The sequence below is a fragment of the Zalophus californianus genome, chromosome 7 (genome assembly GCF_009762305.2).
Source record: "Zalophus californianus isolate mZalCal1 chromosome 7, mZalCal1.pri.v2, whole genome shotgun sequence".
In the NCBI taxonomy this organism is placed as follows: Eukaryota; Metazoa; Chordata; class Mammalia; order Carnivora; family Otariidae; genus Zalophus; species Zalophus californianus.
In genome coordinates this window covers 97,940,188-98,084,366 of record NC_045601.1, presented here as the reverse complement: position 1 = coordinate 98,084,366, position 144,179 = coordinate 97,940,188, and the positions used below count along the sequence as shown (strand labels likewise).

The 144,179-nt window shown below is 40.6% G+C and overlaps 1 protein-coding gene and 1 pseudogene across 2 annotated transcripts; one reads left to right on the top strand and one right to left on the bottom strand.

Moving 5' to 3' along the window:
* Positions 1-45,778: 45,778 nt before the first annotated feature.
* LOC113927440 lies at positions 45,779-47,100 on the top strand (annotated as a pseudogene).
* A 22,296-nt stretch (positions 47,101-69,396) lies between these two features.
* On the bottom strand, positions 69,397-117,870 carry GCLC (glutamate-cysteine ligase catalytic subunit). 2 transcript variants are annotated; one of them, XM_027601784.1, is made up of 16 exons: positions 117,272-117,421; positions 94,207-94,319; positions 93,230-93,412; positions 89,637-89,750; positions 88,006-88,064; positions 87,762-87,895; positions 83,526-83,600; positions 82,946-83,062; positions 81,752-81,890; positions 81,185-81,297; positions 80,620-80,712; positions 80,224-80,328; positions 72,749-72,830; positions 72,561-72,664; positions 72,364-72,484; positions 69,397-71,082 (listed from the first exon to the last, which is right to left on the bottom strand). In XM_027601784.1, the coding sequence occupies exons 1-16, from the start codon at positions 117,419-117,421 to the stop codon at positions 70,871-70,873; spliced, it is 1,914 nt and encodes a 637-aa protein (XP_027457585.1). In that variant the 3' UTR covers positions 69,397-70,870. The 2 variants fall into 2 exon arrangements, with proteins under 2 accessions (XP_027457585.1, XP_027457586.1); XM_027601785.1 differs by lacking the exon at positions 82,946-83,062 and having other exon boundaries at positions 117,272-117,870.
* Between the last annotated feature and the right edge of the window lie 26,309 nt (positions 117,871-144,179).

Here is a 144,179-nt window from a genome sequence, read left to right as displayed (position 1 = left end):
AAATGTACACAGCTATTAAACTTGTCTCACATGTGAACATACCCTTCCCCTACCCTAAGGCTACACTAGAGTTATTGAATTTCTATAAGTTAGCATTAAAACATTATAAAAATGCTTTGTTGCTTCAATTTTTAAGCTTTTACAATGTAACACGTTATTTTTCTGAAGTAAACTAAAATCAAATTTCTCAGGGTTCATGCTGCCTTCTTTAGCAGCATTTGAAGGAGGATCTTTTGCACATTTGTGAAAGATGAAAAATGATCCAGATTGCAAGTCATTTTTTTTTTTTAAATTTATACCATGTACAACTTTGGTGCAAATTGTGTTGGATAAGTTTAACTAAATTACACTATACTAACCAATATGAATGGATTCCTATAAGAATTGTTATGTGAAAATAAACTATATTAAAAAGCAAAAAGAAAGTCTCAGCTCACCCAGAATCCATCCTGAGGGGTGAACCTCTGCCCTACTCCTCTTTACAATAATACCAAACATAAAAATATCTTTCATGTGTGAACTGTTATTGTTTATTTAGCTTATTTCACCCTCAAGATTTGACTTCCACTTTATAGATGAGATATCCGAGGTTTGGACAGGTTCTGTAACTTAGCCAGATGCTAGAGCTACACGTCGAAGAACTATACCCAACTCTACTACTTCCTTCTTGAAACAGAGAAGCTACATTTTTAACTATTTTAAACACCGAGCTTTTGTTTCTGATGCTGTTAAATGCCTTCCACATAACCTTTAGGTAACTAAATAAAATGCAATTCTAACAGTGTTACTTCTGCTTAAAACCATTGAAGAGCTTCTCCTCATGGTCCCCCAGACCAGCAGCATCAGCCTCACGTGGGAATTGCCAGAAATGGAAATTTTCAGGCCCCACCTCAGACCTAGTAAGTCAGAAATGGAGGGTGAGGCTCAAAAATCAGAGAGGGAGACAAACCATGAGAGACTCTGGGCTCCAGGAACCAAACTGAGGGTTACAGAAGGGAGGAGGGGTGGGGGGATGGGGTAACCAGGTGATGGGTATTAAGGAGGGCACAAGTTGTGATGAGCACTGGGTGTTATATGCCACTAATGAATTGTTGAACACTACATCAAAAACTAATGAGGTACTATATGTTGGCTAATTGAACATAATAAAAAAAAAGAAATTGGGGTATAAACAAGCTCTCTGGGTGATTCTGATGCTGCATGCTGAAGTTTGACTTTTGGATGACATCCAAAACCCTTGTGTGATAAAGCTTACTTCTTTAGCTTATCTTGCCATTCATTGCTTCTCTCATCAAACTGCATTTTTTTTTTTTTGTATCCACTAAATATGCCACAGCTTCTCCTGTCCAAGAACAGTGTCACCTGGTAGTTAAACACAAGAACTCTGGAGCCAGACCGCCTGGCGTTGAAAACCACCTATGTCATTTACTAGTAGTATGTGTGACTTCAGTCGAGTTACCTAAGCCGAGTTACCCAAGCCGAGTCTTAGTTTCCCCTATGTAAAATGGGGATGAAGGTAGTAATACTATCTACTTCATTCACTGTTGTAAGGATTAAGTGAATCAGTGTATGTGGAGCACTAAGAATAGTGTCCAGTATAGTAGGTACTCTGGAAATACATTATTGTGTTTGCTTGTTGAATTAGTTTCCTGTAGCTTTTGTAACTAATGACCACAAACTCGATGCCTTGTAAACAACAGGAATTTATCTTGCACAGTTCTGGAGGCCAGAAGTTCAACATCAGTTTCACTGGGCTGAAATCAAGGTGTCCAGAGACTCTGGGGGAGAATCCATTCCTTGTCTCTTTCAGCTTCTAGTAGCAGCCTTCATTTCTTGGCTTGTGGTCACATCACGCCAATCTGGGCCTGCACTTTTACAACACCTTCTCTTCTCTGTGTGTGTAGTTTCCCTCTACCTCTATCTTAAAAGGGTGCTTATGACTGGATTTAGAGCCCACCGGGAAAATCCAGGATAATCCCCCATGGCAAGATTCTTAATTTAATCACTTCTGCAAAGACCCCTTTTTAAGTAACATTTGAGGGTTCCAGGGATTAGGACTTGACCTCACTGGGTGGCATTTATTCAGCCTGCTACACTTGTGTTATCCTCTCTACCTATGGTCCTCTTTTCTTTCTGATTCCTCCCTTTCTTTGAGACTTGGTACAGAGTTTGCCTCCTCCAGGAAGTCTTCCATCACTTCCCCAGGGCCAGATTTAATTTGTTCTTCTGTGCTCCCATGATGTCCTGAACCCCTATTGCTATCTTTTTTCTAAAATAGACTTTATTTTTAGGGCAGGTTTAGGTTTACAGAAAAATTGTGTAAAAAGTACGGAGTTTCCATATACTCCCCCTTCCTGCTCTCTCTTCACAGTTTCTCCTATTATTAACATGTTGACTTAGTATGGTACATTTGTTGTAATTGATGAGCCAATGTTGGTTCGTTATTATTAATGAAAGTCCATAATTTACATTAGGGTTCACTCTTCCTGTTATGCAATTCTATGGGTTTTGACAAATGTATAATGTCCTATATCCACCTTGACCTAATAATACAGAGTAGTTTCACTGTCCTAAATGGGTCCTGTGCTCCATTTGTGCCTCTCCCCAGCCTTCTGAATTCTTGGCAACCATGGATCTTTTTACTGTCTTCATAGTTTTGCCTTTACCAGAATGTCATATAGTTGAAATCATAGAGTATGTGGCCTTTTCAGATTTGCTTCTTTAACTTAACAATATGCATTTAAGTTTTCTCCATGTCTTTTTGTGGTTTGCAAGTTTATTTCTTTTTGTTGCTGAATAATATTTCATTTTTTGGATGTACCACAATTTATCCATTCACCTATTGAAAGACAACTTGGTTGCTCCCAAATTTTGGTAATTTTGAATAAAGCTATCATAAACATACATGTGAAAGTTTTTTTTATGGACATAAGTTTTCAGCCCCTTTGGGTAAATACTAAGGAGTGCAATTGCTGAGTTTTATGGTAACAGTATGTTTAGTTTTATAAGAAACCGCCAAAATATCTTCCCAAGTGGCAGTACCATTTTGCATTGATAGCAGCATTGAATGAGAGTTCCTCTTGCTCCACATCCTCACCAGCATTTGGTGTTGCCAGTGTTTGAGATTTTAGCCCTTTTAATAAGTGTGCAGTGTTATCTCATTTTTGTTCTAATTTGCAATTCCCTGATGACATATGTAGAGCACCTTTCATATGCTTATTTGCCATCTTTTGGGGTGAGGTGTCTGTTTGGATCTTTTGCCCATTTTTAAATTGGATTGTTTGTTTTCTCTTTGCTGAGTTTAATAGTTCTTTGTGTATTTTAGATATAAGCCTTTTGTCAGATATGCTTTAAAACATATCTGATAAAGTCTCCTTTGGTGGCTTGTCTTTTCATTCTCTTAACAGTTTCTTTTGTAGAGCAGTTGTTTTTAATTCTAATAGAGTCCAGTTGATCAATGTTTTTTCTCATGGATTGGACTTTTGGTGCTGTATCTAAAAGACCATTGCTAAACTTAAGGTCACTTAGATCTATCTAGATTAAATATGCAAATATTTATCTAGTTAAAAATAAGTGTATCTAGATTTATCACCTACCATTCAGAAGTTTTATAGTGTTGCATTTTATATTTAGTCTATGGTCCCTTTGAGTTATGTCACTATCTTTTTATTGTTCCTGTCTCCTGCTAAATTTATTTGTACATATCTGTGAGTTTTCTTTGAGATTATGGATATTTTATTTGTTTGTAGTACTCTTAGTATTTTATTTGTTCTAGTACTCTTAGTACTCTAGTACTCAGTACTTAACCTACTGAGTAGGCTTCAAAAAATAAGTTAGAAAGTGAACTTTATCTTGCTCAGCAACTCAACCTTTCTTAAAAACAACATGGCTGCTCCAGGCTTACTAGCCTGAGGAAAAGCTGCAGAACTTTTTAGTTTGAGCCTCTGCTTGCATACTATCATAAACATGAAACAGCAGTTTCCCAACTTCCAAGGACTTGCATAGTGCTCCAGGAAGATCCCTGAGTGTCAACAATGCTGTCTCATTAAAGACTAAGAATAGGTGAAGCTTTTATTTTCATTGGAACTGGATTTACTTCCAGTGGCATCCTACAAAAGAATGTCCTGTAGTAAGGGGTCAAAGTAAGGTTGGAGAGACAAAAGTTTAAGGGTTATTGGCCATTCTCCCATCAATTCAATGTGACACACAGTTTCCTGGGTTAAATATTATTTTTCTATTTATATGCCTATGGATTTGGAAATAAAAGCAAGCCCCTTAATCAGGGGAAGAACACAAAATATTTTTTTGGTTGTCCTAAAACTGAGAAGTATCTGTATTAACCCCAATTTCCTTTTTCATGGAGAAAGATACACAAAAATAAAATGTTCAGATATTATTTGTATAGTGATCAAACAGCATAGTTTTTTGTGATAATCCCATTTCAAATAAATGTGATTTAACTTATACCTTTCAAAATTTTTTTTCATATAAGTAAATTCACAAACTCAGAAAATTCTTTGTCTTGGAAGATATCCTTGGGACTTTCCCCTTTTGGAGCCTGAGGCCCACCAAGTAAACTTTGGTTACACTTTGGTTACAGAGTCTCCTCTAAAGTGTTAGAGCATCAGCCTTTGATTTAAGTTGGCCGCTATAACTTAACTGTAATGCAGCAATTTTTATTTAGTACCAATGTGCTATTTGTAATGAAACCATGTGGTGGTTTTTTTAGGTGTATATTTTTAAGGATTGGTGGGTTACTTGTGTTTGCTGGACTATTTAACCATCCAGTAGAAGTCAAAACTACTCCAGTAGGCCCTAAATAGGGAAAGCCCCATGGTCAGCCTTGCATGGAGGCGGTGCCTTAGGACCACAGGAATGTGAAGGAGGTTGGCTCTGACCCCCAAATCTCCAACTTCCTGATATAGTTAAGGATGAATATAGCTCTAGGCCTTCAGGTGCTCTGAACTCAGAGACCAGTTTTCTTCTTGATAAATAATAGGTCTCAGTTTCTTAATCTAGCATCTGTCTTAATAGTACTGAAACTTTGAGCCTTGTTCAAACCTCTTTGGTGGAGAGATGAGTATCAGTTCTAGTAACAGCCATTAGAAGTGACTGCAAAAGGCAAATACTTTAAAAATTTGTCACCTCCCCAACTTTTTTTTTTTTTGAAGCACGTAAGGAGCACATAAGCTAAGCAAAAAAATTGTGAATTGTCAATTAGCTTTCTTGCAACTTCTAATAATTCTGCATACTCTAAGCCAAGACAACTTGCTAGGTAAGACAGGCAGCAGCTGCATCCATTTGCTTCACAGACTTAAGTAACTCATTAGCTGGGTTTACGCATATGGACATTTACAGGGTCTCAAAGAACACACTAATAATTTCTAGCATCTCAGATTAGGATAGGATCATATTACTCTTTGGATACAAACAGAAGTGGAATTAAGAGCATAGAAATCAATAGATGTTGAGGTGAACAGTTTAAAAATTTGTAAATCATCTATGTGCCACACACGAAAATGAATATTGTTTCTATCAACAGAAAATCTTAGGGCATAGGACAAAATACCAGTAGACATAGAATTCTCATTTTCATAGATTTCTTAATTATAAGGCTTTATACACACGCGCGCGCGCTTGTGCACTTCCTGTTCATGGTTTATAGTTCATTCAGGAAAGCCAATTCTGGCCTGAAGTGGATGGCAGCTTCAGATTCTGAGGGGACGGGGGTAGGATGTTCCCAGAACTTTCCATTCTCAAGGCCTTCTTGTATAAACTTAATTACTTTGATTAAGCCTTGCTCTTACCATGTATCTCCCTAAGCAGTCAGTGTTTGAAGATGTCAGGACATATTTGATCTTAGTCATGAGACTGCCTGAAGCCTAACCCTATAGTTCATGATCATATGTAAAATTACATAGAGGCTAAACATGGAGACTGCAGTGTTAGCAACCACGGCTACTTCCCTCCCCAGCCCATTGGATGAAATTCAGTATGCTTGGGGGCCAAGTTCAACTTTGGGGTTGATAGAAGAATGACTACTGAAGGGGGAGCAGAGTCTGAGGTTAAGTTAGACTTAACAGAAATGGCGTCCCATTGCTGTTTTTGTTTTTTCACAGATCTGCCCATTGTTTTGTTTTATTTTCTTTTGGGTTTTACAGATCTGAGTTGGTAAAAACCACCCTGCTCCGCTTAGGTAGTGGGTTCCCACAAAAGAGAATGGGTGACACAAATGGAGGTGATAAAGACAGAGAATATGACCATTTTATGTTTCTGTTCAACCTTAGTTTTTGAGAAGGTTGTAGAAATCACTTGAAGTTTTCAGGTCACTGTGGATTTCAACTTTTGTGTTGTAGCCATGTCCCTTCTTATCACGAATAATCAAGAATCCCTGGAAGCTAGGGAAAGAAGAAGTTGGCGATTTAATAATTGATGGTAATTTGGAATGAAAAGCAAGATAATTCTTGTCCAAAAAGCACTGAAGTGCTGAGAAGCTCCCCAATATACTGGTTGACGGATGAGGAAAGATGCTGACTTTGTAGGCTTCAATCAGACATTCTAGATTCTTTAGGCAAATAATTTTATCTAATGGAAAATGACATTGAAACCTGTTGCTTTCCTGCCTTTCAAGGCCAGCTAGCAAATAGAGTATAGGCTTTCAAACATTTTTGACTGTGTTGCACAGTGAGAAGTACATTTTACACTGTGGCCCGTCTATATAACCCTGACATCCACACATATGCATGCACACACATACACACAAGAAACATATAAACATAATGGAAATAAAAGTTTTAGAAGCAATATTTTTTAGGAATAATGTACTGAGATATTTTTTCTTCTCTTCTCTGTTCTATTGCATTAAAAATAAAGTGTATTTGTAATACACTAAATTGCTTGACTAATAAGTTGTAATTTGCAATTTTGAATCTAGTAATGAAGAGGAAGTTGGGGATGAAGACACTGCCTTGGCAGCCAGGCAGGTCATCCAGAAGTTGGCTACAACCATAATTTGTCTGTCTGAAATGCCAGGGAAAACTCTGTTCAGGCAGGTCATACTATATGTAGATGGATGGGTCAAGATGTCTTGGTTTTGTCCAAGCTGGGGAGAGATGCATCTGTTTAGGAATAGTACCCTAGCTACTTGCTTAGGAGGCCTGGGTAGGTCCAAGATTTTCCACAGTGGTTCCAAGTTTATGTAATTAATATTTTAGTAAAAGCCAATCTGTAAATATAAAGGAGCTCTCAAGGGCTTGGTTGATTCTGAATGTGCTGTGATGGAAAACAGGACTCAAATCCTATCAGGGAATTGTAGTGTAAATCAGAATCCAGCATGAAACCTTTTAGTTCCATGAGTCCTCAGAATCCTAGACCACAGACCTCTTTGAGACTGATGCTGTGATTTACAAAGTTAGTCCCTAACCAGCAGCAACATCATTACCCAGGAACTTGTTAGGAATACAAGATGTTGGGCCCCACCCCAGATCTACTGAATCAGAAACTTTGGAGGTAAGGCCCAGTAATCCATGTTTTAGTAAGTCCCCAACTGATTTTGACAGAACCACTGATTTAATGGTGTGACTAGACAATTTTATCAGAAAAATGTATATATGCTTATAATATTTTTATATAATTTCAAATCTTGGTAGATTTGTAGGGTGTACTTAGGTCCTAAGTTGACAGGGAATAAAGAAAATCTAGACAGTTCGAAAAAAGAAAAAGGTTTATACCTGGAGAATGTACATGAGATCCCCAGGCCCAGGAAAAAGACACTGAATCCAGGTGTGCTGCAGGTGCACAGGGCTCTTGCTATGTTAGTTAGCTGAGAGTGCACTGGTTCATAAGTCACTAGGGAATCAGCCTGCAGGTGTTGGACCTCAGTTACTTGTACGTGTCTGGAGGTGCTGGAGGAAGAAAAATGATGCTTCAGAAATGAGGTTGTCATAATAAGTATAAGCATAGACCTTTGGGCTAATGAACCAAACATGAGGATCATAAACATCTTATTAAGGATAGGCGATGCAAATGTAGGTCCCAGAATTTCCAGAATGATTCTGATTTCATGTACCTTTTCATTTTTAATAAAAATCAGTCTTTTAAGGTAGAAGTAAACATGGCTTTATTTTTATATCTCATAGGAATAAATTTACAACTAAAAATATCCTTTATTGGGCCATGTGTCTTGGTTTCTGCTTCAGAATAAGTGGTCATTCAATCTATATGGCCACATGGATGCAGTTTAAAGGAGCATTGGCCCCACCATCATGCGTTCAGAAGTTAAAAAGATGACTGGGAGAAATAGTCACCTAGCATCTACTGCAATTTTCATGACAAATAACCTTTTAAAAAAATCAAAATGAAACTCCTATAAAGTAAAATAAACCATTTTAAGTTAAACAATTCAGTGGCATTAGTCCATTTACAGTGTTGTACAACCACTATTTCTGTCTAGTTCCAAAACATTTTCCTCACTCCAAAATAAAACCCTATACCTGTTAATGCTGTGGTTTTACATCCTATTGCCTCCTCCTCCCAACCACCTATCTGTTTTCTGTTTACCTGTTCTGTATGTTTCATAAAACAGAATCAGACAGTATATGATATTTTGTGTCTGGCTTCTTTTATTTGGCATGTTTCAAGGTTCACTCATGTTGTAGCATGCATTATTACTTCACTCCTTCTTAGGGTTGAATAACATCCCGTTGTATAAATACACCACATTTTGTTTATCCATTCATCTGTTGATTGACATTTGGGTTTCCTCAACCTTTTGGCTATTGTGATTAGTGCCACATTGAACAGTCGTGTACGTGGCAAATAACTTTTGCTCTTCTTCTTTTTTTTTTTTTTTAAGATTTGGAGGAGCAGGTTTCCCGCTGAGCAGGGAACCCGATGTGGGGCTCGATCCCAGGACCCTGAGATCATGACCTGAGCCGATGGCAGACGCTTAATGACTGAGCCACCCGGGTGCCCCGTGCTCTTCTCTTCTTGAACTCACTCAAAAGTTGGGGATTGGTGGAATTTCACCTGATTTCATTCCCAATTCTTTTTTCTGCTTAATCTCTAAATTCTATTCTTATCTCAAATTCCGGCTTGGCTAATCACCAAATGGGAATGAATATACCAGTCACATGATGTCTTTGTGCATCATAGTATGTTGTTATATGTATGTTTAGTATGTCCTACCCATTGAGTTTGGTACTGACCCTGGAAATGGCCAAGAAATGCTGGAGAAATGATTCCAACACTGTGGCCTGTTATATGAATCCTGACTTGGAGAATTTCCATAACCATAAGTGATTTGTTAAAAACCTAGATGTCAGCTCTTTGCTGTGACATGCCAGGTTCCCTGTCCGTCAGTCCTTTCTTCACATAGCTAGAGTTACTTCAACCCATTGTGGTTCTCTGCCTCATGTCCCACTCTGTATAAAACTAGGAGTCTGTCCTTCTTTGAAATCTTGCAGGACACTAAGGTCTGCTCCCCAGCACAAATCTTTGAGTGGCCCCTACTCTTAAGACCTAATGTCAACATGTTCCAGGAGTCTTAGCACAATACTTACCTCTCTAAGCTAATTATCTTCAATTACTTTCATAACCACTACCCCCATTCAAAATGGGGATCCCGACTTCCACTATTCAGCGTTACAACAAGAATCAAATAAGATATGCAAAGTACTTAACACAGTTCCTGGCATGTGGAAGGCTCACATTAAATGAGAGCAACTGTGGTATTATAATCTCCCTGACTCTTACCTCCTGCTGAATCTCTGAGTTTTGTCCCTCTCTTTGGTCCTGTCATTTTCCTTTCCCACCAGCTTTTCTCTGCCTGCACCCTTGATTTCAGCTTCATTCCTTTTCCCACAACTGGGCATGTCCCCAAGGGCACGTTCCATCTCAGCTCTTGTGTGTACTTTTCAATGTGGGCCTCTCCTGACTGGCAAGTCCCATTGCCTTCTGACATCTCAGTTTTGGATGTTTCACTCAGCAAACCCAATGATAGAAGAAATAAAGGGCTCCTCGGGTACGTCCAACCAACATCTTACTTGAAAATTTAAAAATTTAAAGTAAGCAAACTTTTTTTCTAAGATTTTATTTATTTATTTGACAGAGAGAGCACAAGCAGGGGAAATGGCAGGCAGAAAGAGAAGCAGGCTTCCCGCCGAGCAGGGAGCCCGATGCGGGGCTCGATCCCAGGACCCTGGGATCATGACCTGAGCCGAAGGCAGACGCTTAACTAACTGAGCCACCCAGGTGCCCCAAAGTAAGCGAACTCTTGTGTTAAATTTCTTCTCATTGACACTTGGAAGTAGATAGATCTCCTGTGGGAACAGTCTCACATACTGAGCTAACTGAACAATTTGCTCAGTCAGATCTGTGGCAAACCTGCCTTTCACAAAGGTAACCTGAGGAGGGATTAAAAGAGATGGCATTTCATTTGGCATAATTTATTGAGTGTAGGAAATGATTTCAATTGTGTTAGGGATGGAAACGGGTGTTAGAATCAATATAAGATGAGCTGCTTTTTGTCACTCTTCTGAATAACTGTCATCAAAGCCAACATAAAACCAGATCAAGCTTTTATTATTTTTCAATTATAGGAGAAGGAACTGGGATGGAATGACTTTTTGAATGCTGCAATAAGTCTCTCTGGCCAAAGTTTTCAGGTAATAATAGGCATAACTTTACAGTCCTTTCTTATTTATTTATTCATTCATTCATTTTTACTCTTTTTAAGTTTTTATTTTCAACAGTTCTTTCTAATTTGCAAACAATGCTGTGTTTCATCTTCACAGTACACAAGGATAGCACAGCCCATGCTTGCACCTGAACCAGAAATGGAATGTATGTAAACATATGTGTGCACATAAGGGATGCTTAATCCACAGCAGTGAGCAGTGTGTTGTGGGAAGAAGCAGAGAGACAGAGAGAAAGAATAAATGAGCGTGTCAGCATAGACTCAATCAAGAATAAATGTTCATGAGCAATGAAAAATGCACCCAGCTTGCTTTGAAGAACCATTACTATTCATCCATTGTTAGCGTGTAAGAGAAAAAGTAAAATTGGGGGGGGAGGGGCAGATGAAGATCTGTTTACATCTCCTGCCTTAATTAAAACACACACTTTGACCTGCCTATTGCGCATTGTTTCTATCAAGTCAGCCTTTCTGTTATAAAACGGACGCCTTCATACATTGTCTTCACAAGCTACTTGGAACAAAACCATTCTCCAGTGCTTTAGTGTGGTTGAATCATTGCCTTTCCTCCCACCCTCATACTTGCTATCTTTCAGAAACCTTATTCTTCATCTCGTCCTTTAACCTTACTTCCAGTTGCATTTGGATCCAAACCTTGACTCTAACTTGCCTCTGTGAACCTCGGTGTCATCAGCTGGACCATGGGACCATACCTCCCCTCTAAAGTTAGTGTGAGGATTAAATGAGAGAGTGCCTGAACAAGAAGTGTGCTGTCTTGTGTGGAAGCATGGGTCCGGAAATGTTACCTGTTGCCTCTCTGACTCCGCCTATTCCTCTTTCCTACTCTCTGGTATCAGGTGATCCTTCCGTGGAGACCAGCGACAAAGAGACACAGGCTGCCACCTGCATACCGCCTCCATCCCAACATGCCCTAGCCCCCTGTTCATCCAAGAGAAGTGAACTGAACAGGAGCACAGAGGCGGACATTGACCAGGCAACGGAGGTCAATCCTACAGAGAAGAGAAATGTGTCCGTCTCTTACTCAAGGCTTGTCCTGGTGTGGCCTCAGCCTCAGTTTCAAAATTTACTTCACACTGTTCCCATCATATGCTTTGACCCCATTTGACAATTTTTCTGACCCAGGAACAGATATCCACACCCCACACCCCTCCCCATCGAGACCCTGCCTTCCTCCTCCCCCACCCCATGCTCTCGCTCTTGCAGTTTCCTCAACAGAGAGCTCTCTTTCCTCACTTCTCCGAAAGCTCACCACCCTTTAAAAAGCATGTTTCCCGGGGCGCCTGGGTGGCTCAGTTGGTCAAGCGACTGCCTTCAGCTCGGGTCATGATCCTGGAGTCCCGGGATCGAGTCCCGCATCGGGCTCTGTGCTCAGCGAGGAGCCTGCTTCTCCCTCTGACCCTCCCCCCTCTCATGTACTCTCTCTCTCTCTCTCTCTCATTCTTGCTCTCTCAAATAAATAAATAAAATCTTCAAAAAATAAAAAAGGCATGTTTCCCAAGAAGCCAGCCTGCCCCTTCACTAACCCCTCTTACTATCATTTTCCATGCCACAACCAAATGACTGACCCACCAAACACAGCTGATGTGATTTCCTTTACCTTGAACCCTCCCTTAACTTGAATGTTTGGATTTCTCATGTGACATATATTCCATATCTCTACCCTGCCTTCTCCCACAGAGTAATGAAGGCAGACTCTGTGCTTCAGTTATTTCTGTACTTCTGTCTAGGCCAAAGGTTGTGAATTCCCCAAGGTGAGAGATTATATCCTCCTCATCTTTAAATGTCCATCCACTATCCATTGACCTCCCAGTAGGGGCTAAAATACTTATTGAATTGAGTTGAATGTATTTCCCCTCATTTTAGAGGAAGCCTAAAGAATTGGGGCCCACAGGGCTCTCAGATAAAACCAGTTAAATTTGAATTTCAGATAAACAGAGTATTTTTAGTTTGTCACAAATATTGCATGGGATATACTTATACCAAAAATTTATTTGTTGTTTATATAGAACTCAAATTTAATTGGATATTCTGTATTTTTATTTGCTAAATCTCACAACTCCAACTGGGAAACATGTTGTAAAAGGTAACAATGGGGGAATATACCATATTCATTTGAAGTATGTTGGAGGGACAGACTCAGAGTTGATGCAGTTATTATTTTTTTATTTTAATTCCAGTATAGTTAACATACAGTGTTATATTAGTGTCAGACGTACAATATAGTGGTTCGATAATTCTATACATTACTCAGTGCTCATCATGATCAGTGTGCTCTTTAATCCCCATCACCTATTTCACCCACCCACCCCCAACCATTGCCCCTCTGGTAACCGTCAGTTTGTTCTCTGTAGTTAAGAGTCTGTTTCTTGGGGCGCCTGGGTGGCTCAGTCAGTTAAGCATCTGCCTTCAGCTCAGGTCACGATCCCAGGGCCCTGGGATTGAACACTGCATCAGGCTCCCTGCTCAGCGGCGAACCTGCTTCTCCCACTCCTCCCTGCTCCTGCTCTCTCTTGCTATCTCTGTCACTATCTCTCTCTCTCTCTCAAATAAATAAGTAAAATCTTAAAAAAGAGTCTGTTTCTTGGTTGTCTCTTTCTCTCTTTTTCCCTTTGTTCATTTGTTGTGTTATTACACACAGGAGTGAAATCACATATTTATCTTTCTCTGACTTATTTCACTTAGCATTATATTCTCTGGCTCCATCCATGTCATTGCAAATGGCAAGATTTCATTCTTTTTATGGCTGAATAATATCCATTACACACACACACACACACACACACACACATATACATACATGCACACCACATCTTCTTTATCCATTCATTAATTGATGAACATTTGGGCTGCTTCCATAACACAGCTATTGTAAATAATGGCTGCAATAACCATAGGGGAGCATATATTTTTTTTTGAATTAGTGTTTTTGTATTCTTTGGGTAAATACCTAGTAGTACAACTGCTAAGTTATAGGGTAGTTCTATTTTTAACTCCTCAACAATGTCTCCTGCCTGGAAAGAGGGAGCAGGGTGAAGACTAAGGAGGTTCAGTTGGTTTGGCAATTCAGGGTTCATTGACAATCTCTAAATGTGCTGCCTCAGTACTGAAACAAGTTTTGAAGGTGCATCACAAGGTCATGGCAATACCCTGTAACACTGGGAGTCCTGTGTGCTCCTCAGCAATCTTGCTGTCACCTTTTGTTCAAGGTCCAGCCCAAGTCCTCAAGCCTGGCCCCACCTGCCTGGAGTGATCTCTCTTGTCCGAAGGCTGATTTTATTCCACCTGCCTTTCATTGTTAGGGAGCTATTTCATCTGCGTATGTTTGACTTCCCCAAAATTACACTGTGAAATCCTAGATGGAGAGGGTAAGACCATGTCTTCATTTCTTTAGAATCCCCCACATTTCCTAACATATACCAATCAATAACTGTTAAACAGGGCCGATCGCATAGTTTACTGGGGGTTGAGTGCAAAATGAAAATGCAGGGCTCTGAATTCAAAAGGCAAAATAAAAGCACTTTCCTTTCTTCCAGAGTCTCTCTCGATCTGTCTTGATCTGTTTTGTGTTTTTTGTTTTGTTTTGTTTTTTGGAATTTTCTTTTTTATTTTAGGTTTTTATTTTAATTCCAGTTAACATACAGTATTACATTAGTTTCAGGTGTGCGGTATAGTTATTCAACATGTTTTGCGGGAATTTTTCTTAAAGAATTTTCTATTTTCTACTTAAATGATGCTGCCTTGGGCACAGGGTTTCTCATGAAATAAGTGCAGACCCTCATAGGAAGGAGCGTCTGCCCTGAGACCTGGCAGGCAGGGACCCCAGCCCTCTTGGCACCTGACACTGGGATGCTCAGACCTCTGCTGGGGCACAGGGTACAGTGGTTACTGAGTGGTGGAGGTTGGTAGGGCACAGAGCACCAGGGGAGGGAAGCAGGTGTTGAAAGAGGTGATATTGCATATGAACTAAGCCTCCAACCTTCATTGTCCTACCTGACAAATTCAAAGATAAAGTTATTAAGTGCTTTAGGGCAATAGCAGAGTATTAAGCCAGGGCCCCATTTGACCAGTGATAGCAGTAGTCATATGCCCATGAGGCCAGTCCTGATGTTAAATGAGTAAATGAATGTAGTGAATTGTAGCTCATTCTTTCAAAAGGCAGTACAAGAAAAGGGGAAAAAGAGAAAGGGGTGGGCGAATAATGGTGTTTTGGGGGTCTGTGATTACAGAGTGAGGGGTTTTGACAAGAAGGGTGCTTGAGAAGGCTGGTCCTAGAGGGGGTGTGATGGTCTGGGGCAGGTGCACAGTTGAGCAGTCTAATCTCCGAGCAGATGGGTCACATCTCTTGGCCAAAGGTGGAGGGCAGAGAGCGTGAGTATAGAAGCAAAACATTCAGAGCTGTGAGAATTCATCATGGATATGGGGAGGAAATCTGCAGAAGCATTTCAGGCTCAATGAGATGTTGCTTTGTCTCTCTATGGATTCAGCAATAATTTATAAGAAACAATCAAATGCAAGACACTGAACTAGTTGCTGTGGTGCTCACTAAAGTGAATCAGACCCTGTCCACAGTGTCTTGAAGGAGATTGCAGTTACAAAGGAAACAAGAACATACATACATATGTATATAAAATTTAGGGCAAATTGTGATGAATGGCTTGGAAAACCCTTTCTAGCTAAACCAAGCTTCCTAGAAATACCCTCATACTAAAGATCTAGTAGTTGAGTCAGCTAGGTACAGAAGAAAATACACATGTACAATAGTCATAGCAAGAAGGATAGCCTCAGACTACTGCTTCACTTTCCTTTCAGAGAAATCTCCATGTTCTTTCAATGGTTATTTGTTGAGGGCCTACTATATGCCAGGCACTGTGTTATATTGCAAGTGGGCTAGAGTTTGCAAATAGTGGAGGGTAGGGAAGTAGTTTATGATATTTCAAGCTGCCACAGGAGAATTTTTAGCTTTGGATATCCAAGAAAAGTCTTCCTGACTCCAAAAGTCCTGTTCTCCAGAAATTTAGCAGCCAAGACAGAGCAGTATCTTTCCTCCCCTAAGCAATGACCTGGCAGGTACCAGAATAGACTGTACTAGAGCTTAGGAAACTCAAATCCCTGCAGAGCAGCCCACGGGGGAGACTCAGAAAGAATTCTTCAAGGTTGCCCCTTGATGTGACCCCAGGGCCCCTACGAGAGAGAAATGCAAGGCCCGTCATGAGGAGAGAGCATGAGTCTGTGCATGGTGATCACCCAGAAGTGGCTGGGGTTAGCCTGGTGATAGGTACTAAGGAGGGCACATATTGCATGGAGCACTGGGTGTTATACACAAACAATGAATCATGGAACACTACATCAAAAACTAATGATGGAATGTATGGTGATTAACATAACATAATAAAAGAAAAAAAGACAAGATAAAATCCCCCCCCAAAAAAGTGGTTGGGAAAGAGGGCCAGAGAATGGGCAGACTATTTGGGAAAGGGAGCAAATTGCATTTCTCTTGCTCTCCATGGAACCCAGAGGGATATCCTGTGGGTACTTGAGAACTGAGAATCCTCTGAGAACTGATGCACTTTGAGCAAGACTCCATTTTAAAGAAGACTAGCTACATAATTTGCTGGGCCTAATGCAAAATGAAAAGGAGAGGCCTCTTAAAAAATTATTAAGAATTTCAAGACAACAGCAGCAGAGCATTGAAACAGGTGTGGGACTGAGTGCAGGACCCTGTACAGTTGGACTGGTTGCACACCCATATGGCCAGCCTTAATTTTCAGTGTGGGGTTTGGATAAAGGGACAGCTCAAACTGGCATCCCTGCTTGCTTAGAAGGTAGGCAGAGAACCCATTGTCAGAGCAGTGTGCCCCAAAAGAACTATGAGGGAAACTCTTACAATCATATTATGCCCTTTATAGAGAACGTGAAATAAAACTTCCACATTGGTGCTTTGAACCAGTAATACACACACCCATGTGCATGTGTATATGTCATTTGAGTTGAAAGCACATGAGACTTACCTAGAGTTCTCTCTTTATTCACAGATACGCCTAGAGCAACCAGAATATCAAGTTAGAAACGATCTTTATTTAGCTGCTGTGTACTGGGACACACTGCATGCCAGGTGCTGTCCTAGGAGGCTTATAATGCACTGGTGGACACAAATGTCCCTGCAGCCATCACATTTACATCCTCCTGGGGGAAGCAGACAATGAACAGAACACATATATATGTACCATAAGATCAGATTGTGAGGGAATGCCTGGGTGGCTCAGTCAGTTAAGCATCTGACTCTTGGTTTTGGCTCAGGTCATGATCTCAGGGTTGTAAGATTGAGCCCCACATTGGTCTCCATGCTCAGTGGGGCGTCTGCTTGAGATTCTCTCCCTTCCCCTCTGCCCCTCCCTCCTGATTGCATGCACACACTCTTTCACTAAAAAATAAAAAAAAAATCAGATTGTGATATGTGCAATGAAGATAAAGGGGAGGTTGGATCAAGCATGATGATGTGTGTGTAGGAGGGCGCACACACTATTTTACATGGGGGTCATCAATGGCCTCCCAAGAGAGCTCCATCTATGTAGGAAGAGGACTGAAATGAGTTATGTGAATTGTGTGGAGAAGAGCATATCAGGCAGAGGAAATAGTATGTCCAAAGGTCCTGGGGCAGGGTGTGTTTGGAAGCTCAAGGGACAGGAGGGAGCTCAGTGTGATCTGAGTAGAGTGAGATGAGAGAGTGTTAGGAGAGCGAGATCAGAGAGGAAGCTGGGCTAAGTCACTGTGATCTTTGTAAGCCAAAGTAAGAATTTTGGATTCTAAGAGACACTGACCTCAGTTTTGAAAAATGAAGAGTCATCCAGGAGAGAAGAAGGAAGAAAAGTTCCAGGCAGAGGAAAGCGCACATGCAACCGTGCAGGGGAGGGGCTGGCCTCATGTCTTTGAGAGAGTGTCTGAGAGCTGATCCCGGTGGAGTCAAGCATAAGGAATGATGAGCCTGTGCAGGAGGTCAGGGCCAGGCCACAGTGTGCTCACTGTGTAAAGGTCCATGTGTCCATCACCAGGCCAGCTCCCCCTTGCAGTGTGGCCACACGTTGTCTTCTGGGCAAGAAGTGAGCCTGGTGTGATAGCAAGTTCTGACAGGGGCAGGAGAGGGGAGGTCAGTTCAGATCCAGTATCATTGGCAAAAGAACAGTTTGTCCAGGCCCCAGATGATTTGTTCTGTGGCTATTCATTCTCTTTCCTGAGCTCAGAAGCCAAGGCCCAGGAAGCTACTTCTCCCCGAGATGAAAGGAATTATACACCGGGATGGGGGCCTGTGCCCTCAGAGTGGGGAGGTAGAAGGAAGAGAAAAAGGCTTATGAACAAATGAGAAGTTTGGGTCAGAAACTATGGACAAAAGAGAGAAGATACCCCAAAGTGCCAGGCCCCTTGCAGGCAGCAAGGCTGGAACCCAGGGAAGTCTGACAAATGCCATAAGCTTCTCTCTGAGGAGAGCCTGTTCCCACAGGACTGATGCAACCTTATTTCTCTTAAATTATCTCATTGCTGTTTTCACATCAGCACTCTACAAAACAACACAGACCAGGAATCATAGGTCGATCTCCTAAATACAGAATAGGGAATTCTCTTCATATTCTGAACAGAGATGACTCCTCGCAAAATTGTGCCACAGTTGAGGCTGACCTTCACTGCATCCCACATCCACCTGCAGCCCAGGGTTTTGCTTTGGTCTCAGCAAGGATATCAGCTGATTAGGCTTCAGGTCACTGCCATACAGGATGTTTGAAGGCTTCTGGGGGGCACCTTGATACTTGTTTCTAAAGGCCACCTTAGAGGTCTAGGGGGTTAGGTCGGACAGGCGAAGATCTGCCTTACTCCTGAGGGTGAAGACTAGAAACTGCCTATGAAGAAAGAGTGATTTTAGAACAGTGCTTGATCTGACTGAAGAAAGTCTCTGGAGTGATGGGAAACAGAGGTGTGAATGGATAGTGCTCATCTTACATTGTGGGAATTATGTGTTCATTCATTTCTTTGACCAAAATTTATTGTCTCCTGTATGCCAAGCATCGTTCAAGGTGACACAGTTATAGCAGAAAACTTATATTCCGCTGTCTCACATTTAAAATATTATATGGAGTTACAACAGAATCAAAGGATATTGGGAAGTGTCCTTTCTCTTTCTTGGTACTTGTTGAGTAATGAGTCATCACAGAACATTCTAGAACCATAGAGAGGCTGGTAGCCTGCCTAGATCATTCAGGGAGCTCAGGATATGTCCATCTTTTCTAATTGATCAGTCAACTAGGAGCTCAGACTAGGAGGATATAGGTAAGTAATTGGTATTCTACATGGTAGGTAAACTTTGAAATATGAAGTGAATTGTTTAATTCCGTAATCAGTAAGTTTCAACTTCTCTTGGTTGTATTAGTTTCCTGGGTCTGCCATAGCAAAACACAACAAACTGGGAAGCTTAAACAACAAGAAATTTATTCTGTCACCGTTCTGAAGACTAGAAATCTTAAACTAAGGTGTTGGCAGGGCCATGATCTCTCTGAAGACTCTTGGGAAGGATCCTTCCTTGCCAGCAGTCCTGGGCATTACTTGGTTTGTGGCAGAACAACTTCAATCTCTGCTTTCATCTTCATAAGTCATTTGTCCCTGTGTGTTTTCAGATCTTTCTCTTATAAGGACACTAGTCCTTGGGTTTAAGACCTGCCTTCATCCAATATGAGCTTATCTTAACTTAATTGTAACTGCAAAGACTTATTTCCAAGTAAGGTAACATTCACAGGTAGTGGGGATTAGGGCATCAGCATATCTTTTGGGAGAACACAGTTCAAAGCAGGACACAGTTAAATCAAGGGGTGCCAAGAGGGATGGTGAAGGGAGCAACACACCCAGGTGCAGGTAATAAAGTCTACATTATCATACAGAGTTTAAAAGCAGTTTTAGTATCACCATGCTCCCAGAACTCTAGGCAACATCAGTGGTCAAGTATTCCTCCCTACCAGGGAACCTTCCGCCACTCCTATCACGATCTACCTACTTCCACCTGAACAGCGGTGTACATCACTTGTACTCATTTACAAAGCCTGCCATAACAAAGTTCCACAGACTGGGTGACTTAAACCACAGCAGTAAAACTTCTCCCAGTTATAGAGGCAAGTCCCAGATCAAGGTGTTGGCAGAGCTGGTTTCTTCAGAGGCTTCTCTCCTTGGCTTGTAGATGGTCATCCTCTCCCTCTGTCTTCACAAGGTCTTCTTCCTGTGTGTGTCTGTGTTCAAATTTCCTCTTACGAGGACACAAATCATGTTGGATTAGAGCTCATCCTAGTGACCTAATTTTAACTTAATCAGCTCTTTAAAGATCTTATCTCCAAATAGGGTCATAGCCTCAGATACTGGGGATTAGAATGTCAACATATGATTTTGGGGGGCTACATAGCACCATAGCCCATAACACCACTGAATTCATCTATTAAGTATTTTAGCCCTACTGTTTCCAAAAAATACATTCTTACGTGTACCATCGTTCTGTTATCACACCTATTACTGTAGCACTTCACAAATGGGTTCCTAGGAAAGAGTTTCACAGCCATTACTTGTTAACAGAAGTTCATGGCGAAATAAGTTTTAGAGCAAAAAAAGGTAGCAAGGTTCCCAAACTTATTATATCATGGAACCCCTTTCTCAGTGATTTCTCTGATAATTCTTTTCAGAAAGGTGTTCTGTAGAACAAAGCTGAAAAAAACTTATTTATGGCAATATAAAAATTGCGGTGATACTGTTAGGAATATATTTAATTGCTCTTACTTAAAAAAACAAATGTCATTAAAAATTGTAATAATCTTGTGTGTGTATTTTACTACATACAAACAAATAAAACAAAATAAAAATAAATAAGAAGTAATATTGCTAGGACTCATTTTATGACTTGAGTCTAGGGCACAAATATGAACTTGAGAGCTGAAAAAGAGCTAATTGATATTAACCCTAAAGTCAGCTAATTGAGAACCACCGCTAACAGAGCTGGTAGTAACAGAGCTTCAGTTACCTACTGAAGATAAAGATCGCATGTTCTACTGAGGGCCTTGAATGACTGTAGATCCAATAGGAAAAAAAATTGAAAAATGAAAAAAAAGTATAAAGAATGAAATAAAATCACCCTAAGTTTGACCCAACGGAAGAAATCACTGTACACATCTCAAACTGTTTCCATTTTTTTTTACTTTGCTCACCTATATTTATTGCATAACTGATATATCACATATTAAGTTCTATGCCCTATTTCATGTACTAAAAATTGCATCTTAACCATTTTCTCGTGTCATTAGAAATTGTTCATAAGTATAATTTCTAATGGTGGCAAAATACTACATAACATTTATTCCATACGTTAACATTTGAAACCATTTCCTTGTTGGTAGACTTTTTCTTTATTATAAATAACACTGTGAAGGGAATCTTAATATACATAAATATACATGATATATATAAACACTCTGTATTTCTTAGAATGGATTCCAAAAAATAGACTTCCTGGGTAAAGATATGAATTTTTTAAGGCTCTTAGGCTTAGTGCTATTGAATATGGTAAAGTGCCCATTTTGCTATATCTATGTCAGTGTCAAGTATGACGCCCTAAAAATGCTAATTTGATCAGTAAAAACTGATCCCATTTTAATTTTCACTTTCTTGATTACAAGTGAGTTTGTATAGTTTTCCATATACTCATTAGCTTTCCTTTTTTATTTTTTTATTTAAAAATAATTTTAAAAATTTTAACTGTGATAAAGTACACATATAGAAGTTAACGTCTTAAACATTTTTAAGTGTAAAGCTCAGTAGTGTTAAATATATTCAGATTGTTGTACAACCAATATCCAGAACTTTTTTCATCTTGCAAAACTAAACTCTGTTCATTAAGCAACTAAAAATTCCTCTTACCCTTGGCAACAACCATTTATTTTCTGTCTCTATAAATTTGACTATCCTAAGTATCTCATATGAGTGGTATAATACAGTATTGGTATTTTTCCAACTGGCTTATTTCATTTGGCACAACATCCTTAAATTTAATCTCTGTTGGATCATGTGTCAGAATACCCTTCCTTTCCAAGACTGAATAATATTCCATTGTATGTACACATGACCTTCTGCTTTTCCACTCATCTGTTGATGGACATCTGGGTTGTTCCCACTTTTAGGCTATTGTGAATAGTGCTGCAATAAACATGGGTATAAAAATATCTCTTCAAGGCTCTGACTTCAATTCTTCCAGGTATATACCTGGAAGTGAAATTGCTGGATCATAAGGTAATTTTATTTTTAAAAAATTTTTGAGGAACTGTGATGTTTTCCATGGCAGCTACACCATTTCTTAATCTGGCCAACGGTGCACCCCATTTCTCCACATCTTGCCAACACTTGTTTCCTGTTTATTTTTTAAATAGTAGTCATTCTAATGGGTGTGAGATAATATCTCATTGTGGTTTTCATTTGCATTTCTCTAATGATTAGTCATGTTAAGCATCTTTTCATATTTGTTGGCCATTTGCATAGCTTCCTTGAAAAATTGTGGATTCAAGCCCTTTGCCCATTCTTATTTATTTTATTTTTTAATTAATCATTGCTTGTTTTTTCATTATTGTTGCAGAGCAGTAAAAGCTTCTGAATATCTATATACAGACAAAAGATCTGTAAATATTTTCTCTCATTTTATATGTTGCTTTCTCACTCTATTGTTTCCTTTGATTCCTAGGGTTTCTTTTTAAGTTGTTGTGTTTATTGGCCTATAGTTTTGATTATTTACTTTGCACTGAAATTGTCCAAACTTTAAGTGTTGGAGGTAATACAAAGAATATCACCTGGAACTTGGCCAGGGCAGGCAGAACAGCAATGTAGTGTTTTGGGGGCGATTTTGGTTTTGGTTTGGTTTTATTGAAGTACAGGTGGCATACAATATTACATTAGTTTCAGGTATACAACCTAAGTCGAGTTACTGTCTTGTTACCATATACAGTTATTACAATATTATTGACTATATAGCCTGTGCTATATACTTTACATTCCTGTGACTTAAATATTTTGTAACTGGAAGTTTGTGCCTGTTAAGCCTCTTTACCTATTTTGCACATCCCCCCACCCTTCTCCCTTCTGGCAGCCACCAGTTTGTTCTCCAAATGTTTTGTTCATTTTTTGTTTGTTGGTTTTTTAGATTCACAGGAAGTGAAATCACACAGTATTTGGCTTTTCCTAACTTCCTTCACTTTTTCTAATTTCCTTCACTTAGCATAATATGCTTTAACATAATATCCATGTTTTCACAACATCTTCTTTATACATACCACATCTTCTTTCACTCATCTATCAATAGACACTTAGGTGGCTTCCATAATGTGGCTATCGTAAATAATGCTACAATGAACTTAAGAGTGCATATATCATTCAAATTGGTGTTTTCGTATTCTTCAGAAAAAGAACCAGAAATAGAATTGTTTAATTATATGGTATTTTTATTTTTATTTTTTTCAGGAGCCTCCATACCATTTTCCACAGTGGCTGCACCAATTTTCATTCCCACTCACAATGCACAAGGATTTTCTTCTCCACATCCTTGCCAATACTTGTTATCTCTTGTCTTTTGGATACTAGCCATTCTGACAGATGTGACAGATGTGAGGTGGTACAGTTTTGTGGTTTTGATTTGCATTTCCCTCATAGATTAGTGATGTTGAACATCTTTTCATGTGTCTGTTGGCCATTTGTATGCCTTTGGAAAAAGATCTATTCAGATCCTCTGCCCATTTTTTAATCTGATTGGTTTTTTTTCAAGTTGAGTTGCAGGAATTCTTTATATATTTTGAATATTAATCCCTTATGAGATGTACCATTTACAAGTATCTACTCTACTCTAATTCAGTAGGTTGTCTTTTCATTTGTTGATAGTTAATCTTAACTGTGCAAAAGCTTTTTTTTTTTAAATCCATTTCACCACACTGTGTCTTTTGACTGGAGCATTTATACCACTTACATTTAAGTAATTACTGTCAGGTATGTACTTACTGCAATTTTGTAAACTGTTTCTGGTTGTTTTTGTAGTTCTTCTCTGTCCCTTTTATTTTTCTTCCTCTCTTTCTTTATGGTAATGACTTTCTTTAGTATTATGCTTGGCTTCCTTTCTCTTTATTTTTTGTGTATCTAATATAGGTTTAGGGTTTACCATGAAGTTTGTATATAATATCATAGGTATATGGCAGTCTATATTAAGTTGATAGCCACTAAGTTATAACGTATTCTAAAAGAACTTCCTTTTTACTCCCTGCCTTCATGTTTTATGTATATGTAGTAATATTTTACATCTTTTTATTCATAATTTTCTTACTTCTAACTATGGGCTTTTTTTTGGCCACTTAACAAAATCCTTTTAACATTTTTTTGTAAGACCAGTTGAATGATGATGAACTCCTTTACTTTTTGTTTTTCTGGGAAACTCTTTATCTCTTTTTCTGTTCTGAACGATAACCTTAGTGGTTAGAATACTGTTGGTTGTAGGTTTTTTTTTTCCTTTCAGCTCTTTGAATACATCATGCCACTCTCTCTGTTTTACAAAGTTTCTGCTGAAAAAATTAGCTGATGGCCTTGTGGAGTTATCCTGGTACATAAATTTTTGCTTCTCTCTTGCTGCTTTTAAAATTCTCTCTTATCTTTTAACCTTTGACATTTTAATTATTGTATGTCATGGTGTGGACCTCCTTGGGTTCATCTTATTGGAACTCTCTGTGATTCCTCAACCTGAATGTCTGTTTCTTTCATAGATTAGGGAAATTTTCAACTATTATTTCTTTAAATAAGTTTTCTGCTTCTTTCTCTCTTGTTCTCGGACCCCATTAATGTGAATATTTGTGTGCTTGATGTTGTCCTAGAAATCTCTTAATCTATCTTCATTTTTTGAAAATCTTTTTTCTTTTTACAGATCAGGTTGGGTGCTTTCCACTACCTTCTCTCCCACTTTACTGATCCATTCTTCCACATCCTCTAATTTACTGTTGATGCCCTCGTGTGTTTTCCATTTCAGTTATTGTATTCTTCAACTCTGATTTGTTCTTTTTTATATTTTCTGTCTCTTTTTTAAAAGATTTTATTTATTTATTAGCGAGAGAGAGAGCAGGGGCAGAGGGAGAGGGAGAAGCAGACTCCCTGTTGAGCAGAGAGCCCAATGTGGGGCTTGATCCCAGGATGCTGGGATCATGACCTGAGCTGAAGGCAGCCACTTAACCGACTGAGCCACCCAGGCGCCCTATTTTCTGTCTCTTTGTTGAAGTTCTCACTGAGTTCTTTTACTCTTCTTTCCAGTCTGGTGAGTCTTTTATTCGTTCATTTATATCATTCTTCTATTTTTTATTTTTTTAAAGATTTTATATATTTATTTGACAGAGAGAGAGAGAGAGAGACAGCACACAAGTGGTGGGGGAGGGGCAGAGGGAGAGGGAGAAGCAGGCTCCCCACTGAGCAGGAAGCCCAATGTGGGCTCGATCCCAGGACCCTGGGATCATGACCTGATCTGAAGGGAAACACTTAACCAACTGAGCCACCCAGGTGCCCATGATCTTTCTTCTAAAATCTTTGTTAGGTATATTGCTTATCTCTGTTTCACTTGGTTCTTTTTCTGAGGTTCTGTCTTATTCTTTCATTTGGAGCATATCCTGTCTCCTCATTTTGCTTGACTTTCTATATCTGTTTCTATGAATTAAATGGAATAGCTACTCCTAAACTTGAAGGAATTGTCTAGTATATGATCATCCCCTGTATAGGCCGTGTATGCCTGGTGACTTTGGCTGCCTGGCTAGTGCTATGGCTATTGTGGGCATGGGGTCATGCATAGGACACTCCATGCTGGGCCTGCCCTGGCAAAACAGCTGGCCCTGAAGTTGGTATGGGTTGGGTGTTGCATGGTGTTCAATGCAGGGGAGGACACTGGCAGAGCTATTACAACTGAAGCAGGTGTGGGCTAGTGTTATGGGTGTGCAATGGTAGGGAGGCTGGATCTGAGGCAGGGTGTGGGCCAGGGATTCCTGGCCACTTCACACAAGGTGTGTCTTGGTAGGGTGGCTAGAACTGAGGTGGGCTTGGATTGGGAGTTTCTGGGATGATCCACAACAGGGAGCACCTTGGTGGGGTGAGTGGAGCTGAAGCAGGCATGAGCCAGGATGACCTAGAGCTCTCTGGACTGAGTGCCCTAGCACCCAGCTGTCTGGAGCTTAAGTGATGTGGGTCATTGTGTTCATGGTACTCTGCACCTGTCATCTTGCACAACAGCTGGAATTGTAGTGAGCATTGACCAAGTTGTCCAGGTGTGTGGCATGTCAGAGCCACCCTGGTGTGATGGCAGGGGTTGGTGTGTGGGATAGGTGCCTGGAACTCATTGGGGTAGTGGGCCAGCTAGGGCATCCAGACCATATTCCTGACTATGCTATCAAGGGGGAAGGGGAAGTAAACCATGATGTTCATCAGCCACTCTGAGCCAGGGAGTTCCAGCAACTCCCCAACCATATGGCAGGGCTCTAGGACTAGTTCCTTCATATTCTAGATGCTTTTTTAAATTGTGGCTTTTTTTCTATGCCCCAAGGTATCCTATGCTGGTATGGGAGACCTATTACTTGCTGAGGTGGCAGGCTGGCTATGGTGCTTGGAACCCTGCTCCTGTTTGTGCTCTCAACATGGAGGGGGAGCCCCTTGGACCCAGAGGATTCCAGCAGCTTTCTCACCATTTGGGAGGGTGCTAAGTATAGTTCCTTCAAATTCTAGCTTACCCTTTTAAACTGCAGCTTTTTGTTTATTTATTTATTTATTTATTTTACTATTTTCTAGGGCAGACCAATCTGCTCCTAGTTGCTCAGTACTGATCCTCCCTACTGTAGTTCTCAGCATTGGGTGTGGGGGTTCCATTTGTTACTGTGTTTCTATCTTTCTTGTCATTCTCTATCTTGTGTTGTATAGAAGCTGTTCAAGCAGTTCTCCTTCAGGAGGAATTGCTATCTATCAATAGGTGTAGATTTCAAGTGTCCATGGAGGAGGTGAGTCCAGGGTCTTCCTATGTTGCCATCTTGGAACACAGTCCAGTACCAATCTGTTTTGATTACTATAGCTTTGTGGTATAATTTGAAATCTTGGAGCATGATGCCTCTAGCTTTGTTCTTTCTGAAGATGCTTTGGCTATTCAGAACCCTTAGTGGTGTTCAATACATATTTTAGTTCCATACAAATTTTAGTGTTATTTGTTCTACTTCTATGAAAAATACCATTGGTATTTTCATAGGGATTGCATTGGACTATAGAAGGCTTTGGCAGTATGAACATTTTAACAATATTGATTCTTCCAGTCCATAAACATGGCATATCTTTTCACATATTTTTTGTCATTTTCAATTTCTTTCATCAATATCTTATGGTTTTCAGAATATGGGTCTGTCACCTTTTTGGTTAAATTTATTCCAAGTATTTTATTCTGTTTGATACAATTGTATATGGGAATGTTTTGTTAATTTCTCTTTCTGATAGTTTGTTATTAGTGTATAGAAATACAACAGATTTCTACGGCTCCAGTGGCGCAATCGGTTAGCGCGCGGTACTTATAAGAAATACAACAGATTTCTGTATATTGATTTTGTACCTACAACTTTACTGAATTCATTTATCAATTCTAACAGTTTTTTGGTGTTGTCTTTAGGGTTTTCTATATATAGTATAGTATTATGTCATCTGCAAACGTTTTTACTTCTTCCTTACCAATTTGGATGCCTTCTTTCTTTTTCTTGTCTGATTGCTACTTCCACTACTATGTTGAATAAAAGTGGTGAGGTGGGAATCCCTATCTTGTTCTTGATCTTAGAGAAAAAGCTTTCGATTATTCACCATTGAATATGAGATTGTCTATGGGTTTTTCATATATGGCCTTTATTATATTGAGGTATCCTCCCTCTAAACCCACTTTGTTGAGAGATTTAGCATGAACAAATTAATTCTGTCAAATGTTTTTCTTTGTTTATTAAGATGATCATATGATGGTTAATTTTCATTTTGTTAAAGTGGTGTATCATATTGAACAAGTTGCAAATATTAAACCATCTTTGTATGCTTACAATAAATCCCTCTTGATAGGATGTATTTTTGCATTTTTGAATGTGTATTTTTAAATGTGGCTTGTTCATATTTTTTGAGGATTTTTACATTTATGTTCATTAGGGATATTGGCCTGTAGTTTTTTTTGTATTGTGTCTTTGGCTTGTTTTGGTAACCTCACCAAATGAATCTGGAAGTTTTTCTTCAATTTTCTGGGAGAGTTGGAGAAGGATAGATATAAGCCTTCTTTGAATGTTTGGTAGACTTGACCTGTAAAACTATCTGGTCTTGGCTTTTTCCTTGTTGGGAGTTTTTTGATTGCCAGTTCAGTTTTATTGCTAGTAATTGGTCTGCTTACATTTTCTATTTCTTGTTGATTAAGTTTTGGAATAATGTATGTTTCTAGAAATGTATCTATTTTTTCTAGGTCATCTAATTTGTTGGTGTATAATTGTTCATAGCAGTTTCTTATAATCTTTTGTATTTCCCTGGTGTCTACTGTAACTTCTCTTTTTTAAAATGTTTTTACTTATTTAGGCCCTTTCTCTTTTTTTCTGGCTGAAGGTTTGTTAATTTTGTTTATCTTTTCAAAGGACCAACTGTTAGTTTCATTCATCTTTTCTATTTTTTTTAGTCTCTACTTATTTCTGCTCTGATCTTTATTATTTTTTTCCTTCTACTCATCTTGGGCTTTGTTTTTTCTTTTTTCTAGTTCCTTTAGGTATAAGGTTATACTTTTTGAGATTTTTTTCTTGTTACTGAAGTATGCCTGTATCACTATAAATGCCCCTCTTAGAACCACTTTCAGTGCATCCCAAAGATTTTGGTCTGTTGTGTTTTCATGTTCATTTGTCTCCAAGTATCTTTTAATTTCATCTTTCATTTCTTCATTGACCCATTTGCTATTTGGTAGCATGTGGTTTAGCCTCCATGTGTTTGTGTTTTTTCCAGTTTGTTTTGTGTGTGTGTGTGTGTGTGTGTGTGTGTGTGTGTGTGTGTGTGATTGATGTTTAGTTTCATACCGTTGCCGTCAGAAAAGATGCACAATATGATTTCAGTCTTCTTAAATTTACTGAGACTTGAGACAAAGAGAAAATCCTGAAAGCAGCTCAGGACAAGAGGTCTGTAACCTACAATGGTAGAAATATTAGATTGGCAGCAGACCTATCCACAGAGACCTGGCAGGCCAGAAAGGACTGGCATGATATATTCAGAGCACTAAACAAGAAAAATCTGCAGCCGAGAATACTATATCCAGCTAGGCTGTCATTGAAAATAAAAGGAGAGATAAAAAGCTTCCAGGACAAAAAACAAACAAACAAACAAAAAAACTAAAAGAATTTGCAAAGGCCAAACAAGCCCTATAAGAAATATTGAAAGGGGTCCTCTAATGAAAGAGAGAGCCTAAAAGTAACATAGACCAGAAAGGAACAGAGACAATATACAGTAATAGTCACCTTACAGGCAATACAATGTCACTAAACTCATATCTTTCAATAGTTACCCTGCATGTAAATGGGCTAAATGCCCCAATCAAAAGACACAGGGTATCAGATTGGATTAAAAAAAACAAGACCCATCGATATGCTGTCAGCAAGAGACTCGTTTTAGATCCAAAGACACCTCCAGGTTTAAAGTGAGGGGGTGGAAAACAATTTACCATGCTAATGAATATCAAAAGAAAGCTGGGGTGGCAATCCTTATATCAGACAAATTAGATTTTAAACCAAAGAGTATAATAAGAGAAGAGGAAGGACACTACATCATACTTAAAGGGTCTATACAACCAGAAGATCTAACAATTTTAAATATCTATGCCCCTAACATGGGAGCAGCCAATTATATAAACCAATTAATAACAAAATCAAGGAAACACATTGACAATAATACAATAATAGTAGGGGACTTTAACACCCCCCTCACTGAAATGGACAGATCATCTAAGCAAAATATCAACCAGGAAATAAAGACTTTAAATGGCACACTGGACCAGATGGACTTCACAGATATTTTCAGAACATTCCATCCCAAAGCAATGGAATACACATTCTTCTCTAGTGCCCATGGAACATTCTCCAGAATAGATCACATCCTGGGTCACAAATCAGGTCTCAACTGGTACCAAAAGATTGGGATCATTCCCTGCATATTTTCAGACCACAGTGCTTTGAAACTAGAACTCAATCTCAAGAGGAAAGTTAGAAAGAACTCAAATATATGGAGGCTAAAGAGCATCCTACTAAAGAATGAATGGGTCAACCAAGAAATTAAAGAAGAATTAAGAAATTCATGGAAACAAATGAAAATGAAAACACAACTGTTCAAAATCTTTGGGATGCAGCAAAGGCAGTCCTAAGAGGAAAGTATATAGCAATACAAGCCTTTCTCAAGAAACAAGAAAGGTCTCAAATACACAACCTAACCCTACACCTAAATGAGCTGGAGAAAGAACAGCAAATAAAGCCTAAACCCAGCAGAAGAAGAGAAATAATAAAGATCAGAGTAGACATCAATGAAATAGAAACCAAAAGAACAGTAGAACAGATCAACAAAACTCGGAGCTGGTTCTTTGAAAGAATTAATAAGCTTGATAAACCCCTATCCAGACTTATCAAAAAGAAAAGAGAATTGACCCAAAAAAATAAAATCATGAATGAAAGAGGAGAGATCACAACCAACACCAAAGAAATACAAACAATTATAAGAACATATTATGAGCAACTCTATGCCAGCAAATTAGATAATCTGGAAGAAATGGATGCATTCCTAGAGACGTATAAACCACCAAAACTGAACCAGGAAGAAATAGAAAACCTGAACAGACCCATAACCACTAAGGAAATTGAAGCAGTCATCAAAAATCTCCCAACAAACAAAAGCCCAGGGCCAGATGGCTTCCCGAGGGAATTCTACCAAACATTTAAAGAAGAATTAGTACCTATTCTTCTGAAGCTGTTTCAAAGAATAGAAATGGAAGGAAAACTTCCAAAGTCATTTTATGAGGCCAGCATTACCTTGATCCCAAAACCAAAGACCCCATCAAAAAGGAGAATTACAGACCAATATCCCTGATGAACATGGATGCAAAAATTCTCACCAAAATACTAGCCAATAGGATCCAACAGTACATTAAAAGGATTATTCACCATGGCCAAGTGGGATTTATACCTGGGCTGCAAAGTTGGTTCAACATCTGCAAATCAATCAATGTGATACAATTTATTAATAAAAGAAAGAACAAGAACCACATGATCCTCTCAATAGATGAAGAAAGAGCATTTGACAAAGTACAGCATCCTTTCTTGATTAAAACTCTTCACAGTGTAGGGATAGAGGGTACATACCTCAATATCATAAAAGCCATCTATGAAAAACCCACGGCAAATATCATTCTCAATGGGGAAAAACTGAGAGCTTTTCCCCAAAGGTCAGGAACATGGCGGGGATGTCCACTATCGCCACTGCTATTCAACATAGTACTGGAAGTCCTAGCCACAGCAATCAGACAACAAAAAGAAATAAAATGCATCTGAGTCAGCAAAGAAGAAGTGAAACTCTCACTTTTTGCAGACGATATAATACTTTATGTGGAGAACCCAAAAGACTCCACCCCCAAAACTAGAACTCATACAGGAATTCAGTAAAGTGGCAGGATATAAAATCAATGCACAGAAATTGGTTGCATTTCTATACACCAACAACAACACAGAAGAAAGAGAAATTAAGGAGTTGATCCCATTTACAATTGCACCCAAAACCATAAGACACCTAGGAATAAATCTAACCAAAGAGGCAAAGGATCTGTACTCAGAAAACTATAGAATACTCATGAAAGAAATTGAGGAAGACACAAAGGTATGGAAAAATGTTCCATGCTCATGGATTGGAAGAAAAATATTGTGAAAATGTCTATGTTACCTACAGCAATCTATACATTTAATGCAATCCCCATCAAAATACCATCCACTTTTTTCAAAGAAATGGAAAAAAAAATCCTAAAATTTGTATGGAACCAGAAAAGACCCTGAATAGCCAGAGGAATGTTGAAAAAGAAAAGCAAAGCTGGTGGCATCACAATTCCAGACTTCAAGCTGTATTACAAAGCTGTCATCATCAAGACAGTATGGTACTGGCACAAAAACAGACACATAGATCAATGGAACAGAATAAAGAGCCCAGAAATGGACCCTCAACTCTATGGTCAACTAATCTTCGACAAAGCAGGAAAGAATGTCCAATGGAAGAAAGACAGTCTCTTCAACAAATGGTGTTGGGAAAATTGGACAGCCACATGCAGAAGAATGAAACTGGACCATTTCTTTACACCACACACAAAAATAGACTCAAAATGGATGAAAGACTAAATGTGAGACGGGAATACACCAAAATCCTAGAGGAGAACACAGGCAACAACCTCTTCGACCTCATCCACAGCAACTTCTTCCTAGAAACATCGCCAAAGGCAAGGGAAGCAAGGGCAAAATGAACTATTGGGACTTCATCAAGATAAAAAGTTTTTGCACAGCAAAGGAAACAGCCAACAAAACCAAAAGACAACCGACAGAATGGGAGAAGATATTTGCAAATGACATATCAGATAAAGGGCTAGTATCCAAAATTTATAAAGAACTTATCAAACTCAACACCGAAAGAACAAATAATCCAATCAAGAAATGGGCAGAAGACATGAACAGACGTTTCTGCAAAGACATCCAAATGGCCAACAGACACATGAAAAAGTGCTCAACATCACTCGGCATCAGGGAAATACAAATCAAAACTTCAATGAGATACCACCTCATGGCTAAAATTAACAAATTAGGAAATGACAGTTGTTGGCGAGGATGTGGAGAAAGGGGAACCCTCCTACACTGTTGGTGGGAATGCAAGCTGGTACAACCACTCTGGAAAACAGTATGGAGGTTCCTCAAAAAGTTGAAAATAGAGCTACTATATGACCCAGCAATTGCACTACTGGGTATTTACCCCAAAGATACAAAGGTAGTGATCCGAAGGGTCACGTGCACCCCAATGTTTATATCAGCGATGTCCACAATAGCCAAACTGTGGAAAGAGCCTAGATGTCCATCAACAGATGAATGGATAAAGATGTGGTATATATATACAATGGAATATTATGCAACCATCAAAAAATTGAAATCTTGCCATTTGCAACGATGTGGATGGAACTAGAGGGTATTATGCTAAGCGAAATAGGTCAATCAGAGAAAGACAATTATCGTATGATCTCAGTGATGTGAGGAATTTGAGAAACAAGATAGAGGATCATAGGGGAAGGGAGGGGAAAATGAAACAAGATGAAACCACAGAGGGAGACAAACCCTAAGAGACTCTTAATCTCAGGAAACAAACTGAGGGTTGCTGGAGTGGTGGGGGGTGGGAGGGATGGGGTGGCTGGGTGATAGACATTGGGGAGGGTATGTGCTATGGTGAGCGCTGTGAATTGTGTAAGACTGTTGAATCACAGACCTGTACCCCTGAAACAAATAATAAAAAATTTACTGCGGCTTGTTTGTGGCCTAACTTGACCTGTTCAGGAGAATGTTCCGTGTACGCTTGAAAGAATGTGTATTCTGTTGTTTTTGGATGGAATGTTTTGTATATATCTCTTAGATCTATCCAGTTTAATGTGTTATTCAAAGAAATTGTTTCCTCATTGATTTTCTGCCTAGATGATCTATCCATTAATGTAAGGGGGTGTTAAAAGTCTCCCTACTATTATTATATTATTGTCAATTTCTACCTCTGCTTCTGTTAAATTTGCTTCATACTTAGGTACTCCTATGCATAAATATTCATTAATGTAATATCTTCTTGTTGGATTGATTTCTTCATCATTATGTAATATATTATTTTTATTTCAAGTGTTTATTTAAATTCAAGTTAGTTAACATATTGTAGTGCCTTTCTTGGTTTCTTATTATAGCCTTTGTTTTAAAGTCTATTTTATTTGATGTATTGCTACCCCAGCTTTCTTTTCATTTCCATTTGCAGGACATATGTTCATTCCCATTTTAATTTTTGACATTTCCTTTATAATATCTGTTGGTGTGCATCTCTTTGGGTTCATTTTGTTTGGGACTCTGCTTCTTGAACCTAGATGTCTGTTTCCTTCTTCAGGTTAGGAAAGTTTTAAGAACTATTTCTTTAACTAATTTTTGCCCCTTTCTCTCTCCTCCTACTGAAACCCCTATAATGCAATGTTAGTAAGCTTGATGTTGTCCCAGAGATCCCTTAAAGTATTTTCATTTTTAAAATTATGTTTTCTTTTCACTGTTCAGTTTGGGTGATTTCCAATACCCTGTCTTCCAGATTGTTGATCGGTTTTCTGTATCCTCTAATCTGCTCTTTATTTTCTGTAATGTATTTTTCATTTCTAGTATATTCTTCAGCTCTGATTGGTAATTTTTAATGTTTTCTACCTGTTAGTTGAAGTTCTTACTGTGTCCCTCCATTCTTTTCCGAGTTCAGTAAGCATTTTGTGACCATTACTTTGAACTTTTTATCAGGTAAATTGTTTATCTTTGTTTCATATAGTTATTTTTCAGAAGTTTTGTCTTATTCTTTGGTTTGATCTTACAGAAAAAACTTTTTCACCGTTGGATATGAGATTGGCTATGGGTTTTTCATATATAGCCTTTATTATGTTGAGGTATGCTCCCTCTAAACCCACTTTGTTGAGAGATTTAGCATGAACAAATATTCTGTTTCTTCATTTTGCCTGACTCTCTGTGTTTGTTTCTGTGTATTAGGTAGTTTTGCTATGTCTCCTGGTCTTAAAAGAGTGGACTTATAAAGATTTCCTGTGGGGCCAAGAGCCATATCCTTCCTAACCTGTAGAGATATGTGCTCTAGAAATTTCCCCTGTGTGGGCTGTGTGTGATCTTATGTTGTAGCATAGCTTCAGCTGCTGTGGGCATAGTGGCATAAGGGCTGGCTGGGACTGCTATAGGGGCCTGTGTGGGCAGGGATGGCCTTGGCCCAGATCGCTGCAAAGCCCTGCCCACTGCAAAGCCTGGTTGCAATTGCTTTAGGGAAGCTGGTGGGCAGGGTAGCCCCAGGGCCTGCTGTTACAAGTTTCCGCGTGACTTGTGTGGGCATTCTGGTAAGCAGAGGTGGCCTTCGCTTTGTTGACTATGAAGCCTGCCTGCAGCTTGATGCATAGAAGTTTTTGGTATAGTCCTGTTTGGCTATTTTTGCTTTTGTTGGCTTTACTTTTTGGTTTCATGTCCAAGATATCATTGCTAAACCCAAATGTCATCAAGATTTTCTTTTATGTTTTCTTCTACGAGTTTTATAGTTTTAGGTCTTACATTAGGTCTTTGACCCATTTTGTGTTGATTTTTGTATATGGTGTAAGGTAAGAGTCGAACTTCATTCTTTTGTACATGAATATCCAGTTTTTCCAGCACTACTTGCTAAAAAAACTGTCCTTTGTCCTTTGAATGGTCTTGTCATCCTTATCAAAAATCCTTTGACCATATATGTGAGGGATTTTTCCTAGGATCTCTATTTTATTCCACTGGCCTAAATATTCGTCTTTATGTCAGTATCACACCATTTTAGATATTATAGTTTTATAATAAGTTTCGAAATAATGACATATAAGACCTCCAAATTTGTTCCTTTTCTTCGAGATTGTTTTGACCATTCAGGGTGCCTTGAGATTCCATGTGAATTATAGGATGGATTTTCTATTCCTGCAAAATGCACCATTGTGATTTTGATAGGAATTTTGCTAATTTGTAAATCACTTTGGGTAGTATTGACATATTCATGATATTAAGTCTTCCAATTCATTAACACAGGATGTCTTTTTTTTTTTAAGATTTTATTTATTTGCCAGAGAGAGAGAGCACAAGCAGTGGGGAGCAGCAGGCAGAGGGAGAAGCAGGCTCCCCGCTGAACAAGGAGCCTGATGCGGGACTCAATCCCAGGACCCTGGGATCATGACCTGAGCCAAAGGCAGCTGCTTAACTGACTAATCCACCCACGCACCCCTCACAGGATGTCTTTCTAAGCTTTATATCTTTTATGAATAGTTTTTCATATCCTTTACCTTTTCTGGGCAGTCTTAATATCTTACTTTTCAATGTTTATGAATTCTTTATATATTAAGGACATTTACCTTTTGTCATATTGTGACAAATATTCTGCTCAGTTTGTTATTCATCTTTCTACTTTTTAATGATGTTTTGATATAAGTTTTCCATCAAATTAAAATTTAAAAGTCTTTTGAATATCTTTTTTTTCATTGAGGATAATTTTTTGTTGTTGAGGTATAATGGACATATAGCATTATATTAGTTTCAGGTGTACAGCATAATGATTTGATATTTGATTATACAGTTGAGCTTTGAACCACATAGGTTTAAACAGCAGGGGTTCATTTATATGTGGATTTTTTTCAATAAGTATAGTACTATAAATGTATTTTCTCTTCCTTATGATTTTCTTAATGATATTTTAATTAAAGAAAATAACGTATTCTTTTCTCTAGCTTACATTAAGAATACAGTATATACACATAACATACAAAGTATGTGTTAGTCAACTATGTATTACTGTTTTCAATAACTCTCAGGTAAATGATTTCTTAAGCTGGTGTCCTCTACACAAACAGAGATTTATTATAAGTGACTCTGATAATATTAAACATTCATTTCACTAATACTAACTTCCTCTTACCAGGGGCTTTTTTGAGACAGAAAATAAGAAGCGAGAATCTTCCTTAGTCTTGTTCTTTTTTTTTTTTTTTTTTTAAGCTTAGCAGTGTGTTAAATTCATCCCTTCCTCATCTATCAAAGAATGCAAACTAAGCTCTCTTGACCAAACTCAGACTTGCTTTATTTGGAGCATTTATTAAAAAGGGGGAGAAAAAAAACCTAAAAGATTTTGGATACCATTCTGGTGAGCATTGTGATACCAAAGCAAGCCTGGATCCTTATTTCACATCTTGTTTACTTTCTCAGAGGGAATCTTATTTACACATAGTCCTTTAATTTTGAAAATGTTGCTTTTCTCTGTTCAACAGTGTAGATGATGTTTTGTTGGCCTTTGCTTCATGGCAAGTTCCAGTAATACTTCAGTATGTTCCTAGTGGCTGTCTCATGCATGCTCACAAGCAAGTCTGTCACCTTCATACTTAACTAACCTGGACAGCCAGACTGTGGGGCCCAAGTAGGTATATAATACCTGATAAGTGACAGCAGTGTCTATTGATGTTGGAATGCTTGGGGTAGCAAAGCTATTCAACCTTCAGCAGGAAAATGGGTGAAAAAGTGCTCTCCTTTCTGTGTTTTAGTTTTTAAAAGGAATAATGTAGAGAAATATTGGTGCACCACTGTTTTAAAGGGCTTTCAGGAAATAGCTCTTCTGTGTTCTCCATAGAACTCAGAAATGAATCCAGGGAATCTGGACTATGAAAAAAAAATCTAAGTCACAAGGCCTATGTATAACAGTTGGTGTATACTCATGCAGAATTTTTGAGGGGGAGGAACTGTTTGTCTTGGGCATGCTGTATTTCCAGTTCAACAGTCCCTACCATTGAGTGGATGCTCAATGAATACTGAGCTGGCTGCCAGATGCAACTTACCACTGCATTGTCAATATCTTCTCAGTAACAGGGCAGTGATAACTTAAGTAACATCCCAGGAGCTCTGGGGCCTAGGAATCTTTTCTCTAGGCAGATGATGTAGTGTCCCATTATAATGGGGTGACTTAAAGCCACCTTAGGAAGAAAGGTTTCCCCAATGATTCCTGAAATTCCATGAATAGATTATTTTTTCTATTTGTGCTATTCTCACTAACTTCTTTGAAAATGCCTAGAGAAGGGTACCCGTATTGGGCTCTTTCATGAGAATGAGTTGATTATGTGAAAATTTTCTTCACAGGAGAGACCATTAGCAGGAAGGGGAAGCTGTCCAGTTAGGAGGATTACACTCTCCCTGATCCAGTATTCCCAAGCATGGGGGCTCAAGGGTTCCTCCAGACTTTTCTACTCAACCTTCAACATTGGCTTAAAATATAGGAGCTACTCACACCTCTTCTGTCAAGAAACAGGCCTCAATTTTGTCCACAAGACTATTTCTTGGGAGCAGGGACCACCCCCCCACTTTGTCCCCCTCCTTACCCTCTGCCCTGGCAGTTCCAAACAGAGAATCTATCCCTGGCTAAACAGCCATTATTATGGATATATATACACATATACATATATGTGTGTGTGTGTGTATGTATATATATATGTATATATGTATTTATAAGAATAAATAAATTTATTTCCTATTAATAACTCTACAGTGTTTGTGTGACTTGCATTTGAGACCAGACAAAGGACCTGCTCAAAAGGCAGAGGTGGACACTGACATCTATTGAGCATCTCTTGTGAGCCAGGTACCTGGCCAGATGGACACTGCCTGGTGGAGATGACTTTATTAGGCAGATGTTATCATTTCCATGTTTACTGAGAACAAAGTTCAGGCTCTGAGAGAAACAAAGGACATTCTCAGGGTGATGGAGCTGAGTTGAATTCCAGAACCCCAGTTCTCTTCTCTAGCAAGAAAGATTACCCATTCTCGGGGGTGGGGGGCAGGGAACAAGTCATACATCCCTTCTTATATTCTCACTGGACTTTGCACAGGACTTTGGTGTGCTTCATAGGAAATGCATGTAATTGAAACCCATTTAAAATAAGCTTCAGCAAAAACTACCTAGGGTACCACCTAGGATTCGAGGAAGGTTGAACAATGAAGGCCTCAGCAGCAAGAATCCTTGGGGTTTCTCCTTAATGCTCCAGCCATGAGGGGACTCAGTAAGGTGCACCTCTGTCTCTTAGCTGGAGTCCTCAAAAGAGAATGCAGTTGACTTCTGGCCAGCCAATGAATTACCTCCTCTGGAGTCAGGTGTTTACCTCTAATTCAATCAGCTATGACCAAGAGTCATGAAGTAAAAACATGGTTCCTGGGAACTAATTTTGTGGGTGGAGGAGACCTTTCTCCAAAAACACAGTCATGTGCTGGGCAGACAGCCCAAAGATATCTGTTATACTTGGATGTAACTCCATAAATGTTTATTGCCTGGTTGCTTTTTGTCCTGACCAAACACTTTGAGAACGTTGGCTGAATCATTTTGTCTTTTTTGTTTAGTCCGGGGCAGGGACTCATATGTGTTAAAGAAAAATATGTGTCATTTCTATATGCCAGTGGTTCCCTTGTTTACAACCATTGAAGCAAATCAAGAAAGAAGAAATAGACTGTTTATTCCCAAATGCTTGGTTTCAAGGGGGCAGAGGAAATGGGAAAACATCTGTAAGGCTATTGTGTTTGCTGCTGGAAGATGACCAAGCTGGTTATCAAATGGGTGGGCAGCAACAAGTAGGTGCTTTGTTTTGTCCTCATAGGAAGTTATTTTCTTTGTTTTGCAAGTTGGTTGAATTTCTCCGAGGTCAATATCCTGGATGCTCAAAACTCTTTTTTTCCCATTCAGAGTGCCCTAATTTTACATTTATATAACTCCAGAACTGACCAAAGGCTCATTTGCCGAAGTACATCACTTGCAAGTTGACACTGAAGGTTGCACGGACATTGATTATACTTACACTGCCACCTTAAGGGAGCTTCTGGAATTCCAAGGTGCTTTTAAAATGATCGGTTATCAAATGTAAAGTTTCAGAAAGGAAAGTGAGAAAGTTAAAAAAAAAATCACAATGGAGTAATCCACCTCCTTAAAAAATGACCTTCTGGAAGGTTTCAAGGCATAGACAATGTTGCCAGGTGTGTCTGAGTTACGTAGGTTAGGGTTTGAGACCTGCTTCAAACTTCCATGATCAGTGACTGTCCTTAACTCAGACATTTACATTTTCCAAGACACAAGTATAAAAAAGTAATGTTAGTACCATTTCACTTGGTTTTGTGTTGACCAAATGACATCACCTGTGTTCATCTTTTGTGTTTGGTAAGCACTCAGGAAATGATTGCTATGTTATCTGAAATTTGCCAGCACTGAAAGCATTAAGGAAGCCTTCTGCAGGGAGAGGTAGAGATAGGTAGGGGGAGGGGAGCATCAGGAACTGAAATAAAACCAAATACTCAACATACAGCCTACGGTGAATGTTCGGTAAACACTTAAATGAGGGAAAAGGAGAAAGGAACAATGTCACTGGAGATGAGTTTAACTGTCAAAATGGGGATGGAAAACATTCTTTCTACCATTCATTCTAGAACTGGGGAATCATAAAAATATAGAATGCCCATGTGGTAAGGATTCTAGAAATGTACTCCAATGTCTTTTTTCAAATGGGGTAACCAAGTGGTTGAATCACTTCTCAAGTTAAAATTGTGAATCAGGGGGCGCCTGGGTGGCTCAGTTGGTTGGGCGACTGCCTTCGGCTCAGGTCATGATCCTGGAGTCCCTGGATCGAGTCCCGCATCGGGCTCCCTGCTCAGCGGGGAGTCTGCTTCTCCCTCTGACCCTCCCCCCATCTCATGTGCTTTCTCTCTCATTCTCTCTGTTTCTCAAATAAATAAATAAAATCTTTAAAAAAAAATTGTGAATCAGTAGCATATTGCAATTAGAACCCAACATCTTGACAAATAACCAAGTGCCCTATATATAATGCTGAAATATCACTCAAGATTGGCCAAAACAGGACTGCCTTGGGTTTTCTTTCTTCTTTTTTTTATGACTTGGGAAAATTATTTAATCTGACTATGCTTTGATTTCCTCACCTGCAAAATCTCCATCATCATCATCATCATCATCATAATAATATACTATTTCAGAAGGTTGTAGTACAGATCCAATGAGAGGCTTCATATCAAGCATTTAGAACTGTGCTATTAATGTTAACCCGTATGATTATCAGACCACAAAGTTCACTTCTCACAGTTAAATTGTTTCCCGGGCATGACCAATCAGGCTTTGCTGTTTCTAAAACCTTTGGCTTCCTAACTCTGTGTCTCCATGATAATAAAAACATTTGTTATCTCTTTATAGCTCCTGGTGCGTGGCACAGTTGCTTTTTTTTTTTTTTTTTAAGATTTTATTTGAGGGGCGCCTGGGTGGCTCAGATGGTTAAGCGTCTGCCTTCGGCTCGGGTCATGATCCCGGGGTCCTGGGATCGAGCCCCACATTGGGCTCCTGGCTCAGTGGGGAGACTGCTTCTCCCTCTGCCTCTCTCCCTGCTCATGCTCTCTCTCTCTCTGTATCTCTGTGTCTCAAATGAATAAATAAAAATCTGTAAAAAATTAAAAAAAAAGATTTTATTTGAGAGAGAGAGCGCACAAGCAGGGGGAAGGGCAGAGGGCAAAGGAGAAGACTCCCCACTGAGCAAGGAACCTGTCCTCCGGGCTCAATCCCAAGACCCTGGGATCATGACCTGAGCTGAAGGCAGACGCCCAGCAGACTGAGCCACACAGGTACCCCTATTTTGATATAATTACAGATTGATATACAGTCATAAGAGATAATACAGAGAGATCCCATGTACCTATTACCCAATTCTCTCCAATGTAAACAATTCACAGAACTATAGGATAGTATCACAACCAAGATATTGACATTGATATAATTCATCGATCTTATTCAGATTTCCCTAGTTTTACTTATACTCATTTATCTGTGTATTTTTAGTTCTCTGTAATTGTATCATGTGCACAGGTCCATGTGTAGCCACAGTGTAGCTACAGAATAGACCCATCATCCACAAAGACCTCTTGTACTATTCTTTTATAACTGTACCTACTTCTCTCCTGCACTCTCTCCATCCCATCCCTCAACTCTGGCAACCACTTTTCTCATTCAGTATAACTCATGGACACTCACCTAGATTGTTGCTTATATCTGTAGATTGTTCCTTTATATTGCTGAGTAACATTTGATGATAGATGTATCGCAGTTAAACCACTCACTCCTCAAAGGACATCTGGGTTGTTTCCTGTATTTGGCTACTAGGAATAAATCTGCTATGAATATTCGTGTACCGGTTTTGTGTAAATATAAGTTCTCATTGCTCTGAGGTAAATGCCCAAGAGTGCAACTGCTGGGTAAGAATGGTAATTACATGTTTAGTTTTATAAAAAATTGCCAAGCTGTTTTCCAGAGTGTACCACTTTACAGCAGCGTGCAAGTGATCCGGTACTGGGGCATCCTTACCAACATTTAGAATTATTGCTGTTTTTTATTTTAGCTTTTGTAATAGGTGTGTAGTGATAGCTCATTGTGGTTTTAATTTGCATGCCCTTAGATGTTGAACATCTTCTCATATGCTTTTTTGGCCATCTGCCTCTCTCCTCTTTAGTGAAATATCTCTTCATATATTTTGTCCTTATTATAATTGGATTATTTCCTTTTTACTGTTGAGTTTTAAGAGTTCTTTATATATTTTAGATATAAGGCCTTAAAAGACATTTTACTTTTTTTTTTAAGATTTCATTTATTTATTGGAGAGAGAACGTGCAGAGAGAGAGCATGAGTGGGGAGTGGGGTTGGGGGAGGAACAGAGGGAGAGGGAGAAGCAGACTCCCTGCTGAGCAGGGAGCCCGACGTGGGGCTCGATCCCAGGACCCTGGGATCGTGACCTGAGCTGAAGGCAGACGCTTAACTGACTGAGCCACCCAGGTGCCCCAACATTTTACTTTTAGAGTAAAATATCAACATTGGATTATGGGTAGCATAATGTACATGCTAGTAAAATACATGACAGCAGCAGCACAAAGATTGGGAGGAGGTAAATGAAAGCACAGTGTAGTATGGGTCGTAACATTATGTATGAACTGGTAGTGTTAATCCATGCCAAACCACGATAAGTTAGACATGCACACTGTAACCATTTAAAAGACACAGAAAGAGGAATCATTAAAAAAAAAAAAAGATATAACTAAGTCAATAGAAGAGCTAAGGTGGAATACCAAAACATGGCAAGAAAGCAGGATCGAAGGAACAAAGTGCAGCTAAAACTAGGAAATGAATAACAAGATGAGACACTTAAACCCAACCATATCGATTATTATATTACAATAAATGTTAGTGGACTATGACCTTTAATTTAAAAAGATTTTTTTAAAGACCCCACTATTGAGGTGTTTACAAGGGACACACTTAAGTATAAAATCACAGATAGGTTGTAAGTAAAATGATAGAAAATATATATTGTACTAGCACTGGTCGTTAGAAAGGTGGTGTGGCTATATTAATGTCAGACACAATAAATATCAAAATAAGGAATATTACCAGAGATAAAAAGGGACATTTTATTATGTTAAATGGGTCAGTTCATTAAGGAGACTACGGATCCTAAATGTGAAAGTAACTGCTAACAGAGTTTCATAATATACACGGCAAAAACTGACAAAATTAAATGGAGAACTAGACAAATCCACAATCGTATTTTGAGATTCAGCACTCCACTCTCAGTAATTGACAATAAAGCAGAAAAAGGGAAGGACAAAGTGTTCAGAAGAGTTGAGTATTATAAAAAACTCAACGTAGTAAAGAACACCACACACTGCCCAGGTCAGATACACTTTCCACGTGAACATGGGGTATTCATCAGGAGAGACCGTATGTTGAGCTATAAGACAAGTCTAAAATTTAAAGCTTTAAATCACATAGACTGTTGTATAACCACAATTAAATTGTTAGACATTGGGCACCTGGGTGACTCAGTCGGTTAAGCATCCAACTGGGTTTTGGCTCAGGTCATGATCTCAGGGTCCTAAGATCGAGCCCCATGTCAGCCCCCACTCAGCGGGGAGTCTGCTTGAGATTCTCTCTCCCCCCCGCCCCTCCCCACCACTTGCTCTCTGTCTCTGAAATAAATAAATCTTACAAAAAAAAAAAAAAAGAAATTGTTAGACATCAATAATAAAAAAGATATCTAGAAAATTCCCCAAAATTTTGAAATGAAGTAACATGCCACTAAATAACACATGGGTCAAAAAAGAAATCATAAGAGATTAAAAATATGAATAACAATGAAAATACCACCTAAGAAAATATGTGGCTACAACTAAAACAGTAATAAATATGAAATCCATGGCTTTAACTGCTCGTGTTAGAACACAAGACTTTTTCCATTTTTTTTTTTTTTTTTAGATTTTATTTATTTGACAGAGAGAGATGCAGCGAGAAAGGGAACACAAGCAGGGGAAGTGGGAGAGGGAGAAGCAGGCTTCCGGCCGAGCAGGGAGCCGGATGCAGGGCTTGATCCCAGGACCCTGGGATCACGACCTGAGCCGAAGGCAGACACTTAACGACTGAGCCACCCAGGCGCCCCAAGTCTTTTTCCATTTTAAAATGAGAGTAGAAATAAAATAGATTTCAATATGGAATTTCATTTCACGGTGACTTTGTTTAGACTATTTCTCTTCGTGAATTGGAAAATGTTTGTAAACCCGTGAAACTAAATAAAAAGGTAACTATAGAATAGACCATCAGAGGGCACTATTCTTTAACTCCAGAAGAAAAAGCCTCTACTATGAAAAAATGAAGAAGTATTCTGCTCTGGAACAGACCCGAGACAGCATTGAGATTTTATCCCTTTATTGGGCGAATGAGGTGTGGGGAGAGCAAATGACTTCCCAACATCATCGTACAAATTCTAGGAATAGCGTCAGAACTAGAAACCAGTCTCTTGACTGTTACAGCACATCATGATTCTTTGTGAAATCAGAGACAGACCCAGACTTTCCTATGGGCTTATGCTAATGAGCTCTTTTCCACCGGGATCTCCCAGCGAGGAGATGTATGCCTGGAGTTGCTGCAGCTGCTGTGGATTAGGGGAAGCAAACAGGGATGGAGACACCAGGACCTGGAGGCATTTGAGCATCCAGAAAACTGTGCTTGAAACGAGTGCCACCTCTTGGATGCTCTGGTGATGCAAACCCGTATAATTCCTTTTTATTTAAAGCCAGTTGGTGCAGGGTTTTCTGTCACTTGCAACCAAGAATCTTGAATATGCCAAGCTCCTCTGCTTTACAAGAGAGCCAATGGAATTCAGGACATAGGGTTTTATTTTGGAAAGAGAAAAAAAAATGTTCTAGATAACTCACCAGGACTGTGTTTGCAAGGGGATAACTAAGGATAGAAAAACATATGAGGACATGCTCATGTTTCATTTTCCCCCAGAAATTTAAGTTCCTAAGTTATGGATACAATTTTTTTTTCTCTGCTGCTGACTTCTCCACTGCATTCTTGGCAAGGTAGATTATTTCAAAGGCCATTAAGAAAATGTGTTCGTAGCAGGGAGATGCAGGTTGTGTCATCTTTAATACAACAGTGTCCTCTTACTCTCTAGGGCTAAAGAATAGGGAGTAAAAACACAGTACAGTTGATGTACTTTGCCTTTATGTGCATTATCTCATTTCCATCCCATAGCAACTCTGCAAAGGATTCTCATGTGTCTTTTACAGACAAAACAGAGACAAAGAAGTTATGCACTGCCTAAAGTCCCCTCGCTGATATGTGTAAATATGAGGATTTGAACTCAAATCTATGCTCTTCCTTTATACTAGAAGTACTTGTATCCCCTCTTAACCCAGGCCTGACAACTTTTCTAGGAACTTCAGCACATAATATTTTTTTTAAAGATTTTATTTATTTATTTGACAGAGAGAGACACAACGAGAGAAGGAACACAAGCAGGGGGAGTGGGAGAGGGAGAAGCAGGCTTCCCGCTGAGCAGGGAGCCCGATGCGAGGCTCGATCCCAGGACCCTGGGATCATGACCTGAGCCGAAGGCAGACGCTTAACGACTGAGCCACCCAGGCGCCCCAGCACATAATATTTTTGATTGAGGTGTTAGCTTTTAAACAGCTTCCATTAAGAGGGCATGATGAGGCAGATTCTCTTACACAGACCGCCTCAGGGTCCTGCTGTAAGAAGCAACAGTCTCCTCTTCCTCCCTGCCATCTGCTTGGCAGCTGCAATGCAGCAAGCATGCATGAGTGCATCTCCATCCGTGTTGGCCAGGCTGGTGCCCAGATTGGCAATGCCTGCTGGGAGCTCTATTGCCTGGAACACAGCATCCAGCCCGATGGTCAGATGCCAAGTGACAGGACCACTGGGGGAGATGACTCCTTCAACACCTTCTTCAGTGAGATGGGTGTTGGCACACGTGTGCCCAGGGCCATGTTTGTAGACCTGGACTCCACAGTCATTGATGAAGTTCGCACTGGCACCTATCGCCATCTTGTCCACTCTGAGCAACTCATCACAGGCCAGGAAGATGCTGCCAATATGCCCAAGGGCACCCTGCACCATTGGCAAGGAGATCACTGACCTTGACTTGGACCAAATTCAGAAACTTGCTGATGGATGCACAGTCTTCAGGGCTTCTTGGTTTTCCACAGCTTTGGAGGAGGAACTGGTTCCAGGTTCACTTCCCTGCTGATGGAAAGTCTGCCGATGGTGGCAAGAAGTCCAAGCTGGAGTTCTCCATTTACCCAGCCCCTGGATTTCCACAGAGGTAGCTGAGCCCTACAACTCCATCCTCACCACCCACAGTACCCTGGAGCCCTCAGATTGTGCCTTCATGGTAGACAATGAGGCCATCTATGACATCTGTCGTAGAAACCTTGATATTGAACGCCAAACCTACACTAACCTGAATAAGTTGATAGATCAGATTGTGTCCTCCATCACTGCCTCCCTCAGATGTGATGGAGCCCTGAATGTCGATCTCACAGAATTCCAGACCAACCGGGTGCCCTAGCCCCGCATCCACTTCCCTCTGGCCACCTAGGCCCCCGCCATGTCTGCTGAGAAAGCCTACCATGAACAGCTTTCTGTAGTAGAGATCACCAACGCAAGCTTTGAGCCAGCCAACCAGATGGGAAAATGTGACCCTCGCCATGGCTTGCTGCCTGTTGTACCGTGGTGACGTGGTTCCCAAAGATGTCAACGCTGCCATTGCCACCATCAAGACCAAGCGCAGCATCCAGTTTGTGGACTGGTGCCCCGCTGGCTTCAAAGTGGGCATTAATTACCAGCCTGCCACTGTGGTACCTAGAGACCTGGCCAAAGTACAGGGAGCTGTGTGCAAGCTGAGCAACACCACAGCCATCGCTGAGGCCTGGGCTCCCCTGGACCACAAGTTTGACCCGATGTAGGCCAAGTATGCCTTTGTTCAGTGGCATGTGGGTGAGGACATGGAGGAGGGAGACTTTTCTGAGGCCTGTGAGGATATGGCTGCCCTTGAGGATTATGAGGAGGTTGGTGCGGCTTCTGTCAAAGGAGAGGGTAAAGAAGGAGAGAAATAAGTTAAAAATGTCACAGGGAAGGGATGCCTGGGTGGCTCAGTAGGTTAAGCGTCTGCCTTTGGCTCAGGTCATGATCCCAGGGTCCTGGGATTGAGCCCTGCATCGGGGTCCTTGCTCAGCGGGGAGCCTGCTTCTCCCTCTGCCTGCCGCTCCCCCTGCTTCTGTGTGTGCTCTCTCTCTGACAAGTAACTACAGTCTTAAAAAAAAATTAAAAATTTAAAAATTTAAAAAAAGTCACAGAGGTGCTGCTTTTACGGGAAGCTTGTTCTATTTTAAGCCTTGAAAGGTTGTGCTCTGACTGGTTGATTTGTCTGTAGCAGCATATACTCTCGTATACGACTACTGACCTGTGCTTGAAAACACAACGTTTGTTAGAGACCCAAGCTGTCCATTTCTCTGATGGGTTTAAATGAGCTATTCCTTGTCCTAAGTGGGAAAAAAAAAGAGGGTACAGGAAAGCATAACGGATTCAAAGGTATAAAAAAAAAATGCTAGTTTTTGCTCAGAAGTTCCTTCTAAATCATTTGTACCCATTTTTATTCTGTGTTTGAGGTATAACGTACATAAAATGTTTAAAGTGAGCTCATCTTAAGTGTACAACTTAGTCATTTTTAAACATATTTATAACCATGAATCATCACCCAGATTAAGATGTAGAGCGAGTCTAGCACTATAGAAGTTTTTTTTATTTCTTTCCAGCTGGTACTAGTTCACTCCCACCCAGAGGCAACCACTGGTGCGGTTGGATAATTGTAGCTTAGTGCTGCCTGTTCTTGAACTTATAAATTGAATCATACAGTATATATTCTTTTTTTAAAATCTGGATTCTCTACTCAGCATGACATTTGTGAAATTCATTCATGTTGGAACAGTTCTTTTTTATCCTTGTGTTATAGTACATTGCTCTTCCTTTTTTTAATTGAGGTATAATGGACATGTAATATTAGTTTCATGTTGTACTACATAATAATTTCATATATATATGGCAAAATGATTACTATAATGAGTCTAGTTAACATCTGTCTATACATAATTACAAAAAGTTTTTTTTCTTATAATAAGAACTTTAAGTCTATTCTCTTAGCAACTTTCAAACATGCAATATAGTATTATCAACGGTTACCATGCTTTACATTATATCCCCATGACTTACTTATTTTATAACTGGAAGTTTGTACCTTTTGACCCTATTCACCCCATTTCTCCCACCCCTCACCCCCTACTTCTGGTGACCACTAATCTGTTCTCTATCTATGAGTTTGTGGGTATGTGTGTTTTAACATTCCACATATAAGTGAGATTATACTGTATTTTGTCTTTCTCTGTTTGACTTAACTCATTTAATATAACGAACTCAGGGTCCATCCTTGTCACAGGCAGCAGTATTTCTTTCCTTTTTTATGGCTGAATAGTATTCCATTGTGTATATGTATACCATACTTGGTTTATTATTTTTAATTTAATTTTATTATGTTATGTTAGTCACCATACAATACATCATTAATTTTTGATGTAGTGATCCACGATTCATTGTTTTCATATAACACCCAGTGCTCCATGCAATATGTGCCCTCCTTAATACCCATCACCAGGCTAACCCATTCCCCCCCCCTAAAACCCTCAGTTTGTTTCTCAGGGTCCATAGTCTCTCATGGTTCATCTCTCCCTCTGATTTCCCCCCTTCATTTTTCCCTTCCTTCTCCTAATGTCCTCCATGATATTCCTTATGTTCCACAAATAAGTGAAACCATATGATAATTGACTTTCTCTGCTTGACTTATTTCACTTAGCATAATCTCCTCCAGTCCCAACCATGTTGATGTAAAAATCGGGTATTCATCCTTTCTGGTGGCTGAGTAATATTCCATTGTATATATGGACCACATCTTCTTTATCCATTCATCTGTGGAAGGGCATCTCGGCTCTTTCCACAGTTTGGCTATTGTGGACATTGATGCTATGAACATTAGGGGGCATATGGCCCTTCTTTTCACTACCTCTGTGTCTTTGTGGTAAATACCCAGTAGTGCAATTGCTGGGTCATAGGGTAGCTCTATTTTTAATTTTTTGATGCACCTCCACACTGTTTTCCAAGGGTTCCCTTTCTCCACAACCTCTCCAACATTTGTTGTTTGTTGCCTTGTCAATTTTTGCCATTCTAATTGGTGTAAGGTGGTAGCTCAATGTGGTTTTGATTTGAATTTCCCTGATGGCTAATGATGATGAACATTTTTTCATGTGTCTGTTAGCCATTTGTATGTCTTCTTTGGAGTAGTGTCTGTTCATGTCTTCTGCCCATTTTTTGACTTGATTATTTGTTTTGTGGGTGTTGAGTTTGAGATGTTCTTTATAGATCTTGGATACCAGCCTGTTATCTGTACTGTCATTTGCAAATACCTTCTCCCATTCTTGGGTTGCCTCTTTGTTTTGTTGACTGTTTCCTTTGCTATGCAGAAGCTTTTTATCTTGATGAAGTCCCAAAAGTTCATTTTTGCTTTTGTTTCACTAGCCTTTGGCGATGTATCTTGAAAGAAGTTTCTGTGGCTATTGTCAAAGAGGTTACTGCGTATGTTCTCCTCTAGGATTTTGGTGGATTCCTGTCTCACACGGAGGTTTTCATCCATTTTGAGTTTATCTTTGTGTATGGTGTTAGAGAATGGTCGAGTTTCATTCTTCTGCATGTAGCTGTCCAATTTTCCCAACACCATTTATTGAAGAGACTGTCTTTTTTCCATTGCATATTTTTCCCAGCTTTGTCAAAGATTATTTGACCATAGAGTTGAGGGTCCATATCTGGGCTCTCTTTTCTGTTCCATTGGTCTATATGTCTGTTTTTGTGCCAGTACCATGCTGTCTTGGTGATCACTACTCTGTAATATAGCTTGAAATCGTGCAATGTGATGCCCCCAACTTTGTTTTTCTTTTTCAACATTTCCTTGGCGATTCGGGGTCTTTTCTGGTTCCATACAAATTTTAGGTTTGTTTGTTCCAGCACTTTGAAAAATGTCATTGGAATTTTGATTGGGATGGCATTGAAGGTATAGATTCCTCTGGGTAGCATAGACATTTTAACAACGTTTATTCTTCCGATCCATGAGCATGGAAAGTTTTTTCATCTTTTTGTGTCTTCTTCAATTTCTTTCATGAGTGTTCTGTAGTTCCTAGAGTATAGATCCTTTACCTTTTGGTTAGGTTTATTCCGAGGTATCTTATGGTTTTTGGTGCTATTGTAAATGGAATCGTTTCTCTAATTTCTCTTTCTACAGTTGCATTGTTAGTGTATAAGAAAGGAACTGATTTCTGTGCATTGATTTTGTATCCTGCCACATTCCTGAATTGCTATATGAGTTGTAGTAATTTGGGGGTGGAGTCTTTTGGGTTTTCCACATAAAGTATCATGTCATCTGCGAAAAGAGAGAATTTGACTTCTTCTTTGCCAATTTGAATACTGTTTATTTCTTTTTGCTGTCTAATTGCTGTTGCTAGGACTTCCAGTACTATGTTGAACAATAGTGGTGAGAGTGGACATCCTTGACATGCTCCTGATCTTAAGGGAAAGGCTCTCAGCTTTTCCCCATTGAGGATGATATTCACTGTGGGTTTTTCATAGATGGATTTCATGAACTTGAGGAACGTTCCCTCTATCCCTATACTCTGAAGAGTTTTAATCCAGAAAGGATGCTGTATTTTTGTCAAATGCTTTTTCTGCATCAATTGAGAGGACCATGTGGTTCTTCTCTCTCCTCTTACTAATGTGTTCTATCACACTGATTGATTTGTGAATGTTGAACCACCCTTGCATCCTGGGGATAAATCCCACTTGGTCATGGTGGATGATCCTTTTAATGTATTGTTGGATCCTATTAGCTAGGTTTTTGTTGAGGATTTTGGAATCCATATTCATCAGGGCTATCAGTCTGAAATTCTCCTTTTTGATGGGGTCTTTGCCTGTTTTGGGGATTAAGGTAATGCTGGCCTCATAGAATGAGTCTGGAAGCTTTCCTTCTGTTTCTATTTTTTTGAAACAGCTTCAGGAGCATAGGTATTATTTCTTCTTTGAATGTTTGATAGAATTCCCCAGGGAATCCATCAGGCCCTGGACTAGTTTTTTGGGAGGTTTTTGATCACTGCTTCAATCTCGTAACTGGTTATTGCCCTATTCAGGTTGTCAATTTCTTCCTGTTTCAGTCTTGGCAGTTTATAGGTTTCTAGGAAGGCATCCATTTCATCCAGGTTCCTCAGTTTATTGGCATATAGTTGTTGATAATAATTTCTAATAATTGTTTCTATTTCCTTGGTGTTAGTGGTGATCTCTCCCCTTTCATTCATAATTTTATTAATTTGGGTCCTTTCTCTTTTCTTTTGGATAAGTCTGGTCAGTGGTTTATTGATCTTATTAATTCTTTCAAAGACCCAGCATCTAGTTTCGTTGATCTGATCTACTGTGTTTCTGGTTTCTAATTCATTGATCTCTGCTCTAATCTTTATTTCTCTTCTAATGCGTGGGTTAGGCATCGTTTGTTGCTTTTTCTCTAGTTGTTTAAGGTGTAGCATTAGTTGGTGAATTTGGGATTTTTCTATTTTTTTGGGTGAGGCTTGGATGGCTATGTATTTTCCCCCTAGGACCGCCTTTGCAGTATCCTGTAGGTTTTGGACCAATGTGTTTTCATTCTCATTGGTTTCCATGAATTGTTTAAATTCTTCTTTGATTTCCTGGTTGATCCAAACATTCTTGAGCAGAGTGGCCTTTAGCTTCCAAGTGTTTGAATTTCTGCCAAATTTTTTCTTGTGATTGAGTTCCAGTTTTAACACACTATGGTCTGAGAATATGCAGGGAATAATCTCAATCTTTTGGTATCAGTTGAGACCTGATTTGTGACCCCGTATGTGGTCTATTCTGGAGCAAGTTCCACGTGCGCTTGAGAAGAATGAGTATTCTGTTGTTTTAGGGTGGAATGTTCTGTATATATCTGTGAGGTCCATCTGGTCCAGTGCGTCATTCAAAGCTCTTGTTTCTTTGTTGACTTTGGGCTTAGATGACCTGTCTATTGCTGAGAGTGGAGTATTGAGGTCTCCTACAATTAACGTATTGTTATCAATATGACTCTTTATTTTGGTTAACAGTTGGCTTATGTAGATAGCTGCTCCCATGTTGGGGGTGTGGATATTTCCAATTGTTAGATCTTCTTGTTGGATAGACCCTTTAAGAATGATATAGTGTTGTTCTGTGTGTCTAACTATAGTCTTTAGTTTAAAATCTAATTTGTCTGATGTAAGAATTGCTACCCCAGCTTTCTTTTGAGGTCCGCTGGCATGGAAGACAGATCTCCATCCCTTCACTTTCAGTCTGGATGTATCTTTAGGTTCAAAATGAGTCTCTTGTAGACAGCATATGGATGGGTCCTGTCTTTTTATCCAATCTGCAACCCTGTGCCGTTTTATGGGAACATTTAGGCCATTCACGTTGAGAGTGATTATTGAAAGATATTAATTTATTGTCATCTTGTTGTCTGTGAAGACCTTGTTTTTATAGATTGTCCCTGTAAATTTTTGTCCTATATCACTCTTGGGGTCTTTCTCCTTTTATAGAACGCCCTTTAATATTGCTTGCAGGGCCGACTTAATGGTCACATATTCTTTCAGTTTCTGCTGGTCTTGGAAGCTCTGCATCTCTCCATCCATTCTAAATGACAAGCCTTGCCAGATAAAGTATTCTTGGCTCCATGTTCTTCTCATTTAGTACGCTGAATATGTCTTGCCAGCCTTTTCTGGCTTGCCAGGTCTCTGTGGTTAGGTCTGACATTATTCTGATGTTCCTCCCTCTGTACGTAAGGAATCTCTTCCCCCAACTGCCCTTAAGATGGCGTCTTTGGTTCTAAGATTTGCGAGTTTTACTGCTACATGCCGAAGTGTTGGCCTGTTTTGATCTTGGGAGGGGTCCTCTCTGCCTCTAAGACATGAATGTTTGTTTCATTCCCCAGATTAGGGAAATTCTCAGCTACGATATGCTCAAATATATCTTCTAGTCCTCTGTCTCCACCCCCTCAGGGATACCAGTAATTCTGACATTGGAATGTTTCATGGTGTCACTTATTTCTCTATTTTCATGGATTCTGAGTTGTTTTTCCCTGGCCATCTCTTTTGCCTTCTTGTCTATTAATTGGTCTTCTAGATCACTAATTTGTTCTTCTGCCTCGTTTACCCTAGCTGTTAGATTATCTAGATTAGATTGGATCTCATTGATAGCATTTTTAAATTCTGCCAATTCAGCTTTCATTTCTGCCCTTAGAGACTCTATGTTGCCATTAATCGATTTCTCCATTCTAGCTATCATCTTCACAATTGCTAGCCTGAATTCCATCTCCGACATCTTGGTTGTGTCTGTATCCATTTGTAAATCTGTGGTATAAATCATAGTCTCCGAGTCTTTCCTATTTTGGGGGTTCCTCCTCCTAGTCATTTTGTTGAGGGGCGGTTGAGGGAATGTATAGAGTCCAAATTATTGACCACAACCCAAGCAAGATGCACCTGTTTTCTAGGAACCTTAGGGTTGCTGGCCTCTTGTTTTCCCAGCCTGTCTTCTGGGGCAGGGGCCTGCCGCACTGTTACTTAGGCAACTCTATTTGGGCAGAATTGCCCTGCCCCCTGTGGTGGGGGATGGGCTCAGTGGAAACTGTTTTTTTGGGGCTTTTGTTCTCTGGCAGCTTTCCACATCTCTTCCGAGAGTCAGAGCAGAAGAGACCGTTTCCAACCCTCTGCCTCAGAGCAGAGAGATCGCAGTCTGTTCTTCAGTGAGCTCTCCAGGCCACACTATCTCCATTTCTGTCTGTGCTGCTATAAACTGCAGCATCCTGGGTTGTGCGCCCCTCAGCAGCGCTCCCAGTCCTCGCCTGCAGGTCGGGGCATGTGTCTTCCTTTTGTGCTTCTAAAACCACCAGCCACCCCCAGTTCACACATGTGGCCCTGCTGATCCGGTTTCAGTCCGGGGGGCTGCCCTGATGTCCTTTCCCTGCCGCTACAGGTCTGTGAGTCTTTGCCCCAGTCCCCAGCACAGGAGGCTATCAGTCACCGGTGGTGTAGGATCGCGAAGGCTGGCTCCCTCCCCCTTCCATTTATCCTCCAGTATCTCCCCCCGGAATCACGGCTCCCTGCTTTGGACCTTGAAACCAACTGCCTGCGATAGTCTTTTTGTAAAGATCCAGATCTATCTTCTTACACTTCAGGCTGATGTTGTGGATGTTCAGAGTGGTCTGGTAGATATCCAGTTCAATTCCAGGGACTGGTTGGAATAGGGTCTCCTACTCCTCCACCATCTTTTCCCCCAAGTCCATTTGTTTTATTTATTCATCCACTGATGGACACTTAGTTTGCTTTCCTATCTTGGCTATTGTAATAATGCTGCAGTGAACATGGTGGTGAGGGGGTGCAGATAGTGTTAGTGTTTTAATTTTCAAGTTAGTGTTTTAATTTTCTTCAGATCTATGCCCGTGGAATTTCTGGATTATATGGCAGTACTCGTTCTAATTTTTTGAAGAACCTCTGCATACTGTTTTCCATAGTGGCTGCACAAATTTACACTTCCACTAACACTTCATGAGCAGTTTCTTTTTTCCACATTCTAGCCAACATTTATATCTTGTCTTTTTGATAAGAGTCATTCTAACAGGTGTGAAGTGATATCTCACTGTGGTTTTGATTTGCATTTCCCTGATGATGAATGTTGTTGGAATACCTTTTTATGTACCTGATGGCCATTTGTATATTTCCTTTGGGAAAATGTCTTTGCAGATCCTCTGCCCATTTTTAAATAGGATTGCTTTTATTCTATTGAGTTGTATGAGTTCGTTATAGAGTTTGGATATTAACATTTTATCTGATAGAAGATTTGCAAATATTTTCTCTCATTCAGTAGGTTGCCCTTTCATTTTGTTGATGGTTACTCTGCTGTGCAGAAGCTTTTCAGTTTGATGTAGACCTAGTTGTTTACTTTTGCTTTTTCTGCCTTTGCTTTTGGCGTTGAATCCAAAGAATCATCACCAAGATTAATGTCAAGAAGCTTACCACCTTTTTTTCCTAAGAGTTTTATGGTTTCAAGTTTAACATTCAAGTCTGTAAGTCATTTTTTTAAATTGAAATAGGTTAACACACAAATGTTACTTTAGTTTCAAATGTACAACAGAGTGATTTGACCACTTTGTAAGTTATGCTATGCTAACCTCAAATGTAGCTACCATCTGTCACCACACGATGCTACTACAATATAACTGACATTCTTTATACCTTATATTCCATGGTTTATTCATCCTATAACTGGAAGCCTGTATCTCCCGCTTCCCTTCACCCATTTTTCCCATCTCCCTACCCCTTCTCCTCTGACAACCATTAGTTTGTTCTTTGTATTTATTGGTCTGTTTTGGCTTGCTTTTTTGTTAGGCTCCACATATAAGTAAAATCATACAGTATTCATCTTTCTTTCCCTGATTTATTTCACTTAGCATAATACCCTCTCGATCCATCCATGTTGTTACAAATGGCAATAGCTCATTCTTTTTGATGGCGGAGCAATATTTCAGTGTGTGTCTGTGTGTGTGTGTGCACATGTGTGTGTGTGTCCCTGTGTCAATAGATGCATAGATTGCTTACATATCTTGGCTATTGTAAATAATGCTGCAATAACCATAGAGGTGCATATATCTTTTCAAATTAATGTTTCACTTTCTTTAAGTAAATAGTAGTGGAATTACTGGATCTTATGACATTTCTATTTTTAATATTTTGAGGAAACCCATACTGTTTTTCACAGTCGCTACACCAATTTACATTCCTACCAACAGTGCACAAAGAGTTCCCTTTCCTGCACATTCTCACCAACACTTGTTATTTCTTGTCTTTTTGAGTCTAGCCATTCATACAGGAGTAAGGTGATAGCTCACTGCGGTTTTGATTTGCATTTCCCTGATCATGAGTGATGTTGAGCCTCTTTCTTGTATCTGTTGGCCACCTGTATGTCTTCTTTGGAAAAGTGTCTATTCAGGTCCTCTGCCCATTTTTTTAATCAGATTGGTTGTTTTCTTGGTGTTGAGTTGTGTAAGTTCTTTTTATTTTAAATTTTTAATTGTTATGTTAATCACCATACATTACATCATTAGTTTTTGATGTAGTGTTCCATGATTCATTGTTTGTGCATAACACCCAGTGCTCCATGCAGAACGTGCCCTCTTTAATACCCATCACCAGGCTAACCCATCCCCCCCACCCCCTCCCCTCTAGAAACCTCAGTTTGTTTTTCAGAGTCCATCGTCTCTCATGGGTCGTCTCCCCCTCCGACTTACTCCCCTTCATTCTTCCCCTCCTGCTATCTTCTTCTTCTTCTTTTTTTTTCTTAACATATATTGCATTATTTGTTTCAGAAGTACAGATCTGTGATTCAATAGTCTTGCACAACTCACAGTGCTCACCATAGCACATACCCTCCCCAATGTCTATCGCCCAGCCACCGCATCCCTCCCACCCCCCACCACTCCAGCAACCCTCAGTTTGTTTCCTGAGGTTAAAAATTCCTCATATCAGCGAGGTCATATGATAAATGTCTTTATTTCACTCAGCAGAACACCCTCCAGTTCCATCCATGTTGCAAATGGCAAGATCTCATTCTTTTTGATGGCTGCATAATATTCCATTGTGTATATCCACCACCTCTTCTTTATCCATTCATCTGTCGATGGACATCTTGGCTCTTTCCACAGTTTGGCTATTGTTGACATTGCTGCTATAAACATTGGGGTGCATGTACCCCTTCGGATCCCTACATTTGTATCTTTGGGGTAAATACCCAGTAGTGCAATTGCTGGATCGTATGGTAGCTCTATTTTCAACTGTTTGAGGAACCTCCATACTGTTTTCCAGAGTGGGTGCACCAGCTTGCATTCCCACCAACAGGGTAGGAGGGTTCCCCTTTCTCTACATCCCCGCCAACATCTGTCATTTCCTGACTTGTTAATTTTAGCCATTCTGACTGGTGTGAGGTGGTATCTCATTGAAGTTTTGATTTGTATTTCCCTGATGCCGAGCGATGTGGAGCACTTTCTCATGCGTCTGTTAGCCATTTGGATGTCTTCTTTGGAAAAATGTCTGTTCATGTCTTCTGCCCATTTCTTGATTGGATTATTTGTTCTTTGGGTGTTGAGTTTGATAAGTTCTTTATAGATTTTGGATACTAGCCCTTTATCTGATATGTCATTTGCAAATATTTTCTCCCATTCTGTCGGTTGTCTTTTGCTTTTGTGGACTGTTTCTTTTGCTGTGCAAAAGCTTTTTATCTTGATGAAATCCCAATAGTTCATTTTTGCCATTGCTTCCCTTGCCTTTGGCGATGTTTCTAGGAAGAAGTTGCTGCAGCTGAGGTCGAAGAGGTTGCTACTTGTGTTCTCCTTTAGGATTTTGATGGACTCCTGTCTCACGTTTAGGTCTTTCAACCATTTGGAGTCTATTTTTGTGTGTGGTGTAAGGAAATGGTCCCGTTTCATTCTTCTGCATGTGGCTGTCCAATTTTCCCAACACCATTTGTGGAAGAGACTGTCTTTTTTCCACTGGACATTCTTTCCTGCTTTGTCAAAGATGAGTTGACCATAGAGTTGAGGGTCCATTTCTGGGCTCTCTATTCTGTTCCATTGATCTATGTGTCTGTTTTTGTGCCAGTACCATACTGTCTTGATGATGACAGCTTTGTAATAGAGCTGGAAGTCCGGAATTGTGATGCCGCCAGCTTTGCTTTTCTTTTTCAATACTCCTCTGGCTATTCGGGGTCTCTTCTGGTTTCATACAAATTTTAGGATTATTTGTTCCATTTCTTTGAAAAAAGTGGATGGTATTTTGATGAGGATTGCATTGAATGTGTAGATTGCTCTAGGTAGCATTGACATCTTCACAATGTTTGTTCTTCCAATCCATGAGCATGGAACGTTTTTCCATTTCTTTGTGTCTTCCTCAATTTCTTTCATGAGTATTTTATACTTTTCTGAGTACAGACCCTTTGCCTCTTTGGTTAAATTTATTCCTAGGTATCTTATGGTTTGGGGTGCAATTATAAATGGGATCGACTCCTTGATTTGTCTCTCTTCTGTCTTGTTGTTGGTGTATAGGAATACCACTGATTTCTGTGCATTGATTTTATATCCTGCTACTTTACTGAATTCCTGTATGAGTTCTAGCAGTTTTGGGGTGGAGTCTTTTGGGTTTTCCACATACAGTATCATATCATCTGCAAAGAGTGAGAGTTTGACTTCTTTGCCGATTTGGATGCCTTTGATTTCTTTTTGTTGTCTGATTGCTGTGGCTAGGACTTCTAATACTATGTTGAATAGCAGTGGTGAGAGTGGACATCCCTGCCGTGTTCTTGACCTTAGGGGTAAAACTCTCAGCTTTTCCCCACTGAGAATGATATTCGCCGTAGGTTTTTCATAGATGGCTTTTATGATATTGAGGTATGTATCCTCTATCCCTATACTCTGAAGAGTTTTGATCAAGAAAGGATGCTGTACTTTGTCAAATGCTTTTTCTGCATCTATTGAGAGGGTCATATGATTCTTGTTCTTTCTTTTGTTAATGTATTGTGTCACGTTGATTGATTTGCGGATGTTGAACCAACCTTGCAGCCCAGGGATAAATCCCACTTAGTCATGGGGAATAATCCTTTTAATGTACTGTTGGATCCTATTGGCTAGTATTTTGGTGAGAATTTTTGCATCCATGTTCATCAAGGATATTGGTCTGTAATTCTCCTTTTTGATGGGGTCTTTGTCTGGTTTTGGGATCAAGGTAATGGTGGCCTCATAAAATGAGTTTGGAAGTTTTCCTTCCATTTCTATTTTTTGGAAAAGTTTCAGAAGAATAGGTAGTAATTCCTCTTTAAATGTTTGACAGAATTCCCCTGGGAAGCCATCTGGCCCTGGGCTCTTGTTTGTTGGGAGATTTTTGATGACTGCTTCAATTTCCTTAGTGGTTATAGGTCTTTTCAGGTTTTCTATTTCTTCCTGGTTCAATTTTGGTAGTTGATACATCTCTAGGAACGCACACATTTCTTCCAAGTTATCTAATGCTGGCATAGAGTTGCTCATAATATGTTCTTATAATGGTTTGTATTTCTTTGCTGTTGGTTGTGATCTCTCCTCTTTCATTCATGATTTTGTTGATTTGGGTCATTTCTCTTTTCTTTTTGATAAGTCTGGCCAGGGGTTTATCAATCTTGTTAATTCTTTCAAAGAACCAGCTCCTAGTTTCATTGATCTGTTCTACTGTTCTTTTGGTTTCTATTTCATTGATTTCTGCTCTGATCTTTATTATTTCTCTTCTCCTGCTGGGTTTAGGCTTTATTTCCTGTTCTTTCTCTAGCTCCTTTAGGTGTAGGGTTAGGTTGTGTATTTGAGACCTTTCTTGTTTCTTGAGAAAGGCTTGTATTGCTATATACTTTCCTCTTAGGACCGCCTTTGCTGTATCCCAAAGATTTTGAACAGTTGTGTTTTCATTTTCATTAGTTTCCATGAATTTTTTTAATTCTTCTTTAATTTCCTGGTTGACCCATTCATTCTTTAGTAGGATGCTCTTTAGCCTCCATGTATTTGAGTTCTTTCCGACTTTCCTCTTGTGATTGAGTTCTAGTTTCAAAGCATTGTGGTCTGAAAATATGCAGGGAATGATCCCAATCTTTTGTTATTGGTTGAGACCTGATTTGTGACCTAGGATGTGATCTATTCTGGAGAATGTTCCATGGGCACTAGAGAAGAATGTGTATTCCACTGCTTTGGGATGGAATGTTCTGAATATGTCTGTGAAGTCCATTTGGTCCAGTGTGTCATTTAAAGTCTTTATTTCCTTGTTGATCTTTTGCTTAGATGATCTGTCCATTTCAGTCAGGGGGGTGTTAAAGTCTCCCACCATTATTGTATTGTTGTCAATGTGTTTCTTTGCTTTTGTTAGTAATTGCCTTATATAATTGGCTGTTCCCATGTTAGGGGCATAGATATTTACAATTGTTAGATCTTCTTGTTGGATAGACCCTTTAAGTAAGATATAGTGTCCTTCTTCATCTCTTATTACAGTCTTTGTTTTAAAATCTAATTTGTCTGATATAAGAATTGCCACCCCAGCTTTCTTTTGGTGTCCATTAGCATGGTAAATGGTTTTCCACCCCCTCACTTTCTTTTTTTTTTTTTTTTAAAGATTTTATTTATTTATTCATGAGAGACAGGGGGGGGGAGAGAGAGAGAAGCAGAGGGAGAAGCAGGCTCCCAAGGAGCAGGGAGCCCGATGCGGGACTCGATCCCAGGACCTCGGGATCATGACCTGAGCCAAAGGCAGATGCTTAACCATCTGAGCCACCCAGGCGCCCGACCCCCTCACTTTCAATCTGGGGGTGTCTTTGGTTCAAAAATGAGTCTCTTGCGGACAGCATATTGCTGGGTCTTGTTTTTTAATCCAATCTGATAGCCTGTGTCTTTTGATTGGGGCATTTAGCCCATTTACATTCAGGGTAACTATTGAAAGATATGAATTCAGTGCCATTGTATTGCCTGTAAGGTGACTGTGACTGTATATTGTCTGTTTTCCTTTCTGATCTTTGCTGCTTTTAGGCTCTCTCTTTGCTTAGAGGACCCCTTTCAGTATTTCTTTTAGGGCTGGTTTTGTGTTTGCAAATTCCTTTAGTTTTTGTTTGAGCTGGAAGCTTTTTACCTCTCCTTCTATTTTCAATGACAGCCTAGCTGGATATAGTATTCTTGGCTGCATATTTTTCTCATTTAGTGCTCTGAAGATATCATGCCAGTCCTTTCTGGCCTGCCAGGTCCCTGTGGATAGGTCTGTTGCCAATCTAATGTTTCTACCATTAGAAACATTCTTCTCCCGAGCTGCTTTCAGGATTTTCTCTTTGTCTCTGAGACTCGTAAGTTTTACTATTAGATGTCGGGGTGTTGACCTATTTTTATTGATTTTGAGAGGGGTTCTCTGTGCCTCCTGGATTTTGATGCCTGTTTCCCTCCCCACATTAGGGAAGTTCTCTGCTATAATTTCCTCCAATATACCTTCTGCCCCTCTCTCTCTTTCTTCTTCTTCTTCTGGGATGTCAATTATTCTAATGTTGTTTTGTCTTATCGTATCACTTCTCTCTCGAATTCTGCCCTCGTGATCCTGTAGTTGTTTATCTTTCTTTTTCTCCGTCTCTTTATTTTCCATCATTTGGTCTTCTATATCACTGATTCTCTCTTCTGCCTCATTTATCCTAGCAGTTAGTGCCCCCATTTTTTATTGCACCTCATTAATAGCCTTTTTGATTTCGACTTGGTTAGATTTTAGTTCTTTTATTTCTCCAGAAAGGGTTTCTCTAATAACTTCCATGCTTTTTTCAAGCCCAGCTAGTATCTTTAAAGTCATGATTCTGAACTCTAGGTCCGACATCATACTAATGTCCAAATTGAGTAGGTCCCTGGCAGACGGTACTACCTCTTGTTCTTTTTGCTGAGGTGATTTTTTTTGTCTTGTCATTTTGTCCAGAGGAGAATAGATGAATGAGAGAACAAAATGCTAACAGGTTAACAACATCCCCAGCAAATATACTCTATACAAATCAGAAAAGACCTGAAACCAGGGGAAAAGAAAGGGAAAGAAAGAAGAAAGGAAGAGAGAAAAAAAGAAAAAGATAAAAACAAACAAAAACAGAACAAAACAAAAAAAAAAACAGAATATGATCAGATATGATCAGGCTAGTGCATAGATCAGTGCCATACACTAAATTTGGGGTGTATTTTGGTCTGTTAGAAGAATGTGCCTCCTAAAATTTTAAAGGAAGAAAGACATATATGTACAAAATAAGGGTTGATACAATGAAGGGATGGAAGATGACTGTAAAGATGAAAATTATAAAAGGTTTTATAAACGGAATTGATAAGAAGTTGTTTGAAAGAAGAAAGAAGAAGATTTAAAAAAAAAAAAGAAAAAAAAGGGAGAGACTGTGATCAGGCAGGAGACTAGAACAAAGCCATACAGTAGTGATTTAGGGTATATTTTGATCTGCTAGAAGAAACTGTATCTCAAAATTTTAAAGAGAGAAGAACTTATATGTATGCCAAAAATAAGGGTAACTACTATGAAGGGATAAAATATGACTCTAAAAATGAAAAATAAATTTTTTTTTTTTTAAAAAGGGATAAGATGTTGGTTGAAAAAGGGAAAAAGAAAAATTCAAAAAAACCCACAAAAAACAGTTAAAAAATTAACTTTGAAAAACTAATGAATCATGGTAAAAGAGCCATGAATTCTATGTGCAGTATTTCCCTAGCACTGGAGTTCTCCCGTTCTCCTTGATTGGTAAACTTGGTCTTGGCTTGCTGGCTGTTCGTGCTGATCTTCTGGGGGAGGGGCCTGTTGCCGTGGTTCCCAAATGTCTTTGCTGGAGGCGGAATTGCCCTGCCCTTGTTGGTCCAGGCTAAGCAAGCTGCTTGGGTTTGCTCTCAGGAGCTTTTGTTCCCTGCAAGCTCTCGGTACAGCTTCGGAGGACCAGGGTGAAAATGGTGGCCTCCCACTCTCTGCCCGTAGGAGCTGAGAACTCAGGGCCCCGCTCCTCAGTGCGCCCCCAGAGAAAAACAATCAATCACTCCCGTGTCCCCGGTCTCCGGCCGCACTCCATGGTCACCTGGCCTGTGACCGAGCGTTTCTATCTCTGGCACCCGACCCCGTGTGGAGTCTCCAAACCCAGCAGATCCCTGCGGTGCACTCCCACACCGCTCCTCCCAGGGGAGGAAGGGGAGTCTCCCTGGATCTGCCGCTTGTTGGGTCCCTGCTGGAGGAGCAGTGGCCCGACTGGGTCGCGGATCACAGTTTATGGCAACCCCGAGCTGAGAGCCCGCGCCTCGGCTGTCTCTGCAGCCGGCTTCCCAGCTCTGATACCTGGGAGCTCTGCTGCACTCAGGTACCCTCGGTCTGTCTGTGACCCCGAGGGTCCTGAGACCACACTGTCCCGCGAGGATTCCACCCCTCGCTTAGCCACTGCAGTGACGTCCCTCCGCGGAGCCAACTTCTAAAAGTTCCGATTTTGTGCTCCGCGGCTCTATCACTTGCCGGAAGCGGCCGAAGGAGGCCCTCTCCCCCCCGTCTATCCTCCCGAATATCGCCTTGGATTCACTTCTCCGCACGTCCTACCTTCTAGTAAGTGGTTGCTTCTCTCTTCAGAGAGTTGTTGCTACTCTCTTCTTTGATCTCCTGTTGAGTTCGTAGGTGTTCAGAATGGTTTGATCCCTATTCAGCTGAATTCCTGAGACCAGACGAAATCCAGGTCTCCTACTCCTCCGCCATCTTGCTCCCAGGTTAGCCGAGTTGTGTAAGTTCTTAATATATAGTAGATATTAACTTCTTGTCAGATCTATCATTTGCAAATATCTTCTCCCATTCAGTAGGTTGCCTTTTTGTTAATGGTTTCCTTCACTGTATAAAACCTTTTTATTTTGGTATAGCCCCAATGGTTTATTTTTGCTTTTGTTTTCCTTGCCCCTACAAAGAGACATATCCATGAATATGTTGCGAAGGCTAATGGCAAAGAGATTATTGCTTATGTTTTCTTCTAGAAGCTTTATGGTTTCAGCTCGCTCATTTAGGTCCTTAACCCATTTTGAGTTTATTTTTGTGTATGGTGTAAGAAAGTGGTCCAGTTTCATTCATTTGCATGTAGGTGTCCAGCTTTCCTTTTCTTTATTGAAGAAACTTTTTCTCCATGGTATATTCTTGCCTCCTTTGTCATAGATTAACTATATAAGAATGGGTTTATTTCTGGACTATCTAGTCTGCTCCATTGACCTATATGTCTGTATTTGTACCATACTGTTTTGATTACTACAGCTTTGTAGTACATCTTGAAATCTGGGATTGTGATACCTAGAGCTTGTTCTTCTTTCTTAAGTTTGCTTTGGTTATTTGGCATCTTTTGTAGATTGATATAAATTTTAGTATTTTTTGTTCTATTTCTGTGAAAAATGCTGTTGGTATTTTGAAAGGGATTGTATTGAATCTATAGATTGCTTTAGGTGGTATGGGCATTTAATGATATTAATTTTTCCAAGACATAAGCATGCTATGTCTTTCCATTTGTTTGTGTCATCTTCAATTTCTAGCATCAGTGATTTGTAGTTTTTGGAGTACAGGTTTTTCAATCCTTGGTTAAGTTTATTCCTAGGTATTTTATTATTTTTGGTGCAACTGTAAATGAAACTGTTTTCTTGATTTCTCTTTCCACTACTTCATTATTGTGTATAGAAACACAACCTAAGGGGGGGAAATCGGAGGGGGAGATGAACCATGAGAGACCATGGACTCTGAGAAACAAACTGAGGGTTCTAGAGGGGAGGGGGGTGGGGGGATGGGTTAGCCTGGTGATGGGTATTAAGGAGGGCACGTTCTGCGTGGAGCACTGGGTGTTATGCACAAACAATGAAACATGGAACACTACATCAAAAACTAATGATGTTATATATGGTGATTAACATAAAATAACATATAGCATTCAAAAAAAAAAGGAAACACAACCTATTTCTGGGTATTAATTTTGTATCCTGCAACTTAATTCATTTATTACTTTGAGTAGTTTTTTGGTGGAGTCTTTAGGGTTTTCTATGTATGGTATCTGTCATCTGCAAACGGAGACAGTATTACTTCTTCCTTACCAATTTTGATGGTTTCTATTTCTTTTTCTTAGATAAAATGGCTGGGGCTAGGACTTCCAGTACTATGTTGAATAAAAGTGTTCCTGATCTTAGAGGAAAAGCTCTCAGTTTTTCCATCATTGAATATGATGTTAGCTGTGAGTTTTTCATGTATGGCTTTTATTATGTTGAGGTATATTCCCTCTAAACCTGTTTTGTTAAGAGTTTTCATCATGAACAGATGTTGAATTTTGTCAAATGCTTCTTCAACATCTGAGATGATCACATGATTTTTATCCTTTGTCAATGTGGTGTATCACTTTAATTGATTTGAAAATTTGAACCATTCTTGCGTTCTTGGAATAAATCCCACATGATTGGGGTGCATGATCCTTTTAAAGTATTGTTGAGTGCTGTTTGCTAATAGTTTTGTTGAGGGTTTCTGCATCTATATTCATCAGGGATATTGGCCTGTGCTTTTCTTTTTTCTTGTTTCTTGTAGTGTTTTTGATGTTTATAGCAGGGTAATGCTGGCCTATAGAATGTATTTAGAAGCTTTCCTTCCTCTTCTTTTTGGGAAAAGCTTGAGAAGAATAGGTGTTAACTCTTTTTTTAAATGTTTGGTAGAATTCATGTGTAAAGCCACCTGGTCCTGGACTTTTGTTTGTTGGGAGTTGATTACCAGTTCAATTTTGTTGTAATTGGTTTGTTTAGATTTTCTATTTCTCCCTGATTCAGTTTTGGAAGATTATACATTTCTAGGAATTTATCCATTTCTTCTTAGTTGTCCAATTTGATGGCATATAATTTTTTTGTAGTATTCTTTTATAATCCTCCATATTTCTGTGGAATCAAATTGTTATTTCTCTTTCATTTCTGATTTTATATGAATCCTCTGTTTTTTTCTTGAGTCAGCTGAAGATTTATCAATTTTGTTTATCTTTTCAAAGAAGTAGCCCTTGGTCTCAGGGATCTTTTCTATTTCTTTTGAAAGTCTCTATCATTTATTTCAACTCTGTATTATTTCCTTCCTTCAACTAACCTTGGGCTTTGTTCTTCTAGTTCCTTTATGTGTTAAGTTTAGATTGAGATTTTTCTTGTTTCTGCCATCTCTCTATAAATTTTCCTCTTAGAACTGCTTTTGCTGGATCCTAAAGATTTTTGGACTGTTGGGTGTTCATTTTCCTTTGTCTTCATGAATTTTTAAATTTCCTCTTTCATTTCTTGGTTGACTTGTTGTTTAGTAGCATGTTGTTTAGCCTCCACATGTTTGTGATTTTTTCCAGTTTTTTCTTTTGATTTCTAGTTTTATATCATTGTGCCATGAAAAGATGCTTGATATGAATTTAATCTCCTTAAATATATTGAGACTTGTTTTGTGGCCTAATATGTGATCTCTCTTGGAGAATGTTCCATGTTCACTTGAAAGAATGTATATGCTGTTATTTTTGGATGGAATATTCTGTATATATCTGTTAAGTCCATCTGGTCTAATGTGATGTTTAAAAACAGTTTTCTTATTTTTTGGTTGGCTGATCTATTCACTGATGTAAGTAGGATGTTAAAGTCCCCTATTATTGTATTACTATTTCTCCCTTTGTGTCTGTTAATATTTGGTTTCTGTATTTAGGTGCTCCCATGTTGGGTGCATAGATATTTATAATTGTTCTATTCTCTTCTCTGATCAATCTCTTCATCATTATGTAATGCCCTTCTTTGTATCTTGTTACAGTTATTGTTTTAAAGTCTATTTTGTCTAAGTATTGCTAACTGGCTTTTTCTTTTCCCTTCCATTTGCACGGAATATCTTTTCCATCCCTTCACTTTCAGTTGCATTTGTCTTTAGGTCTGAAGTGAATCCCTTATAGGCAGCATATAAATGGGTCTTATTTTTTTTTACACATTTAGTCATCCCATGTTTTTTGATTGGAGCATTTAGGGCATTTACATTTAAAATAATTATTGATAGGTATGTACTTATTGCTATTTTGTTAATTGTTTCCGGTTATTTTTGAAGTTCTTCTCTGTTCCTTTCTAATTTTTTTCTCTGTGATGAGTTTCTTTAGCGTTATGCTTTTATTCTTTAAATTTTTCTTGTCTGTTTAGGTTTTGGTTTGTGGTTAGCATGAAATTCATACATAACATCCTAAGGATATAGCAGTTTATGTTGTCACCTAAGTTCGAACACATTTAAAAATCACAATTTTTACTCCCCCTCTTCCATGTTTTATGTATGTTGTCATATTTTACATCTTTTAAAAATCCCCTTAGCTAATTTTTAGATATAATTGATTTCACTGCTCTTTTAACCTTCATACTACCTTTGTAAGTGACTGGTCTAGTCTCTTTACTGTGTGTTTGCTTTTGCTCATGAAATTTTTTCCTTCCCTAATTTTCTTCTAATCATGGTTTTTTCTTTTCCACTTAAAGAAGTCCCTTTACTATTTCTTGTAAGGCTTGTTTCCTTCAATTCTGATTGATAACCTTGTCAGGTGGAGCATTTTTGGTTGTAGATTTTTTTCCTTAGCACTTTAAATATATTGTGCTACTCCCTTCTGGACTGCAAAGTTTCTGCCTGAAAACTCAGCTGATAGCCCTATGGTATTTCCTTATATATATAACCAGTTGCTTTTCTCTTGTTGCTTTTTAAATCTTCTCTTTAATCTCTGACATTGTAATTATTACGTATTGTGGTGTGGACCTGTTTGGGTTCATCCTGTTTGAAACTCTCTGTACTTCCCCAACCTGGATGTCTATTTTCTTCCCTAGATTAACAAATTCCCAAACTATTATTTAATAAGCTTTCTGCCCCTTTCTTCCTTTCTCCTCTTTCTTGGACCCCTATAATGCGAATGTTTTGTGTTTGATGTTCAAGCGATCTCTTACCTGTCTTCATTAAAAAAAAAAAAATCCGTTTCTTTTTGCTGTTCGGTGTGGGTGATTTTTATTACTCGTTTACTACTCTTGTCTTCCTGTTTGCCGATACATTCTTCTGCACGTTCTGTGTTGATTCCCTTTAGCATATTTTTATTTCAGTTATTGTATTCTTTCTTCAGCTGATTTTTTAAAAATATTTTCTATCTATTGTTGACATTGAGTTCATCCACTTTTCAGTCCAGTGAGCATCTTTATGATTACTTTGAACTCCTTATCAAGTAGATTGGTTATATTTTTTTCTGAGATTTTTGTCCTTTCATTTGGAGCATACTCCTATGTTTCATTTTGCTTGACTTTTTGTGTTTCTGTGAATTAGGTGGAATAGCTACTTCTAAACTTGAAGGAATGGTCTTATGCATGGTTGTCTCCTGTGTAGATTGTGTGTGCTTGGTGACTGGCTGGGGGTGTGGATGGCAGGAATTGTGGCTGGCAAGATTTGGCGGGGGGTGGGGGGGGGGCGTCCCAGGACATTCTATGTTGGGTCTGCCCTGGTAGTATGCCCGGAGCTGAAGTGGGCATAGGCTGGGCAGTTTCAGGGCTGTCTGTACAGAGTGTTCCCAACAGGATAGCTGAAGTGGGTGCAAGCTGGGGTAGCTCCACGTGTTCCTCTCAGGAGGCATTTTGGTGGGTGGATGCAGCCCAGGCAGGGCACAGGCTGGAGGGATCCCAGAGCACTTCACACAGGGGGTGTCCTGGCAGAAGGGCTGGAGGCAAAGTGAGTGCAGTTCTGTTCCTAAAACCCCAAATTCTGTTGGGCTCAGATGGTAAAACTCAGGAAAGGTGGTGGTCTGGTTTTCAGGAAGAGAAGAATCTAGATACATTAGAACTAAAGACAAGTGTCATTTGAGACTTAAAATGACTGTAACTGAGGTACAGAGCGTGATCTAAGTCCTTGTTACTCAAAAGTGACCCACAGAGCAGCAGCCTCAGCATCTCCTGGGAGTGTTTTAGAAGTGGAAAACAGACCCCACCCCAGGCCCACTGAGCCAGAATGTGCACCATACTAAGATCCCAGCAGATCTGGATGCAGATTAGTTTGACAAGTCCTGCCCTAGGATCATTCAGATAAAGAAGTCCGAGCTAAGAAAAGTGGACTGACCATCATGTTATAAGGGGCTCGGGGGGAGGAGAAGATGTTGATCCAAACACACGGGTTGGCAACAGCTCTTGGCCAGGCTTGCTGATTCACAGTCCTGTGTCTCTAGCTTACAGTGCACACAGCACTACCCCTGTGACAACTGACTCAGCAGAGCAGTAGCCTGGAGTGAAAGAAACATCCACTGCCAGGGGTCCTGTCCTCCATCCAGCAGGTCTCTCCCCTCCCCCTGGGGGTGGACAGCTCCTAAAGGAGAGGAGGCACCTGTTTTGAGACCAGGCTTCTTTCTAAAAACATCTGAGGATTGCAACGAAGAAATGTCATTGGGGCACCTGGGTGGCTCAGATGGTTAAGCGTCTGCCTTTGGCTTGGGTCGTGATCTCAGGGTCCTGGGTTCCAGCCCCGCGTCGGGCTCCCTGCTCAGCGGGGAGTCTGCTTCTCCCTCTCTCCCCTGCTTGTATGCACTCACTCGCGCGCTCTCATAAAATCTTAAAAAAAAAAAAAGTCATGGATGATCTGGGCTAATTACAGCAATCCCCATCACCCTCCATTTAGCTGTGGAACTCACACATCCGAAAGCTGTCAGAATGCTAATTCCATTCTTTTATTTCCTCATACCACAAACATTTTTAGTTCATCTGCCTTTTTACAACCTGATTTACACAAGCAAACTGCAAATGAAAAACAGGCATTCTTAAATCCTTCAAAATACATGTATGAAACATCGCACAAAGCATAGTATTTATACACAAACAGGCTTAGCTGAAGCAGCTTTATCGCAGTTTGTTAAAATTAGCATTACAACTTAAATATTTATGCCTGTAAAAGTTTGCATAATCTGCTATACATAGTTATTTCAGAAGCAGTTAGGACCTAATTGGGGAAAAAAAACCTCAACAAAAAGCACTAACAATTATGTAAACTTAAATTATTTACAATTAAACACGTAGGGTCCTGATTCACAAAACTTAGTGCACATCATGATTCATTCATGGTTTTCACAGAGAAGGTAAGCATTATGTGGAATATTCCCCAGGTAAAATCTAGAATGGTCTTTAGGAGAATGTCAATATGTTTACCGGAAACTAGAGAAAAAGTAACAAAGACCTGAGCAACTGCTTTTGATTTGAAAATTGAAGTGTGTGTATATATATATATATATATATATATATAGCAGCGATCAGAACCAACAGGGGCCACAAGAGAAGAGCTGGTGCTATTTCTGACATTACTCCTGGTATGTGCAGGAAGAGAAATAATTCTGCCCCCTTTTTTAATTAATAAAAAAAATCACCCCCCAGTTCACCACAGGTGAATTCAAAGTAATAGTCTTTCCTCCCACAGACTGCTCTTTAAACTTAATGCCTAAATCAGCAAATTTAAACAAAGAAGTACCTTTTATAACAGCCTTCAGTTCAATGGATTTTATTTAGAGGTGAAAGCTTGAGGCAGGGTGACCAAGCTGTTAGCTATTCCAATTACAAAAGAAACATTAGAGACAAGGTGCCAGAAACCCAAGGTTACCCTAGAAGCATTTCAAGGGATTCAACAGTGATTTTAAGTACACAACAAAGGAGAAGACTCAAAGAAAATTAACAAGACCAAGTGTTTTTAAAGAGAAGTGATAAATTTCAGTGAATCAGGTCCCAGGTAAAGTCTTTTTAAAAAAAAAAAAACCCAAAAATTTACAGTAAACATCTTAAACTCTGGAATGCAGGTATAGTACAGTGATGAGTACATTACATTTACAAAACTGCTCAGACAGTAGGTATTCCAGAGTAAGAATTGAAAAATGTACAAGCCGGTTCACAAGGACTTTAGATACAATGTTATTAAAATACGTTGTTAATCATAAAAATATTTTACTATGTACATGTATGCTGTATAAACTCTAGATTTACCTACTGAAAGAAAGCCTCTAAACCCATCTCTGGCCGACTGGCCCAACAGACGGTGCCATTCTAGAATTTGGTCTTCATCCCACACACAGGGGCTGAGGAGTACTGCAGTCAGTTCTCCAATAAAATAGTAATGTGTTTTTCCTTTGGCAGAAGGTCTAGTTGGAAGAGTCAGTTTTACTTCCACTGTATTTTACTTTCCTAAATGCTGGTCCAAGTAACTCTGGGCATTCACATAATTCATTTGCAATTTGGTTACACTTTAAAATAAGGCTATAGTTCATTTCATCAGTTATCACACTGTCTTGCTTGTAGTCAGGATGGTTTGCGATAAACTCTCTCATCCACCTGGCAACTGTCATTAGTTCTCCTGGGGAGGGGGGGAATTAAGACAACATAAGTTAATAGAAGTTTTTTTTTTTTTTTTTTTTTTTTTTTACAGTAAGTTCACATTTGGTGACCGGCATAAACACAATCCTAAAGAAAAATCAGTACGACCTTCTGGTGTACCCACATGGCAGAGGCTGGGAAAAAGGCTTTCCAGGGTGTTTGGGGAAGAATTTTAGGTTGCAGGCAGGCAACTAGCACACACATCCCAAGGTTCGATGTTACCCACACAGGGGCACTGCCAGCTCTTCAGGAACAGGAAGCCACTAAGGAGGTCACGTACTCAAGGACTACAGCTAACACTGATGTGTGATGTGGAAGTTGGCAGGAGAGTAGACCCTAGGAGTTCTCATCACAAGAAGTTTTCTTTTTCTTTTCTTCTGTCTACATAAGAAGAGGATCTTAACTGAGCCTACTGTGGTAATCGCTTCATAATATATGTAAATCAAACCATCATGCTGCAGGCCTTACATTTATACTATGATGTATGTCAATTATTCTTCAACCAAACTGGAAAGAAATCCAAAACCAGGAGCTAATATGTACTAGAGCATGTGTCCTACCATTTGGCTGGAGCTGCTACTGATTCAGGAACTGTAGGTTCTGAAGTTCCCAGAACCCTCTTGGATCAAAGAGGTGGAGAAAATAAGGAATAGTTAAGTAGAATGAAGGGAGGAACTGGCAGACATGCCGTTTCAGGGCATATCTTATGTGACTCCAGAAAGTTCATGAAAGTCTCAAGGGAAATGTCAGACACCATTACTGTTACTCTTACAGCTGACTGCTCCCTTGTGCCAGGCCCTTGTTAGGAACCATCAATGTGATCTCAAAACAAACAAAACAAGAGGGGTTTTGGGGCACTCACTGGATGAGAAGCAGGCTGAAGAACCAGACGTCCTAGCTGTCGCTCCTGTAACCTAGAGTTACTTAGCCCTAAAGAGAGAGCCCGTGATGATGTACAACAAACACAGCTACCCATAAATGACTAATAGGCAATCTAGATACTCCAGTTCATTGTCTAAGATGCTATGGACTTAAAGATGCACTGCTTTATGAACTGGCACGAGAAAAAGCACTGCTAATTAGATGGTCAGCGATTATAAGGTGTATCCCACTGCAGAGACATCAAGTGTGAAAAAGAATGCACTGATAAAATACAGTATACTTGAAAAGACTACGTTAAGAAACTGAAGGTTGTAAGACTGTAAAGGTTCTGCCTACATTAAGATTTAAAACAAGAAAGAAAAAGCAAAGGCTGCCATACCAGATGCTCTCTTCTTAATTAGCTTTAGGTAGTTCAGAATACTGCATCTGGTGTCCACGTCCACTTCCATGTTTTCGAGGTAAGAGTTCAGAATCGGGATCAGCCCAGGAAACACAGCTTCCTGCGAAAAGCAGGGCACACCATTAGTGCTCTGGCCACGGGCGGAGGCGGTGAGGGGCGCGGAGCAGAGCCCCTACCTTCCCGTTGATGATGGTGTCTATGCTCATCAGGGTGTACTCCTCCACTGCCTGCTCCGTGCTCTTCTGGGCCTTGCTGTAGCCGTCCACCACGGCGGTGCCACCTGCCAGAGGACAGGACAGAGGCGCTTGAGCAGCATGCTGTAGCCTAAAGTAAGTGGCCCTAGAAATCCAAGAGAATATAATACCTTTGCAAATATCTTTCCTGAAATAAAACATTCCCTGCAAGACAGCATCGCGTTTCTGTGCAACTTTCATGTTTTCATCAACCTAAGGGAGAAAAATAATCACGGCTACGTCAGAACATTCTCGATCCAACACAGAAGTTGTGGTGCCTTCCTCACTTTTGCAATTAAGACTCACCCCACAAGAATTCTACTTTCCCCTTCAACGCTTTCTGTTGGAGGAACAGACTTTTCACTTTTATGTGCGGCCTGTGTCCTCCAACTACAGATTGGCATGTGCTTTTTAATAAGAACGGGGGCATTCTAAGTTTACTTTAAAAAACCAACAAAAACTTTTATTCACATGGGCTGCCTGTACTCCAAAACACCTTTGGAGTGCTTTGTGACTGAGCCTAGTAGGAAATCCCTGGAGGGCAAGGGGTTGGTTCTCTTCCCACAGCACAGTGACTCACCCAAGATGCCAGGCTAACCAAAGGCAGAGAACCCAGAGAGAACTTCTGGTTCAGTGCTGTGCCCTCCCTACCACGGGGGATTTGCTGCCTCACTGTGGTGAGGAGAGGAAAAGAATCGACAGGTTGTCAGATATGGAATAAGGTTAGCCCTCCAAGAACAGAGGGTCCATCTGGTAGTTCTGGCCACAGCAACTATACATGAGCTCAAAAAACTTTTTAAAAAATATATATATATACCCAGGAGTGCCTGGGTGGCTCAGCTGGCTAAGCATCAGACTCTTGATCTCAGCTCAGGTCTTGATCTCAGGGTCTTGAGTTCAAGCCCAACACTGGGCTCTATGATGGGCATGGAGCCTACTTAAAAAAAAAGAAAAAAAAATACACTCAGCAGTAAGACTACTGGATCATGTGGTATGCCCAGGCCACACACCAGACCAGTTGAATCAGAGCCTGCGATTGTGGGTCCCAGCTATCTATTTTATATCAAAGCTTCATTTCTGGTGTACAAAATAGTGATTCAACAACTGAATCCATTATGCTGTGCTTGCAACAAGTGAAGCTCCCATCTGTCACCATACAATGCTACTGAAGTACCAACGACTATATTCCCTGTCCTTTCACTTTCGCTTTCCTCCCTGGGACTTAGTCCTTGATAACTGGAAGCCCGTGCCACCTGCTGCCCTTCCCCATTTTGCTCACTCCCCCACTGCCTCCCCTCTGGCAACCATCAGTTTGTTCTCTGTATTTAAGGGTCTGATTCTGCTTTTTTTGTTCATTTTTTTTTAGATTCTACGTAGAAGTGAAATCACAAGGAATTGGTCTTTCTCTGACTCAGAATAATACTCTTTAGGGTCCATCCGTGCTGTCGCAAATGGCAACATCTCATTCTTTTTTACAGCTGAGTACTATTCCATTGTACATATAACCACATCTTTTTTCTCCATCTATTGATGGACACTTGGATCGCTTCCATATCTTGGCTATTGTAAATAATGCTGCAATAAACATAATGGGGTGTTTATCTTTTTGAATTAATATTTTCATTTTCTTCGGGTAATACCAGTAGTGGAATTACTAAATCATATTGCAATTCTATTTTTTTGAGGAACCTTCATATATATGGTTTCCCACAGTAGCTCCGCTAACTTACATTCCCACCAAAGTGCAACAAAGGGTTTTTTCTCCTCATCCTCACCAACATTGCTATATCTTGTCTTTTTGATTCTAGCCATTTTGACAGGTGTAAGATGATATCTCATTGTGGTTTCGATTTGCACATCCCTGACAGTGAGTGATGAACAACTTTTCATATGTCTGCTGGCCATTTGCAGGTCTTCTTTGGAAAAATGTGTATTCAAGCCCTCTGTCCATTTTTTAATAGGATTTTGTTTTGTGTGTGTGCATGTTGAAATTTTTATATATATATATTCTGCATATTAACAGATATAACATTTGCAGGTATCTTCTATTCAGCATGCTGCCTTTTTGTTTTGCTGATTGTTTCCTTTTCTGTGCAAAAGCTTTTTAGTTTGATGTGGTTACAGATTTTTGCTCATTTCCCTTGCCAAAGGAGATGTATCTAGAAAAATATTGCTAAGGTACGTGTCAAAGATTACTGCTTATGTTTTCTTCTATGAGTTTTATGGTTTTAGGTCTCACATTCAGGCCTTCAATCCATCTTGAGTTTATTTTTATATCTGGTTTAAGAAAGTGGTTCAGTTTCATTCTTTTGCACGTTGCTGTCCAGTTTTCCCAGTACTATTTATTGAAGAGACTGTCTTTTTCCCATTGTATATTCTTGCCTCCTTTGTCACAGACTGACCACCTAAGAGTGGGTTTATTCTGGGGCTTTCTATTCTGTTCCACTGACGTATGTGTCTACCTTTGGGCCAGTACCTTACTGTTTCAACTATAATAGCTTTGTAGTCTATCTTGAAATCTCAGATTGTGATACCCCTAGCTTTGTTTGTTCTTTCTCAAGATTGCTTTGGCTATTTGGGGGAAGGTTTTTTTTGTTGTTGTTCCAAACAGATTTTAGGATTATTCTATGAAAAATACTATTGGTATTTTGATAGGAATTGCACTGAATCTGCAGATTGTTTTAGTAGGGACATTTTAACAATATTTTTCCAGTCCATAAGCATGGTATGTCTTTCCATTTGTTAATGTCACCTCCAGTTTCTTTCATCATTGTTTTATAGTTTTCAGAGTACAGGTTTTTCACTCCTTGGTTAAGTTTATTTCTAGGTATTTTCTTTTTTGCTTAATTGTATATAAATTTTACTTTCTGCTTTGTTATTGTGTATAGAAATGCAACAGATTTCTGTGAATTTTATATCCTATAGCTTTACTGATTCATTTATTACCTCAAGAGTTTTTTTGGTGTAGTCTTTAGAGTTTCCTATACAGTATCATGTCATCTGCAAATGAGTTTAACTTCTTACCAATTTGGATGCCTTTTATTTCTTTTTCTTGTCAGATTGCTGGGACGAAGATGACTTCCAGTCCTATGCTGAATAAAAGTGGTAAGAATAGATATCCTTGTCTTGTTCCTGATCTTAGAGGAAAAGCTCTCAGTTTTTCACCATTGAGTATGTTAGCCGTGGGTTTTTCATATATGGCCTTTATTAAGTTATGTTCCCTCTAAACCCACTTTGTTGGGAGTATTCATGAATGGATGTTGAATTTTGCCATTTTTGCATCCACTGAAATAATGATTTTTATCTTCCACTCCATTAATGTGGTGTACCACATTGACAGATTTGCAACTACTGAACAATCCTTGCACCCCCAGAATAAATCTCACTTGATCATGGTGAATGATCCTTTTAATGTGTTGTTGAATATGGTTTTCTAATATCTTATTGAGGATTTTGCATCTCTGTTCATCAAAGATATTCACCTATACATCTTCATCTGGTTTTGGTAATAGGGTAATGCTGTCCTCATAGAATGTATTTGTAAGCTCTTCTTCCTCTTCTATTTTTTTGCAACAGTTTGAGGGAAATAGGTATTAACTCTTCTTTAAATGTTTGGTAGAATTCACCTGTAAATCCATCTGGACTTTTGAGTTTTTGGATTATCAGTTCATCTTCATTACTAGTATTTGGTCTGTTCAGATTTTCTATTTCTTCTGGATTCAGTTTTGGAATATACTATTTCTAGGAATTTATCCATTTCTTCTTATTTGTCCAATCTGTTGGCATATAATTTTCTGTAGTAGTCTCTTATAATCCTTTGTATTTCTGTGGTGTCAGCTGTTACTTTTCTTTCATCTCTGATTTTACCTGTATTCTCCTTTACTTGAGGAATCTAAAGGTGTTTCAATTTCATTTATCTTTTCAAAGAACCAGCTCTTGGTTCCATTGATCTTGTCTATTTTTTTAGTGTCTATTTCATTTATTTGTTCTGAGCTGTATTTCCTTCCTCTTAATCTTGGGCTTTGTTCTCCTTTCTCTAGTCCCTTTAGGCGTAAGGCTCTTTGGAATTTTTCTTGTTTCTTGTGGTAGGCTTATATCACTGTAATACTCTGTCTCCCAAATTTGGACCACTGTGTTTTTATTTTCATTAGTCTCCATGTACAAAAAACTCTTGATTGTGAATTCTCTATTTTTCCAGTGACTTTTTAAGACCCTTGACGTAGAGCTTGTAACACTTTTTAGTCTCTTATTTCCCATAATGAAATTTAGGAGAATCTTAACATACATAAGCTAAAGGGTCATGCTGAACTAGGATGGATGGTGCCAAGTATTTGATTACTGAGCCTGTCTCCCATACTCAATTTCTATTGTTATGGTTTTTTTTTTTTAAGAGACACATGACCTCCTGAATAATCTATAGACACTTCTACGAACATATCCAAATAACAGTATAATCCATCATGGCTATGAACAAGTTTTCATTTCTGATATTTTTTTCTTACTCTTGACAAAAGTTCCTAAAGATCACTGTTTTAATTTTTGCTTTTATGAATTTCTCTTTAGAAGTATACTTTACTACTGCACTTTAGATTCTCAGTTTGACTGCTAAGGTTTACTTTAAATCTCTTAAGTATTTAAAGCTATGATTTTCCCTTTAGAGACTAGCTTTGCCAGCATCCTAGTTTGAGTTCATTTAATACCTACAAGGAAAGCAATTTTAGATTTCCAACAGTTAAATTTCTCTTGAACATCTTTTTGTTGAATTTTGGTGGGAATGCATCCTGCATGGTGTTTACTTTTGAGAGGTGAAGAAAATCTTCCTTAGGGCACTTGGAAAAACGTGCTGTGGTAGGAGATTTGTGGGAACGACTATACAAAGCCAGCTTCTTAACCGTGCCATTTAATTCCCCAATAGCCTTTCTCTTTCTTTGGTTATACAGCCTGGCAGGTACTGAGTAACAGGAAAGGCACTCTGGGTGATTTACCTCCATGAATCCCACATGTTCTCGTAACAGCCCACTTATCCCCAGTTCTACACATGCAAACAGAGGCACTGGGATGCTAAGTACCTTGTTCAGGTTAAAGAGCTGTTAAGGAGTACAGGTGATTTATGAATTTAATGCTCACAATGCAGCCACATCAGAGCCACCACACTACAGTGTCTTTAATTCTTTTGTGCTTCTGAGAAAGGTCGGCTACACTTTAAGGTAAAAACAAAAATAATACTATCTTGGAAGAATACAGAAAACAGCTTTCTCTATTTAATACTTCATTCTCACACTTTTGTCTGTTATCAATTTGTCATTTCTGCTCTCTCTTTAAAAGGTCATTATCCAGTTCTTGTCTTGTTTTAGGGATGCAAACACCTACACCATTATGTTGCTCTTTTATATCATCTGTTTTAGCTTTTTAACAAGATAGTTTATTCACATTTGTTTTCATCTTATTTTCACCATTTTATGTTCTCTGGGCTATATCATACCACTCCCTTCCCCCACCCCCAACTTTTGTGGCACTGAAAAGGTTCTCTTTGTTCTTTTCCCACTCCTTTTAACTAGCAGGTTAGAAGTAAAAATTCTTATTTCTATACTCTTAGTCTACCATACATCTCCTTCCACTATCCCCTTGGTAGGTAAGAGTTCTGGCATACTATTAGCACTAATAATCTATTAAGTTTTGATGGAATCACCTGGAATTTCCAGTTTGGGAAGACAATTCTGTTTTCCTTACCCCTCAGGATTCTGTAGACTTTTCTCCATCTCAGCATTTAATGTTGGAGATGAGGAGGGATATCAACTCATTTTTTTTCCTCTTGGAATTATCTGATCTGAATTTTCTCTCCCATTCAGATGGTTGATTTTCCTCTTTAGGATTCAAAATTCCTAGATTTGGGTTCTTTAAATATTTCTGTCCCATCCTTTATGGACTCTCAGGGAAAATTCTATTTCTCATATTACTGGATCTCATTTTTTTTATATAGATCATTCTCTGCTAAATGATTGTAAACATTGAAATTTCCAGAGTAATTATCCATGTTTCAGTTTTTCCATGATTTCCATTTTCTTGTCACCCTGAGATAAATCTCAATTTGGTTCCTAAATTATTAACTTGGACCTTTAACATCATTGGCTCTAACTGGTGAATATACTGAGTTTTAAAAGGGTAGCTTCTTCTAAGAACTCTTCACCAAATGCCCTCTCCTCCATAGTGCTTGGTTATTTTCTCTAGAATTTTTTCAAGGGCACTAGTTAGAATTTAAGAATTCTTTCCAGTTGCTTGAATTAACTATATTTCACTGAGGGGAATGCATTCTGTAAGCCCAACTGGGCCCTTCCTTTAAGGCATTAAAAGTTATCCATTTTCCACTGACTTTCACACATCTATTCATATTTGTTAACATAGGCGTAGATGGGGAACTTCCAGGGACTCTTCCTTACAGGGGCTGATCCCCCTAGCAGGTATACCTGTATGGGCAAATGGCCCATAGAATCCTATGGGTTACTTTTGGCCTGGGTGTTAAGAGCAGGCAGAGACAGGCTGACGGCCAAACTTCCATCAGGGTGTGCAGGTGGGACAGGTACAGGCTGGAGATCCCCCTCATGGAGACAGTAGGGAGTGAGGTGGGACAGAGGCTGAGCTAGGCATTTCTTTTTTCCTTCTGTGCTTGCTCTGACAGGGCTGCTCTACCTCTCCTTTCTTTGGCACTAAATCCTCAGCAGACCCTTCACTCAGCCCAGCAACCTTTCCCAGCCACTTGCTGTGCCCAGGGACCCGCTGGCCCTAGAAACAAAGGTCTCCAGTTAGTTAGCTGCTGCCTCACAGTGTGGAATTGTTCCAAGGCTCTGCTGGGAAACTGCTTCCAGAGAGCTCCATTTTGAGTTTTTATTGGGCTGGAGCTGATGAACTAGTAGTTGTTTTTCTGATAGTCCAATCTACCTTCTCCAGAAACATCTCCAGTTTGGTTCCACTGAGGTGACCTTTCCCTACATCCCAGCAGTTACACTTGCCCCTCTCCTATTTTAGTATCATAACCAAAATGGCATTTGGGGGAGGATGAAATCAATTTGTGGATTCTCTCCAACCATCATCCTAAATTGAAAGCTTCTAGAAATAAAGTAGTTATTCAAAAGCAACCCTAAGGAGCACCTGGGTGGCTCAGTCGTTAAGCGTCTGCCTTCGGCTCAGGTCATGATCCCAGGGTACTGGGATCGAGCCCCACATCGGGCTCCCTGCTCAGCGGGGAGCCTGCTTCTCCCTCTCCCACTCCCCCTGCTTGTGTTCCCTCTTTCGCTGTCTCTAATAAATAAATAAAATCTTTAAAAAAACAACAACAACAAACAACAACAAAAGCAACCCCAAATCTCTTTCAAACAGGCTAAGGAGCTACTGTTAGCACTTTTTGTTTTCCAGGAATCTCTACTAACGCAGTACCAAAATCTACAGCATAAGTTTTGGTTTAAAAGGAAAAAGAATAGGGTAGAGGAGAAGCCATTTTATTCTAAATTCTCAATCAGGTCAGATCTAAAATAAATATTATACATAAATAAGCAACAGATAATAATCTGTAGATACCCAAACCCATCACTATACCGAAACACATTCTTACCTTTGATAGTGGAATGAGAAAATCCAGTTTGTATGAAAGGATCACTCTGGTAAGCAGCACCACAAACACCACATATGCAGAGTTCTCAAAGTCTGTTAACTGAACCTAGACAAGCAGGAGCCCAGAGAAGTTATGGACCAACGACACAAACATGCTCTTCCCCGACAGGCCCCTCCTCAGATCATGTCATGCCCAAACCAGCTCCTACTTCACCACGTGGGGCTTGGAAGCCCTCTGTCCACAAGCTATTCTCAGAAGTCAAGGTTTAGGTTTTGGACCTGCTTTTATCATGCATAGATTTGATTTGTATTTGAAGAGCCTCTGAGAAGAGCATTAGAAGGGTAATGGACAGAGGACGGGTATGATCCAATCACTTCCTGCTGATGTGCATCTTACCTCCATGGGTCGGAATTCTACTCTCCATCCAATATCTGAGTTTGGAGGAGGGGGTTTAAATCTCATTGTCTGCCAATTTGTGGACTGAATATTCTATAATAAAAAAAGCAGAAAATAAAACCAACTTTCCACATGTCCAGGAAAATATTAAGATGGTTTGATATTTAATAAGGGAAAATTATTCATTGCTGATACCAAATACTCTAACTTACAAATACAAAAAGGTACAGTGTAGTATTTCCTTGGTGTGTGACCTACTAGGAAAACAAAGTGTTTAACAAAAGTTGGGTGATATGTTAGCAGCACAGAAATAACTGATGCCATTTTTTTTACGCAGCAAGTTTGACTTTTTCACCTTTCTGCAATCAAGAGAAAATACAGAATCAGATATAACTTGTCAGAATCATAAAGGGTACTTTAAACCCATCTAAAATTTCTTAATTCTTTATTGCACTAGACAGTGAAAGGCGTCAGAGATTTCTCCTATAACTAACTGCTCACAGGTACAGAAAATGGGCTCCATCTTGGTTAGTGAAGTGCAATGCATTTAAAACAGAGGTGATACCTCAAAATGGTCAGATTCATTGGCATCATCCAAGTGTATTTTCTCTTCGAACAGAGTCAGTGGGTCTCTAATGAAGAGATGAGCAACATGCTGGGCCAGGAGATGATCAATGCCTGTCAAGAGAGGTTACACCAGACCCCCGTCAAAGCCACAGGCTCCACTGTGTCTAAGTCCAGTAAGACGACAGGACAGCTCAGCAAGTTTGAAGACAGGGCATCTAGAAGCTTAGGAAGTGGCTGGTTTGTTCAGTATCTGCATGTCGCCCAGGGTTTTATCCTACAGACCCTGAGGAAGTGCCAGAGTTTTCTTTGTTACTTACACAATGCCTGGTGGGGCACTGGTGTGGACCTAGATACAGACCTCCAAAGTAAGTTCCTTTGCTAAAAGTCAAGAAGATCTCACAAGTATTTGGAACTTGAAACTTTAGGAACAAGCAGCCTCATAAGAAAAGTTAAGAGACTTCACACTAAAAATAGAAACCAGACCAGAAGTCAGCAACAAGTTCTAAAGAGCTTTGAATAACTAAAAGTGTACAATCAAATCTAGAGAAAAGGAGTGGCTGCTCACCTTCCTGCAACAGTTGTTCGTAGATTTCTTTATCTATCGTCAAGTCGATGTCATTGTATTTCTCACCGCACTCAGATAAGTAACTGTCTATCGAATCGTACCGGGACTTACTGATCCTATAGTTATTGTTCTTCAGTGGCTAAAATTGAAAGAAAAATACTAATGAATGTCATATAAAATGCTCTGGAAATAAACTAATGCCCCAAATAGTTCTACTTAAATGCTTTTATGTTTTATATGTAATAATTATATACAAATATACAACCTGAAAAAAAGTTAATCCTGAGAAGTTATCAGGGAAAATTGTTTTTTAAAAATCTGGAAGTAACTTGAGTAGCTGCTCTCTGATATGATTTAAGTATACTTTTTTTTTTTTTTAAGCAGATCGCCTTCATTCTTATTAAGCTAGGAAAATATATGCCAAGGTTGAAAGCAAACCTATTAACGTAAAACAGAGCTATTAAAATCATTTCTCCCTTAAAGTTTTATTTTTATTCTACTAAGGCAACATGTTCAACAATTTACGAGCACTCACATGAAGACCAGAGCAGACCAGTGCAGCCCTGGTTGAGAACATCAGAGGCTCATTTAAAAACCGTGTCCAGGTCCCAGTTCTGGAGATACTTGTTTATTAGATCTAAAATGGGCCTGGGTGTCTATTTTTAAAGATCTTCATAGGCGGTTTTGATGTACACTCCAGGTTGGAGAGGTACACAGTCACAGTTCAACATGCCAACAAGAGGCACTAACCTACCCTTATTAGGCAAATCTAACCCTTTATATGGGGCAAAATAATCTTTGACCACAGATTCCACAGCAGAAAGCTCATATACAAAGCACTCATGTAATGTCAAAAAGCCTTTTGGTAACAACAGCCAATCAGCACTTAGTTCCAAAATATAGGGGAAAAAAAAAGCATCACTAAGTTTTACAAGAGGAGGAAACAAATACAGATTTCAAAAAGTGATGAAAACTCCTTACCCCAACCAAATCATGTTTCCTGTATATTCACCCCAAAACAAACACTATGACATCAAAGACAAGTTTATAACCTGTGAATTTCTTCCCACCTGTGACTAAACCACTCAAGATAAAAATTTAAGGGAGACTTCAACATCATAAGTAGTTACAATAACCCCATTTTACCTGCTTGATTTTTAAAAAAAAAAGGCTATTAAGGAAAATCACTCCCACCTCCAGTCCTCTCTCCTCCCGAGTTCTATCATCTACAGATGCAGAAATCACTCCCCAGCGACAATCAATGTCAGACACATAGCCTCGGTAAAAAGGAGATGCAGCGCTCAAAGCCATCTAAAAACAAACAAGAGTCAGCACCTGCAGGTTCAAAGTGTCACTTACATGCTGAGAAAAGCACCATGCAGTTATCTCTGGTCTAGAAGAATCAGTTTAGTTGAGCCCTATGGAGCTCTACTCCTCTGTGCTTGCTTTTTCATAGTGAAAGATACCAAAAGGGACTCAAATCCTTGGATGGGATCCACTTAATCATCCCCTCTGTCACGCTGAATGTGAAGGACGGGAGAGGGGAAGCGGCTACACTCAAACTTGACACTTTCACACACAGATGTCTTACTAGCAATAGTAAACTTCCACAGCTTGGAGTCTTAGTCTATTAGCTCTAAATGCAAACTATTTATGTTAGTTCATTTCTGAATAAAGTCTTAACTGGACTTAAATGGCACAGAGTCAGCAAATGTTGCACAAGCACTCTCTCTACAAAGAAGTCTTATTTAAGTAAGATGTCGTTTCTACTTACGACAATTGGACAGATAGTGGCCAACTGATCATACAGGTATCTGGCCTCAGATATGCTGCAGGCTTGGAACGTTACCTGTTTAAAAATTACAGGTTATTAACAATGATGAATCATCAACATCCTCCCCAAGGAGTCAAGTCTGAGAAGGAGGATGGCCAGGGAAGACAGAGGGCATGGTGTGCAACGGTCACCCCACAACTAACAACACTTATTATTAACACAGCAGTTTTGTTTAAAAGTTGCCTTGGATGAATTTTGCCAAACAATGGTTTGATCATGTTCACAACTAATATAAATAACCATTTCATAAGTTAAATAAGATTAAAATGTCAGGAAAGGAAAGGAAAACACTAGGTAAACAGCAAATTCAGCAAGGCATTGCTGTGACTTATTTCCCTCAACAGCATTCCAAGCACTTCAGTTAGCTCAAGGGTTAGAGAAATTTTGGTACAAAAGGACAGAGAGGCTTATAATGGATTTCAAAGCTCACTGGTGGCAAGTACAAGGAATAGCCTGGGACACAGCGAGACTGGAGGAAGGGAGAGCAGTTAAAATACTGCAGCCGACAAGGCCATAACCAAGGAGGGCTGCAGGTGGAGGCACACCGGAGTCAAAGCAGTGGCCGCTGGGAGCCAGGATGGGTAGAGAGAATGAAGGTGTGACTTCAGTTCTGGCTTGGGTGTTCCTGGGACAGTGAGCAGAGGCACCAAGACACAATGGGCATATGAAGGAAAGGAGCAGGTAAAGAAACCCTTTAAGTGGCTGGGTCTCCAGGGCTAATGCCCAGAAAACAAGTCTGGGGTGGAGAAGTATTTAGGGAGGAAGCTCAGATAATGTTCTGAAGATGGGCAGGATCACCCAGGAAGCCTGCAGAAGAGGGGTAAGTAGAACATTTCAGAGTTAGGCAGAGAAAAAAAAATTGTATCATTCATTAGTACAAATGTTCTAGAAACAGTTACCCAAAAGAAACCAAAAAAATCCTGCCTTGGGGTGGCGAGCAGTGGAAGGGACTAGGAACACAAATCCTGGTTGTGTTTGCATATCCGTATTAACTGCAAATGGGGAACAGTTTTCCTGTCCTTTGTTATCTAATAATGATATTTTGAATTTAGTGTTGGTGCAGGAAATAATTTAAGGGCTTAATCCTTGAAAGAGTAGCAAAGTGAATATGTTTATTGTTATAATCCCAACCTGTTATTTCCCAGTTTTAGCCAGGTCTCAATTTTGCTTTTTTAACAAAGAACTTCTGTTAGGAGATTCACCGTCTACCTGGAGAATTATATTCATGTCAGTGTGGTAACTACAGAAAAATAATTATTTAGACAACTTGCTATAATTTCTGTTAATGATTCAATGCTATATTTTAATTAAAATGTCCTGGCAATTAACCAGCCATTACAAATTAATACAACATAGAGAAGAGCTGTGTCCTAGACCTCAAGGAATAAGAGTATCAAAGGTTAAAGGAAGAGACTAAGCAGGGCTGGCAACTGGGTCACTCTTCACCAAAACAAGGGCAGTTTCTGCAAAGAGATGGGAACTCAGAAATCAGCTTGTGCAAGTCTAAGGATAAAATGTCAAGTGAGGAAACGGGAGACAGTAAGCCAAGTATTTACACGCTTCGCTGCTGGGACAGACTGGCTTCTCTTAGATAACCTAGTATTTACCAGACACTTCACAGGCAAATCCTGGAAAAAAGTATGCTTAAGAAAATTCGCACCTGGAATTCCACAGTTAAGTTACAACAGTGAGGTGACTTAGTTATTCTACATATATTTAGTAACTGGCTTCAGCACTCTAGAGCTAATATATCTCCAAATCAAACAGGACATGACTGTGGTTAATGGCTGCGGGGGAGGGGGACAGTTCTTATGCCTTCAAAAGTATGAACAGTTTTGGCTTCTGGTGTCCCTTTAAAGTATCTCATAAGAGAAGCAGTGTCACTAGGAAACAGAGGGGAATAAAAGAGGAAGTATGAAAAATAGATGTTAGAAGACTAAATGTCTAATCTAAAATTTACCTAGAACCCATTTTTGAAGCCACCTGATTTTTCTTAGAGGGGGAAATACCTATTACAACATGCATGAACTTATTAAATTATTCCTGGAAAACTCCCCAAGAGTCAAGCATTTGAGTGTGATTATGTGACTTTCTGTTTTGTACAGTTAAAGTCTTCCATTAACCTTAAAAAATTACTTTAAAACATTTTCTGCTTTATTTTAACAAGCAGCTTCTAGTTTTCCACTTGAGACACAAAGCAGGGTGTTTTCTGTGGTGATGTGTGGAATTCATCTCATTTCCCATAAACTTTATGTGATTCATGCTAATAATTTTTTTAAAATTTTTATTGTTATGTTAATCACCATACATCATTAGCTTTTGATGTAGTGTTCCATGATTCATTGTTTGTGCATAACACCCAGTGCTCCAGGCAGAATGTGCCCTCTTTAATACCCATCACCAGGCTAACCCATCCCCCCACCCCCCTCCCCTCTAGAACCCTCAGTTTGTTTCTCAGAGTCCATCGTCTCTCATGGTTCGTCTCCCCCTCCGACTTACTCCCCTTCATTCTTCCTCATGCTAATAATTTTTTAAGTGGAGTATTCAAAGTAGGGTCTTGGCCGTGCTATCAACAAAAAGAAAACTTCATCCTAAACCCATGACAAAGCGTAAATTTGGATGGACAACTGCATCTACGGGTAATAAAAATGTTAGAACACATTTATTTGTATGGTATTTCAAGAGAAAGACTATCCCTTTGGAATGAAGTAACTGTGCTGTCCCTGGCCGGGCACTCTGGTTTAATATTAAACCGAGAAAAGGCAATCAGTACTCCAATTGCACTGATACAATTTTAAAGCCATGCACTGTAAGTTCTAGACCTTAATGGTTCCCTTTAAAAACATTTGTAATTAAGATAGAAAAGCAGATATGCAGGTAAAAGGTCTCTTTTTTATGAAATGTGACCCTTTGTAAGGAAACTTACTGGCCTGTTTTTTTGGAAGACCACACACTTTACACTGCCTTTGTGAGTCAGGAAAATCAGGAAAAAAAAAAAATGATGGTTATGTAAACACATTCAGCATGGAGCAATCGGACTCTGGCATTCAATGTTCATTTTACAGAGTTGTAAAAATAGGCACATCAGAGCCTTATGTGCAAGAAGGCGCGTGTCTACACTGCAACTGTCTTGAGATGATGGGAATGCAGAGTTTTTTGGCCTGTGGATGGAGACCGGGCAGACTGGAGGCCCAGTGACTCATGTGGGGCTAGGCTTCACACTACTCCAGGCCTCTAAGGATGCCACTTCTAATCTTCGGAAATAATCCGAACTGTATACAATCTCCTTGGACAATAACAAGTGGCCTTTTTACTGGAAGTTTTCAATTTTCACTTTATACTTTGTGCAACTCCTACTCCTGTTCTTATGATTTTAAGCAAAGGAAAGGTTAAAACAAACACTTCTATTGATAAAAAACAGCAAAGTAAATATTAGCTTAGAGTCAGACCTAGAAAGGGATTTAATACAAACCTTCCAGTTAACCAAGGAGAAAACCAAGATGAAAAGAAGTGAGGAGAGCTACCCAAACCCACGAGTAGGAGGCCCTGCTGCAGGCCAAGCACAGGCCCAATGCTGCCAGGAGGGTACTGTGCCCGCCCACCCAGGTCCTAAGTGAGCTTGGGTACAGTTCCTGCCAGGGGCACCAGCCATCTGACTAGATCCACGGGAAGTTTTAATGGAGGAAACAGAGAAAGGCTGTACCACATATGTAACTTCGCCAGGGGCAAGGCAAACACGGGCTGCTCAGCAGTTCTTTTTATACCACTAGATGGCCTTGCCTGAATATGACATTTCAAGTCCAAACAATCCTTCCCTTGGATCACAAGGTCACTGGAGTGCATCCAGAGGTCACTTTCAGAAACAGAGATCTGAATGATGTTACAAGCTCTAGGCCCGACCTTCACTAGAAAGAACAGAGGCAGGGATCATGGAATATTTTGCACTGTAAGTTAATTAACAACCATTTATCTTTGTAGAAACTGGAGATTCTCCGTTAAGAGCTACCATAGCTACCAATGAATTTACTAAAAATCACTGGTTTTCAGAAAGGCACACTTAGAGCTTTCATTTCAACCTGATTACAATGTAATTATAAAAAATGCGAAACTATAAAGAAAACTAGCAAGTAGAAATGGATGAGGGCACTCTGCCTCTCTGTGTATTTGAAACAATACCTGAAGACAGCAATTGCCCATCCCAAATCCCATGGCATCCATGTAAATATGATCAGGCTTAGAAGCCTTGGCTGCCTCCTCATCCTCAGGAAATGTTTCTATAAATGGAGAGGGTGTATTCTTGTCCTTAAATACTGTAGGATTATATTAAAGAAAAAAAAGGGGGGGGACAAGGGTGAGATTCAAGAATTAAACAGCAATTCCCCAGGTGCCTCTCCCGCCCCACCATCTGCTATGGACTTACTTGGTACATTGATGACAACCTTTTCTCCTCTCCTGTGTCGGATATTTCTTGTTAGGGTACTGAAAGACAACCAAACGTCATAAATCGGCTTCCTAAGAACCACCATGTAAAAGAAGAATTTGATCATATACAAGTAAATAGAATGAAATCCTACCTCAAACTAATTCTCTGAGGCAATCCTATAGAATATTTATGTGGATCAAGATATTCTGAGGGAATTTTCTGTGAGAAGGCTTTGCATTAACACCACTTCCTCTGCCTCTTGCTCAAGAATGCCATTCTTGCCCCTGTTCAACCCCAGATACCCCAGCTTGCTGTAACTTCTCAAATCAAATTCAAGTGTCTGGGGTCTGCCGGTGGTCTGGTCTCACCATATGTTTCTAACGCTCCCCATGTCTACTCTGAAGACTTCAAGCTTTAATACTTACTTTCCCTAGGCATCTCTGGAGCTCCAATACCTTGTTACTGTCCCTCCCAATTGGCAGTATTAATACCTATTCTCTAGACCCACAGTGTCTAATCCAGAAGCCACCAGGCACACTGTGGCTGCTGTGCACCTGAAATGGGGCTAGTCCTAATTAAAATATGCTGTGAGGATAATGTACACACCGGATTTTGAAGACTTACCACAAAACACAAAGATAAGGTATTAAAATGTCTTATCAATAATTTAAAAATATTGACATGTTGAAATAATTTTGGATAAAGACTAAACATATATAATAAAATTAAGTTCATCTTTTTTACTTTTTTCATGTGACTGTTAGAAAATTTAAAACATCTGAGGCTGACATGATTCTAGTGGACAGTGGTGATGCAGACTCAGCTTGCGGACCAGCTCTTTCCCATGGCTGCCAGGATCCCCTCCGTCAGAAGCATCCTCTCCTTTCTCTGAGGAGTGTCTCTGATACATCTACCTTTTGGCATCCAGCATAATCTTATCTTTTCTTGCAGCTGAATCTATTTTCCCCTTGGGCACACTGTAACATTTGAAGTTGGAAACTCCATCTATAAATCTGTTCCATCAAAAGACTCTGCATGTTAACAGGTGTGCAGACCTGTCAAAGGAATCAACACTGACAAGTTCCAAGGTCCCCACCTGCAGGTCAGGAGCCTAGTTTAGGACAAGAGAGAAGATTCAAGGTACAAAGCAAGATCAGACTGGTGTGGGCCCTGAAGCCACTTTGAACCCAGGAATGAAACTACAAGCTACTAGAGCTAGAAGTTAATAGAACAGAAGGTAAAGAGTTGTACATATCTTGCCTTGTCATGAAAGTATAGTGAGTGGAATGAGATCACAGAGAGGGGCAGAAAAGGTAGGAATAACTAAGAGAAAACTTCCCCAAATAGGCGCTTATAAAACTAGGACCAAAAAAATCTGTACACTAAAGATGACAGGGGCTAAGCCAACGACGTTAAGGTGACCTGTAAGATGGGCAAGTCGAGCTGTGCGCTAAGAAGCAACGATCAAGCAGCCACATGTGCATATCCTGTTGGCTTGTCCGGTTCATTACAATAGGAGGCTGAGTTCAGTAAGTGCTCAGCAAGGATTCTAGGAAGGAGCGCCTTACTCTCAGCAGGCAGGGGTAAGAGTGAGGGACATCTGTGTTTAAAGGCAGAGCCATACTCACCTGAAGCGAGGGTGCTTGTTTATGGCTTCATCAGGAAAGAAGAGGGACTTGGAAGCTCCTCCTTCAACTGGACTGGGTTTGAACTCTGGCAGCGTGAACCCAGGACAGCCTAATCTACAACAAATTGAAGAACTAAGTAGGTAGGATTTGTTTTCAAAAGTTAATAATGTCTCGCCATCACTGCACCTGTTAAGAACCACCCACACCCGTCTACTTCCCCCCCCTCCAGGGGGTCTAGCACATGAATGCTGTGTAAGTACCGTGCTTTACAAACACCCCCCTTGTACCTGGTCTTCCTCACCAACACCTTTGGTGATTACAGCCTCTTAGAGGCTTTATCCATTCACTCGGGATCTCTAGAGTGCTTCTTCACGTCCTATCCATCTCTTCATTTAACAGCATCGACACAGAAGTCCCTCGGCTAGGTCACATCAATTGTCACAGGCTATGGGTTCCCCCTACACAGCGTCTGATGGTCTTCCTTTACCATCTCATCTCTCATCTGATTGTCTTTTGACCCCTGCACAGCCCCACTGCCCCCAACCTGTTGATAAGCTTTGTTCAAATATCAAAGGGCTCTCCTGCTTTTTGCCTCTACAGATCACCGCATGAGTCCCTCAGGATTAGGTAATGTCTCTACAGGTGTCCCTATCCGCCCCTGAGCTCTCCCTCTGATGTCTAAAACCCAACCCTATTCTCTTGGTTAGGTCAAGTAAGCTTTAATTCCAACACAGAAAAAGGAACCTCTGTCTTTATCCCTAAAAGTAAAGTTCAAATTCCACATCCAGCTCTTCAAGTTAAGAATTTTAAGGTCATTGTTAAATGTGCTGTGAGAGAGGACAAAGACCGACAAAGTTTGTGAATACAAAAGAAGGGAGGCTCTTGTCAGGGCTTTAGATCAGTGGTAGGAAACTCTTGGCTTAATAGCCAAGACTACCCATGCCTTATGTTCAGCCCCTACCTTTTATAAAATAAAGCACCTGTTGGCTGCCCATATCCGCCTTGTGAACAATGGAATTGGCTGATCTTATCTGGAAAACCGTTTCCAGCTATAATGAAGGTTCCTGAGAATTCTTGCAGCTGTGTGCATTATTTACTAGAAGCCTGCAAACTTAGGGAAAGTCCTGTAAGAGTGGCAGACTTCAATCTTGGGGATTCTGAGGCAACCAGAATTAGACTGAATGGAGGGAGAATGAAAATGTGTTTGGCAGGACAAAGGCAGTCAGAACTTTGATCCTCAGACTCCTACAGCACTGTTTTTCTTCCAGACTGGCACCATCCCACAAACCCTTCTGCAGCACTGGGAAGGGTTCATGTCCACCCTGTCCAATACTAGTGTGTCCAATACATGTGCCTAGTGAGCACCTGTACTGAGCCTAGTGTGACTGAGAAACTAAAATTTCTATTTAAGTGTCATTAAATTTAAATATTCACTTGGCCACTGTTTTGGATTATAGCTCCATGATACAGAGTTTTGCCTCTTTACAGAGAAAAATCACAGTTTACACTTAAGAAACCAAGTACTCCTTTCTCTCTTGATGCCAAAACAAAACTTCCCTTATCATTTACAACTGAGAGAAGGTGAGGCTTCTCCAACTAAATAATTATTCTTGTTTTGTTTACAAGTCCAAAAATACCCTCCCATCAAAAAATATAAGCTTTTTAAAAAAAACAGATTTTTTTTAAAGATTTTATTTATTTATTTGAGAGAGAGAGAATGAGATAGAGAGCACGAGAGGGAAGAGGGTCAGAGGGAGAAGCAGACTCCCTGCTGAGCAGGGAGCCCGATGTGGGACTCGATCCCGGGACTCCAGGATCATGACCTGAGCCGAAGGCAGTCGCTTAACCAACTGAGCCACCCAGGCGCCCCCAAAAATTAGATTTTTAGAATAAAACTTATTCCTCTGTCTCAGCTCTCCCTTTATAACTCCTACTGCTTTTAGGGTAGCAACCCAAATTCTCAGTTAACAGGATATGGCCCACCAACTACCTGCCCAGCCTCCCCTTCCCTCTCAGCGTCCTGGCCCCACCGGCCAGCCTTCTGGTTCTCAAGAGGCTCCGTGCTCTCCCTATTCATCCTGGGACATCTGCCCACTCTGCTCACTCTCTCTAGGCTGTCCCTACCCTCCCCACTCATAGTAAACTCCTACCAGGACTCTGGACATCACTCCAACCCTCTTCCCCACCTCACAGAGTCCACCTGACAACCACGTCCCTCTCTCTGCTCCGCATCTTTTCCTCACAGCACTTCCTCAACTTTATATTCCCTAGATCTGTGGCTATCTAATCACTCAGTCTCCGCAGAGGCAAAGACTGCGTGTCTCTTTGTATTCATGACTGCATCCCCACACTGCATGGGTCTGGCATGGAGCACGCTCTCAAAAGTATCAGTGAAAGGCAGAGTCATGATTTTTTTTTTTTTTTTTTTTTTACCTCCTCCTTAAAACACTAGGGGCAAAGGACTATGCCAACTCTCTTCCAAGCAAACCTGTCCACCCTCATCCAGCTGGGGCTTTTCTTCTGGCAGGAAGCAGGAAGTGGCCTGCCTAATGGAACAAAGCAATCACAAAAATAAGAGATGTATTTCTAAATGTTTGAGTTGCTTAAATAGGGTTTCAACCATTTAGATGTTACACTGAAGATTTTTAAAAAGAAAATCCCTTCCAAGACCAGTGGTAGGACTCTGAACGCCTGAGTTCATTATGGACATCTATCAGAAAAAAGAGGGAGGGTCTAAAAATAGTTCTAAGTGTTTCAGTCTATGGATACCAATCCCCAAAGCTCTTTTGAACCCTGGCGAGGAAGCACACTTGGCCACAATCCGACAGCTAGCTAGCACAGGTAAGTCAGATTTACAATTTGGTAGAACTGCATTCCTATGCAGAGCTCCTATGTGTAACTGTACGATATTTAAGTACCTCATTCTAGCTAAGAGCATAACTTCACTCTTTATGGGTTATTTTATATTTGTTTTTAGCAACTTTCAGCCATAACTAGATTTGATGGCAACCTGTAAATTTCCTTTTCAACACAAGACTCAAACATGGCCTAATGACCCCCCTCGTTCACAGTCAGGATATATCAACAGTGGCCTGGGAGCACGGATGTCAGCCCTCCACCAGGTGACCATCCCACCACCAGGTGACCATCCCACCAGCCACGGGCACCAGCATCTGCCAGCAGGCAGACAGGCCCGAGGAAGTAACGGTGAGAGTCGAGGGAGAAGAGCACCTGATAATCATCAGACTCAGCTACTCCTTAGAGGGTCAGAACTGCTTGGCAGATGCGCCGCTCCCTCCACCCTGGCCTGGGGTGGATGCCGCCACGATGCTAGCAGTCACAGTGGTCCTCACGGTCTTGCCCACTGAGGCCAGACGAATGCTCTCACCACAGTGCCCCGGGTCACCACCCACCTGCTGAAACTGGCATACAAGTTTTGCCTGTGGCTCTAACAGATTCTATCAAATGAAGCATATAAAGTACGAACTGTCTGTAAAGTAGAACTGTACGGTCAAATGCTTGGGTCATGATCTGTTCCTTTAGAACCTAAAGCTCTGAACGATCTGCTGGGGCATGTTCATTTAGGAACTAACCTGGGAAATGAAGTTATTGTGCAGAGAGCCTGGTTTTCTCCTAATAAAGAAGTCGCTTCCTTCCGACGTTTCCTCATGTTGTCTTCGACTGTGTTGAACTCGGACATCGTTCCTCCATACGGCTGTCCAGGTGTGCCTTCAATCATATAACTGCCGTACTCTGGTCTCCACAGAGTAGGATGGCTACAGAGGAGGAAAAATTCCATTCCCTCATATTTTGCTGCCGTCTACTCAATTTTTAGAAGTTTTTAAAAAGTCACTTCCAAAAATGGAGACACCATTCCATATAAATGAAGCTAAGAACTCCTTTACAGTTCCCAAAGGCTGGTCATTCTCCTGAGCTCTTCAACTAGGTGAAGGTTAGAAGTACAAATATCCAAAATATTTGTAAGTACCTGAAAACCACACACAGGCCACTCGCTTTTCAAGACAAGCTAGGCCGCTTTGTGAGAAAGCAGAGGAAGCCACAAGGGCTCTTTTAGTTCACTGCTGGCCTCCAAACTCAAATGCTGCCTCCTGAAGTCCACGGAGTAGGAAAATGGAACTGAAAAGTACATGCCCCTTCATCTCTTTGTCTACTTAGAGAAATATTAAAAAACATTCTACCAAACAAACTCAGTGTAAGTTTTATCTGGCACCATGGTTTGGGATCTCAGTAACACTCTGTCCATTTTTTTTTTTTTTTTTAACATTCAGTAATAGTAAGCAGGCTTTATACTGTGTTGATAGTTCTAAGTGCTTAAATACATTATGTATTTAAAATGTCAACACCCTACACAGGACGTATTACTATCTCTACTTTACAGATGAGGAAACAGAGGCACAGAGATATTAAGTAACTTGACCAAGGTTACACCCAGCTATGAAGTAGGGGAACCAGGCGATGCCATCCTGCCTCCTATACATCTGAAGAACGATTCTACTTTAGTAGTTCTAGCAGGTTCAGAAACACTAAAGCAACCCTTTTATCAGCTTACTTTGGGTTTGTCCTTTCCCCCTTTTCTTGTAGAGTTTCAAGAACTTCCTCTCCAGACAGGACCAACCGGACTTTCTTATTTTCATGATCAAAAGACACCAACATGTATTCCACCTGTTGAAAGTAAAAGAAAGATTAACCTCCTTCCAGACTCATGTTCAGGGACATCTTCAGGAGAAGGCAGGAAGATGTGAAGGCTGGAAAGGACCCACAGTTAACTTGAGACAGTCACATTTGCTTACGATACATGGCACACAATGACTGTTCTTTTGCATAATATGAAAAACTGGAGAAAGCGATCAGTCAATAGGGCCACTGTTTGAGAACCAGAACTCATTCCTTCATTACTTCTTTCTTAATGTCCCAAAGAAAAGTCAAGATACCCATTTTGACAGATTGTACTTCAAAAGAGAAGTATTTCAAAGCTAAAATTCTATAAATTACAATTACAAAATGCTGTGTTTTTAAATTTATTTCCTCAAGTGGCTTACCGTAAGTTTACGAAAATGGTTATCTGAGCAGATTATCATGGTAGATTATCCTCATTTACTGGCAGTTTATTAACTCCCATTTAAGTCTCACTGTTGGAGAGTTAAATCATAATCATAAACACACCAGTATGGAGAAGTTATTTTAGGAGTTTCAACAATTTAATTTTGGTTTTTCAAGAGTAACTTAAGACAGCTTCCCCACCCTGAAACCATATGCAATTTACAAGGCAAGGTGCACTAGTGCGTTTATAACAATACCTGGTGGAATTCTGATAAAAATCAGGAGTTAAGTACCAGAGTGAGACTTTTCTGGGCAGAGTACAAATAGAGCCTGCTTTTGTTTTCCCTGAAATCACATGCTTATAATCATGATAGTTGGTGTAAACAGTGAAGACTATGAATCATGATTTATGGCTGAAATAAAACATTATCCATATGTAAGTGAAAAGGTATGGAATCAGACCATTCAGGCAAACACTTCAAAGTACCCTTGGACAAGTTACTGAGACAGAGAAAAGGTGATCAACTGGTGCCCCACGAAGCAGACCAGTCAGCAGAAATATTTTGTTTAGCTTATCATAAAAAAAAGAAAAAAAAAAGCAACAATACATCCAGTATCAACCTGACGTTTCACATGTAAATCCAGATTTCCAGCCTTAAAAACAAATACCCAGAAGCCCATTTCTACTGGGTGGGGTATGAGCTGCTCTCCTCTGAGGGGGCATGCTCTGGTCTGCGGTGGCCTATTCTTACTTATATGTACCTGCCTGGTCTTGGACGGTGTTTCAGTTAGCCATCCATTACCACAGACAGTCTGTGTTCAACAAGAGACAGTTTTGCACCTCAGCTAAGAAATATAATTATAAAGGGGAAAAATGTTAGTAACCATAGAAAATAGCCTGGCAGGTTTAAACAGTAAAAATTAAACTTCCAACTACCTTTTATTAAGTTGTTGCTATGGACTGAATGTTTGTGCCCCACTCCCCCAAATGCATATGTTGAAGCCTTTAATCCCCAGTGGATGGGATTAGTGTCCTTATTAGAAGAAATGAGAAAGATGATCTCTCTTGCCACCATGTGAAGATACAGCAAGAAGGCAGCTGTTTGTAAGCTAGGAAGAGGGCCCTCATCTGGAAATAAATCTCCTGCCACTTTTAACCTTGGACTTCCCAACCTCCAGAACCATGAGAAATAGGTCTGTTGTTTAAGCCACCTAACTATGGTAAATGTTACAGTAGCCTGAACTAAGATAGCTGTCTTACTGATGAGTTTAAGTTCCCATTCTTGCTTTTCTATTAGAACTTTTTAGTTCAAGAAATAGGTAAGACTATTTGGTTTAGCTACATGAACCAGAAATGTGAAATTTGCACTTGTATAATCACTCAATGTCAAATGCCTGAAAACTGTGGGCTGCAGAATCCGGAATTGCTCCCAGATTTAAGTACAGATAGCTATCCAGGAGTCCTAGATCTGGATGGAGAAGCTAAGAGCTGATGGAACAAGAAACTTTGCTAAGTCTCAGGATGGATATTTAAAAATATCCTAAGTGTTAGAAACAAGTTTACTTTTAAATGAACATAATGAGAAAGGGTATGCTGTGAATTTTCATATGTGGATCCTAATCTCCAAATCCATCATTTGAAGTAGGCATGATCACTTATTTTACAAATGTGCAAAGATGCTCAGAGAGGCTGAATAAACTGCCCAAGGCCACAGCGTAAGGGCAGGGATGTGAACCTAGTCTGCTTGGCCTCAAAGCACAGCACACCTTGCTGCTAGGACTCTAAAGGATGCCAATCTTGGTTAGTAATGATAAGCTTTTAGAAAAAACGTTAGAGGGGCACCTGGGTGGCTCAGTGAATTAAGCGTCTGCCTTCAGCTCAGGTCATGATCCTGGGGTCCTGGGATCGAGCCCTGCATCAGGCTCCTTGCTCAGCAGGGAGCCTGCTTCTCCCTCTCCTCCCGGCCTGTGCTCTCACGATCTCTGTCGCTCTCTCTCTTTCTCTCAAATAAATAAAATCTTTAAAAAAGAATCGTTATAAGCTATATGAGGCAGGAACAAGATATAATAGTGGTTGAAAATCTCACAAATTGATTTTCTTTTATGAAGTGGGCCTGACATCATAGAGACATTGCCGTTACAGTTATAGATTTCAACAGATGCCTTAGCCCAGGTCTGCCTCTCTGAGGAGGAATCTTCTACTTGAGTACTTCCTCCTTTGATCACTGGCTCCAACACATCTGCAGGGAATCATCAATTATCTGTGTTCTCTTAACCAGATAGCACGTTTCCTTCAAGACAGATGAAGAGATACTTCCTAGCTTACTGGGTTGCCATCATTTATCTATTACCAAAATGAAGAATTTTTGTACCACTTATATAAGCTAAAGTGCAGTAACTCGTTGGTTTCCTAGTTTTGAAATAATGGAAATCCCTAGTTTTCAAACTCATGAGACCATGAGTTTAAAGCATGGGAAAGGCAGAAGAACAAAAAGCTCAAACTCAGGCTGAGTTTTTTTTTTTTTTTTTAAAGATTTTATTTATTTGAGAGAAAGAGCACATGAGAGGGGAGAAGATCAGAGGGAGAAGCAGACTCCCTGCCGAGCAGGGAACCCGATGCGGGACTCGATCCCGGGACTCCAGGATCATGACCTGAGCCGAAGGCAGTGGCTTAACCAACTGAGCCACCCAGGCGCCCAGGCTGAGTTTTAAATATCAGCCAAAAGGATGACATTTAAAATGCTTACAAACCAAACTCTCCTTAATTAAAAAATAATCATCCATGATATCATTAAGCAAATGAAACAGAAACACATCAGAATATTTACCCAAGGAGACAAAAAAAAAATAAACGTGCTTACTTTTGGATAAAATGAAAGTTCAGTTAGAAGCCTTAAGAACTCCCTAAACATTTTTCAAACTCAAATTTAAGGTGCTCGGAAGTAACCCCGCCCCCCCAACCCCAGTCGCTTTGATTTTCTGCCTCAGTGCTCAGGATGGTTCTTTCAGCTCTTGGCTTTTTTGTTATCTTTTTAAACCCTTCCCCCATCCACCTCAATACATTTATGTTTATTTCTAATTCTAGGTCTCACAAACATCAAATGATTAACTTGATCTTTCCTAACAGCCAAACTAGAGCCAAAATGGAGTTTGGTTCAGTGAGCTAGCTGTTGAGTGATAATAAAATGACACATTAAGGCAATTCTTTCCCCATGTAGAATACCTAATGCCACAGGATTTTATTGTATCTGGATTTTGTCCCCATCTTAAACTTCCTTTTTGCATCCAAAGGATGAGAGAAAAAGACATAAGCAGAGAAAATAACAGAAGGGACATAGAGGCCCTTCTGAACACAAGAGATTCCAAGGATCAAACATACCTGCTTCCTAACTTCGAATAGCATGCGGGCGACGTTAATCAGAGTTAGAGCAACATCTATGTACACTGCACACGTACCCAATCCCGAAGGCATTGTAAGTGGTCTGCAGAGTGACTAATTCAAATTTGTGTAATCAATATAGTATTTGGAAGTAGCAAAAATAGCCCCTGGGATCTATTCCCGGTTCAATGTAACTTAGGGACACTGCTATATGGTACCCATCAGTTATCTTTTTAAATGGGGGGAGAAGAGACACAATCGAAATAACTTACCACTGGGTGAGACGCTCATTTTAAAATGTGCCCTTTTTCTACAAATGAAAATTAAAATTTAGATTTCATTGCTAAAAAGGCTAAATTTTATCCCACTAGGGTAAAAAGCCACTAATATCTCGGAGCTGCTGCATCAAAGACAAAGGCCCATTCAAAAGACTACTATGTAGGCTATGTATTATAGAGTGTTGCTAGGAATGACCTGAACACAATAACCCACTAGTCATTCAGTGCAGGTTTACACAAGCACGGGGTGCTTCATGTTCATCCAGAAGCAGGCCAACAGAAGTAAAGAATCTTAATTGAGGGTGATGTAAGTACTCAGGACAATGCTGGATGTATAGTAGACCGGGAAATACTTGTGGCATCAGAGTTCAAGATAACAAGAGTAACTGTTAACATCAAAATATTATTTTTTTAGGATTTACGTTGTCTTTAAATGGCATTTACCACTAATTTAAAATAAATTTCCTTTGTAAAAAAAAAAAAAAATTTTTTTTTTTTTTTTTTTTTTTTTTGGATACTCTACCATGAAGGCTTTCAAGGAGCTTATGAAAGGCTAGACATTTTATAAAATTTCTACTCCCTGGAGGTAAAAATGGTGTTTAATTAGGAAAGCAATCTAGGTTCTATAAGAGTTAGAGGCAGCTCCTTGTGTTTAGGGAGGTTCTACTTTGAGAAATTCTTTTGTCTCCAGCCATCCTACCGAAACTCAAAATTTGGGGTTCAGGGCCAGCTCCTCTACTCCACTGTTGGTAGTTGTCTTGATGCCTGCTGGAACTACCTGTCGCTTCTCAGAGACCCAGTTTTCTCTTTACACTAACTCCAAAGCAAGCCCACAGCCACTTTGAGGGTTAAGGACCCAGTTAGAGTTCATGACCAATCAGCACCCAAACCCACGATCTTGCTCTCTGCTCCCACCCCTCTGTCCTTTTACCCAACCAGGCCCAGTATTGGGTAGGTGTTGGCAATACGGTGAAGAATCAGGCAGGTGTGGCTGCTGTTCTCAAGCTTCCACTGTGGTTCTCAAGCCACAGCCAGTAACACAATAGAGCCAAACGATCTGGGAGAGTGCTCGGGATGACCAAGCAGAACTGTGCAATATGCAGAACTGATCCAGTCTAGGGGATCAGAAGGCTTCTTGGAAGAAAGGGCCTGGCCAGACGAAGGAGAGGGTCTACTGATGTTTCAACAACCTCCCAGAAGATTCCCATGCTTTCCCCAGCCACCATTCTGACTGCAGCACAATCACAGGTCTGGCTGCTCAGAGATGCAGATAAACTGGGTCCACCCCATAGAGATCACGCCACAACAGTCCTTCTCTAGATTAGAAGCAGTTTTAAAGCTCGCAGCCATGCCTTCTGTCCAGAAGACTGTTTTCTCACATGGCAAAACACAAATGACCATGGGGCGCCTGGGTGGCTCAGTCATTAAACGTCTGCCTTCGGCTCAGGTCATGGTCCTAGGGTCGAGCCCCACATCGGGCTCCCTGCTCGGCCGGAAGCCTGCTTCTCCCTCTCCTGCTCCCCCTGCTTGTGTTCCCTCCCTTGCTGTCTTTCTCTCTGTCAAATAAATAAAATAAAATAAAAAATACAAATGACCATTATTTTGGGGCACACTCAACCATCCAGTTGGATGGCATCCATTTCGATACCTAGCAAGATACACAAACTTAGAGCACCCAAAGAGGTGCTAGCTGCAGTGATGCTTATTTTTAAACACGTGTACTTAAATAAGGAAGACCTGCATGACGAGACCAAAAGAATAGCTGTGCTTCAAATAGCGAATCAACTTGAGTAAGAAATTCTAATATGAATGTAATGAAATTTGATGTGGCTCAATGTGATTGAAGGCGGACTCCCAGGTGAGACACATCTAACAGCATTGCAAATATCAAAAACAGTGTTTTATGCGGTAATGTCTGAACACTTTTGGGGGACTAGTAACCATAAGGTAGAATCTGTAACACACGTGCTTTTGTACAGCCTTGTTTACGGTGAGGTTTTAAACTGCTAATAGGTTATATTAAACTGCCCTATGGTCCCCAAAGAAATGCTTTAGTATAGTTTAGTCTAAAGTCCTATCAAATTCTTAAATTATTGGATGTATTTTGACTTTCTCTCCTACCATGAAATGTCATTTCATACCACAGAATTACACAGGGTGTACTCTAGGGAAGTTTACACTTTAGGAAACCAAAATAAATGTGGCCTCACCCTGACCTGGTCTTCTGTTGGCATCCTAGATTAGGACTTCAGCTTACAGAGTACGCTGCTTTTTATTTATAATGTTAATCTCAATTTTAACAATACATAACATCAGTGAATTTCCTGTATGATTCAGTGAAGTAACTTCCTTGAATCATTATCTTGGCCCACACAGAGAAAAATTTTTCACATGCCAAGATTAGTAATACGAAGAAACCTAAGTGAAAAAATTGAAGACTGTAAAAGAGGGAAAGAAGGGGCGCCCAGGTGGCTCAGTTGGTTAAGCTGTCTGCCTTTGGCTCAGGTCAGGGTCCTGGGATGGAGCCCTGTGTTGGGCTCCCTGCTCAGTGGGGAGCCTGCTTCTCCCTCTCCTCCCTGCTTCTGCTGTTTGTCTCTCTCTCAGATAAATACTAAAATCTTAAAAAAAAAAAAAAAAAAAGAAAAAAAAGGGAAAGAAAATGGGAGTTGCCGGGGAAAATAAGAGACATAATGACACCTTTCACTAAAGAAAAAATATCACATTGTCCATTCTAGTAGATAGGAGGCACATGTGGCTATTCAGATTTAGATTTAACTCAAATTAAAAGTCCAGTTCCCAAGTCCCACTAGCCACATAGGGCTAGTGGCTACCCTACTGAGTAGAGCAAATATTTCTATTACTGCAGAGTTGTGTTGGACCACACTGGACTAAATAAAACCCAGAAGAAACCACAACCCTGGAATTGTACCTGGGCTTACTAATTCATGACACAGGAAATCCCTCAAAGTAGATCCGCTTTCATGTGCTGTTAAGTAGCATGAGACATTTATTTTCTGGGCCTCTGACTTTATGTTTTTTTTTTTTTTTTTTAACCATACCACTACACTTCAGGCATGTATCAGTTTTAATTTTCTGATGGTTATAAAGACCATGTTAAGGGACTTAAGGGACACCTGGGTAGCTCAGTTGGTTAAGCGTCTGCCTTCGGCTCAGGTCATGATCCCAGGGTCCTGGAATCGAGACCCACATCGGGTTTCCTGCTTGGCGGGGAGCCTGCTTCTCCCTCTCCCTGCCACTCTGCCTACTTGTGCTCTAATAAATAAAATCTTTAAAAAGAAAAAAAAAAAAGACCATGTTAAAGGCATTCCTACCTTCTTTCTAATCAAATCTAGCAGAACCTAACCAGTCTTCTCACACAAATTAACCTCACAAAAGGTAGTTCCATGAAGTTACCAATGGTGATGTTTCCTGTGGCCACCAACTTAACACAGGCACTCAGCAGTTAAAACAACCCTAAACCTAAACCAGAAGACAATTCCTCCTGAAGAAACAATATTGTAAATATAGTTTTTATTTATCTCAAAACATCTGTACTTTAGACCTACAGCTTCTGGGTTCTAAGGACAAATGAATTCCTTGGCTCTTTCCTGTGAACATATTCCTCTGCTAGAATCCTGGTCACCACGTGGCTAACAAGAAAGGAGGTAACCTGGTCCCCATCTAGATAGAGGCTGCTTTGGATCGACTGCTCTGCAGTGCTCAGTGTTGCAGGTGTGCATCATGAACCTCTGAGGTGGTTCCTACCAGGTGTAGGTGAGTTAGGGCTTTAGCGGGGGGGGGGGGGGGGGGGGGGCACGCTGGTGCTGCAGAGAATACCCACTCTCCATGGTGGTACCCAGCTCTGCCTGAACACACTCCTAGAGCTGGGCAAGCAAGAAAACAAGCACATTCAAGGTATAAGTTAGGTTGGCCTAAATTCAAGGACTGCCCGAGAAATAGAAATTTGGAGTTTTAGTTTTTAGAACTAGTGGTAGACTAACCCACCAAAGGGGTTAAAAAAAAAACAGTGCTTTCTAAAGAGACTGAGAGCCAATGCTAAAACAGAGAAATTCCACCTCCAAAGTGACTGCTGTGCCCAGAGGGGCTCACCTATGCCCCCAGTGACAGGGCAGGGGGTGGGGGGCAGGGATTGAACACCTCCAAGTTTAATGCTATACTCCACCATCACAAGAATCGAGCACAGACACTCTTTTGTACTCACATCTCAAAGGCAGCATCAAGGTTCCCCCTCAGGAATACCACCTGGATGTTTGGGCATATCCCACTGAGAGCATTCTAACCTTAGGTTGGGATGTGGAAGATGGAGACTCCTGTTCACGTAAACTCCTTTCCTGCCCTATTTGAAATTCATGTGAAAGAGGTAAGTCGAAGCGCCTGATTCTGGCCCACTACCTGCTGCCCGGGGCTGAGGCTGGCACAGGCTGCATGACTATCGAGTGAGGTCAGCCCGATGATCATATAAAGGGCTCCACTGCCAGCAGAAGATTAGCTGGGGAGGCTGCAGTCACGTGACTAAACCCGTTAGCATTTGTCCTGCAGACTGAGAAATTTACCAAGCATATTCAGAATTATAATTTTGAAAGGATGGGGGCATTTCCCGAGAAGGGAATCACTGGCCATCTGGTAATGAAAAATACTGACGCATCTGTGGCTCTAAGACATTTATATTTTCACTCAAACAAAAAGCCTACTTCCTTTATCACCACCATCCCTTCCTCTTCTTTTTTCTGTCCACCTTCAATCTCATCTTGGGTTGGAGCCCATTAAGACGGTCAGAGTGCTTTTCCTCCTGCTTTTTTGGGAGCTGGTATACGGGGGCAGCAGGCTTTGGAGTTCATCAGTTTCTGGGAAGGAGTACGTAAAAACTGCGTGTAAACTGCCTAAAGCAGAAGTACACAGCACCACTGAGATGCTAGTGGCTATTGTTTTGTAGCTCGTGGGCAGGGGTGAGTTTATTGAGACAGAATAGAGGTGTTTTCCAAATGTCGGTTACAACACTTGTAGTGAGCCAAAGTGGGCTGTAATCCACATTACATAAAGATCTTGAAATAGAGACTATCAGAATAGGTCACTCTTGGGAAGGGAAGTACCATTTCACCAAAATATTTCATTTGGCATTTGTTTCAGGGACTACAGGACTCAGTCAAAAGTGAAAGCTGATAGTGTGGACCACCACCTAATTCTGCAATCAAGTAGTTCTGGGTTCCTGCACCAAGCAGATCCGCTCACTCCCCTCTTTGAAACTTTCAAGCGGCTCACACTGAACAAAAAACCCCACACCCCTCACTCAGAGCATTAGGGCCAGTCTTTTGGCTAGGCCTCCTTTGTTTCAAACTTCCCTCTTCCCCACCATGCTGGGGCCACACTTCTGTTTTTCCAACAACCAAGTCAGGGTCTTGATAGCACTTCTATTCTCTCTGCTTGAGAAGATTTCACCTCAGCCCTTCAAACAGCTGGCTCCCGTGGGTCTCAGATTAAGTGCTACCTTTTCAGAGAAACCTTTGCTGACCACCCCACTCCCTCAGCACTAGGACCTCCTTCTTGTCCCCATCCCCAAGGGGGCACCACCCTGCTCAGAACAGTCTTAATTTTCCCTCTTTTCTTAGAAATATTACAATTACAGACATTTGGAATTTGTCTGAGACTCTGGGCCTTAGTTTCATCATTTGGAAAAATGCGGGGGGCGGGGGGGAGTCCCTTCCAGCTCTAAAGCAATACAAGTATACCCCTGCTTTTCAAAAATTTGAACCAAGCCATTTCGTTTGTATGACAGACCTACAATTAGCAAAGGTTTCCCAGTTATCGGAAAGCACAGTGTTCCTATAAAACCCTGCTTGTGTTCCCTCTCTCGCTGTGTCTGTCAAATAATATCTTTAAAAGAAAAAAAAAACAAAACGAAAACCTTTCGTAAGGGGAATTGGTATAGAGAGAAGAGTGTTCCCTGTTTTCCAAAAGTTTGTGGTAGGCCACTTGCTTTTACAAAAGACCTACATTAGCATGGTAACTGCTGCCCCCCCACCCCCGATAAAAGCAAAAATCCTCTTTGGATTTCTTTTGGTTAGTGAAAAACACACTAATGTAGATCTTTCATAAAAGCAAAATGCCATAATGCAAAACTTTCAGAAAGTGGGGGATAACTGTACCTGTTTTTGCTAAATGAAAGAAATCTGAAGGTTTTTTTTTTTTTTTTTGCCTTTACAGAGAAAGGTGAAAATAGCGTTCCCCCAGCAAGCCCTTATAGACAAAATGGGCATACCAAACATCGAGAATGTAGTCAAGTCCCTTCCTTGGGAACCACACCAAGCATGTCAGCCTAAAGCAGGCATAGTTCTGACCTGTGTCAGTGAGCATCTCAGCTTTATCTTGGTTTATTTTGTGCATCCATGAGCAAGATATGTCCTAAAGTATCAAAAAAAAAAAAAAATCTAAGGTTATTTTTGGGGTCTGGGAACACTCAAAATTTTTTCCATATATATTAATGGTAATTGCTTCTTCTCTTTACACCATTTTGAGTTACAAAATGTTTCATAGGGATGCTCTACTTTTGGTTGGTGGGGGAAATCTATATTTCTGTATTTCTATTAAGCTCTTCTGGAAATTCTTATATGATCATCCATTTTTCTTTCACCCTCAAATATGTTACTCAGTCTGCACTGCCAGGAAGGTAATTTTATTCAAATGCATTGTCTTATTACCCAAAGCTTACCCATTTTAAGCATATATCTCTTAAAAATTTTTATGTATATGTCAGTGGAAGTCTTTCTAAAATTGATTACATCCTCTTCTGCTATCAACTGGAAGATCCTAAACACATTTTCATTTTTTATTAAGGCTTCAGACTTCATTAGCAATTTCATTTAACTAGAATCACAGCAGAGCAAGGTTCTTTGAGGTACAACGGGCTGCCACGTCTAGATGTGCTTTTCACAGCTGCTCTCTGAATCGGCTGATTTGTTTATAGTTCATCCTGAGCTGAGAAACCAGATGCCAAGCTTTCAGGAATTGTGTATTAAGTGAGTGCTCTCTGGGTAAGGGCTTGAGACACTTTTAGGAGTAAAGCGCATAAACTTTGTACTTAGAAGCCTTTTGTTTACTTCCTAGTCCTCTGAGTACTAAAGCCCCCAGGATCAGGACCGCTAGATATAATTCACCACAGCAGTGGCAGCCTTGGGGGACCAAGCAGAGAGGACTACCACGCTTAAGCACAGGCAGGGCTGTCTGAAAGCACGCTAGATAAAAAGGTCACTTGCAAGTACCCAACTTGTGTAAACATGTGAACATTTCCACAAGGAAATGAAGGACACAGTCCTAAATAACCTCTTCAGGTTTGTCTGAGGTTTAATGTGCTCAGAGCATATCCTTTCAAATAAAAACTTCTTTTCAAATGAAAAAAATGTTAACTTTCAGGGTTGCAGGTCATGCTGCAACCCTGAGCTCTTGAAAACACTTCAGACAAGTGCCAACCAGCTTTTACAGGTACTTCCAGATCTTGACTCTCTCTCCAGAGCATTAAAATATGTGAAGCCCCGTGTACCCCAGCCCATGACCCCTGCAGGTAATCCACATGGGGCAGAGTCACAGCCTAGATTCTTACTAGCTTCCAGGAAAAGCGTCATGGAGTCTCTTGCCTAACAGTTTTGTTTTAACTCTGCTACATCAGCATTCAGGAGGAAAAAAAAAAAGAAAAAGCGTTAACCAAATCCAAAGGACTAAAAAAAGGACCTCGGGGGGAAGGGAGACAAGACCAGTGGATCTGTGTGAACATTTATGCAATGAGGAACATCTGGTTTGGAGTTCTTTTGTAATCCTGTTCTGGAAATAAGTTGAACTACCAAATCCCAAGTGGTCTGACCATGACAGACACAGAAAACCTAAGAATACAGAAATTTCTCCAAATAGTGTCCAACAAAATTGTAGCCATATCAACTCTCCAAGGATATACCAATCCAGATAACCAAGGTTTCTGAATACCTATCAAGATAGATCCAAAACGTGGCGCCTGGGTGGCTCAGTCGTTTAGTGTCTGCCTTCAGCTCAGGTCATGATCCCAGGGTCCTGGGATCAAGCCCCATATCGGGCTCCCTGCTCAGCAGGAAGCCTGCTTCTCTCTCTCTCTCTCTCACTCCCCCTGCTTGTCTTCTGTGTCTTTCTCTGTCAAATAAATAAAATCTTTTTTTTAAAGACTTTATTTGAGAGAGAGAGAATGAGAGATAGAGAGCACGAGAGGGAAGAGGGTCAGAGGGAGAAGCAGACCCCCTGCTGAGCAGGGAGCCCGATGCGGGACTCGATCCCGGGACTCCAGGATCATGACCTGAGCCGAAGGCAGTCGCTTAACCAACTGAGCCACCCAGGCGCCCTAAATAAAATCTTAAACAAAAAAAAAAGATATATCCAAAATGAGCTCTTTTGGCTAGAAGTCTGAGGTTTAATCGTGTTTCCCTAACGTCTTAAATAATGTCTGAGAAACCCAATCTTTAAGTGGAGACTCAGGGACATCATTCTAAAATACTCAATCCATTACAATCATTTTCAATATATTACAGAGATAACTTAACAGCCATGGAGGTATTACTTAAGTGATACCCAAAGTCACATGCTATCCAGTTCAACAAAAATAGTTCAATTCTGTTTCTTTCTAAAATTATAATCAAGATTTCAAGGACCCCATGAGCTGTGAAAACATCTACGGGCTTTGTGCCATTTATTTTGGCCAGAAACCAACTTTTGCTTTTCTCCCAAATTCTTAATATGTTCCAGATAGGCTGTTGCCAAAGCCTCCAGTCCCTCCCCAACCAGCAAATCCAGTAGCTTCACTTCAGTTCCCATCCTTCCACAGCTCTTGCAAGCGTGCTCTTCTTCTTCCTGTACATGACAGGACTACTACCCCTCAACGGTTTCCTCTCAGGATCCCACGCGTATTCATCAGGGTTCTGAGGCACCGCCAAGGTTTCTTCTTCCTGGGCTAGCTCGCTCTCCACTTTGGTTTAAACCACCATCTTTAGGCCTGTGGCTGCCCCACCATACACACAAGTCAGCTCAGATGTTGCTCCAGCTTTCTCCTGTCTACCTGATATTTCTACTGGAGGAGTACAGGGCTCCTTAAAGGGTTCTAGACCAGAATATCTAAACCAACAGTTCCCCGAGGAACCATCCTTGCAGGGAGTCTTACTCACTTGGTCATCTTTGCCAGCAACGTATGAGAGACATAACCGTTAACCCCTCATGTGCCAGGTCCTTTCACTCCTTAAGTATCTCTATTTTTTTTTCCCTTAAGATTTTATTTGTCAGAGAGAGAGAGAAACAGAGAGAGCTCACAAGCAGGGGCAGAGGCAGGCAGAGGGAGAAGCAGGTTTCCTGTGGAGCAGGGAGCCCGATGCAGGGCTCAATCCCAGGACCCTGGGATCACGATCTGAGCCAAAGGTTGACGCTTAACTGACTGAGCCACACAGGCACCCTAAAGTATCTCTTTAAGATACACAAATCTTTATCTCTAGAGTCCTAGGCTACACTCTCTTCTCTCTCCTAGCAATGACATGTCCTCTGTAGTGTGGGCTCCTAATCTCTAGTTACTCCTCCCAGCCCATTCCATTTCACACTATGACCAAAGGGGCCTAGAAGAAATCCCCTGTACCAGTCTTGGACTTACAGTACTATGTCTCCTGACATGGCCTATTACAAAGGACCTTCTTCAACCTGAACCCAACCCACCTTTCCAGCCTCAACTTCTAGCCATTCCCTTTTCCCTGCTTTGGTCCTGTGTTACAGCAATACTCCTTCAACATCAGGCACCTCCATAATCTCACATTTGTGCATTCCCTTTCCTTGCTTCTCCATCTCCCTTTGAGACCTTCCATCCTCACCTTCCATCCATAAGACTCCCAGGATCTCTAAATATACAGCAAACTCCTCCTCTCCTCCCTCCCACTCGTCCACCCCACTGCCCTCCACCAGAGTGCAACGGTAGAGAGCTTCTCACTTGTCTTGATTTCTCTCTTCAACCCCATGACCTAACACAGGAAGTCCTTCATATATAGGAAGTACACAATATTTAATTTAAAAATTATCCATCATGGAAATAAAGCTTTTAGTGTTTTGCCATATGTAAGTAAAACTTAAAATATCAGTTTTCAAGAAAACATTTTTGCAATACCATCTTGCTTTTAATAGAAAACTTGTGAGGCTTAAATAGGCTTAAGACATTAAAAAATTTCTAGAAACCTAGTATCCACGGCTTTATAATTAGGTTACTTTGTCAGTAGCCAGTGAAGTATATTATCTTAGACCAATGCTAAAACCCAAAAGGTGACAGGGTAAGGAAATAGATTCTACCATTTCTTGTATTCATTTCCTGACTTTTATAAGTTGAATGGAATTTAGAGTATTCTGAAAGTTAAATTGTTAAAAAGACAACTAGAAACTATATATATGTAAACATTCAATTCAAAACTAAACAGTAGGTTTTTGTGATTAGTCTTACAGATGAGCAAATTGTGGTCTTAAGAATTTAAGTTCTGTATCTAAGATCACACAATCATTCAGGGGAAGACTCGGGGCTTAGACTTGCATCCTCAAATTAAAGTCTATTCATAAAATGTATGCAAACTTTTCAAATAATTCTGTTTTCACCAAATACCCAGTCACAGGATGAAAACAGGGATACTAAGTGATGAACATCATAGCATAAAGGCAAAGAAAATCCTGACTTTAAAAAAAAAAAACTTGGCTAAGGGCACCTGGCTGGCTCAGTTGGAAGAGCATGCAACTCAATCTTGGGGTTGTGAGTTCAAGGCCCATGGTGGGTGTAGAGATTACTTAAAAATAAATATTTTATTAATAAAAAATAAAAACTTGGCTAAACTTTGGTTGCTGGAGTTATCTTATAACCATGAGGGCAGCCAGCCTTTGGATAAAGTTTACAGAGAAAGGAGAACAGAGCTGAAAGGATAATGGAAAAAATGGGAACCACTTCTACTTCTGCTCAAGATGGAGTAAAAGCAACCAGTTTTACCTTCCCACCTGAAATAGCCAAAATGAGAGTATATGGAATAGCTTTCTCAAAACACTGGATAGCAGTAACACAAGGCAGAGATTCCTGAGATATAGGGGAGAAAAGCGAAGTGAGCTCTTTAATTGCCCCAACTTACTGCCTGGAAGAGAGGCTCTAGGATCATGGGCAGGAAGATGAAGCAGAACCTGGAGTACTCCCTGAATTGGAGAGAGAGAGCTGAAGGACTGAGGAAACCAAATCAATTAGAAACTTGGACTTGGACTTGATAGGACCAAGTACCACAGAGAAGAGAGCCGCACAGAATACCCGGAGATCTGCAGAGGGTTCCCCCTTAAGGATTCAGTAGTACATCAACCCATACAGAAGGCAAGTATCCAACGCTGGGGCCAAGTGTATTCCCACAAGCCAGAACAGAATAACCCCTAATTCAGGGGCAATGGGGAAAATATTCACAAAGGTCTTGCCTCAGTAGAAGGATTAGCCCTAAACTACAGACTTCTCCAGATCCGCTTAATTATAAAATCAAGACCTCAAAGGATTGAACTACCTCCAAATAACTGTATTGTAGAACAAGGCTTAAAGAATAGTTAGGAATATACAAATAAGAAGCAGCCAACAAGGTAAAATTCTTAATATCTGACATCCAATCAAAGATAACCAGGCATGCAAAGAAGGAAACTTATCCAGAAAAAAATAAAACTGAACTTAATCTTAAATAATAAAGATGAAAGAATCAGCTAAGACATTAAAACTGTTGTTATAACTGTATCCCACATATTCAAGTTTAGTAAGATTGCAGAAGATATATATATGTAAAAATCAATTTTATTTCAATCTATTAGCAATGAAGAATCAGAAACTGCAATACCATTTACAATAGGAAAAAAAAATGAAACTGACAAATCTAACAAAATATGTGAAAGACTTGTAAGTTAAAAACTAAAAAAACATGGATAAGACAAATTATAGATTTACTTGCTCATGGGTCAGAAGACTCATTAAGATGTCAATTCTTCCCAAATCGATCTACAGATTCAATGCAATTGCTGTCAAAATCCTAGGAGGGTTTGTTCTTGGTAGAGATTGCCAAGCTGGTTCTAAAAATCCTGTAGAAATTCAAAGGGCCTAGAAAAGTCACAACAAGTTGAAAAAGAAGCAATGTGGAGAGCTAACACTGCCTGATCTCACAATGTACTCTAAAGCTACAACTATAAGAAGAGTATGGTACTGGCATGAAGACAGATCAGTGGGACAGTACGAAGAATCCAGAAATAAAGCCACATGCACAGACTACTGGAATTAGACAAGCTACAAAGGCCATGTACCTCTGGCAGTGGAGAAAGGACAGTCTCTTCAACAAATGGTGCTGGGGCAACCCAAATCAAAAACCCAGACCTTACACCATAGACAAAGCTAACTCAAAATGGATCATAGACCTAAATGTAAAGCCTAAGATTATAAAACTTCTAGAAGAAAATACGGGAGAAAACATTTGTGATCTTGGATTAAAGATTTCTTAGATACCACACCAGAAGTATGATCCATTAAAGAACAAGCAGACAAACTGGACTTCATTAAAATGAACAACTTCTTCTGTTCTTCAAAAGACACCCTTATTAAGAGAATGAAAATAGACTAGGAGAACATATGTGCAATGTAACTTATCTGGTAAGAACTAGATCTAGAATATATAAAGAACTATCAAAACTCAACTAGGCAAATGGCTTTAAGCACACTTGACAAAAAAAGACATATGGATGGCAAATAATCTCACGAAAAGATACTCATCACCACTAGTCAAGGGAAATGCATATTAAAAATACAATGAAATACCATCACATACTTATTAGAATGGCTAAAATTAAAGAAACTGACTATATCAAGTATAGACAAGGATGTGGACAAACCGGTATACATGGCTGCTAGGAATGTAAAATAGTTTAACCACTTTTAAAAAGTTTGTTAGTTTCCTTAAAAAGTTAAAACAAATCAGGGCGCCTGGGTTTGGTTCAGGTCATGATCCCAGGGTCCTGGGATCAAGCCTTGCATCAGGCTCCCTGCTCGGCGTCTCCCTCTCCCACTCCCCTACTTGTATTCCTTCTCTTGCTGTGTCTGTCAAATAAATAAAATCTTTAAAAAAAAAAAATTAAAACAAATCGCTCCTAGGAAATAAGGTAGATAAAGGCATAAATCCCTACAAAGGCACACACATTAATGTTGATACAAGTTTTGTTTGTAATAGCTAAAAATTGGATACACTCCAAATAATGAATAAATTGTAGTATATCCATGCAATGGCGTATTCCTCAGTAATTCAAAGGAATGAACTACTGATACATGCAATAAAATTAATAAATCTCAAAATATATAAGCAGCTTAAAAAGCCAGACCAAAAAAGTACATGCTTTATGATTTCCTAGATATAAAACTCGAGGAAATGCAAAGTCTACTATGGTGCCAGAAAGCAGATCAGTGGTTGCCTGTGGAAGTTGGGAGGGAAGAGGGGGATTAGGAAGAGGCACAAGGACATTTTTAGAGATGATGTATATTATTTTGATTGTGGTGGTAGTTTCACAAGTATATACATCTATCAAAACTTATCAAACTAGCAAACTGTATATTTTAAGTACGTGCAGTTTACTGTATGTCAATTATATCAAAATAAAGGTGTTAGAGTTTATAAAAATTCACCTAACTTGGTTAAAGTATGTATAAACAGAGAATATTAATTAGCAAGCTTGAGAATATGGCCCATCCAATACCAGCAACGTCAGTAATGCCCCCAATATAGTTTTCTAAATTTAACAACACATTCAGATGCCTTGAGTATATAAAAAGTTCAGAAACACAAATTTATTTTTCCTTGATTTCACCACTGTGCTTTAGAGACAGGTGAATAATAAATACTGTTAAAACAATGTCCACAGTGATAGCAAAGTGAAAGATAAAACAACTTTGCTTTATAGGTCACAAAATACTCAATGACCTATGTAAGAAACCTGAACATTCCTAATGACTATCAAGAAATATTTGTACTCCATATCTAATTTTAGTCAGTGTCCAATAATGCATTTTTAAGACAAAATTTAGATTTTAAAATGCAATTTAGAAATACTATAGTTCTCAAATACCATCAACACCATCAAAAATAACTAAGCTATTTTTGATAGAATTATATTCTATCTGAAAAAACAAATTTAAGTTAACTGGTTAAAAAAATACCCACATACACGGAATGCCCCATTCCCCAATGACCATAGCCATTTATTTATTTATTTTTTAAAGATTTTATTTATTTGACAGAGACACAGCTGAGAGCAGGAACACAAGCAGGGGGAGTGGGAGAGGGAGAAGCAGGCCTCCCGCGGGAGCAGGCTCGATCCCAGGACCCTGGGACCATGACCTAAGCCGAAGGCAGGCGCTTCACGCCAGAGCCACCCAGACGCCCGCCATTTATTTTTTTAATTATTTTTTTCAAGGTAGTTAGTAGTAATATTAGTTTCAGGTGTAGAATTTAGTGATTCATCACCTCCAAACACCTGGCGCTCAACCTAAGCGCCCTCCTTAATCCCCATCACCTGTTAAAGCCATGCCCCCACCTCCCTTCCAGCAACCTTCAGTTTATGCTCTATCGTTAAGAGTCTGCTTGACCATGGCTATTTAAATGAGATAAACAGATATTTAAGAACTTCCAAGCGAATGTTTTAAGTTACCATTTATGAGTCTTCACTCAAAGGCGAGGCACTTACTTGTAAACCATTTCACCAACATTATCTCATTTCATCTTCGTAATCCTATAAGCCATTATCATTCCTATTTTATAGATAAAAAAACTGTGGTTGAGATAAAGCAATCTGTCCAAAGCTACACATTAATTTACACTCAAATGAAAATGTGTTTGTCCATTCTAGATTTATAGCTCAGTTATATTTTTTATAGGATCATAAGCTTATTAACAAGCTATGCATTTTCTAAATAGTCACTTAAGCATTCTTAACCTACACAGGCAAATCTGTCCTTCAAACTCAATGGATGACATATCAGCCCTTAACATATCCCATCCCAGTTTTATTGGCTTTATGCATGGTAAGAACACACTCAAATATTAAGGACATATATTTTCCTAAGTTCACATGCACCTCTCTGCTAACTAGAGGACAATTCACCTTCTTAACTTTAAGAGCCACTACACTGGGTTAAAAAAATTAGAAAAACTATACATTTGCTTTTAAATGTTTTCTGACACCTCTACAACCTGTAGCGTGAACTCTGTAAAAGGAGATTAGATGAAATCTCATACACATTGTAAATAATCCAAAATCTAGTATTACGTGTTTAAGAAATGGACCTGAAGTCAGACAGATTTCAATTCTGATAATGCCTCTGCTGTTAAGTAGCTGAAAGGGCCTAGCGGGCAGCTAACACTAGAGTGAATTCAAAAGTTGTACTTACTGCACACTCCAGTTAAAAACAAAATCTGCACCTGAAAAGTTTTTGTCAGCTGTGAAAAGGTAAGTGCTTTCTTTTCTGCATACGTAGAATGCTTAGCAGGCAAGAGAGCACCCAAGAAGAACCATCTTATCTCTCCCCCACCGTCCCCAACCTGGGGCAAAATGAACTGTTCTCCCGGCAACCCAGGACTTAGAACTATCTCCTAAAGAAACCATAAACGGTGGCTAGGGTTAGGACCTGTTACACCAAAGGTGAAACATGCATCTTTAAGCTGATCTGGGAATCTACACATTCATAAGGTTGTCACAGGAAAATACCTTTGATTTCCAAAAGGCCAGCAGACATACACCTTTAGAATACAACCCATTTTTACTACAGCGATTGGTGGCAGCCTTGGCTTTACTCAACAGTCTAAAGACTATCTGCAGGTAAATTTCAAAAAGTAACATTCTGGTTTGAAATATGTACATTTAAAGAAAAAATCTTATTGAAACTGTTCTTACTCAAACAATAAAAGCTAGGAGAGTCCAACCCCGTCATTTTCCACAAGAGGAAACTGAGGCTCACAATCACACAGGCAGTTTGGCAGGCCCTGGAATACAAATCCAGGGTTCTGATAAACACTACCAGATATAAATACTGTCCTAGTAACCAGGGCTGAGCATTTCCAAAAGTGGCAGGGTCTCCTAACCACAGTTTTAAGGGTTTTGTTATTTTAGGGGGGGGGGGCAAGGAGGAAGCTTCTAAGACCAAAACTTCCCACAAAAAGCAGTAATTTGGTATCACACCAAGCAGTCCAACATATCACATCTCAAACACCATTTTCGGTCTGGCGAGGCCATCCTCCATCTCCAGGGCCACACCACCCACCACACCCTTCTCCACTTTTATCTGCCCAGCCTGTTTCTCAGTTACTTCTCAAGGCTTCTGCATACGATACACGCATGCTTGCTGCCTGGCCTTGCCTACAGACTTCTACTTCGGCAGATGTGATCCGTGAGTTCCTATGCGTACGCAATGGCGCCAACACTGGAGTAGTTAACTTCTCTCCTGCTCTTTTTCAAAGGCTCAGCTCATCAAGGAAGCCTCCCAAAATAAATGTGAGAGTCTGGCTTTCAAACTCCTTAAGTGGCAACCATACTAAGAAATAATTTACGTGCGGGGCGCCTGGGTGGCTCAGTTGGTTGGGCGACTGCCTTCAGCTCAGGTCATGATCCTGGAGTCCTGGGATCGAGTCCCGCATCATTGGGCTCCCTGCTCAGCGGGGAGTCTGCTTCTCCCTCTGACCCTCCCCCCCCTCATGCTCTCATTCTCTCTCTCAAATGAATAAAATCTTTTTAAAAAAATAATTTACATGCGACTCAATACAGACCTGCTCACATGCACCCTCAAATAACTCAAAAGTTTGACATGCTATACTTGCTATTTATGACAAAGTGGTCCCTCTTCATCCAATTCCATTTCACTTTTTTTTTTTTTTTTTAAGTTCTGGAGAGAAAAAATGTCTACGGAGAACCTAAACGTGTTTCTCAACCCGCTAATGGATCATGACCTGCAGTCTGAAAAATAATGTTCTGTAACATAAGAGCGATTACTTTGACCTGATACTGGAGGCATCAGCAAATATTTAGGCATGAGACTCCCCACCCTCTTCCAAAACCTCACCTCCTCCCCGCCCAGTCGTAGAGATACCACAACGGAGAATTCGTTTCTGCAATACCACAGGTCAGGGATGGGAGGAAGAACCAACTTCAGCGGACTAAGGTTAAGTGCCATTTCAGGAGTAAAAAGTAGAGCAAGGGTTTTTTTTTTTTTTCTCCTTTAACCATCTGAGCAGCCTTCACAATCTGAATTCTTCCCTATGTGTCAGGCTGCCTATTTCCGACTGGACCGTCAACACTTGTGGGCAGGAATTTTACTCTTCTTGAAAATTCTACACTCCACCCCTATACATAATTGAAGCAGAATTTAAAGTTATGAGAAGTGTGTTATTTTTAATATCTAAGATAACTTTTCTACTTCATGGTTTCTGTTGGACAGTAAATTTCCCACTCCAAAAGATGCTGGTTTATTAGGGGGGGAAAAGAAGCAAAGAGATGTGGGGCAGGAAAAAAAAAAACAGGGGGTCGGGGATAGAAGACAGATTAAATGCACACAATACATAAATGAACATACACAGTGTCAGATGCTATGAAGCAACAAGGAACTTTAGAATAAAACTGAAGAATTACCAAACACAATACTGTACCCCTTTTCTGTCCAAAGTATAACAAACCCCTTCTAGTATAAATGTGAATTACTATTATACTTTTCTAACTTAAAACACAATTCCACTGTAAAAAGCAAAATTATCTCCCAACTTTAGAAACAAACTAATTTTGTGAGGAAACAGATTCTGCATTGGCATAGCACCACCCTGACGCTTGGGTCAAGGGCAGTAACATCAGCGAAAAGAAATTTACACCTGAGCAAGCCATGGAACACAAATGGTGAAAACAGATGCACTTTCCAAAAAGGCATTTAATTATTTAAATAGCATCTACATGTGACTTTTTAAAAACGGGAAGGGAGAGCACAAAAAGATTTGGCAGAAGAAAACTAAATCTAAAGGGGGCAATGCTTTCCAGATCATTCCAAGAAACAATGGTTCAACAAACTGAAAAGGCAAAGACATTTCAGCTCTAGGCAGAACACATGTTGAAACACTGATTTGTAAAGTTTAGACACTGGATCCAGGCCTCGGAAAGGCACCAACAAATCCCAGTTGCGAGGCTTCAAGAGTTCCCATTTAGAATTAAACAGGAACAAGAAGTTTCCTCCCCTTTAGGAACACCGAGCCGTAATATCTGTTCTATGCCTATAAAGTGAAACGGGGAGGGTGAGGAAGGGCGTAGAGAGTGCGAGAAAGCCCATGAGAAGCAGCTGGGGTTTTAAAAGTAACCTGCATGCGATGGGGCAGAAGCGAACATCCTGAAGACCTGATTGCTAGCAGCAAGGCCGTTCTAGGACAACTTGGTCCCTTTCTCACTGATCCGAAAAGCGCATTTTGACACCTGACGCTAGATCGCGATACGCGGCCGGCAGATATACCAGACTGAAAACTCCTGAAAGCACCAAATGTCACACTTGCTCACGCTCGCACCCTCCCAGAGCCTAACCCATTTGTTGAATGAAGGGAAAATCCTAAGAATGAATGAATGGGATAGAGAAGTCTAGTGAGAAGGCTCGGGCAGGGCCCCATGTTCGGGAGAGCCCCGGACACCGGCCCGGTGAGGGCAGGGACAGCGTGCCGGGGCGGAGACGCATCTGGGGACCCTCGGGGCGCACCGCAGGACGCGGACCGCCGTGGGGGCGCGGGGCGCGCCTCGCCGAACAAAGGAGAGGCGGAGTGGCCTGACAGGGGCGCCCGGCGGGGGCGGAGGCCGCGGGCGCTCACCTCGTCGCCCCACTTGAGCACGTCCTTGTGCCGGTCCTTGACGGCGTGGTAGATGTGCAGGAACTGGAGGATCCCGTGCCGCCGCACGTGGTCGGCGTGGCGCTTGGTCTCCTCCCAGCTCAGCGGCGAGCCCTGGGACAGCAGCCCCATGGCTGCCCCCTCCTTCTCCTCGGGGCTGACGGCGGCCGCTCGCTCAGGCGCAAGCCGGACACTCAGCTGCCCGCAGAAGGCGGCGGCGGCAGCGGCCGCTCCGCCCCGCGGGGGCGCCCTTGGGCCGCAGCCGGCGGAGGGACGGTCCGCTCCGCTCCCCTGCGCGGGGTCCTTGCTGCCCAGGTGACCGACTCAGGGGTCCGGCGCGCCGCGCGGACACAGGCAGAGGACGGGAGGGCAGGCTGGGCGGCTCTCGGCCCGGTGGCCTCGCCCCTTGCCCGCTCCGGCTCCCGCCCCGCTCCTGCACCCAGGCGGCGGCGACGGACCCCACAGGCACTGTGCGGCAGCGGCTCTCGCTTCTCTTTACCGGTGTCGTGCACTAGCTTCTTCCTACTTGTGACCAAGACCTGCGCCGCCACAGAGCATGCCCAGTCTTCCTATCGACTCACAGCTCCAGAGCGCGATCCGTCGCTCCGGATTTTAAAGACTACGGGCGGGGGCGGGGAAAGAAGGCGGTGCAGGCGAGGAGGCGTGGCCGAGCGCCCAAAGAGGCTCAAAGAAGGCCTCGGAGGAGGCGTGCGCAGGCGTGATTGGGGCGGAGTCAAAGGGGCGGGGGCGAGTGAGGTCTGGCATGCTTTAAGCAAAGGAGGTACGTAAAAACCTGTGTTCTCTAATCCAAAGAGATAAACTTTGTGTTGCGGAAAAAATTTGGTTTTTGGAATTAATAACAACCCACCATATTCTTTTTGAGGTGAGAAAAGGCCTCACGCTTATAAAAAACAGATGAGAGCTGCAGGGTATGGTAATAACTCCATAGCTTGGGAGTCAGATGAAACACTTGTTAAATTCTAGTTTCCACTATTTACTGTGAGATCTTGGGCACGCTATTTCCGTACCGGTGTAAAATTATATTAATTCTATCTTTTATGGATGTTGTAAGAGTGTGCACGATGCAGACATGCAGAATCTATGGCCAATAAATTACCTGGTTATTAAGAGGAATCGATTTGTCTACAAGTTTTCTGTATATACAATGTGTAAATATTACAAGCATTTGTGTATTCTCTAAATTAATTATCTGATGAGATAAAGTCTTTGGATGGCCCAGACACCATTCATTGCAACGAAAGGGACTTTGTCAATGTCTCCAGATGGATTTTTTGAAGGAATCATCTCCAAAAGCATATCCCTCATCCAAACCTAATATTCATCCAGTATGTGACTAAAATGATGTTCACGTGAGCTTACCAAGGAGAAGATACTAGAAACAACTGGAGTTGACCCTATCCTGGTGTGAAAGAGAAAGGAGGTACCTCACCCGCAGAAATCTGTGTTGACAGAGTGATGATGTGTCAAGGAGGGAAAAGGTGACAGCAACTAGATCACATATGTACTGAGGCCAGAAAGTGTGTACCCACTTCCATCAACTACAAAGTTAACATTTAGTAAGTACTCATTAACTGCTGAATGGATATAGGGTAGTAGGAGTCTCTTCTCCCACATCCCTTCATAGTGGATGTGCCCCACTCAGGGATTGGGGACATGGATACCCAAGGTCTGGCTGTAATTTCCACAGTGGAGTGTGTGTATGTGTGGGGTGTGGGTGGGGGCGGGGCTGTGGGGGTGTTTGAAGCTCAGGAGATGTTTCAATCCCCAGCTCACAGCAAGAATAAAAATCAAGCCTCGTTTTAATTTGTTCACGGCTAACTCAGCAACCTCAGCTTCTGCACCCACTCTTCCTTGTACCCTCTGCACCAGTATTGTTTGGTCCTGGCTTTCCACCGTTTTTTCCTGCTTGGAATTCTCCACCTGACACATTCCTGTTTATCTGTTGAGTCCCAGTTATTCCTCTCCTTAATTTGGTTGCATTTGTGCATGCATCTATTTCTACATTAGGATAAAATCATTTTAAAAATATCTCCACAAAAAAAAAAAAATATCTCCACACTAGTGACTTACTCGGGAGAGATGACTTATGCCTTTTGATTTTTTTTTTTTTTTAGAACAGCGCTTGTATAAATCTTAGCTTCCTATGGAAGGCAGGGAGTTTGGGGAGCTGGGGGGAGCAGTGTTGCTCATTTCACATGCAGGTGAGGCATTAAAAGATCATTTTTTATTCTCAAAATCTTATCTCACATTTGCACCATCAACCACATGTGGCTACCAAACATTTGCAACATGGCTAATTTGACTGTAAAACTGAATTTTAGTTTTATTTTAATCCACTTAAATGTAAATTTCAAAATTGATATTCCATTTCAATACTGGAACACTTTTACATAAATTTGGAGCAGGTTGGGAATGTGAATTTACTTTTTTGTCTGTTAATTTTATGACATGGAAATACAGATCAAGTATTTCCAATGAAAATTTAGTGGCCTAGGAGATGTACTGTGAGTGTAACACACATGCTAGATTCAGACAGTACAAACATAGAAATGTAAATATTTCATTAATAATCTTATATTGACCACATGTTGCTGTAACAGTATTTTGGATATATTAAGATACCGTAGTGTTTAAATTAATACACCTGCTTCTGTTTAGTTTTTAAAGGTGGTTAATGGGAAATTTAAGATTATCTCTCGCTCGCATTCCTCTTAATTGAAACAAGAGCAGGTGTAGACATTTACCCTTTGCAACGCACACACTTTCCTCCTACACCTGCTGGATTTCCTCACAATACCTGAAGCTGGGCTCTTGGGAGAATATCAGTTCCGTTTTAATGGACAAGGGTGGTTCAGTAAGAGACCAAGTTCAAGTTTAGCGAAAGCTCTACGTGGTACTGAATGTAGTGACAGTTACCACTGTAATTTGAGTCATTCAGCCCCAGGTTCCAGTTGACCCAAAAGGGGGCCTCTCCTACCCGAAATCTGAGCCAGTACCCTGAAGAGACCCCCGGCTCTGTTCAATCTCAAATCAGGTGCAGCATGGTGGCACTATCGGTCTGTTATGTCAAAGTTAAACCACGGCCGCCACAGTGCCTTTACCAATTGCTGTTAAGGGGCGGGGAGAAACCCACCACAGCTTAACAGAAAGTCACATTCAACAAATCAATCCCCTTTATTTTGACAGTGTTTTTTTTTTTTAAGATTTATTTATTTGACATAGAGACAAGGCGAGAGAGGGAACACCAGCAGGCAGAGTGGGAGAGGGAGAAGCACGCCCCCCGCGGAGCAGGGAGCCCAACGCGGGGCCCGATCCCAGGACCCCTAGACCACGACCTGAGCCGAAGGCAGACGCTCAACGACTGAGCCACCCAGGCGCCCCTTGACAGTGTTTTTCACTTTTCGGTTTACTTCTCCTTCTGTACTTCTACGAGTAGGTTTTCAGCGACCAGCTCCGGACAGATCTTTTACGGGTTTAATGATCGCTGAGGGGAAAAGGCGCCAGTAGACTGCAGAACCAGCTCTTCTCCAAGCCTTGCTCAATGGCGGATTCCTATTCACATCTTCTGCGTAGAAAACCTGGACTCAGTCAGCCTGAACCTACCACTGCCAGCCGCGATCCAGACAACGCTTCCCCGCCTCCTACCCCAGCGACAGCCGCAAGCCCCGCCTCCAGGGCCGCCCGGAAAACCCGGACCGTGGAGCCGGGAGGCTGGCGACTCGGCGCCACCGCGGGGCCCAGCTGAGCATGCTCGAAGAGCGGCTCAGTCGCGGGAGGAAGCGGCGCGGGCCGCGGGCGCTGCACGCCGCGTCGTTGTTGTGATCCAGCCCCCGCCACATGACTGCGCGGGCCCGCCTCCAGGCGCGCGGTGCCGCCTCCTAGTGACTCAGCACTTTGTGCCGGTTCCGTGCGAGAGGTCAATGCCGGGGATCCTGCTCGGGGGCAGAGTCACGGCCCCTCCACTCTTCACACTTCCCCACCCACACCCACACCCCCACCCCGGCTGCTGTTCAGAGTGTTGCAGCAGCCATTTCAGACTCGTTGATTTTCCGGCCTCCCTGCAAGGAGGAAAAAATACATTTCCCTGTAATCACGCCGGTTCCAATTTTCCCTGAGTCAGCAGCTCCGCAGAGATCGCGGAGCTGGCCTCGCAGAGATCAAATGGAAGAAAGCAGAAGGGTTGTGCCTGAGGGTCTCTGAGGAAGAAATTTTGCAGGTTCAGGCCACTTGCGGTCGTCTGCCCCAGTCCTTACTGTTCTGTTGGCTTGAACATCCCTGAGGTGCTCTCCCGGGGGTCTCAATAATTTACTCTTCATGGTGCATCTGCTTTATGCCAAGCACTTTGATCTGGAATACATAGAATAACACTGATCGTTGCCATATTTTATAGATAAGGCGACTGAGATCCAGTAATGGTAAATAACAGGTAGTGGCGATGCAGGGATCTGAACTCCGTTGTACTTTCTACTATACCTTACAGGCTGGGTGAAGCTGAGGGTTTCTTTTTGGGGGCTCTTCCTGGGTCTTTATTCTAACTCCACTAAGCCCTCTTCTCCTTTGACACTCCCTTGCCCCCAAAAGACCTCTGTTCGGACAGTGAGGCGTTTAAGATTTTCGTGCTTTGTATTTTAACTAATTGGTAGAAACAAACAGCTATCTCTTAAGTGTACACAATACAAAATGCAAAAGATGCAAAACGGATTATTTTCCCCTACCATTGCATTATACTTGGAATTTGATTGGACTACATTGAAGAAGTACCCCAGGGCTTTATCATAGAGGCACGGTACCCAAAAGACTGGTGTTCTCCCTAGCTCAGGGCAACCTGCCCAATCTAAGTAAACTTGTGTTCTTTATCATCAGGGACCCTTCCTTCTCCACCTGTTCAAATGAGGTTTCCCTTCCAACCTAAACATTCTCTGATGTCAGTGCTACTAAATTAGTTGAAAAAGTGCAAATCTTTTTATATTATGTATTTCCAATGCATGTTGCTGAGATGTGCTATTGTCTTTCCAAGTAAACAAAACACAGAACCTCTGTCAACTTGGTTTTTATTTTTATTTTTATTTTTTTAAAGATTTTATTTATTTATTTGAGAGAGAGAGAATGGGAGATAGCATAAGAGGGAAGAGGGTCAGAGGGAGAAGCAGACTCCCCGCTGAGCAGGAGTCCGATGCGGGACTCGATCCGGGGACTCCAGGACCATGACCTGAGCCGAAGGCAATCGCCCAACCAACTGAGCCACCTAGGCGCCCTGTCAACTTGGTTTTTAAAGCTGACTTTTAGTTCATAGGGATTTTTCTAAAGTATAAACATGCTTATTTTCATGTAGAGTTGCAAAAGGTCTGCTCTGCCAAGTGAAGGCCTTTAATTAAGATGGGGAAATCTTGACTGTGTAGAGAAGATGGGTAGGAGGGGCGGGATTAAAGATATGGGAACAAGAGAGGATGCCTTTAGAAACAAGATCTCTCAGGAGGCATAATAGAATCCAAGGCACATGTCAAGTGGTGACACTCTTCATAACAGTATCATGGCCTTCTGATGAGATGCTAGGAAAGAAGATGAGGATGCCCAGATTGATGTGTTGGAGTGGGAAAGGTAATGGCTGAGTCCAGTAGACTGCCACCTTTTCAGTGGAGTATGGTTAAAGAAACACAACTTTTTACTACAGACATTTCCAAACAAGCACAAAAGTACAGAGGACATAGTATAATATACCTATTGTAACTAGTACCTATCTTCAGTATCACCACATGGCTAATCTCATTTCAGGTATTCACTCCCTCCCAGTAATTTAAAGCAAATCTCACTGGTGTATGATCTCAGGTAGTTAGCTCTAAGTTAGGAATGTAAGAGACAATTTGAGCAATTGGTATAAGGGATGATTCAAGAAGATGAAAAGGAGTGAGCAATAGGCTAATCCCTTACTGGGAATCAATTTCCTTTGTCCTGAAATTGAAGACAGTTGGTGTTAACCAATTGTTTTTATTCCAAGTTTTCTAGCTATCGTTCTAGCTTATGTGACCTTGCATTGAAAAACAAAACTAAAAATCCGTCCTTGTCACATTAGTATCAACTGTTTCACAATGGCTGGCAGGGATAATTATTATTGTCAGAGTAGGCCCACTGTCAATTCTGAGTATAGTCTTTAAGGCATGTGTTTACGTTTTTTTTAAGATCCTAATTCCAGTCTCTACCTTTTTCTTCCCATTTCACTCAGCTTCGTTCACATAAAATATATGTGAACTTCATCCTAGATTAGATAACACCAAATAATTGAACTTTGGCACACAGCACCCCATCATTTGTGGACGATGAAATGTAAAAAAGCACTTATCATAATCACATCATTTAGAAAGGAAATGGTACTGGATATCAAGCAATTTTGCTTCGATAAGACCAGTTCCTAAAAGCAAAAACAAAGGAGTGACCTAATTGTACTTCCGGAAGGTATTTTTCTGCACACAATACCCTCTCTTGCTTATTTTAGTACTTAGGCTAAAATTTAATAGGTATTTTGAGGGGAAAAATCAACTCCTCTAAAAACGACCTATCCTACAACGCACAGGAGAGCGCCACACAAAGAATTATTCGTCCCCAAATGTCAACAATGTGAAGGTTGAGAAACCTTGGTCTACACGTATCAGGATTAACTCTATTAGATGGCTCCCTTTTTTATTTTTTAAAATTTCTAATATCTTTTATTTATTTGTCAGAGAGAGATAGAGCACAAGCAGAGGGAGAAGCAGGCTCCCTGCTGAGCAAGGAGCCCAATGCAGGACTTGATCCCCGGACCCAGGGTTCATGACCTGAGGCGAAGGCAGATGTTTAACTGACTGAGCCACCCAGGTGTCCCCATGGGTACCTTTCTTTAAAAATTTGCAAGGGTTTCTAAGGTCATCAAAATGACTAGTGGAGAAGCACTGAATATACAATGGTTAGTATTTTATTTGCAGTCATTGTGTGCACAAATATATACAGCTATTTAATATACTATAGTCTCCAGTGTGTTGATGGAGCCCATGATAAGAGGGGGTAGGGCCCCTTCTTTATCTCATTTCTCTTTTACTGATCCAGCTCTGGTCTACTCTCCTGGTCTTATTTTCTGTCCATGTAAGACCAGCTATATACTTATACCAATATTAATATTAAATTGCAGAGTTCTTAGTCCCCTGCCTACATTTTTTTAAAAATTCAGTTTTAAAGAATGAAAACTCATTAGACCTATTAAAAGCTCTGTTACTACTGGGCAGAGAACATGGAATACAGGAAAAGTCTTGGCTTGGGTGTTAGAACTGATTTGGAATCCCAGCTCTGGCCCCTTCTAGCTCTGTGACCTTGGGCAAGCTCCTGTCCTTGAGTTTCATCATCTGTATAATGGGGGGAAATTGATACTTCACTGAGTGCTTGTAAAGACTGAAAATAACAGGGGTGCCTGGGTGGCTCAGTTGGTTAAGCAACTGCCTTCAGCTCAGGTCATGATCCTGGAGTCCCGGGATCGAGTCCCGCATCGGGCTCCCTGCTCAGTAGGGAGTCTGCTTCTCCCTCTGACCCTCGTCCCTCTCGTGCTCTCTCTCTCTCTCATTCTCTCTCTCTCAAATAAATAAATAAAATCTTTTAAAAAAAAGACTGAAAATAACATGCAGAGCATCTGACACATATGGGGGGGATAAATGAATGCTATTTCTTTTGCATCAGTTAAGGCAAGGTAGGACTTTTAGGAGACACAACATTACTACACTCAAGTAGCAGTGAGCTCGGAAAAGATCTTCCTGTCTCGGATGTTTTCTGCTGTTGCGATGGTAAGATGTTTTCGACTTTCCTGGAAAGACATTCCCTGAATACTCAAAAGCCCAGCCTCTGTAAAAGCCAGGGTTAAAAGCTCTCTCCTGGACACGAAAATCCTCTCTGGCACTTTAATTTTTAATGTTTTGCAACTACTGTCAGTGTTTTCCTTGCAAGAGTAGTCCGGGTAAACCTTCACTGGCTCTTCTACTTTCTCCTTCCCCAAGTAGACACCTGCACAAAGTAGACAACAGCTTGCTGGTCACCAGCTGCCTCCCTGGCCCTGGGTAGGAACACTGTGGAACTATGCTTAAGGTGGGCAGGCCAGAGCTCCTATGGAAGGGTGTGCTTGTAAGTTCACCAAAGAGAGAGTTGCCACAAAGCATCACTTAGTGTGGACAGCTCTGCTCTGGTACAATCCAACTGTCACCTTTGGAGGACTGTGCAGCCAGCTAAGCAGGTTGTTCTGTTTGTCCCTGATCCAGGGAAGGAAGGGGAGCTAAGAAATCATTTATTTATTATGACCAGGAAGATTCACTTTTATTCCCCCCCCCAAAACAAATAAGGCAGAGCTTTCCAAAGAGCATGCCTTGGAATACAGATATGCCCTAACTAGTAATGAAATGCCAAAATGACATTCCCTTCAGCCCATGTGGTCGCAAAGCAGGACCTGATATGGGTGACCAGAGCCTCATGGTCTGGTCACATCTCACTGCAGGCAGCAACATCCTTTGCAGTAAAAATATTCTCATTTTCAAGGTGTGTAATGTTATCAGAAAGGTTGGGAACGATTTCTGTGAGGCGTTAGCCCATTTTACAGAGGAGGAAGCTGAGGCTCACAGATTAGGAAGCACACTCAAAGGCCATACTTGTAAATAGCAAGAAAACAGCAGGACTTGGATTTGATTCCAGGTCTGTTTGCCTTCAGAGTCTAAATTCATTCCACTTTCCTCTCATTGCTGAAAACAGAACACAATCATATCAACAGTAATACCTAAATTTTGAGTAGGCCTTTATGGCCTATGATGTGCTTTGACAGAGAAAGGGGGAATTAAGGAGTGAACGAATGAACATTTCTCTTATACTTACACTGAGTTTTGTGCTTTACATCAACAGTCTTACTTAATCTTCTTAACAGTTTTAATTTCTGAGCCATAAACTTATAGTAGATAGCTTTGGTGTGTTTTATAAATTTAATTTGCTCTTTCAGAATTTTCTTTCTATATCTCACTACTTCTAAGAACTGGCTCAAAGAATGAGCACACTAATAGCCCATATTTGTGTATGATGTATAGCTTTTACATATTTTTTTTTATCTCATTTGATTCTTACAACAGACCGGTAAAGTAGGGCAGTTTTACAGAGGAGGAAACAGGCTGCGAGGTTACTAGTCTTGCCCAAAAGTCACACTGGTAGTGGCCAAGCTAGTGGCCATTTAGAGGACAAGCTAGGATCAGAACACATCATTTTTTAAAAAGATTTTATTTATTTATTTTTGAGAGAGAGAGAGAGAGAACAAACACGAGCAGTGGGGAGAGGCAGAGGAAGAAGCAGACTCCCCCACTGAGCAGGGAGCCCGATGTGGGACTCGATTGGTCCCAGGACCCTGAGATCATGACCCAAGCAGACGCTTAACCAACTGAGCCACCCAGGTGCCCAAAACACATCATTTTTGCTCCAACCTTGCCAGCACTTGGCAGTGGACAATGATTAGTGAATATTTCATCACAAACTGAGGTCCTCAAGAGTTGAAGTTTAGCAGATAGTTTTCCCCCTGCTTTTCCCTGTAAAAATATCCTCAGTCAATTGTCTTTTAAGAAGACAATACAAAGGAAGGCTAGCCCAGGAAGTGACTTTCTTCTCCGGGTAGAGGAGTCACTGGCTTGGGACAGGTGGTGAGGTCCTTCCTCATCAGAGTGATGACTTGAGTGCTCACATTTACCCCATCTCCTCCTCACAGTCTTTCCCAACAGCCCAACAGTACCCTCATCTGACCTCCTGCCTTCGAGAGGTATTAATATGCAGGCTGCCTTAATATAACATATAACATAATTTATATAGGCTGCCTTAATATATATGTCCCATTTTCACACCTTACAGAATTTTAATGCGATTTCATTTTAGATACGAAAAACTGAGCTAAAGAAAAGTTGAATGCTAGAACCTGTACTTAAATCCAGGACTTTTGACTGCAAATTCAGGACCCACCTTGCCCCAAGAGTGATGGTGTAATTTCATTCAGTAGAGACTTTCAAAATATCATCATCTTTACTGGGTTGAGACTATACAAAAGAAACTCTTAAATTTGATATTTTAAGGTTTTTTTTTATACATTTCTATTTCTCTTCCTATGCCCTTTGACTTCTTTGTTCATAATTTTTGGGTTTTAGAATAATAGCTATGTCTTGTGCTCATGGAGGAAGATATAGAGAAAAATAAAAAAGCAGATGAAGGGTTGAATCATCAATCACTCAAATAGCCTTGAGAGGTGAGAGTACCATGGGAGCTGCTATAGCTACCCTCAAGAAGTGGTTCCTTTTTGGGCGCCTGGGTGGCTCAGTTGGTTAAGCGACTGCCTTCGGCTCAGGTCATGATCCTGGAGTCCCGGGATCGAGTCCCGCATCGGGCTCCCTGCTCGGCAGGGAGCCTGCTTCTCCCTCTGACCCTCTTCCCTCTCGTGCTCTCTCTCTCTCTCATTCTCTCTCTCTCAAATAAATAAATAAAATCTTAAAAAAAAAAAAAAAAAAAGAAGTGGTTCCTTTTTAAAGGAAAATCCTAAGGATGATCCATAAAGTAAATCCATGGATGTAAAAGAGCCCACCTTTCTAGTATCATATAATCATATCATTCAGTAAAATTCATGGTATTGAAAATGAAAATTCTCTGTCCAGAAATGTCTCTCAAGCACATATCTAAGCCCTTTTTCCTGTCCAGGAAACCAAACATAACTTATCTGAGAGATCATGAACCACTTCCACATACAGGGAAGTAATCAGGATTCACCGTGCCCTCAGTAAGGTCAGGGACATAGTCCTGTGGTTGTGGGCATGCGTGATAGGGAAATTCACTAGGTTTTTTGAATCATAATTAGACTGCAATGGTTATAACAATAGCCAAAAACTTGAATGTGAGAATTTGTCCATGAAGATATTATTATTGAAGTTGGAGTTAGGTACTATCTTCTCGTTTTCACTATGCAAAACGAACAACTAAGAAATTTTTTTTTCAGATGTCTTTCAATATTTAAGAACATGGATTAAATATGTCCATAAACTATCTGCAAAATTAGTACCAATGTTGATCTGGACTACAAAGAACGTCTGGGAATTTGGACAATATATGAAATTCCATGATTATGCAACTAAGGCAATTCTCTGCCAGTTGGATTACATTTGTGTTTGTTTATTTAATAAATATGCACTAGGTACCCACTCTGCACGGGTCCTGTTCTTGGTGCTAAAGATCCTGAGTGAATGGGAAAGGCAACATTTCTGTTCTCATGGAGCTTTCCTTCTAGAGGGAGAAGACAAACAATCAACAAGAAAATAAACTCAATAATTTAGATGCCATTTTGAAGAAAATAGTAAACAGCACCTAGTGTTACCATGATGATTTATGTGCGTCAAACTGTCTTCTGGTTAGTTTTGCTAATGATTTAGTTACCAGGGCTGTTATATTGCATACTGAAAGAGACACCAGCTCTAGAGAAATTCCCTTTGCTCCAGCTGGGGATAAAATCTCTCAGCTGAAGAATTCCCCCCCCGCCCCCCGCCCCTTTATCTTCAGGTAGGGCATATGGCTTCCTTCTCAGATTCCTTCAAAATGAGATAATCAGTGGGAAATGTTATGGAAAGACAGATGCCTTAGTTACCTTTGATAGTCCCTGGTTTCTGTTATGACTCTATAGGCCTTAGAAGCATAATATCTAAACAGTATCTAAAGCCTGAAGGGTTTATGAGAGGTTTATGAGGGATTTATTCAGTAAGTCAAAATAGTGTCAAAATGTCAAGGAATATTTGATTTGATGTTAATTACATTGACTGGACTTGTTACACGATTAAGGTTTTTATTTTTTTGAACATTAGTCGTGATGAAAATGATGATTAATAACATGCCCTTGTTAACATTACACTATACTATTCTGCAGGTAGGCAATATTGATAAAAAGTTCCTAGCGCAGATGGTGGAAGCCATCTAGAATGTAAAACTAGAGAGGAAAAGTACAAATAATCACATTTTTCAGAAATTTGTTACGTTTGATGATGTCAAAGTTTGTAAGATGTAAATAAGCGAATACATGCTCATTATATTACACCCAAGGTTGCTTATAAATCCTCTTTTTTCCTTGTAAGAAAACAAAATAAATTCTGCTTGAAGATGGAATCCTCAACAAGAGTTTTCTCTCTTACCTATTTAAACATTTTCTAGATGGGAGCGCCTGGCTGGCTCAGTCAGTAGAACACGAGACTCTTGATCTCAGGGTCGTATGCTCGAGCCCCACATTGGGTGTAGAGATTACTTTAAAAAAAAAAACTTAAAAAAAAATTTCTAGATGTAAAAAAGGAGATTCAGGGTCATCACTTTTTAACTAAAGTAATATGCCTTGAGGTTTCCATGTTTTAGTTTTCAAGTTATGGCTAGTTTAGACAGTTTCAGGCTGTTCGTTTTATATTTAGATGATTATATGATAGTTTATTTAAAAGACCGAAACATGCCAACGTAAGCCGGCAAATATTTACTTCAACATTTAAAGTCTGTTAACAGCTCAGTTCAGTTAACGTGTCGTTGCATGATTTGTGAATGCTGGATTTCTTGTAACTGTGCTTAGCACACTGCTGAAATAATAAAAAACAATGGCTATTATGTTTTGTTTTCTCTGAGGCTTGTAGTTTAGGGATCGCATTAGTATTGCATTCCAGAGTCCCAGGGGAAGGACTGTAAAAACTGGTGCAGATTATGAGAAGTTACCAGAAAATGGGAGAGAGGAAGAAAGAACAGAGGGGAAAATGAAAGAAAGAAGAAAGGGATAAAGAGAAGGAAAGGAAAGAAGATAGAAAGGGTCTTCGATTCCTGACCTACCGGCTCAGTGTAACTCACCCATTCATTCCTTCATATAGTCACGTGCTGGTGATATTACTTTGGGCAAATAAATTCATGTCTTAACCTGGGTTCTGGGGGGAAAGGGGGGAAGATTAAGAAAAAAAAAAAGTAAGAGAAGAAACCGGTGGGAATAATAATTCCAGCTCTGGTTCATAGTCATTGTGAGGGTTGAACATCCTAACATTTGTGACAGAGCTTTGAAAGAAGTCTCTACAGAAAGATGTTCTCTATAGATGCTATTAATAAATGCACAGGTCTGGGCGCCTGGGTGGCTCAGATGGTTAAGCGTCTGCCTTCGGCTCAGGTCATGATCCCAGGGTCCTGGGATCGAGTCCCGCATCGGGCTCCCTGCTCCTTGGGAGCCTGCTTCTCCCTCTGCTTCTCTCTCTCTCTCATGAATAAATAAATAAAATCTTTAAGAAAAAATAAAATAAATGCACAGGCCCACTTACCACCCTATTTCTAAAACTGTATTGGAGGTATTGTAAGTGGCTTCCAAGAGGGGCTCAGGCCCCACTGAACAGACAGTAAGATGAACACTCTTTATCTTGTGAGAAAGCTTGCAGAGTGCCCAGTACTCCAGTTGAGTGTATGAGGGTACAGTAGGAGCAGAACAATGTCTCTTTCATTAGTGCCTATGGTAAAATTAAACAAAAAAATCTATAGTTTTGCATATGTAAGATATAGTATCTCATTTTAGGGGAAGAAATTGGGTAGATGATTCATCCTACAAAAGACGAAAAGATCAAGGAGGCTGATTACTCTCATTCATCCATCTAATGCAAGGCCAGGATCAGATAATTATGGAGGCTGTGTTCCATTAACTGAGACCACAGTGTGGATCTGTCATTGTGTTCAAACTCTTAAGCATCCTCTCATTTAATTCTCAACAATGCAAGGTGGGAGACAATATCTCCATTTGCCAGTTGAATAAAGCAACCCTTTGAGGATTTAAGCCTTACTTGTAAAGTTACATATCTAGTAAAGGGCAGAATCTAAACTCAAATCCAGGTGTTCACCACCTTGCTTCTTCACTTCCAGTTCTCCAGGCATCCCTCTGCCACCTGCTCTTTCCCAATACCATAGAAGAACAAAGGTCCCAGGCCCAGGACTCTCCTGCAAAGTCAGCTATTGGCTCTAAGGACACTGAGATCAGTGACCTTTCTTTCCCTGACCTTTCCCGATTTTCTGTAGCATTTCTGGAGATTGTGGGCATTTCCTGCTCACTTCATGTGGTGGTGGCGCCATCTTGGAGGGCAGCTCTCCATGGTTGCTTTGGTTCATTTCCTGCTTCTAGTTCCAGTAGTCAGTGAATACTTTGCAGGGGTTAATGGAGGAGCTGGGAAGGGTGGGGTTCCATAAAGAGAGGTAGGTATAGGAGTAAAGTAAGGGTACTGGGGAAATATAAATAGATCTAATGCATATTTATTAAGTGCCTGCTAGGTGCCACGTATGTACTAGATGCTGGGACAAAAAAGTGAGCAAAAGGCCTGGCAGTTTTCTCACAGTTTATAGCTAAGCTGGGTAGGAAGAGACTGGTGTTAAATAAAGAGCCATATGAATTAATGCATAATTTAAAATTATTATGTTTTATGACAGTCAAAGAATGAGGGGAGGAGGGCATCGTTTGGATGGGACAGGGGGTGCCTGTTCCATGTCTCAGGAAAGGCCTCTCTGGGAAAATGATGTTCAAAACAACATGTTTACCAACAGTTTGAATCCTGAAATACTTGTATTATTGAGGATTCCAGAATAATAAAATTGTTAACCTTTGATGAAAGTTATAGGTAATAGTAGAAAATACATTTATTTTTATTACACATGCATACTTTTCCTACAACTTTTAAAAGTAAATTGCAGCTGGAGGCGAATATTTCTATATATGCTATAATTTTACATTTTGCATTTCAAGAAACTATTACTGTCTTTGTATCTCCTGGAGTAAACCATGATAACCACCAATTTTTACAGATAAAATAACTATTGGGGCGCCTGGGTGGCTCAGTCATTAAGCATCTGTCTTTCGCTCAGGTCATGATCCTGCGGTTCTGGGATCAAGTCCCACATCGGGCTCCTTGCTCAGGGGGTAGCCTGCTTCTCCCTCGCCTGCCGCTCCCCCTGCTTGTGCTCTCTCTCTCTCTCTGACAAAGAAAGAAAATCTTAAAAAAAAAAAAATGAGTTGTAGCCCACATACTGTAGAACATTAACATTAAAACAGACATTAAATGGTGAGAAGAGAATGTATATGTATAGAAAGTATATATATGTATATGTATGTGTACATATATGTATATATATGTATTTGTATAAAAAGGAGTCAACTTTGGTTAGTTGGGGGATATGAGGAAAAAAGAAATCCCTTCACAACACAATAGTTATATTTTTTCTGCTTCTCCCTCTGCCTGCCACTCCCCCTGCTTGTGCTCTCTTTCTCTCTCTCTGACAAATAAATAAATAAAATTTTTTAAAAAAATGAAATACCATTATATAATATCCAACTTACCATGGTTCTTCTGCCCAGAATGTGATTGCTTGACTTCAGTCCTGCCCCTCAGCTCTCCAGTTTTCTATGCATCTGCTAGGTATTTCTGGGAGTCTTGGAAGGGATGTCTTACACCAGGTGTGTAAGCTGGCTCTCTGGTGTCACCACCACAACGGACCTATGTGCTCTCATTCCTGTTCTGGTTCCTGCGGCGGGAAGCAGGATCCCGCGAGATTTCCCAGGTCTGCACAGAGAGCAAGGAGGTGCTGATGCTGCCCACCCAGTACTGATTAGTTGTCCTAGTCTCTCTTGCTTCAGTGTGCAGAGGCCAGAAGGGGCTGGGCCTCAATGCCAAGCTGCACTTGCTCTCCTTGGTCTGGAAGTAGCTCTGCTCAGAGCCAGATGGTCTCCAAGTCTCTCTGGGAAGCTTCTGCTGCCCCTCCTTACCTTATTGCCTGTCTGGACACTTTAACCTTACTCTTTTTGGTCGACCTTCCTTCCAGATGCTAGTCCCCACAGTATGTCCAGGTGGTTCCAACCCATTCATTACCTTCTTAACAAGAAAACTCTGCAACAGCCTCCCTTCCCTCCCACCCCACCCCAAGCATCAAGTCACTTAAAGGAAATTGAGACGGGGCACTCAGCAACAGACCACAATAGCTGTTACCCCATTTTTAGATTAGGCAGCTCAACAGAGAAAATCAGAGCTTGAATGACTTGCCCAACATCACCGACTTTGAAAAGCATTCACGGGATTTGCACTCAGGACTGCCTCTTCAGAGTCAGCTATGCTACCTACCATAAAACGTTCTGAGTTTCTTCTGCCCCCAGCCCTGTTTTTGCTTCTTGCTGGGCAAGTCAGCTGAGGTAAACACAGCAAGGGGTGGGAAGCACACATCTCCTTCGAGGGCAAAGGTTTGAAACACCCTTCCACATTACTGCTGTTGAAGTAGGCATCAAGTGGGCACAGCGTGCTAACAAAAAGACTTCTGGACAAATTTTTCAGCTTTTATCTTGTATTTTTGTTTCTTTTATACAGTTTGATGTATGCACTTAAATGCTTAAAAAAAAAAAAGCTCCAGACAGCTGAGAAATAAAAATTATAAAATTGATAACATCTTTTGTTATTAAATCGTATTTATGGTTTTAAGTGAGCTTGGATGCTTTGTTGACCAGTTTTCACCCTTAAAAGAACCATGAATTGAAATTCAATTTATTCATTCAGTTCAGCATTTCTTTTCTTCTTTCCTTTTCTCTGCGCCCCTCCCCCGCATTGATCTTAGGAAACACTTCCAAGATTTGAGACACAAGTGCTAAGCATTATGGGATATATAGATGAACACAACCGATATATTTCCTAGGTTACTATACTGCAAAGAACTGGATCTTTAGAACAGAAGGTAAATATGAAAACAAAACCAAAACCCCAGACAAACAAAAACTTCCAATACGTATTAGAAAAGGATGACTATTTAAGCAAAATTCTGATAATGTGCTATTTTGTTTATGTTTGTCTTGTACATAAATTTCTCTCCACTGTAAGGTGGGCATTGGGGAAAGCATCATGCAGAGGTGGGATATGGGCTAGACTTTGACAGATAGGTGAAAAGTTGTTATGTAGAGACAGGACCTGGACATGGAATTTTAGGCAATAGGACCACAAGGAACTACATCATGGAATCAGAGAATGGGCTGTACATAGTCAACAGTATTTTGTTTTGATGGAATGTTAGATTTCGAAGGTGAATAATAAAAAATAAGTTTTAAGTGATAGGTCAAATCCAAACCCAGGAGACCTAAAAATGCTAATCTAAAGACTTAGGACTTTGTGGTTGCTGTTGTTGTTTTCCTCTAAGGTGCTGAAAGCTGAGCCAATTGCACTCCTTAGTTTATAGCAGGTTGGCCATTGGTCTGGGCTGGACTCTTCTGTTTCATTCATTCATTTTTATTTCCTTTTATTTCCACTTCTCATTTCTATCCCCACCTCCACCAATAGCAACCAATCTAATGCCCTTGATATTTATATTTTATTTGTGCATGTTTTATTATACAAATATTAGTGTATGCATGCTCTTTAACATACCATTTATAGTAAAAAATGTCAAACATAAAAAAGGAGAATATTATAATGAATTCCCATGTATTATCCATTTGTAATAATTATCCATTCATGTCTAATCTTGTTTCATCTATAGCCCCATTTACTTTAGCAATCCCTCCCCTTATATTATTTTGAAGCAAATTAAGGACATCATATGGTTTTCTCTGTAAATATTTCAGTGTGAATATTTTTTTTAAAGATTTATTTATTTATTTGAGAGGGAATGCATGCGGCAGGGAGGGACAGAGGGAGAGGAAGAATCTCAAGCAGGCTCTGCATTGAGTGTGGAGCCTGGTGGGGGGCTCGATCTCACAACCCTGAGATCATGTCCTGAGCCAAAACCAAGAGTCAGACACTTAACAGACTGTACCACCCAGGCACCCCTCAGTGTGAATCTTTAAAAGATAAGGACTTTTTTGGGAAACATAACTTTAATGCTATATGATCTTACCTTAAAAATTAGTGAAATTTCCTTAATTATTTCTTAAATAAGTGGTGTTCATATTTCCCCAATATTTCTGTAGCATATTAGAGGAGATTGAAATTATTAAAACCTGTACATTTAGGGGAGGAGCCCTGCAGAGATAGGCTGAGGGCTCTGGGGGGGGGGGGGCGTGACTCTCTGGAGAGTGTGTGGAGGCTGGCTGCGCACATGCTGGAAACAACTGTTGTACTGGAACAAACTGCCACCAATGGAGGAAAGGAGGGTTGGTGTGAGGGTAATGTTTCCCTTTTTAATTTTTCAGTTCTTTATTTTAGTTTATTTATTTATATTTTAAAGATTTTGTTTATTTATCTGACAGAGAGAGAGCACAAGCAGGGGGAGTGGCAGAGGGAGAAGGAGAAGCAGGCTCCCCGCCGAGCAGGGAGCCCGATGTGGGGCTCCATCCCAGGACCCTGGGATCACGACCTGAGCTGAAGGAAGACGCTTAACTGACTGAGCCACCCAGGTGCCGCACAACTTTATCTTTGTATCATTGACATACAACAAACTGCAGTTTAAGGTATAGATTTTGATAAATTTTAATATATGCATACATTTCTGAAAACATCACCGTAATCAAGGTAATGAACATATTTTATCACCCCCGAACGTTTTCTTTCGCTCCTTTGTCATCCTGTTCTCATACCCTTTCTTGTCCTTCTTCCCCATCCGCAGGCAACCACTGATCTTTTTATCACTATAGATAAGTTGCATTTTCTAGAATTTTATATAAATGGGTCAAACAGTATATACTCTTTGATTTTGTTTTGTTTAGCATAATGATTTCGAAGTTTGTTCATGTTATTGTATATATCAATAGTTCATTCCTTTGTATTGCTGACTAGAATTCCATTGTGTGAATATACTGCTATTTGCTTAACCTGTTAATTGACATTTAGATCGTTTCCAGTTTGGGCTATTGCCAGTAAATTTGCTAGGAGCATTCAAGTACAGGTCTTTGTACGAACATACACGTTCTTTTTCCTTGGACAATACACTGGAGTGGAATGACTGGTTAGATGGTATGTGTATGTTTAACCTAAGAAACGGCCAAACTATTTTTAAAAGTTGTCGAACCACTTCACATTCCAATCAGAAGCATAGGAGAGTTCTAGTTCCTCTATATTCTTGGCAACACTTGGTATGGTTGGTGTGTAGAGGTATTTCCTTATGGTTTTAATTTGCATATCCCTAATGACTAATTGTGTTGAGCCTCTTTTCATGTGCTTATTTGCCATCTATGTATCTTCTTTGCTGAAGTGTCTGCTAAAGATAGACCATATTCTGAGCCATAAGATAAGTCTCCATAAATTTAAAAGGCTTCAAGTCATACAAAGTGTGTTTTCAGGCCACAATGGAATTAAATTAGAAATCAGGAACAGAATGATACTTGGAAAATCCCTGAATATTTGGATCCAGTGTTGCTATTAAAAAATCTGATGCCAGTCTAATTCTTGCAACTTTGAAGGAGATATGCCCTTTTTTCTCTAGAAGTTCTGAGAATTTTCCTTTTCTCTTTGATGTGCTTAAATTTTCCAATCCTGTATCTGAGTTCTTAATCTCTCTTATTGGACACTCAGTTCTCTCCATCTGAGTTTTTTCATCTTTCTTTAATTCAGGGATATTTGTTTTTATTATTTCCTTACATATTCCCTCCCCCTCCCCTTTTGTTTTCTCTCCTTTTGGATTCCTATTTTCAGTACGTCAGCTTGTCTGCTTTTATCCTCCATGCAAAAATCTTTTTTTCCCCTGCTTTCTGGGAGATTTCCTCAGTCTGCTCTTTCAATGTCACAATTTATTCCTTGGCTATATTCAGTTTGCTGTTTATTCCATCTACTATTCTTTCTTTCAGGTTATACACACACACACATACACACAATCTTTTCATTTGGATCTCTTTTTGACTTTTTTTTCTTGCTTTATATTACCAGTATCTTTTTCACAACTTTGGTTGTGTTTGTTTTACATTCTTAATCTCTTTGTTCCAGTATTTCTGCTTGATACGATATATGTTGTTCAGGTTTTCCTTCTATAATGGTTCTAACCTCAGGTATTTTAGGCTGCAAGCTGATGATGTTCCTCTGGAGTCATCAAGTACAAAAATGAGATACTAGGGCTCAGGCCTTGGTTATGGCTCTTTTGTGATTTTAATAAGCCCCAGGGCAGAGAGTCCCAGACACCAGATTGCAGTTAACCACGTATCTGTTGCCTCCCCAGTAGGATTCCTCTGGTCAGGATTCTCTTCTAAAGTTTTAAAAAGGAGAAGACAATTGTCTCATTCGTGGTCTACTATCTATCCCGTAGGCGGGCTTGCTGAGGGGGTCTGAGGAGTGGGTGCCAAGGGCGAATGGTCAGCCTCCCTGCCTCTATGGACTGTTGCTGCCTTCTGACTCACAGTGGCTCTGAGACAGGCAGTGATCCAAAGGAAATCTGAGAGAGAGGCAGAGCAATCTAGTGGGGCTCTCTTTACCCGTTACTCCATCTCTGCAAGGCTCTCCACCCAAAGTTGATGATGGCCTTTAGTCTCTCCAGGAATTTCTCAGTTTTTAAGATCAATACATTCTTGTCTCTCCTGTAGTTTCTCCCAGAGCTGGTTGCCCATGGCCTTTGCCTGGTAAACAGCTTGTTTGTACCTCATGCGTTATCAGTGAGGGTAGGTTACTGAAAGCTTTTGAATGTTGCTATAAGAAAATTAATCTTGCAGCAAAGTGACATGAAAGGAAGAAGGAAACAATTACTAGTCTAGGTAAGCAGTAATGAAGATTTGAGTGAATTTGTATGTTGAAGTGAAAAGACATTTTTTTTCCCCTCCATAAATGATTTGTTAGTTGAGCCCAAACTTGAGGACGTTGTTGTTTTATTTTGCCTTTTCCCCCCTAAATATGTTTATTCTTAGCTTTTTTCTTCTTTTTTAAGTGAATTGCAAACTAAGCCCTGGGAGAGATTCAAGATGTTAGGGTGAAAAAAGGAAGCTAAATGAGGCCAGATTGGAGAGCAAATTGTTATTATTTAAAACTTATGGACCACCCTGGATATGCTAAGTTTTACTTAAGAAAATTTGAAACATGATCCCTTCCCTTGAACAGCTAACATTTCAGGAAATGTATACCACATTTCTCTGTGTGTTTTACTGCACCTACTGCCAATATTTCAACTTGTTTAATCTGTGGAATTTCCTCTTCTTAGTTTTCTTTCCCTCATTTTTTTTTTTTTTTTTTTGAGAGCGGTTCCCTTTCCTTTTTCATAAAAATGGAGACTACAAACAGATGTCATTTTATATGTTCATATTCTCGGGTTGAAAGTTCATGATTAAAACACTATCTTCATCCTATGATTCTTCATAAAGCAGGCTAAATGGAGAGTTTGCTACCTCCTTGAAACTTTTCTGTGTGTCTGCCCCTCCCCTCGATAGTAACTGGCTGGTCTCTATTTTTATTTTAGACTAAAATAAAAGAAATTAGGACAAACCATAAGAGACTCTTAATCATAGGAAACAGACTGAGCGTTGCTGAAGGGGAGGGGGGTGAAGGGAGAGGGGGGTTGGGTGGTGGACATTAGGAAGGGCATGGAATGTAATGAACACTGGGTGTTGTATATGACTGATGAATCACAGACCTGTACCTCTGAAACCAGTAATACATTATACGTTAATTAGTTGAATTTAAATTAAAAAAATAAACAGCAATGATGTTAAAAAAATAAAATAAGATAGTTTGAACCGCAGCATGCAGGATTTATGTGAACGATAAACATATGAAAAATGTTCAGTCTTAAGTCAGATGAACAATTTTTGTGTGTGGTTTTTTTTTTTTTTTTTTTGGCCTATCAAACTGCCCAAAAATTATATGTAAAAAGATTTGGGCAGTAAGAACTCTCATACAATGCTGATGAGAACATAACTCTGCTGACTATGAAGGATACTTACACACACAGCTATCATGGCCACTGTGCAGCTGGTGAGCCCCACCCCCACGCCATCCCTTCTACCACTGCCTCTCAAACCTCAACATGCATCACGGTCACCCAGAGAGCTTGTGAAAACATGGGTTGATGGGCCCAACCACCAGAATTCCGATTCAGTAAGTCTGGGGCAACACCTGAGAATTTGCATTTTTAACAAGTTCCCAGGTTATGGTGATACCTATAGTCCACGACCAACTTCAAGAACCACTGCCGTATTATCAGTGGTTCTCAACCCTGGCTGTAAGAGTAGCTGGAGAGCTTAAAAAAATACCATTGCCAGGGCACCTGGCTGGCTCAGTCAGTAGAGTATGCAGCTTCTCATCTCAGGGTTGCGAGTTTGAGCCCTGCACTGGGTGTGGAGATTACTTAAAAATTAAATCTCTAGGGCGCCTGGGTGGCTCAGTTGGTTAAGCATCTGCCTTCGGCTCAGGTCATGATCCCAGGGTCCTGGGATCGAGCCCCACATTGGGCTCCCTGCTCCATGGGGAGTCTGCTTCTCCCTCTGCCCCTCCCCCTGCTTGTGCTCTTTCTCTTCTTCTCTCTCTCTCTCTCTCCCCCTCTCTCAAACACTCTCTCAAATAAAAAAATAAAATCTTAAAAAATAATAATAAAAAAATAAAGTCTCCGAAAAAAAAAAAAAAAAGAATACTGTTGCCAAAAACTACCAGTGTTCAGGTCTACTCTCAGGGATTTTGATTTAATCGGTTGGGAGTGGAGCCTAGATATCTACATTTTGCAAAAGTTCTTCGGGAGATTCTAAGGTGCCCCTAGCACTGAGAGCCGCTGCCATACACTCATTCTCCACCCAGCATCAAGATGAACTCCTATAGTTGCTGTTCCACTTCTGTTCGAGCTTTCAACAAGAAGGTATTATAAAGATATTTTTACTTAAGTTGATTTGCCCATTGGTCCTGGTCACCACCAAAAGTTAAGTCATTATTTATCTTCTCCCTTATTAGTTCAACCGTGATTTCTCTCCTCTGATCCAATCTCTCCTTTCTCTTCTCCTCTCTCCTTCATCTGGCTCATCTTCCTGATGCTTCCTCTAGACTTCTTCACTAACAATCTCGTCTATACTTTCAGGCTTTCTAGTATTTTCCCTTTGTCCCCTTGCCTACCTGAAGACTGGCTTGTTTCTGAAGACAATAAGAACTTCCCCTGCAGCTCTTTCAAATGTAGGCTAATAGCTTTCCCACGTTCCCAGGGTGTGGGAGTCTGGACGCCAGTTTGCAGTCTCTTTCCCATTTCACTGCAACTTCCAGGCATTTATGCCTCAACCTTTACGTAAATTTTCTGTGCCTCTCAGGTTAATGCTGTCTGGCTATGTCATATTATGCTCTTATACTGATGCCCACCAACCTCCTTGTCTCTCCACTCATTCACTAAATTTTGGGCACCTGGCTCTCCATCTTTCCTTCAGCCGTATGCCCTGCCATCACCCTAGGAGACGTCTGCAATCACATGGATGACCATCTGGCACTCTGGCATTTCAGAAGTTTTTGATCTCCTTGGTTTATTTTTTTTAAGATTTTATTTATTTATTTGACAGAGAGAGAGAGAGAGAGAACACAAGCAGGGGGAGCGGCAGGCAGAGGGAGAGGGAGAACCAGGCTTCCCACGGAGCAGGGAGCCCGATGTGGGGCTCGATCCTAGGACTCCTGAGATCATGACCTGAGCTGAAGGCAGATGCTTAACCGACTGAGCCACCCAGGCACCCCGATCTCCTTGTTTTCAATGAGCTTCTCCTTTACTCTATCTCCCCATCCAATGTCACTGTTATGCTTTGGGCCTTTGCCATCATGAGGAGCTCACAATCTATGAGTTATTGTCTTCCATTGTTCCAGCCCATACTCAGTTACCTAACATCATAATCACAAGAAGCCTATCCAGAATAGGATTTAATTCTTTTTTTTTTTTTTTTAGAGGAAGATGCTGCACGTGGGTACAGAACTAGGCCCATGTTGCTGATAAAGAGGAAAATAAAATCTCACATTATTTTAAGCCTCATATGCAATGAAATTGATGAACTATATGTTTTACTGGTGTGCCTAGTATGTGAAATAATGAAATTCAAAAGCCTACTTCAATGAACTCAGATTCCCCCTTTTAAGGGAAAAATAATCTGTTACAAAAGGAGACTCTCTTTGGGGCTTTCTACACAGGGGACGGAAGTGAGTAACATATGGCCCTAGGCCCCCTAAATTGCCTTTCCCAGATACCTCAAATCTTATGCTTAGCATTTTAATCCTTAAGCTAGGATGGTAACACTATTATTACGTTTTCTTAGATAGTCACATTTTACTGTGAAAAAGTTTCAGATGCCTTCTGAATAAGTTATGGGCCTTATATGAGAAATCAGCTTCCTATCAAAGCATGACTGACAGCATGATTCTGCAACATGTATCAAGAATCTTGTAAGTATTTATGCCCTTGGACATTCTGATGAACAGAAGGAACACAGGGTAGGGAGGCAAGGACCCACGGCGGCCCCTTCCATTTATTTTACTCCTTCACTAAGAGATGTGCGGCAAGGGAAATTGCTTACCATCTTTTCATCAGGCACAGCACAACACTCGGTGATCTTGGAATTCAGTTCTCCCCAGAGCTATCATTCTTGTTGGAAGCAAGTTTAGGGTTTGTGCAAGGAGAGATGTTGATCTATTTATCTATGAACACACTTGGGAACATTTTTTTAGTATCTCTGTGTCACTGGCTCATAGTGTTTTGTTTTCCTACTTTTTATGTGTGCGTAAAGTCTGGGTACAGTCTGGCTGGTGCTCTTGGGAAATGAGAGCAGCATGAAGGGTATGGTTAGGGTACCGCTAATGATTAGTCTTTGATAGAGACAGGTATATTCTGGCCCCTGTACAGATACTGGATGCATAGAAAGGTAGCAGAAAAGTGGGGCAGTGAAAGTAGCAGAAGACTAGGAGTCAGAAAACTCAGAGTAACGATTTTTTGACTCAATAGCCTTGTGATTTGGGACACTTTGTGTGGTTTTCCTGAGCCTGGACTTCCTTATCTGTAAAATGGGGATTAGAGTGTCTGTTTTCCTTTCCTCACAGGGTCATTGTGAGGATGAAATCATGTAATGTGTGTGAAAGTGCTTTGACAATAGTAAAGTACCATAGAGCAAAGGTAAGGTGTTCTTGGAGGGTGGGGTGTTGTGCCTGATGTGGGAAACAAAGGCAAAAAGAAAAACTAAATTTCCTTACTACTTACAACCCACTGACAGGTCCCTGGAACAGGCAGAGTGACATTCCTCTGGGAACTCAGCTGCCTCGATGTTACCACTTTGCTAAGGGCAAAAGGCAATCCTAGCCCGACCCCCAGGATCCTGTAAGTCTACTTCAACATGTAAAAAATTCCTTTGGAAACTTCCTTTATCTCTACCCCCCAAGATATATGTTGGCAATCATCCCCCAAGCATATGACCCAGTGATACACATCTGAAGGGTCTCATGACTGAGGTTTTACTAAACAGTAATAAATGACCTTTTCCTAACAATAGCTAGCCCCCTCAAGGTCCTGGAAACCTTGTTTCCAAATACCTTGGAGGCTTGTGCTGTCCCTAACCCCCTTCCAACTCGGAAGTATATCATCAGTCACCTGTCAGAACCCCAGTGAAGCTCTTTCTGCCCACGGGTCCTGTCCCCATGCTTTCATAAAACCACCTTTTTGCACCAAAGACCTCTCAGAATTCTTTCTTTGCCATCAGCTCTGAACCCGCCTACTTCAAACCGCTTCATCTGGCATTCCAACAAGGGGCTCCAAGTCTTTTCATCTGGACTCTGAACCTCAGTGCAGATGTCGTGAGTACTTTTCTCTTCTCTCCTTTTACTCTCATTCCAGGGGCTCCTCAAGGACTATGGTCTTATTGGAACACCTTCATGTCATTTGCTCAGGCTGCGATCCTCGAGCCCGTGGCTACTCTACGGGGAGGAAAATGCCTGCCTTTTGGCTGGAAGTTAGTCCCCTGGCTGGAATGGTAATTAGATCCAGGAACTTGATGCCCTCTCTTTATTCCTGTCCTTATACCAAGTTTTCTGTCCAGGACGGCTGCCAGTCTTAAGACTCCCGTGTGAGGTTTCCTCCTCATTGGTCTAACGTGATCCCCTCCACATCTCTGGTCTAGCTGCTTCTGGCTGTGGGACCTCCACTCCGAACTGGCTGAAATCAGTACACGATTGAATTAAAACCCAACTTGGGACCGTTTCCTAGAGAAGTCGGCGGTAAGGACTACATGTGTTGGAATGCCCCTTAGACCACGATGGATTTCTATCTTTACTGTTTGCTGTCAACGTCCTCTACTAACTACTTAAATGACAAAATTGGGTAATTTCCCCTTGTAAAACTTTTCTTCTGTTTTCCATGGGTTAAAAATGGTGAGTTCTTCAAGGCAAGGTAAAATAAGGTATGACCTTCATGGCATGACCTTCAAGGCAAGGTATCTCAGTGCATACATCAGCACCCATTTTGCAGTCTAGAATTCAGTGTGCAAGTGGGGGGACCCTAGCATCCTTTCTGCAGGGGCCTTTAATAGCAGGTAGTGATCACAGTGATTTTGTTCAAGGGACACCTCAGGTCACTTTGATACTAGGAACCTCTGACATCTTGTGTGGGACACCACCCGGGAGTAAGGGGGAATTTTCTTGGTAATGGACCTATCTCTTCTTCAGGTCCCAAGAACTCTCCCTTGGGATGCCTTTAACCCATGGGAAACAATTCAGATTGCAAAATTTGGGAAAGGACTGATCTTCTGTAACACTGCATTACCTCAGTAGGATCTATTAGTTAGCTCTCTTCTGCAAGAAACAGGGCAAATGGACGAAGGTACCCTAGGTCCAGGTCTTCAGGGCTCTAAATCAGGACTCAGACCTAAGGACTTCTTTCAGAATGTGTTTGGTCAGTAACCAGGCCAGTAAACTCCCTCCTGACATACTGGGTGACAATT

What these genes read in the sequence shown, in the direction of transcription:
- GCLC (XM_027601784.1), bottom strand. Translation starts at nt 117,421, where the DNA reads ATGGGGCTGCTGTCCCAGGGCTCGCCGCTGAGCTGGGAGGAGACCAAG. An exon ending in GGTTGTCATCAATGTACCAA is followed by an intron (nt 87,896 to 88,005) that starts GTAAGTCCATAG and finishes ATAATCCTACAG; the next exon opens with TATTTAAGGACAAGAATACA. An exon ending in CAGGAAAGATATTTGCAAAG is followed by an intron (nt 72,665 to 72,748) that starts GTATTATATTCT and finishes GTCCTCTGGCAG; the next exon opens with GTGGCACCGCCGTGGTGGAC.